Here is a 123,330-nt window from a genome sequence, read left to right as displayed (position 1 = left end):
GGACAGATGCTGAAGCTCAAATATTTTGGCCACCTAATGCGAAGAGAAAACTCCCTGGAAAAGGCCCTGATCCTGGGAAAGACTGAAGGCAAAAGGAGAAGGGGACAGCAGAGGATGAGATGGCTAGATAGCATCACCGATGCAATGAATATGGACTTGAGCACGCTCCGGGAGAGAGCGCAGGACAGGAAGGCCTGGCGTGCTATGGTCCATGGGGTCACGAAGAGTCGGACACGACTGAACAACAACAAACCATAGCGAGTGTATGTGCAAATGAATGGAGGAGCCTAAGGCACGCCTGCATTTAATTGCGGGGAGGGGGCGGAGGGAGAGATGGAGGAGATCATTTAGATTCGAATCTTAGGTTTAGACAGATTTAACGTTGTCACGTGTTGTACCGTCTGTGTTCAACATGCCCATGTGACTTTGACTTAGATTCCTGCATTGAGCAGGGGGTTGGACTTGACGGTCTTATAGGCCCCTTCCAACCCTACTATTCTATGATTCTATGATGATTTCTGGTGATTTACAGTGCAATCCTATGCTTGTCTACTCAGAAGTAAGCCCTACTGAGTTCACTGGGGCTTGCTGCCAGGTAACTGGATAAGATTGCAGCCTTAGTCATTCCTATGGTCATTTGGAATGATGTGCATTTGTATGACTTTGATCTAAGGGTTGCAGGGCATGGTGCAGCAGAATCACAGCACATTCCACTGCATGTTTATGGCCATTCAAAAGAATGGTACAAAGAATATATAGGAAGTCTGCAGTTTAAGGCACTTCTCAACTGCTGCTCCCTCAATTGCAGCACTCTCCTGGGCATGTCTACTCAGAAGTAAGTCCCACTTTCAATAAGGCTTACTCCCAGGTAAATTTGCAAAGGATTGCAGCCATAATGGTTTTGGGGAGGGCACTATTCTCTCACCTCAACCCTACTACTTGAAACACTTGGGAATATTCACCTAGTTGTAAGGACTTTTGAGATAATGTATGTGAACATCCAGAAAAAGCACTGTATGAATGCTAAGTGATACCCATATGGTGACTGAGGAAAGGGCTGTGTGTCTTTGGGAACTGCTTGTGACTGATAGTGGGAACCCTCTACAATACAATTTGAAAGGACAAACTTATTTCAAAAGAAATGTGGGGGGTTGTAAACACAGATGTGTGTGTGTGTGCTCTCACTGTGACATTGCAAGGCTCTTGATCTTTCGTAAGATAATTGTTCAGCCTCCCAGAACATCTCAGAGCATTAAAGGGAGGGGAGGAGAGGTTGCCTTGGTCTGCAAAGATACCATAGTTCCAGTCAGTCTCTTGCTTCTGAGTGTCTATCTGGTGTTAGGTTCTTGAGATGGGATTGTGATTCTGCTGGTGTACTATCCCCCCTGTTGCTCAACAGCCTCCTTGCCTAAGGTGGCAGAGGTGATCTGAGTTGGCACAAAGAACTCCAAGGCTTTTAGTTTTGGGAAATTTCCACATCAGCGCCAAGGCTGCCTTGTCTTGTGTGGGCTGGGACTCCAAAGCTGCCATGATGACCGTGGGTCTATCTCAATTAATTTTGGGCCCAACATACGTAGTGGGGCCCACTCTGGACGTAGTATTCTGTTTGGGGCAGGGAGATTATGATCTGTGGCTAGGGGAGCCAGCAGTGGTTCCGTTGTCATAGTCAGATCATTATCTGATCAGATTAGACCTTAAGGCTCCTGGTTACCTCTGCAAGAATGGAGGACCAATTTCCTCAGTCCACTCTGAGAGACTGCTGGATCCTAATAGCTTTCTTAAGCTTTGGGGAATTATCCTAGAATCTTGTTTGGTGGTTCTGTCGAGAACCTGGTCTCTACCTGGAACAAGGAAGTGCCCTGGGCCACTGACACAATCACTCTCAAACACACTCAACTTAATGCAAAATTCTATTGGCCCCTTGGTATTCTGAGGAGTTGAGAACAATGAAGTAGTTGGGATGAAAATTAGACCACAGGCAAAAGAAAATCAGCTCTAAACACAGGTAAGAAGATTTCTTAAGATTTACTGTGGCAAAGAGATCTCAACTTCCCACCATAATTGCATTTATACAGTGTAGACCAGCTGAGCTTTAATGAATAGTTAGGAATTTGCTTCACAACCTTCCAACTCAAGCCCTTGCTAGGTCGCTGTGAGCACCTCACATCATACTTTGCAGGAAAAATAACCTGTATTCGCAACGAGTTAGATGCCACAGTTACCACAGGATCAATGTTAGAACAGGTTCACCATCTGATCATTTTGTGTCGGATACCTTTCAGCTTGTTCAGCCTGTGGATGTGGACAGGTTGCTTGGAGATTTGCAACCCACTATCTGCCGTCTGGATTCTTGTCCATTGTGGTTGCTAATGCCTGCAGGAGGAGGGTGAAAGACCTACACCTCAGGGGTGGTGAATGCCTCTGAGAAGATAAGGTCCCTTCTGTCCTTAAGTAGGTAATTGGGTGACATGTACTAAAGAAATCTAGCTTAGCTCTCATAGATCTGAACAATTATCCTCTGGTTTCCAATCTTCCTTTTAAAGCAAGATTCTAGAGAGGGTGGTTGCTCTTGAACTCCAGGCAGTCTTGGAATGGAATATCTTGGACCCAGCCCTGTCTGGTAAAGCCTGACAAGGAATACTCTATCAGCTGAGGATGAGATGCCAGCTGCATCCCTATTTAGAACTGCCAGACCTAGTCACGGTAAGCCACTCCCTAGTTATCTCGAAACTGGATTACTGTAATGCAATTTACACATTGGGCTGCCTTTGAAGCTAGCTCAGAAGCTTAAGTTGGTGCAAAATGTGACCACCAGAATGCTGATGGGGACCAGAAAATTAGGGAACATGATACCTCTATTGCACCAGCTCTGCTTTTTTGGTTAGATAGCCGATTGTGCCTGTTCAGCTGCGGGAGCACGGAGTGGGGAAGGAGGCTGCTGTACGACACATTGGATGTGTTGTACACGCAGCTATGCTCTCCCCGCCCCGGAACACCCTCAGCCACGCACCTTTTCGGCCCCTCTACGCTCCTCTTGTGAGCGTGGAGGATGGGGCTTTTCTGCACTGTCCTCCAAGTGAGGAGAGGTCGGTTCTCCTGGAATCAACCTCGGAGTATGGGCTCCGAGGTTGGTTCCTGGAAAACACCATATCCTATGGCCGTCCAGCCACTGTCTAGCAGCTGTAGGATTGCTCCCTTAAAGTCTTAAATGGTATGAGACCTGTTTCCGTAAAGGATCGCCTTCACCCATACAATCCCGCCCATTCACTTAGGTCATGGTCAGGGGCTCTCCTCGTGTGCCCACCAGCTAGACTAGCAAGGACTAGGGGCAAGGCTGTCCTGCTGTTTGCAGCTTACATCTTCGGTGCCGGCCTTTAAGAAAGCTTAAAAAACTACTTGTTCAAACGCCATTCAGTGGTGTAGTGGTAAATTTTGAAGTGCAGGTGCTTATCGTGACAGTTTCCAAAGCCACACCCCAAAAGAGAGTCCAAAAATGCAGACTGGTCCTAGTAGTTTTCATCTCCACCAGGAGCAGCTCTTCTGTAAAGCTTATGGGTCTTAGTTGCCCATTCAAGACTAAGCCATCCCCAAATACTTTGCATGACAAGTAATATAGTATCACTGGGGAAATTGTTTCCCCCTCCAACTACTGCGAGGATTGTAGCCAAGCGCAAAGTGAACAGGGAATTCTGAGGGGGTGGCAGATGACATCAGCGTCCCTGCTAATCAAAACATCCTGATACTACATCCCTGTGAGCACTGGCTCCATTACACGAGGGGTCAGCAACACCGTGCCTGCGCGTGCACTGGCACCCACCAAGATCCCTGAGTGCACTTGCAACAGCCCATTTTTCCCTATCGCTATTACAGTCAATGACGTGAGATCACTCCATTAACTTTAACAGAGGTGGAGAAAAGGGTGTCCTGCTGAAAATTGGCTTTTGGGAGGGAAGCCCACTGCTCACCAAGAGTGTTGGGGCAACAGGGTCCTTGGCAGTGGGTGGGCTTCCTTCCCACTCCAGCCATTTTTTTTGGCGGGGGACACTTTCCCCGAGCTCTGCTGAAGTCAATGTAGTGATCTTGCTCCGTAGGCTTTAACAGAGCTGGGGGAAAGGATGCCTCCTGAAAAATGTGTGTGGGGAGGCAAGAAAAGTGAAAATCCAGAGAAAGGGCACTCCCAACATTTTACCTCCCACAGCAGATTGTGGCAGTGCCCAAGACACTTTTTAAAAATGTGAAACATACCTGCAGGCCCCAAAAGGTTGCCTGCCTCTGTACTACACTGTTGGTTCCATTCCCAACAACCTCAATTTTTCTAAATTTCCTCAATTCCGATAGTGCTGTTTTTGTATATTTATATATGCTTGCGTCCAATGCCTTTATTGTTTGTAACCCACTTTGTGAGGGTCTCTCTGAAAAGCTGGATATAAATGTATTGAATAAATAAATAATAAGGCCATTTTATTGAAGGGTTGCATGACAGATATTTTGTATATTTGTGTTGCACAGTTTATTCACAAGCTGGCTGTTTTGACGTATCCTATGGCAGAAAAAGCATGACACAAATTATGTAAATAAAACAAAACAAGCCATGAACATTCCTTCATTCCTGATCCAAATTCTAGACTTTATCATCTCTTTAGAACTCCTCTGAGTCCTTCCAAGTTCTTACTAGCCTTCTGCATATGTTAACTATAAGACTGAACACAGGACTGAATATGAGGTCAATCCCAAGAATGTGTTACTTTCACTCTTATTATTTGATTTTTTCTCATTTATCACCTGTTACCAAGTTATGGTAACTACCCCTTCATGGATCACTGCCTTGTTGTGGCGAAGGGGCTTGTGTAACTCAGTGAAGCCATAAGCTATGCTGTGCAGGGCCACCCAAGACAGACAGGTCATGGCGGAGAGTTCTGACAAAACACCAAAAAAAGATGTCCTCTTCGTCATAGGGAATTGGAATGCCAAAGTAGGAAGTCAAGAAATCACCGGGATAACAGGCAAGCATGGCCTTGGTGTACAAAATGAAGCAGGACAAAGGCTAATAGAGTTTTGCCAAGAGAACACGCTGATCATAGCAAACACTCTTTTCCAACAGCACAAGAGGCGACTCTACACATGGACATCACCAGATGGTGAATATCGAAATCAGATTATGTCCTTTGCAGCCAAAGATGGAGAAGCTCTATACAGTCAGTAAAAACAAGACCTGGATCTGACTATGGCTCAGATCATGAGCTTCTTATCGCAAAATTTCAGCTTAAATTGAAGTATGTAGGGAAAACCACTAAAAAACCAGGTATGACCTAATTCATATCCCTGATGAATATACAGTGGAGGTGATGAATAGATTTAAGGGATTAGACTTGATAGACAGAGTGCCTGAGGAACTATGGACGGAGGTCCGTAACATTGTTCAGGAAGCAGCAACGAAATCCATCCCAAAGAAAAAGAAATACAAGAAAGCCAAGTGGCTGTCTGATGAGGCTTTACAAGTAGCTGAGGAAAGAAGGGAAGCGAAAAGCAAGGGAGAAAGGGGAAGATATATCCAACTGAATGCAGAGTTCCAGAGAATAGCAAGGAGAGACAAGAAGGCCTTCTTGAATGAACAATGCAAAGAAATCGAGGAAAACAATAGAATGGGAAAGACTAGAGATCTCTTCAAGAAAATCGGAGATCTCAAGGGAACGTTTTGTGCAAAGACGGGCATGATCAAGGGCAAAGAAGGCAGGGACCTAACAGAAGCAGATGAGATTAAGAAGAGGTGGCAAGAATACACAGAAGAACTATACAGGAAAGATCTGAATGTCCCTGATAGCCATGACAGTGAGCTCACTGAACTTGAGCCGGACATCCTAGAGAGTGAAGTCAAGTGGGCCTTAGGAAGCATTAGTAACAACAAAGCTAGCGGAGATGGCAGTATTCTAGCTGAGCTATTTAAAATCCTAAAAGATGATGCTGTTAAAGTGCTGCACTCAATATGCCAACAAATCTGGAAGACTCAACAATGGCCACAAGACTGGAAAAGGTCAGTTTACATTCCAATTCCAAAGAAGGGCAATGCCAAAGAGTGTTCAAACTACCATACAATGGCGCTCATTTCACATGCCAGCAAGGTGATGCTCAAAATCCTACAAGCTAGGCTTCAGCAGCATGTGAACCAAGAACTACCAGAAGTACAAGCTGGGTTTTGAAGAGGCAGAGGAACTAGAGATCAAATCGGCAACATGCGCTGGATCATGGAGAAAGCAAGAGAATTCCAGAAAAACGTCTATTTCTGCTTCATTGACTATGCTAAAGCCTTTGATTGTGTGGATCACAACAAACTGTCAAATTCTGAAAGAGATGGGAGTACCAGACCACCTTACCTTTCTCCTGAGAAACCTGTACGAGGGTCAAGAAGCAACAGTAAGAACCGGACATGGAATAACCAATTGGTTCAAAATTGGGAAAGGAGTACGATAAGGCTGTATATTGTCGCCCTGCTTATTTAACTTATATGCAGAGTACATCATGAGAAACGCTGGGTTGGATGAATCACAGGTCGGAATTAAGATTGCCGGGAGAATTATCAATAACCTCAGATATGCAGATGATACCACCCTAATGGCAGAAAGCGAAGAGGATCTAAAGAGCCTCTTGTTGAGGGTGAAAGTGGAGATTGCAAAAGCTGGTTTGAAACTCAACATTAAAAAAACTAAGATCATGGCATCTGGCCCCATCACTTCCTGGCATATAGAAGGGGAAGAAATGGAAGCAGTGACAGATTTTACTTTCTTGGGCTCCAAGATCACCGCAGACGGTGACTGCAGCCATGAAATTAAAAGACGCTTGCTCCTTGGGAGGAAAGCTATGGCAAACCTAGACAGCATAGTAAGAAGCAGAGACATCACCTTGCCGACAAAGGTCTGTCTAATCAAAGCTATGGTTTTCCCAGTAGCAACGTATGGCTGTGAGAGCTGGACTCTAAGGAAGGCTGAGCGCCAAAGAATCGATGCTTTCAAACTGTGGTGCTGGAGAAGACTCTTACGAGTCCCCTGGATTGCAAGGAGGTCAAATCAGTCCATCCTAAAGGAAATCAACCCTGACTGCTCATTGGAAGGACAGATAATGAAGCTCAAATACTTTGGCCACCTAATGCGAAGAGAAAAGTCACTGGAAAAGACCCTGATGCTGGGAATGATTGAAGGCAAAAGGAGAAGGGGACGGCAGAGGATGAGATGGCTAGATAGCATCACCAATGCACTGAATATGAACTTGAGCATGCTCCGGGAGAGAGCGGAGGACAGGAAGGCCTGGAGTGCTATGGTCCATGGGGTCACGAAGAGTCAGACACGACTGAACGACTGAACAACACAACCAAGTTATAGCTCTTGGAATAAAAAATGTGGCATCGGAAAGATAGTTACTTTAAAAACCTCTTAGAGGTAAACATAAAAGCTAGTCATAGCACATGAAAATATATTTATTTGGTAAATACCTAATGTAAGTTTACTAAGGATGCAATCCTATGCATGTTAGACAGAAAAAAAAGGCCTACAACATGGCTGGTTGGAGAATGCTGGGAGTTGTAGGGGTTTTTCCTGTCTAAACATGCATAGGATTGCACCCAAGTGTCCCTTATCCAAATGATTCTGCACACAGCTTTCCCCAAAGAAATAAAGTTGCTCTGGGATCTTTGCCCTGATAAAGCTTAGGGCCTACCTCTTGCACCCTTTGGCACAGACCCTTACTTCCTTTTTGCATTATTTGATTGGCTCCCTACAATAAAATCTGTGTGGACGAATACTCCTCTTTCTAACTAAGAGAAGTGTGAGGATATGAGAAATTGTTATGGTTTTATATCAATTGTTGGATTTCTGGCCACGCTGGAGAGGAGACTTCCGTACCTCATGACATCATGACGTGAAAGCGTTGGAGCTTACTGGCTTGCAAATTTATAGTGGTGCGCACTTGCCCCCTGCCCCCACATCTTAGGGAAGGGGTAGGTAACCTTTTTGGGCCAGGGGCACATTTTACAGTTTGAGAAACTGTTCTGGGCACCATCACAAAATGGTTGCCATATGAGGCATGGCAAAGGACAAGAAACCTTCCCAAAAGACTGAGTACAAGGCAGAGGAGGGGTCTGAGCCCCAATGCACTAAACAGCTCCAACAGAAACCTATTTCAGAGCAATCCCAGGTGCTGGTAAGAAATTGTTTTTGTTTTTAAGTGGGAGGGGCAGGTAACCAAGAAAGGTGCCTGGGAGTGCATTGGAGCCCATGAACACCACACTGCTTTCCTCTGCCTTAGGCAGCAGTTTGGAACTCTGCAGCTGGTTGTTTGAGCAAGCTTAATGACCGGATTACCAGCTGGTCCCCCAAGCCCCAACTTCAAGAATTTTATTATTTTAAAAAAAAATCTGTACTATAGAAGAATGGGAAAACTATATAACTTTGTTGTTCTTGCCAAACTAACTTGTTACATTCAAATTAAAGAAAGAAGGCAGTCTTGTAACGTCTTTTCAGAAAACTGGTAAATTTTTATTAGTTGCTAGAAAGTTAAGATTCATGTAGCTGTAAACATTGATCAAGGATTTAGACATGCTTTAAAGTTTAACATTTGTATCTTATGAAATATATTAATGCTTAAAGTTTGGGGGTAAATAGACCTCCAAGAATTTTTTGCCCATATTCTGTATGTGTACTGTTTAGCACTGTGAGACTCAGTACAATTCACTGAGCCAACCCTGAAGCTGCTGCAAGGACAGAAGCCACACAGGCAGTTTAATTCTAAAAGCAGTAAAGGCTAGACTGTGCATCACACCAAGAGAATCGGAGAGGATGATAAGCCCTTATGCATTCCAAACTTGAAGCTCTTCCTGCTCCCATACATTTTCTATCCTCCATCCAGCGACCATGTAGACTTTTGGCATGCTAAGAGTTAAACTGGTTTTAAGAGCCATTCTCTCTCAAGAAATGTGGTTTGGAGTAGGGAAGGAAGGAGCATTTTCCATGTTAACAGTGTGGCACCCTAACCAAACTACAATTGCCAGGATTCTTTGGGGGAAACGAGTATGAAGACAATATACATTAATAGTGTAGCTATGCCTTAACACCTTTTGATATCATTTATAGTTAAGCATCCATCTATATCCATACCATAAATCCAGAAAGCAGGGTAAACAGGATTGGCCATACTGATCTGAAACTGATGTAAGCAAGTCTCCTTATGAGTGAGAGAGTAAAAAGACAAGCAGTTTTTTGGAATGTCAAGGAAAACACCAACCTGTAGAGGTTTCTGTCCAGGAAGCAGAGTTTCTTCATTCTTGTGCCACGCTGAGAGCCGATCAGCTGACCACTCTATGCACCAGGATAATGCTGTTCTCCCTAGTTGGTCACGGCTACCAATTTCCCCACTGGCAATACCAATGGCCCATGCAGTAGAGTTTTTAGTGCTCACTTCCCAATAATGGCACCCTTCACAGAAACTCTGGGAGCCCATCACCTGGCTGATGTGGAATCTCAAAGAAGACTGCTCATATTCAGGGGGGTAAGGGGGCACAATCACGCTCCTTTTATCCTCGGAGAGTTCCAGTTTGTGATTGAGTCTTTTGGGATCAAAAGTAATGTCGGATGCCCCTAAATTAAACAAAATCAAAGCATTCTGATCCAAATAAGTCAAGGGAATATTTGCAACACTTACAGGCAAAAAAATAATCAGCTATGAGATGTTCACTTCTACAATATGCATTCTATTCATTTATTTGTAATATTTATATCCCAGTGAGTTCAAGCTACTCCATTTTATTCTTAAAGTCTGTGAGGTGTGTTAGACAGAGAGGACAACTGGCCCAAGGTCATCTGTAAACTTCATATGGAGTAGTCCTATGTCTTCCTCAGCCAGCAGATCCATCCACTGCACTACACCGTCTGCCATATAACAAACTGCTCTGAACCTTCAATGTCTGCAGCTTTCCTGAAGTAGATCATAATTTCTATCACTCCTCTGTCAACACCAATTAATTCTAAACGGCACAAAGGTTTACCTCAGCCAGCCAGCCTCAAGATATGGTATATGTATTAGTCTACGGGGGGTGTCGAGACCACTAGGTACCAAGTAAGCTACGGTCATTCATGGCTAGCTGCATTTTTTCCCTTTAAATAGCGAGGGAAACAAAGGTTGCCACATTTCTACCACATATCACTGTTTATAACCAAAAAACATACAGTGCATTTCTGCTCATCACAAACCCACAGATTTAGGGCATAGATGGTGGAATAATATATTACATCATGGAACCGCCAAAACATCCCTACATCACATTGTCCTTTCCCGTAATGTGTAGGATCACTAACGCCGTGTTGTGACACTACCAAGTCTGGACTCCCTGCTCCCACCAATCAAGGATAAGGAGTGGGGCTGGGTGAATGCGCCATGCGATTATGCCACAACATGTACTAAGCAATGCTACATAATATTGGGAAGGAGGCCTCAACATGGGGATGCTATTTTTGGTAGCAATCCTGCGTTGTAGATAATGTATTGTTGCACTCACAGTTATGTGGGATATATTTTTTTAAATTTTATTTATTTATTTCATTTCCATACCACCCAATAGCCGAAGCTCTCTGGGCAGTTTACAAACATTAAAACCACAAGGTGCAACATAAAACAATATAAAATATGAACCCTTAAAACCACAATATAGTCAGAAGAAGAGGTGAGACAGCAGGATTCTATCCATTAACCTGGCAAGAATCAACCGCCCTTGGACAACTCTCTTCCAAGAACTGTCTTATGCGCTGACCATGATCCTTCAATCTGCTTATTTTCCTTCTCTGTATTTTTTTATATCATGTCTCTTAAACTGTAAACTGCCAGGTTTCTCTGTGGCTGGAAAATCATTTGGTACCAGGGCATAACCCATTCAACAGGGGTGCAGAACCCTTTTGAGGTGGGGGGCCAGATTGCTTCCACCAGGCCCACCATGGGCTGGATGCTATTGGTGGGTGTGGCTTTGCACCCTATGACACTCCAGGGGACTTGGCCAGGCCCAAAGATGTCACTGCCCCCACTCTTTTTCTCTGTCTCTGTGCCTCCTCCCAGCACAGAGAAAGGGACTTGGATGGTGCCAGGAGAAGCAGAGGCTCCTGGTGTCCCTGTGGGCACTGGGCTTGTGTGAAGCTACTTGGCCTGTGCTGGGAAGAGTGGCTACCCTTCCTGGCATGGGCCAAGTCTCCACTGCCTCCATCTTTGCTGTTATCTCCAATCGCAGACTGGAGATAACAGCAGGGATTCCCTTGCTGGTGAGCAGGGATATCCCTGCTGTTATCCTCAATCTCAGATCAGAGATAATAACGCAGAAGCCTCTGAGGAAATTCCTCTAGGGCAGCAGTCCCCAACCTTTTTGGTGCCAGGGACCGGTCCAATTTTTCCACGGACAGGGGTGTGTGTTTTCCGCTGGTGGACTTCAAGCCACTGGGATGCAAATGGCATCTGCTATGTGGACGCCATTTGCGTCCCTATTCTTTGCAGTAATTGGCTACGTAAAGATTTACCTATTACTTGTAGAACAGGGACACAAATGGCATCCGTTATGCAGACGCCATTTGCATCCCAGCGGCCAGAAGTCCGCCAGTGGCCGGGGCCGGCTGGCAGTTCTGCGGACTTGCCGCGGAGCGGAGCCGGCCAGGGCCAGCGAGGATTCCAGGGCGGGGGGGGACAGATCCCCTCCCCCCCCACAGACCCCCCCGCGGACCCAAGGTGAGTGGGTTTCGCACACCCCTGCGGCCTGGTTGCTGACAGGCCACGGACTGGTACCGGTCCATGGCCTGGGGGTTGGGACCAGTGCTCTGGGGAATGGGGTATGGAGGACACACCTGACCCACTGGAGGAACCCTGGGAGGCTCCATGGGCTAGACTGGGGAGCCCAGTCTGGCTTAGGTTGGTGGGCAGAAGGTTCTGTGAGGAAAGGCTGGTGGTTCCAATTTAAGTGGGGCAGTGATTCCACTCTGGGTTTTAGTCAGAACCACCCAGAACTCTAATGGAGCTATCCAAGGTGCTGAACCCTATCCTCAATATGTGCCAGAACTTTGGATAGCTCCTTTAGAGTTCTGGCTGGTTCTAACTAAAACCCAGAATGAAAGCACTACCCCACCAAAATTGTAGCCACCAGCCTCTATTGGGTTCTGCACCCCTGGCATACGATTTGGGGAAGCTTACAAACACCCCCAAACTCTACAAAACTAAATGCATCAATACATAATAACTCTGAAAGCTAACCCACACTTTAAAAAAGTAGGTGATGGCATGCTGTCTTTTCTGTATGTAAGATTTAAAGAAAGCAATATTCTTTATTTCAAAATGAAAGTTTCACTTAAATTGTGAAAATTAAATTATGTCTTAAATTGGACATAAATTGACTGATCTCACCGGGAGAAACATCCATTTAGGTTTTGTGGTACCAGTTCAATGGCTTATTAAAGCCTTTTCTGAAAGTGAAGTGTTGAATGTCTTGTCCACACTTCTGAATGTTACTGAGTTGTGTATTCATTAATGTATATACTTACACTGAGAAAACTGACTTGAAATCATCGGCATTGGACTATCTCTGGCAGAAGACAGTGCTGAAGAGCAGCTGCTGGTTGCCTGAAGTGAATCTTGACATTGTGCTGTTCAAGGAAAATAAAGACTTTTCATATTATATTTTAATTCCACTAGAAGCGAGTATGAGGTGCTTAAAATACAAGGTGGGAGGCTGTCAACTGAAGAGTTATGCCATTCCTTATGGTGATGAGCAACACACATGCATTGAAAACACTGTTTTTCTTTATAAGATTCAGGGGGACTTTAAATTTTACTTTAGGTGCACAGAAGGTGCTTTTCCATGAGCAGGTATTGTGAGGAGGGTCTAACATTTACGTTACTCGTACATTTGGGTGGGGGCTGATCATGTAGGTCCTGACCATAGAATCAGTACCCTACCAAGAGATGGGCCCACAAAACTGGCTCCTGCCCACATGGTTGGGTCAATTAAATGTTACTCCAGCTGCACAGCACCCGCTCATGGAAAAGCAGCTCTCGTGTGGTTGGGATTAACATTCGAAGGGCCCCAGACAGAAATGGTAACTGGGAAAGGGTCAGCTCTGCATTTTTGTGTATTCTGATGAGAAAAGTGGCAATTTAAGTGTACGTGCACTATTTACCCCCTTCATGGATCACTGCCTTGTTGTGGCGAAGGGGCTTGTGTAACTCAGTGAAGCCATAAGCTATGCCGTGCAGGGCCACCCAAGACGGACAGGTCATGGCAGAGAGTTCTGACAAAATGTGGTCCACTGGAGAAGGAAATGGCAACCCACTCCAGTATTCTTGCCAAGAAAACCCCATGGAACGTATCACAAGGCTAAAAGATATGACGCCGGAAGATGAGCCCCTCAGGTCGGAAGGTGTCCAATATGCTACTGGGGAAGAGCAGAGGGTATTTCCAAGTAGCGCCAGAAAGAGTGAAGCGGCTGGGCCAAACCCGAAAGGACACTCAGCTGTGGATGTGTCTGGTGGTGAAAAGAAAATCCGATGCTGTAAAGAACAATATTGTTTAGGAACCTGGAATGTCAGATCAATGAATCAAGGTAAGCTGGAGGTGGTCAAACATGAGATGGCAAGATTGAACATCGACATCTTGGGAATCAGCGAACTAAAATGGACAGGAATGGGCGAATTTAATTCAGGTGACCATCATATCTACTATTGTGGGCAAGAATCCCTTAGAAGAAATGGAGTAGCACTCATAGTCAACAAAAGGGTGGGAAAAGCAGTACTGGGGTACAATCTTAAAAATGATAGAATGATCTCAGTACGAATCCAAGGCAAACCATTCAACATCACAGTAATTCAAGTCTATGCCCCAACCACTGAGGCCGAAGAAGCTGAGGTTGATCGGTTCTATGAAGACCTGCAACACCTTCTAGAACTAACAACAAAAAAAGATGTCCTCTTCATCATAGGGGATTGGAATGCTAAAGTAGGAAGTCAAGAAATCACCGGGATAACAGGCAGGCATGGCCTTGGTGTACAAAATGAAGCAGGACAAAAGCTAATAGAGTTTTGCCAAGAGAACATGCTGATCATAGCAAACACTCTTTTCCAACAGCACAAGAGGCGACTCTACACATGGACGTCACCAGATGGTCAATATCGAAATCAGATTGATTATGTCCTTTGCAGCCAAAGATGGAGAAGCTCCATACAGTCAGTAAAAACAAGACCTGGAGCTGACTGTGGCTCAGATCATGAGCTGCTTCTTGCAAAATTTCGGCTTAAATTGAAGAACGTCGGGAAAACCACTAAACCGTTCAGGTATGACCTAAATCATATCCCTGATGAATATACAGTGGAGGTGAGGAATAGATTTAAGGGATTAGACTTGATAGACAGAGTGCCTGAGGAACTATGGACGGAGGTCCGTAACATTGTTCAGGAGGCAGCAACGAAATCCATCCCAAAGAAAAAGAAATGCAAGAAAGCCAAGTGGCTGTCTGATGAGGCTTTACAAGTAGCTGAGGAAAGAAGGGAAGCGAAAAGCAAGGGAGAAAGGGGAAGATATACCCAACTGAATGCAGAGTTCCAGAGAATAGCAAGGAGAGACAAGAAGGCCTTCTTAAATGAACAATGCAAAGAAATCGAGGAAAACAATAGAATGGGAAAGACTAGAGATCTCTTCAAGAAAATCGGAGATCTCAAGGGAACGTTTTGTGCAAAGACGGGCATGATCAAGGACAAAGAAGGCAGGGACCTAACAGAAGCAGATGAGATTAAGAAGAGGTGGCAAGAATACACAGAAGAACTATACAGGAAAGATCTAAATGTCCCTGATAGCCATGATAGTGCGGTCACTGAACTTGAGCCGGACATCCTCGAGAGTGAAGTCAAGTGGGCCTTAGGAAGCATTAGTAACAACAAAGCTAGCAGAGATGACAGTATTCCAGCCGAGCTATTTAAAATCCTAAAAGATGATGCTGTTAAAGTGCTGCATTCAATATGCCAACAAATCTGGAACACTCAACAGTGGCCACAAGACTGGAAAAGGTCAGTTTACATTCCAATTCCAAAGAAGGGCAACGCCAAAGAGTGTTCAAACTACCGCACAATTGCGCTCATTTCACATGCCAGCAAGGTGATGCTCAAAATCCTACAAGCTAGGCTTCAGCAGTATGCGAACCGAGAACTACCAGAAGTACAAGCTGGGTTTCGAAGAGGCAGAGGAACTAGAGATCAAATCGCCAACATTCGCTGCATCATGGAGAAAGCAAGAGAATTCCAGAAAAACGTCTATTTCTGCTTCATTGACTACGCTAAAGCCTTTGATTGTGTGGATCACAACAAACTGTGGCAAATTCTTAAAGTGATGGGAGTACCAGACCACCTTATCTGTCTCCTGAGAAACCTGTACGAGGGTCAAGAAGCAACAGTAAGAACCAGACATGGAACAACCGAGTGGTTCAAAATTGGGAAAGGAGTACGACAAGGCTGCATATTGTCGCCCTGCTTATTTAACTTATATGCAGAGTACATCATGAGAAACGCCGGGTTGGATGAATCACAGGTCGGAATTAAGATTGCCGGGAGAATTATCAACAACCTCTGATATGCAGACGATACCACCCTAATGGCAGAAAGCGAAGAGGATCTCAAGAGCCTCTTGTTGAGGGTGAAAGAGGAGAGTGCAAAAGCTGGTTTGAAACTCAACATTAAAAAAACTAAGATCATGTCATCTGGCCCTATCACTTCCTGGCATATAGAAGGGGAAGAAATGGAAGCAGTGACAGATTTTACTTTCTTGGGCTCCAAGATCACCGCAGACGGTGACTGTAGCCATGAAAATAAAAGACGCTTGCTCCTTGGGAGGAAAGCTATGGCAAACCTAGACAGCATAGTAAGAAGCAGAGACATCACCTTGCCGACAAAGGTCCATCTAATCAAAGCTATGGTTTTCCCAGTAGTAACGTATGGCTGTGAGAGCTGGACTATAAGGAAGGCTGAGCGCCGAAGAATTGATGCTTTCGAACTGTGGTGCTGGAGAAGACTCTTACGAGTACCCTGGACTGCAAGGAGGTCAAATCAGTCCATCCTAAAGGAAATCAACCCTGAGGGCTCATTGGAAGGACAGATAATGAAGCTGAAGCTCCAATATTTTGGCCACCTAATGCGAAGAGAAGACTCCCTGGAGAAGACCCTGATGCTGGGAAAGACTGAAGGCAAAAGGAGAAGGGGACGGCAGAGGATGAGATGGCTAGATAGCATCACGGATGCAATGAATATGAACTTGAGCACGCTCCGGGAGAGAGCGCAGGACAGGAAGGCCTGGCGTGCTATGGTCCATGGGGTCACAAAGAGTCGGACACGACTGAACGACTGAACAACAACAACAACAGCACTATTTACACTATGTGCGTAAGTTTTAAACTGGGATAGCTGTACCCAAGTACAAACCATATTGCAAGGTGCAGTTCTGAGTTGCTGCAGGCCTGGGAGCCATTGTTGCTCTCTCTAACATACACACATTCAGATCCACATGAGTGCATACAGACCACTTTCAAAACAACACACTGATGATCTAGCAAGGGAGCAGATGGGAGGCAGAGAGGGGCTGTAGCTCAGTGACAGAGCACTGCGCTGCATGCAGAAGATCCGAGATTCCATCCCCAGCATCTCCAGATAGTGCTGGAAAAGCTCCTGGCTGAAACCCTGGAGAGCCGCTGCCACTCAGTGTCAAGAACACCGGGCTAGATGGATCGAGGGTCTGACTCAGTATAAGGCAGCTTCCTATGTTCCTGTGACTGAGTCTTGTCTCTCCCTCCTGAACAGCTGGCTCACAGCAGAACTTTAATCTTTCGGAAAGGACAGCACACGCAGCCATGACACGCATGTTGGTTTGGAGAGTGGAAGTTTGCACATGCCACCCATCTGCACATGCAGTGCCGCATCCATCTAAGAACACATGCACAGAGGTCCACACACACAGTGCCCCTAGCTGCATTGAAACACTACTATGCTGCTTGGCCTGCATATCCAGAAGACAATGCAAGCTGCTGCACCACAGAGCTGTTGCATTACATCTGTCTTAAGAACCTCGGAAGCTGCCTTGTACTGAGTCAGACCGTTGGTCCATCTAGCTCAGTCTTGTCTCCACTGCTTGGCAGGGGCTCTCCAGGGGGTTCAGACAGGGGCCTTTCCCAGCCCTACCTGGAGATGTCACAGATTGAATCTGGAATCTTCTGCATGCCAGACACGTGCTCTGTCGCTGGGCTACGGCCCTTCCAATTTTGGATTATGAGCCCTTCAGAGATTAGTCTGTTTTGTCTGCAGAGTTCTGTCTATGTAGAGTAACTAGGATATCAGTCAAAATAAATGTATGAACATAATTATCAAAATAAAACAACAACAGTCACAAATGCAAAGGTCCACCTAGACATTTCATAGAGTTACCGTAGTAGTTGTGTATGCCTATGTACTACATAATCACACAGATTTGCCTCAGAGTTTGGTGACTTAGGGTGTTTCCAGACAGAGGGCCCTTAGCACTAACACTCAAAAGGCACTGTGCAGCTCCCATCTTTTTTTCCTTAATCATGTATTTTTCCTGGTAAGAAAAAACACACACAGAAGCACTGGTGGAAAAACACAGTGATGGAAACACACAGGAGGGCTGGAACTCCCATAAAATTCTGTGAATCAGGCAGTTCGATTAAACAGTAAAAGCCTCATCTGGAAGCACCCTTAGGTCAGATTTTAGTGGTAGATATGTACCTTGGTGGGGAGTGGGCTTCGAATTCTGCAGTCTCCTTGGTACTGCTGGGGCTTTAGCCTCAGAAAATATTTCTCCCATTGCTTGGTACATGAGGCTCCAATCCCATAAACCTTTGTGCAGATGCTCAAAGTTGCACAATTACTACTGATGTGGATGAGAGCAACATTAGCCAGCGAAGGAAGGAGATCCAGTAAACAAACTACCTACAAGAATTGTTGGAGGAGGCAGTTTCGTCCTCTGCTACATCCATTGGGATTTCATTGCTTGTTCCTGGAGAAGACTCTGCAGCAAAAATAAACTTACTTTTTAATCACTGAGACTGGAAGCTTATTTTATTTCATATATTGATAAACTTATGAGTCACCTTTCAGCCCAAATAAGGTCCCCAAGGTGAGTTACACCTTCTGTATCCCTCACGAACTCACTATGTAGCTTAATACAGGTCCTGGCTCCAGGTTTCGGAGGGCCTTTAGGCAAGGCACCCTCAGTGGGCCCCTCCCTCAGTGAGTCTGTCATCTCACCACCATTGTCACCAGCTGCTATTACTCCTCATCCTCTTGCTCATCATTGCCACCACTTGCTTGCTTGACAGGCAGAGCTGGGGAGCAAGTAGGCAGAGGCATCTACCACTCCTCCTCCTCACCACTACCATCGTCTGAGTCAGAGTGAGGGGCAGGTGAACAAGCAGGCTGCAATGGTGACAGTGAGGAGCAACTCCAGGGGCTCTTGTCAGTGGGCCCTTGCTCAGGTGTGGGCCCTTGGCCAGTGCCTGACCATGCCTGCCTTTTACACTGGCCCTGTACTTATATTTCAGCCTCTACTCTCCATCTCAAATAAGAAGATAAAACTTGATGGGTTCTTGCAAGGCCGTGGTCAGCACCACATTGGTGTAAATGAACCTGTGGCCCTCCAGATGTTTTGGCCTACAACTTCCATCAGCCCTAGCCAACATAACCAATGGTGAGGGATGATGGGAGATGTAGGCCAAAACATCTGAAGGCCTGCAAGTTGCTCACCCCCTGGTATAAACAATGCAGACCCTATTTTACTTCTTTACATACCATACTGGAGTCAGCACATTTCTAACTACCTTTAGCCATGGGACAAATGCAAATCCCACTCACCTTCAGGCAGCTGTGCTGGGTAATTCCCCAAGACTGACTTTTCCAGCTGCCTTTTGAACTCTTCCACGGCATACATGATGCCACTAATCTTCTGAACAGCAAGAGTAACTTCATTCACTCTGACGGAATCGCCAATATGAACTTCTTGTTCTGATGAGGTATTCTAATATTATTTTTAAAAAATCACAAGAAGAATGAAAAACAACACCATTTCCATCATGGATTTCTGATGTTTCTGTAATTACAAAGGTAGAGATTCAAGGTCCTGGACTGAAATCTTATATTTATACGAAGTAATAAATTTATACGAGGGCATTTTAATTCAGGGACGAGCATGAACTAAGTATAACATATACCTTCTATTTTCATCCATTTCCCCCACCACTGCACCATTGGCCAGTCTGCTCTACCACTTTTAGCAATGGTGGGAGCAGCAGCATTGACCAAACATTAGGGGTTTTACCATCAGAGGCTTCAATCCAGGAGACAGTTATACATGCTTAGATTTCCATTGAAATCCATGCATGCAGAGGCCGGATTGATAGCAGGTACCAGAAAGTTTGAGCACAGAACCCCAGTTCTGGCCCCCTTGCACTAGCAGCCTGTATGTTTCCAAGCCCAATTCAAGGTACTGGTTTTGACCTATAAAAGCTCGCACGGCTCAGAACCTCAGTATCTGATGAAGCGCCTCTCCAGATATGAACCTACAACTATGACCAACATCTGAGCCCCTCCTCTGAGTGAGTTTTGGAGGATGGCAACAAGGGAGAGGGCCTTTTTGGTGGTGGTGCCCCAACTGTGGAATGTTCTTCCCAATGAGGTCCACTTGGCAGCAACATTGTCAGCTGTTCAGTGCCAGGTTAAGACTTTCCTCTACTCTCAGGCATTTTATGGCATATGATGCAGCTTTTTAATTTTCGTTGTTTTATCAGGTCCTGGTATTTTATTGTTAATTGTTTTTAATGGTTTTAAATGTTTGTATGTTAAAGGTTTTATGTTATGTTTTATCATGTTGTAGTTTAGGGTCTTAATTTTTGTGAACCACTCCGACAGCTTTGGCTATTGGGCATTACAGAAATGTAATGAATGAATTAATGCATCAGAACATGTGGAATGAAGCCATATTGACTAATCCTCTTCCAGATCAGCATCTTTATCTAAATGCCCAAGGGTCGAATCTAGTAGAGTTCCCTGAAAACATATGTGGGGAAAACATTGAAAATGTTAATTTTTACTTCTTTTTTTAGTTCATCATCACCAAGTTCCATCCTGGCCAGGAAAAAAACATGTTGGTTTTTTTTTACCTTGTCAACACTTGGTGTCTATGAGATTTAGCATAGTATCATGGTCCAAGTTTAGAACCCAGTAGAAGGTGTATTCTAGTGGAAGTCGGGCATGACTTAAATCCCACTGCTGAAATCAATGCAACTAAGGAAGCCATCCTAAGTATACCTCCTTGGAAGAAGTAAGTCCTATTGAACTCAGTGAAATTTACTTCTTAGTAAATAAGCTTAGGATTACGGTTCAGGTCCTACTGATTTCAGAGGAGGTTATATTGGGGAACGCCAATCTAGACATGACCTCAGGAACTCTGTGAATAAATGTCCAACTTAAAAAATAAGAAAGGTGAAAGCAGCTGCGTGTGTGTGTGTGTGTGTGTGTGTGAATCCGGTCAGGGTAACAGTGTGAGGGGAAGAGGGTGTGATCCTTTTCCACCGTAAGTGTACTTTCCTAGTTTGAATTCTCTCCCCACATGACCCCCTCCCCCTGCTATTTGCCCAGAAGGAACAAGGAACCTCTGGTCTGCAGCCATATCATGGATGTTCCACTGAAGTCAATGGGACTTGTTCCCACTTACATCTTTAGGATTGTGGAGTATGTTTAATCAATATTTTTTAGGCATATTCTGTGTATTGCACTGGACAGGCTACAAGGACATGCAGCGCAATCCCATGCTTTTTTTCTTAGAAACAAGTCCCAAACTGTTCAATAGATCTTAATTCCAAGTAATATTATTTCACACCATTAATATAATCCCCCCCAATGCCCCGCTTTATACCTTCATCACTTCTTCAGAGTTACTTTGCAACTCCAAAAGCCGGTCAATTCTTGCAGTGAGTTGTTCATTTATTAAATCTGTTTTTCGTTGCACCGCAATATATTCTTGGTCGATAACATCCAGCACTGCTTTCTCTTGGTCATTAATGTACTTCTTCATAAAACTGAACGCTTCTGTAACTGAGCTTTTGATCTGAGACACACAATCCTAACATCAAGAAAGAAAAGCTGATTAAGGACTTATATGGATATATAAGTCCCCATAGCAGCCAAATCTATGGGTTGTATCCTGTGTTGTTCCTACTTAGAGTAGACTCATTGAAATGAATGGAGCTCAAGCGAGTCATGACTAACTTCAATCCCATTAATTTCAATGGGTCTACTCTAAGTAGGAACTATACTGGATACAACCCTTTGTTTTTCCTTTTGGTGATAAAGCACAAGTCTTCAAATGCTTTCAGGCTAGACCCTCTTCCCCATTATCTTACCATCAGAAACTCTCTTTAAAACTAAACTCTGTTGCTTCCAGAACCTAACATCAGCTCCCTTACAGTTAACTCCTTTCTTTCAACTGCTACCTCTTCCAAGCCAGCAGAGAGGAAGAGGTTGGTGGCAGATCTGCAGTTGAAAGAAACAGCTGTTCAGGAAGGAGCTTCGCTTACCGGGAGCAGGGGCTTTAAAGGGAACACAAACCCCACTGAGAGCTCCCAGTATCTGGAAGAGAGCACTGATTATTCCCCAGCCTCACTCTCTGTGGGCATTGTACACATTTCACAGAACCAAGTGGTACCCAACATGTAATCCCCCTAATGAACTATGGGGGCAGTGGGGCAGTGCAGACTGCAACTGAACATTCTCTGCACAAAGAAACAGTCTGGAATGGCCTTCAGATTTTCCAGAAGTAGGTAGAGAAAAGCCCAAAGGATCATACATACCAACACATTTAAACACCAACCTTCATTTCAGTGCTGTCCTTCATGGAGCTAGTAAATGTCTCGAGAGTCACCTCTATTTGTTTGGAGACTTCACTTATTTTCATCACATCCTGAAGGGTAAAAAAAAAAAAAAAGTAGACCAACACTTGCAATTTCAACAGAAAGTATTTTCAAATAGACGTGCACAGATTATTTATTTTACAGTTTTATGCAAGTAATCACCAGACTTGCATAACAAATGTTGCAGAATCAGGGGAGACTTATAGGAGCGATGCTTAAATGCTACATACTTTCTATGCTACTTAGATCAGTGATGGCCAGTTGTTTTAGTTTGGGGTGGATTGGGCTGTCCCTGGCCAAGCAACACAGGGTCTGGATCCTCCAGCCTTTAGACCGTTGCCCCTTCACCCTGCAGCAGCTTGGCAGGGAACAGCCCAACGCTTTCCATCAGGTTCAAGCAGCAGTTGACAAATCAATCTTCCCTTTGAGAAAAGACGGGGTACTCCAGAAATCTCTCTGATAACTTTTCAGTTTCCTCTCTTGCACGCTGCTTTTTTTTCTTGGTCAAAAGCTTATGAACCAACAATGATTAGGGCAAATGTAGGTACAGGCACATCTCTGTTCAGTAAATGCTTCACTGCAGAGGCCTCCATTTCTTGAAGGGAGAAGCGCTAGCAAGAAAAGTACATCTTCCAACACAAAAGAGAGTCTCACCCTAAAGCTGTCTGCATCTTCCTAGCAGCAACACAATGTGGTTCAGCTCTTTGGAAAAAGCAGATATATGGATCCTTTCTCCGCCCTAACCATCCCTGATGCACAAGGTATCTGGATCCACTTCGGTCAAGAAATAACTGCATATTCCTTGCACAATGAAGACATCCCCTTGAAAGGCCTCGAATTACCCACAGATAAAGTTCTGCAGCTGAAATGTCAGGGCTATGACACAAGCTAATGAAAGAAGGAAAGTTCAAAATGTTGTCTTGTGGGCAAACTACACTGTTATAATAGTTCCCCTACATGCACACTTTTCTTTTCATGCCATACAGCTGCTGGTGGGTGCTCTAGTTTGGATGGAAGACTGGTGAGGGTGAGTTGCTTTTTCCTTACCAGCCATTTGTCTACTCAGGAGAAAGGGTCATGGCTCAGTGGTAGAGTACCTGCTTTGCCTGCAGAATGTCCCAGGTTCATTCTCCAGCAACTCCAGGTAGAACAAGGAATGGCTCCTTTCTGAAATCCTGGAAAGCTGTTGCCAACCAGTATAAGTCAGCTTTCCCCAATCTGGTGCCTTCTAGATGTGTTGCACTACAACTCCCATCATCGCCAGTCAGCATGTTGGAAGGCACCAGGTTGGCAAAAGCTGGTGTGTAGGCAACACTGAGTTAGATGGGTCAATGGTTCCTGTGTTCCAAAGTTGTCTCCCCCAAGCCTCCTTTCTCCTCACAGGGGAACTTCACAACCTACCCTCAAATTGAGCTAATTACTAGGTGGTAATGAGAAAGAGTTAATGTTTGAAACTGCCAGACTAGTACAATCCCATGCTTGTTTAATCAGAAGTTAACCATGCTTGTTTAATCAGAAGAGCCAGCGTGGCGTAGTGGCTAGAGTGTTGGACTGGGAGCTGGGAGATCCGGGTTCTAGTCCCCACTCAGCCATGGAAGCTCACTGGGTGACTTTGGGCCAGTCACAGACTCTCAGCCCAACCTACCTCACAGGGTTGTTGTTGTGAGGATAAAAGGGAGAGGAGGAGGATCATGTAAGCTGCCTTGGGTTCCTTGCAAGAGGAAAAAAGGCGGGATATAAATGCAATAAATAAATAAATAAATAGATAGATAGATAGATAGATAGTTACATTCCACCGTGTTCAGAACCTTGTCTTGAGGGCAAACTTATTCTCTGGGAAGTAAAGCCTAAAGTGGGTAATTCACAAACCTTAGCTGAAAAAACAGGGAAGGGCTTGACTACAAAAGCGCTAGGAGGAGTCTGAGACAAGCAGGGTGGTATTTGGGTAATCATTACTTTGGGGGGACACCACTGGGGCATTCTGAGTAAAATCCAACATGAGTCCTACTTAGAGTAGATCCACTGAAATGAATGGGATTTAAATTAGTCATGATGAACTTAAGTCTTATTCATTTCAATAGGTTTACTCTAAATAGGTCTTATGCTGGTTTTTACCCTCTGTTGCTCTCTCTCTCTCTCTCTCTCTCACACACACACACACACCTTAAAGCTCAAATTCTACAAAGAAAAGTGCCTTCCTTCCAAGGGAAGTCCTTTCGAAAGTGTATTGCACTGCAGGGCCAATCCTAGTGTGCTTCAGAGGCACTCTGTGCATGTGACTATATTATTATTTTCTGGGACTTCACCTTGTGAACTCTGGCACAAGTCAAGCTCTCAGTGGAGTTGGAAGGTGAGGATGCCTCTGAAAACTTTGCGGTGAATCTCCAACCTCTCCCAGGTCCCACTCAGGCTTGCCTTAAACGTCAGACAATGCTCAGTCCCAGGGCTTAGATCTGTTACTGTAACAAAAATGCTACAGGTAATAATTTATTCAGCATTTTCCATCCAACTAATCAGCAGGGTCTTGCGATGGCATTTATATGGCGCTGTATGGTGTTCAAAGCGCTTCGTATACAATGGAGGCTGGTGGCTCTGGTTTTGGTGGGGCTGTGCATCCATTCTGAGTTGTAGTCAGAACCCGCCAGAACTCTAAAGGAGCTATCCAAGGAGCTGAACCTATTTTGGGGATAGGGTTCAGCACCTTGGATAGCTCCTTCAGAGTTCTCCCTGGTTCTGACTACAGCCCAGAATGGATTCATAGTCCCACTGAAACCAGAGCCACCAGCCTCCACTGTTCATATATATTCTCTCCAGTGTTGAGGATGTTTGCTGAGGCTAAGAGATAGTAGTTTATCTCAGGCCACCAGGCAGAAGCAACATTTCAACTGGGGACCTCGTGGTCCCCAGCTCAGTCCCTTAGCGATTCTACTAGGTCAGTAACCGGGGTAACAAACAGATTCCCGAGCATGTGCAGAGTGCCTTTCCCTCACCGCCGAATGACCACAACCAGCCCCAAATTTCCGATCTGGCAGCCCCAGGGCTTGAGCGCTCTCTAGCACGCGCGCAGCAAGCACCGCCCCCGCCCCTGCAAGCCGCGGCTGGCTTCGGCAGACCGCGGGCTGCACCGCGCGCCGCCCGGGGCGCGGAGCTGTGGCGGCGGCCCGCCCCGCAGGAAGCGCGTTGTCGGCGGCAGCGCGTCCATATTGCTCCAGGAAGACGTTCCGTTCGGGCAGCCTCTTGAGCGAGCCGCGCTGGCAACTGGGGCAGCAGCGGCCTTGGCCGTGCGTCCACCGCCGGATGCGGCCCAAGCAGAAGCTATGGCCGCACAGCAGCGTGGCCGGGCTGCTCAGCAGGCAGGCAGATGGAGCGCGGCAAGTCCTCTGCCTTCAACCACACGGCCGCTCGGCTGCCGGCACCAGCCGCCGCCGGAGCCACGGCAGGCGGACGCGGAAGGTGGCTGCGGCGGAGCCGGCGTCCCCGCCCTTTGGGCTGCGCTCGCGTCGGACTTTTCCTCGGGCGCCAGGGCATATGAGGTCCCATGAGCTTACTTTTGAATAAAAAAGGAAGAACCCCTTTACAGATGAAGTTTGATCCTCAGATAATTTGGGAGGGATGGGAATGGAATGAATAGGCGGGGGGAGCAGAAGGATCAGGACCCCACGCTACCTTTCGGAAAGCAGAAATGCAGTACAAGGGCCCCAATCCTTGCTCTTACTTTCAGTGTGATGGGAAAAGGACATGCACAGATCGAATCTCACACTATATTCACATGTTACACTGAACATGCATTCACACTCTGTATGTCCATTTCATTTCACTTCGTGCACCAACACTTTTCCTTGGTCAGCCAAAGATGCCCCATGTTGTCCTGGATCTGTATTGCTTTATGAAGGATCTAGTGTTATTGCTAGAAGAGGTCTCCCACTCATTGTTTAACCCATCCTGCCAACTACTGATGAAACTAACAAACAGGCCTGGCTCAACTCACTGGAGGATTCCTCTAGCAATAGAGTAAGGCTCAGATGCTTCATAAAAGAGAATACAGGAGCAGGACAACGTGGGGCATCTTTGCTGGTCTCAGGCACTCCATCGGCCTCGTGTCCCTCCCATACAGTCATACACGACTGGTGAATTTGGCTCATTTGGAAGTGGCTGTTCCGGATGTGTTCTGGGCATTAAGGGGTTAATGCTAATATAGGTATTCAAGAGTTTCTGTCCTAAAATATTGTTCTGAGGTGTCTCTAACACAGTGTTTGGCATAGTTTCTTTTTAAAGGGGCCATTCCAGCCCGTTCCCATTCTGGCTGGTTCCATTCCGGCTTTTATACCATCCCCCAGGAGATGAGGCATATGAGGGACCCCCTTGCTTGGGCGGGGGGGGGGGCATATTGTCCCTCCTGTTGGTGGCGCTGCAAAGGGAGGCCCAGAGATTGGCAGCCCCGCAGATCTTAAATTTGAGGCACTTTTGCTTCTCCTCCTAATGAATGCTGGAATTGATTGGAAAATTATACTTCCTGATTTGGTCATCTATCGTTAATCCTAGACTTCAGGGCGTTTTCTCAGTGGTTAGAAGGGGGTGGTGGAGGAATGCTCTGCACATTCTCAGAAGCACCCTCATCTTTATTTCCAGAGTTGAATTAGTCTGTTGTAGCAAAAACCACTAAGAGGCTTGAAGGCTGCACGTCCTTAAAGCCGTACAGATTTATTGTGGCATAAGCTTTTGTGGACTACACAGTCCACTTCATCATATGCCTGAAGTGTTATCCTCAGGTAGCAGATAGGTCTTAAAAGAAGAAGATATAAATGGTGAGGCCAATGAAACACAAGAGATATACAGCCTGTGACATTTCTAAGTAAAGCTCAGATGTATAGTGTTCCATCATATGTTACAAGCCAGGAAAACAGATCTATGGGACAAACGCTGGTGAGTCCAGCCACATGGGAAATTCTGGACATCGAGGGCTATATATCACCCCCAGATGATATACCAGATGATATACTAATTTCTAAGGACCTCTTCAGATGGATAGGTTTGTTGTAAGTGTCTCCCGCAAATAACCTCAGAACTATGTTGATGATATCCGCATTGATTGCTGCTAGTTCAAACACACATAGAGCTACCAAGATCAGTACTGGGTGTTATGTCCAAATGAGCGACTACACTATAACCTGTCCTCCACACACTAGTTATACAACTTTCTCGAGGTAGTACTTCCCACCATCCCTTTCAGGTTCAGGGATGGTCAACTTGTGGCCCTCCAGATGTTTTGGACTACAATTCCCATTGGCTCCAGGCAGCATGGCCAATGGTCAAGGATTCCGGGAGCTGTAGTCAAAAACATCTGGAAGGCGCCGGGTTGCTTACCCCACACTGACATGTCATGTCTCTGATATAAAACTTCTGCCTGTGTTATTTGATCTACGGCGACTGTTTCACACATCAAAGTCATCACTAGACGTTGCAGCCACCCAGTGATAAACGTGTATGTCAAGAGCACCCTAATCAAAACGGTAAATACCTTGAGCGTAATTGGAAGAAGTCCAGCCGACCGCTTCAGATCCTGGGATTCCCTGGCTTCCAAACAGTTTCCGGGCTTGCTTTCACATGGTCTTGGGGTCTTCTTCATTTGCTGGATGGTTTCCACTATGTTGGCAAGGGGCCTGTTGTCTACCAAATCTTTTGGACGAAGCTTCCCCCTGCATGTGGGGCAGGATGCCTTGGCCCCCATCTCTTTGCAGCACTGAGAGATGCACCCTTTGCAGAAGCTGTGAGAACATGCTATAATCAATACGGGGTCGTTAAAAATATCCAGACAAAGGCAACACGTCAATTCTTCCTGCAATTTTTTATCACGCGCGACAGCCTCAGCAGCTGTAGCCATGGTCCAGAGAGGCAGCGTTCAAAAAGACTTTCAGTTTCCTTTATTCGGATGGAAAATATTTTCTGGACTCAAAGGAAAGATGAGGCGGGGTTGTCCTGCTTCTCTTCTCGACTCCGTTGAGGCTGATTGGCTCTCAGTTTAGAAGAGACAGGGCCACTAGGGGGAAGCCCTTTTCTTTGGTGCCGGAACGATTCGTATTAGCGTTGTACGCCGGCACTCTCCTCTTCGAGGTCGTACAAACAGGGCGGCAGGAGGAAGAGAAAAAGTGTGGCACCGACTAGAGGAGAACGAGGATGAGCTTGAAAGGGCTCCCCGGCCTTCTCCGGATAGGTAGGATGACAGAGCGGTGGTGTGAGGGGAGGGTTTCTACGAGGTGGAAGTGGCCTCAGTTCTAGAAGAGTGGGGATTTTAAATTATTTCTTCTGCCTGTTGAGCGCCGTGATAAATTAGTAGATCAACCCTGTGTATGGTTACTCAGATGTAAGCCTTATTATGTTCAATGAGACTTTTCCCCAAGCGCGTAAGATTGAAGTCTAAATTGTAATAATTAAAAAGTAGCCTTTTTCCCCGTGAAGAGAGGAGTGATTATGGGATTCACAGATGCCCCCACACGCCTGAGTTTCGGTATGTCTTTAAAACAAGACACTGGTCATATAACATTGGAGCTTCGAGCTGTGTTAAAATATTCATTTTGTCCGGCGCTCTCGCTCCTAGAGAGTGTTTTGAGCAGAAGTTTCGGCTGCTTCAGTGGTGTTTGGCATCTTAGAGATGTTCAAGGCCCCTGACCCAGACAGTAATAGAGCCTCGCCCAGCCTGGTACCTCCAGATGTTTTGGACCACAGCTTCCAGCATTCTTGACCATTGGCCGTGCCAGTGGGATTTGAAGTCCAAAATGGTAGCTGATCGGAGTTGAAGTCCAAAACATCTGGAGAGTGCCAGATTAGGGAAGGCTGCAGTAGTAATATACAAAGTGTTGCTTGCTGCTAGTGATGTGCAGCAAGCAACTATGTGCAGTGGCCCCAGCTAGCAAATGGTGATATGCAATCCCTTCTGCATTTCAAGGCAGATGGGAAGCACACAGTGTGGGGGGTGCTGATGAGGATTGTATATGTTGGCTGCACATCTTTATTTGAGTTGCCCCAACAAGGCATTGGGTGATGGGCATGAATTTCTCAATGTAGTAATGAGAACTGAGCTCAACTGCCTGTGGGCTTGCTGTTGTGTTGTGGAGAGACTTGGGGCTCCTAAGAAATGTCTCTGTTCCTCAATAAGAAGGTCAGTAATAGTGGATAAGCTTCCCTGAGAGGCATATTGCCCACCAGCACTTCCCCTGCACTTTGTAGCTGCAGAAGATTTGGGGGTATGTTCTAAAATGCGTACATTCTTGCAGGGTGATGGTGTGGCCCAACAGGTCTGGCCAATGCCTGTGTAAAGAGAGTAGTCGCTATACCATGGTGTCCTTCAGAAAGTCTTTACCCCTCTCCTTTAATCTGACACCCTACAGGGTTACTACGTGAGCCAATTTAAATGCGTTTTGGGTTGCCATAGCTTTACCAAAGGGACTAATTCTACCGAAACGATCCTCAAATAAAATGGCTGGGTGGTTTGTGAACTGGAAGGAGTATTGCTTTGATCAGATAAAGCCAGGTGCCAGGCCTCTGAAATGCTCTTGGGCAGTAGTTGGAAATGAGTGGTGTGTGTGTGTGTGTGTTGATATGCATGCACACATGTGCAACTCGTGCCTCCCCAGCAGACACCTGATGTGGTCTTAGGGGCTGAAAAGGTTGTGTACCCTTGGCCTAGAATATGGCTGAACATGCTTGGCAATGTGCAGGGAATCTATAGCAGACAAACAGATTTGGAAAGGATTACCTGAATGTAGAAAGGCTGCAACTATTTTACCTTACAAGGAAAGAGTTGAACATTTGGGGCATTATAGTTTAGAAAAAAGGGAGTGAGGGGAGACGTGGTAGAAGTCTGTAAAATTATGCATGATGTGGAAAAGTGCTTAGGCCTTTTTCCTAACATTAGAACATGAATTTCATCTGATGAAATGAATTTGCAGGAGATTCAGGACAAAGGAATGCTTAATTAATTTCTGGAATTCACTGCCACAAAGTGTGGTAATGGGGTTACACAAATTCATGGAGGACAGGTCTATCAATGGAGATTAGTCAGGATGGTTTTATAGAACCTCCAGGTTCAGAGACAGTAAGGGTGCAATCCTATGCATGTTTAGATGGAAAAAAGCCCTACAACTCCTGTTGTAGGACTTTTTTTCTGTCTAAGCATTCATAGGATTGCACCCGGAGGGAGCAATCCTATGGCCACTAGACACTGTCTAGAGGGCCATAGGATATGCTCTATTCCAGGAACCAACCCTGGAGCCTGTGCTCCAAGGTTGGTTCCCGGAAATCCAACCTCCCCCCTCGTTCATGCTGCCTCAGAAGCAGCGCAGAGAAGCCCCATCCTCCTCACTCAGAAGATGAGCTCAGGGTGACTAAAAAGGGGCGGAGCTGGAGGTGTTTTGGGGCAGGGAGAGCGGAGCTGTGCGTACAATGCATCCTATGTGTTGTATGCCATCTTCCTCTCCCAGTTGGCCCCCCCGCGGCTGCCGCTAGACAGCCAAAAACGGCTGTCTAGCGAAAAAGAGCAAGGCAGGAGAGGTGCGAACGATCCCCCCATGCATCTCCTGCCCTACTTTGGATAGGCGGTCGCCTCCGAGGTTGGAAGCGGCCACCTATATACTTAGGATTGCACCCTAAGGCAATGAATACCAGTTGCTGGGGCACAGGACAGAGGGCTATTGCATTTAAGCCCTGCTTGTACACTTCCCATATGCAACTAGTTGGACGCTGTGGGAAGCAAGATGCTGAAATAGATTGTCCTTTGGTCTTATCTTTCTTATGTAAACACAATGAACTGAAGGGTTAATGCATAGTAGTCAGGGTGAAGTTCTTGAAAACATTAATTACAAATGTTATTCATGTGGAGCTCTGAAGGGTTCCCCACCACCATCAAAACACCCAGCAAATACTTCAGATTGAATAATGGATAAAGAAAATGACTGTGTGTAAACTACCCTTATAAGTTGATACTATGGATGTTTACTCAGAAGTCTGTTGAGTATTCCTCCTTGTGCCTTTAATAGCTGAGTGGTACAAAGAAGTTTGGCAGAAATAGCTTCTTTCCTCACCACTTCACTGTGATAGAAGATGTGTCTGCTAAAGTTCTCCCTTCCTGCTGCTTCCTGCTAGTAATGCTGGAAGAACAAGTATAGGACATTGAAAGGGTGTTAGATACTTTGAAAGAGTCAGAGACGAATGTAGGGATGTTTCTGACCGATAGGCCTTCTTGATAGATCTAACTTACTATGTATACTGGTGTGTGAGGTCCAGTGAGTGCTTCAACTAATTCTATTACTGATGCTGGTGGAATGACTCATATGTAATGGACACTTTATTTTCAGGTAGGAGATGTTTACTTCAGGTTCCGTTTGGTTCATCTCGGCTTCTGTGGTGTCATAAGAAGTCAACATCCGTCACACAACAGGACTCTGCATCAGCAGTTGAACATTTTAAGGAAGCAAAGCATGCAATAGATGACTTGTATTCGTCTGAGCAGAGATCTGCTGTTTTGCAGCTACTCAATTCAGGATCTGAAGAAGAACTTTCTGCTGTGAAACTACTGCGAGGAAGAAAGTCTATTAATGTAATAGAGTACAGGAACAGGCATGGGCCATTTCAGGATTTACAGAGTTTACTAGAAGTGCCTCTTTTTCAATATAAAACAGCTGTTAAAGTGTGCAACTTTATTCTCAACCCCCTTGCAAAAGAAGAAACAAAAGAGAGAAAAACGCACAACACCATGTTTGCGATGAAATGTATCAAACCTGAAATAGAGAGAGAGAGGCTAGAGGTATTATTCCCAGCGTCTTACAAACACTGCCTTTTTGTACATACTAATGTTAAGTCTTCATTGGCATGCAACTTGGGAGTCCCATTGAACTCGATAAGGCAGGGGTGGGTAACCTTTTTCAGCCTAAGCACCGAATTTAATTTCGGAAAAGCCCCCAGGGGCCACATTCCAGTGGTGCGTGGGGCCAAATACAAAAGGGGTGGGTTCAAAAATACAAAAAATACCAGCATATTGTACCAGTAACCAAACCTTAGGAGAAGAATTTTAATGTTTAGAATGGGGAAAAAACTGCACAAAGGCTGAGAATAGGAAAGGAACTGAACAAAATAATTGGTGGTTGGGGAAAAAGGGGTGGGACCAGGTGAGGGGGCATGGCCATCTGGGGAACCCCAGAGGGCTGGATTTGGCCCCCAGGCCCAAGGTTCCCCACCCCTGCAATAGGGCTTGCTTCTGAGAAAATATGAATGGAATTGAGCTTCCTGGGATTTAATGTCTTGGACTGTTAAATGTAACGGCAGGGATTCATAGAGCTTCTTTATGTGGCATTGAAGGGCTTGGTATGCCCAGTGGCATTTGTGTGTTGTCTTTTAGTTTTTCAGCAGACACCCAGTCCTATCACAAACTGCTTTCAAAACTCCCCTCAGTTTCAAAAGAGGCTTGCTATTTGGCTTGTGGGGGCTGGTGTTTAAGAAATAGAAGGCAAACTCTTCCTTAGGTGTGCAGAACTAGGCGCAGGCCAAGTACATTTTATAAGAAATGACTTGGGACCAGCTCACATGTGGCCCAGGAACGAGGTTTCTCTGTGCAATGCCTAGGTGGGTAGGTCCTGCTCACATGGGTGTGTATGTGTGTGTTCTCTGTGACCCTGTTGCCATGGTCAGACCACTTCCTGGTGAAGTTTACATTAACAGTTGCTATTCCCCTGCACAGGGTGGTGGACCAATTAAGACGGTCTGCCAGAGGAGACTTGTGGAATCCCAGGTATTCCTGAATGCTCTTGGGGAGTTTCCAGTCAACATTGCTGTCAAGGTCCTGATCTCAATAGAGTATGGTCAGATGGAGCAGACTGTCAACACGATTGCTCCCAAAAATCCTCTTCAGCACTTTTGAGCCCAACTAACCTCCTGGTTCGCTGAGGACCTATCTGTTATGAAACAGACAGGACGATGGCTAGAATGCAGATGGCACAAAACTCATATAGTGAATATGAACGAACGCAAGTGAGAGCACATTTTCTTGCCTACTTTGTGGTAGAGAGGTATTTGTACTTCTCAGTCTCCTTGCATTCTCAAGTAACTGTCTAGCAGAACTTTTCTGGATGATTTTAATAGGTTGCTGAAATCAGGTGAGGACATGGCAGAACTCTTGGAGGTCAGCTGTGACAAGTTTGCAAAAACTTTGAGCATAAAGTCACTCATATCCATGCTGAACATGGCACCTTATTGAGATAGCTCCAGTGGATGTGTCCAGAGTTCCATCTAGTCTGGTTCTGTGGGATCAATTTCGGTTAATGTGGCCTGAGGATGTGCTTGGATGGGTGTGGCTAATGACCTGTATTCTTGATCCTTGCTCATCTTGGGTATTAACAACTAACTGGGGGAGAGGGGACTGATGGCTGGGTCCAAGAGGTATTTAATGCCGCCTTGTTAGGGGGTCATGGTGCCAGCCTCCCTGGAAGATATGGTTGCATGTCCACTCCTTAAGAAACCCTCTTTGGACCCAGGAGATTTTAAAAACGATCACCTCGTCACTAATATCCATTTCTTGGGCAAGATCTTGGAGAGGGTGGTGGCGGCTCAACTCCAAATGCTTTTGGAGGAAACAGAATAACTAGATGTATTTCAGTCTGGCTTCAGGTCTGGGTTTGGTACTGAAATGGCTTTGGTTGCCTTGATGGATGACCTTTGTTGGAAAAGAGGAGTGTGACCCTGCTGATACGTCTTCACCTCTCAGTGGCTTTTGATACCATTGACCATACTGGAGTGGCTTTGCGGGCTGGGTGTTAGAGGCATGATGATACGGTGGTTCCATTCCTCCATGGGTGGGAGGGGCAGGGGTTGCTTGACCCCTTGGCATTTGAGCTGTGGAGTCCCACAAGGATCCATCTTATCCCCCTATGATCTTTAACATCTATATGAAGCTGCTGGGTGAGGTCATTGGGAGATTTGGAGTGAGCTGCCATCAATATGCTAATGACACCCAGCTCTATGTATCCTTGCCATTTGAGTGAGGTGAGGCTGTGTAGGTGCTGAACCAGTGTCTGGAGTCAGTAATGGGCTGAATGCTGGTCAGTAAACTGAAGCTGAACCCCAGCTAGATGGAGGACCTTGGATAGGTGGTTCTTATATCCAGGAACTGGGTGTGCAACTTGTTCTAGATGGGGTTGCACTCTCCCTGGAAAAGCAGGTGCATAGCCTGGGAGTACTCCTTGATCCAGCATTGTCACTTGTGGATCATGAGGCCTCGGTGGCTAGGAGTGCCTTTTGCCAACTTCAGTTGGTTCAGGTACTTTATGTATCTACAAGGGAGAGAGCCTTCTCAGTTGTGGTGCCCCAACTGTAGAATACCCTTCCACCCACAGAGGTGTGACTGGCGCAATTGTTTTGTGCAATTGTGTGATTGGTACAATTTGTTTTGGCACCAGCTCAAACCCTTTTTGCTTACCCAGGCATTTTAATTGGCTGATTTTGTCTATTTTATTGTGTTGGCCGCCTTCTTCTATGATTTTTGGTTTAATTATATTTGTAAACTGACCTGGTGTATGCAAGGATGAAGTGTGGGTTTAAAATGTTTTAATAAATAAATAAAGCCAACCACATATTTTTTGCTGTAAACATATTACTGGGGTGGGGGTAGAGGGGCTTCGCATGTAGGCTCTTAGTGCCTCTGTTCTGGTCCACATCAAAGTTTATACTGTGAGGGAGGATGCACAAGCCTGAAGTTCAGTCCTGTACTTGAAGATACCACCAGGTTCAAGGGGCCCCTGAGCAAGGTACATTCCAGGGCCCCCCTTCCCCTCCCCACTCCACCTTGTTTTTTTACCTTGGCAATTTCTGCCAACAAAAATCACTATGCTGGTGGCGGCGGCAGCCAGCTGATCGAGTCTACAGCCCTGTGGTGGGCTGATTTAAATTAAAATATTTTTATTTGCTAATTTTGAGTAGTACTGATCTGAACCAATCAGATGCTGCTTTGGGGGAGGGCAGCTAAAGAGGGCATTAGAGTAGCGAAGCGGTGGTCTTTTTGTTAACTCCGGTGCCCTCATTGGTTGTACCCCCACCCCTGTCCCCCAGGCAGCATCTGATTGATTCAAATCACCACTACTCATAATTAGGAAATAAAAATACTTTAATTTAAAATGATGCGCTGCAGAGCCATACTGCAGCCTCAACCAGCCAGCTGCCACCACCGCAGCATGTTCCTTTGGTAGTGCAACAGGAAGAGGAGCCGATGCCTGTCGGGGGGTTGTTTGGGGGCCCACCCAGACCACAGGACCTGGACCTGTGCCTCATGGTCCGGCCCTAGTGGTGCCACTGCCTGTACTCTGCTACACATACCACATGGATGAAGAAGTGGCCGTTAGTGTTTACAACAACCGTAGACTAATCACCATTCTTCTTTTGTAATATTCAAATAAGTAAAAGGTATGCTTTTCCTTGAATTTCGTACCTCTTATTCTGGAGAAATTTCACACCCTGTAGCAACATGGGGTGAGGTGGGGGGGACTTTTTAACTTATACTAGAAAACATGAGATTGTAAATATAAGTACTGATATACCTTTCCTGTGCTCTTTTAGACTGCCAGTAGCATTGTGTCCATTGTTTTTGGCACCCGCAAAATTGCATGGACTCATGTTAACAGACACTTGGTTGTTCAAGATTGGCAGCAACAGGAATGCACAACATTTATGAGAGGAGCTTATATGCCAGCAATGTATCTTGAAGAGGTAAGCCACGTTTAGCTTTGTTCTAAGTAAGCTACATAGAGTCAGCAGGTCCTCTGAACTGCCTCTGAAATACTAGGTTCTTCTTCCTGGTCTCTGTGCATCACACATATGGGCTCTGCATCTGCGCAGAGCCTCGATTCAGGAAACTTCCTTAGCTAAGGATCATTTGGGGCTGGAACCCTCTTCACCATCTGCTGCACATGTCCCAACAGTTCCCACTCAAGCCTTCAGTTCTCTTTTGACTGCCTTATCGGTTGCCTCAGAGGGAATTCATGTGCCAAAATTTGGCTTTTATTACCTCGCTAGGGATCTCTTCATTTTATGTGGTTTTATTCTATTCCTTTTTCTTCTACTTTTGTTGTTTGTTCCTCATTTGCGTTTTTGTTTGATTTTGCAAATGCAATCATCCATCGCTGTCTGCTTCAGGCAGATGGCCTTGTGGGCTCCTTTCCGCAAATGTGGCTGGTGTGGCAGTAAATTGCCTCCTGCAGACGGCCACTCTTTGTATTTATTTTGCCTTGGAGAGGGACATAAATTAGAATCTTGTCCAAATTGCTCAGCCTTTTCTAAAGAAGCCCACTGAAATTGATCAGACAGACTGAAGGTAGCTCTGTGGGAAGAAGCGCTGGAGGCAGTGGAAGCACTGAAAGAGCCAAGGTCTCAACTTTCAGGGGTATCTGCTAAATCTTCTGACATGACTTCTCCTAAGCAGTTATCGCCACAGAGACAGTCTGTAGAAAAAGAGCATATGGACCTGTCAACTCTGGGGCGTTCCTTAATGCTCACAGTAGCGAAAAAATTGACAAAGAAAGCCAAATCTTCAAAGCTTGGAGGAACAGAAGAAAAAGAAGTCCAAATTGGACAAGGAACAGACAAAACCATTGTCTGTCTCTCCTCCTCCTCCTCTATTGGATTCTCCAGTACTGACAGCAATACCACATTCAGTACCAACAGTGCAACTTTCACTCCTGGATCCGAGTCTCCCATCTTCAACATCGGAAGGAGAGATACGAGATTCGCCACCAAGGCTTCCTCAAGGCATGACATCTTCGCCATACATTTGCTCCCCTAGGGCAACAGTGCAGCCAAGGTCTCGCCTTACAGCCCACACTCGGGAAGACTCTTGAGTTGGTGCAATCCTTCCATTATGAACAAAGGAGGAGCATCTATGATGGTATGGAGTACCATGTGAGACCAAGATCTTGATCTCCCCTCACAGGATGGAGCCACTTCCTGGATTGGCGTTACCTGCTTTGAATGATGGGTTACTGGGATGACTGGGAGTATAGAGAGCAAGAAAGATTTTCTGATCAAGTGAGATACCTCAGTGCAATCTCACCTCGATACTGAAAGCCTCCATCAGCCTCTCCTGAGTTTCTTCCTCCCCATCCAATTATGTCTAGATTGGATTCTCTACAGTGGAGTAAAGATGTTTCCACTAAAGAATCTTGTCCACAGGCTCAAGAAGTTTCCTCCTGTTCACCACTGATATGTGAAGGAGGTGCTGGTTAATTTGCCTCCACAACAATCAGATCTGGATGACTACTAATCGGATTCCAGCTCATACTTTTCTGCTCCACCTTCTATATTGTCTCCTGACAATGTTTTTGGTTCTCAGGACAGAGCTTCTCCTTCAGAAGATATGGGGCATTTGACCGATCAAATTCTCCGTATGGTTCAGTCCTTGGGTATCGAAACATAGCAGCCTGCAGAGAAAGTACAGGACCCTGTATTCGATGCCGTGTTTACGAAATCAACAGCACCGGTATTGATACCGTTTCTACCTACTCTGTTACAAACTGTACAATTATCATGGAAAGTTCCTTCATCAGTGGCTCCGACATCGAAGCGATTAGAATCTATGTACCGGGTGCAGGAGAAAGACGCTGGATTCTTTTCTTTCATCCCAAGCTGAATTCCATTTTAGTGGAGAAGGGAAGGGAAGGAGGTTCCCAGCCACTGGGACCAGCCCCAACCTCCCTGCGAGGGAGGACTGCTCAAGATCCAATCCCCGGATCCCTTTCCCCAAAACAGGACTGGCCAAACCTGGCCTTTCAGTCCCCCAAAATACCCAGTAGCCACGCTCTTAAGCCAAGAGGCACTGAAATTAGCACTGAGGTTATACAGAGAAATCACACCAACTAGAGGTTGGATACAGGTTTATCAAAATCAAATAAAGGGGTAGAGGGAAAGGGAAGAATGGAAGTAGCAAGTTACACAAGAGGGTACAAAGCTGAATCACTTAACTGTATACCGAGAGCCTCGTGAACGCACACCCAAGCAAAATAATAAATCTACCTGGCCTATCCTTGCATACCTAAGTGTCAGGAGCGCCCTAGCGGCCTCTTTCAGTACACTCTAATAGCCAACTCAAGACACAGGCGAAAGGATTCTTTTTAAGGCTTTAATCCTTTTACAACTTAATGACTCTTTCAGATCCTAATCACCAGTGACTAAGCAATGAACAGCAGAGTAGCCTATGCTCCGGGTAGGCAGTTGGTCCCCGTTTGAAGGAGAATTACTTGAAGACCCTGAACTTATGGGCTAGGGAGAGATCCTCCCTCTTTCCCTTGGGTCCACGGGATGCGGCCGTTGCTTGCACGCCAAACGGGCGCTACGCCTCCTTTCCGCGCCCTCCATCGCTCGTCGCTCCCTGCATCTGTGTTGAGCGTCTAGCAAGCCCCCTCCCACACTTTCTCACTGCCAGGGTCACTATCTATCTCAGGAATGCCGACAGGAGGAATCTCTGCCAGCTGCTGTGCCTGTGAGGGATGAGCCGGCTCCTCTCCCACAGATTGCTGATCCTCCTCCGAATCAGAACTGCTCTGGGGTTCTATCGGCTCAGTTTCTACCCTGACACTAAGTATGGATCTCCCCAGATAGCAACCAGCCATCTGCAGGTCCAGGACCACCAGGATGAAGGGAGACCCCATGCCTCGACCTCAGCCCTCTTTTAAAGCCCAGCCCTGGCAACTCAGGGCAGATTTTCCTTCAGCCAATCACTGGCTCAGTCCCTGGGTGGTCCGCCCTTGCCTCCAAGAGGCTGGAACTCCCCCACCAACTCCAGCTGTTATCACTTCCCAATTAGCGCGGACTGCGCCCAGCCTTGAGCAAAGGGGCCGAGGAGCCTCTAGATAACATACAATCCCAGGTGGTTATATCAGACGTGACAGCCTGACCTAATCTTCTGGTGGAAAACAGGCCATCATTCTTGACAGGAGTCTTCACATGGAAAATCTCAGAAAGTCCACACTTCACCAGTGGACAAGGAAGGTCGCAGACTTGATTTGCTGGGCAGAAGAATTTATTCCTCTGCTGCACTGGAATTGCGAGTGTCAAATTATCAGGCCACAAGGCCTGATACCAGCTGTTCTTGTGGGAAAAGGTTGGCTTGTTATTTGACTATCTGCCAGATGATTAACAGGAGTTGGCAAGAATTTTTCAGACAGAAGCCATGAAATCATCAAAGCAACAGATAAACACTGCCAGACGCCAAACAAACTGCAGAGCAAAAGCCATGGTTGGTGTGGTAGCATTGAGAAGACATGTTTGGCTCTGCTCAGCTGGTCTGACTCCTGAGGCCAGATCATGGATAGAAGACTTATCTTTCCATAGAGTGGGTCTGTTCAGTGCCATAACAGACAAAGCTGTGGACAATGTTCAGAAGACTAAAACCACAGCTAGAAAGATGGGATTAGGGCAATCTCAACAACCATATAAATCACACCGCTGGTTCCGACAGCAGCTTTTTTATCCTCCACATTGACAAATGGAGCGTACTACTCACCAACAATCTTACCCACAACAGGAGCGCCAGTATTCAGCACCTTGACCTCACTAGTCCCAAGGGAAGAACAATTTTGCAGCAAAATGGCGGTTTTGACTACCCACGGCTGGTTCTTCCTCTACTTTTCCACCCTCTGTTTGGATACTGCCTGGCACAGTTTCTCCACAACTGGAAAGCCATAACATCAGACAACTGGGTGCTTTCGATTGTTCAGTAGGGATACAGGATCGAATTTGTAGCTCTCTGTAAAATTCACTCCACCATCGGATGTTCTAGATAAGGAGACAACATCTTTACTTCAAAAAGGAGCTATTCACTATGTCTGTCCGAGCCATCAAACGGAAGGTTTTTATTTCTGCTATTTTATGGTACTGAAGAGGGATGGAGGGCTCTGTCCAATCCTGGATCTCAGAAATTTGAATCTGTTCATCTCCACCAAGAAGTTCTGGATGAACACGCTAGCATCGATCCTGCCTCTCCTTCAGAAGGGAGAATGGTTTGCTGCTGTCAGTCTGAAGGATGCATATTTTCATATTTCAATTCACCCATACCAGCAAAAATATCTTCATTTTGACATCAATCAAAACATCTTTCAATTCCAGGTTCTACTGTTTGGTTTGGCTACAGCTCCGAGAGTCTTTAAAAAATGTATGGCTGTTGTGTGTGCTTACGTCTGGATGCAACAAATAGAAATTTATCCATACCTGGACGATTGGCTACTTGTGGGAACCTCCAAATTAGCTCTGAATTGAGCTGTTGTAATGGTTTGAGACCTGCTAAATTCACTGGGACTTTGCATCAATGAGGAAAAGTCCAAACTAGAACCTATCCAACAGATACTTTTTATCAGAGCAGTTCTGGACTCCAGAATAGAGAGGGCATATTGTGTGCCTGCTGAATTGTGTGCCTGCCATTATTTCCCTTGCGAAGGATATAATTCAACAGCAAATCATTTCAGCTTTCTCTATCCAGCATTTACTAGGGCTGATGGCAGCCATGGTTTCCGTGGTTGCATATGCTCGACTTCAGATGCGACCCCTTCAGACTTGGTTTCTTCATGCTTTCTGCGGAGAAGACGCTTATCAAACTCGACTTCATATACTAGGCAAGATCATACGTTCCCTCACTTGGTGGACAAGATCGGAAAATCTTCATCAAGGGATGCCTTTTCTTCCAAGACCACTGTTCCATGTCCTAGCAACCGACACCTCCCACTGTGGATGAGGAGCCCATTGCAGTACTCTATGGATTCAAAGTCTATGGTCTGAACCCAAGAAAGGAATGCATATAAACCATCTAGAACTGCTAGTTGTATGGAAAGCGCTGAAGGTGTTCGAATCGGATTTGAGTGGTCACCACATACAAATTGCATCAAATAGCACTGCAGTCATTTGATACCTGAACAAACAGAGCGGGACATGAGCGCTGGCCCTAATTTCGCTGACTCTCAGAATCTTTGATTGGAGCATTCACAGGAGAATACATTTATCAGCCATACACATCGCGGGGAAGGAAAACATTTTGGCTGATTAAGGCGGTCATACCAATCGTCCCACAAATGGCAGCTTGCACCAGAAATACTTCACTGTCTGTTCCAGACTTGGGGCATTCTGAGAAGAGACTTATCTGGGTCAGGGTCTTGTAGGTTATAGCTAAGATTTGATTAGCAGTAGCCTGGAAGGGCTTCGCCTATTCAGCCTCTGGAATGTCAGAATCTGTGTGAAATTATATCTGTTAGTGTTCTCAGAGCAGAGCCAGTGGGAGTCACCCAACTCCCTGTCCACCTGCTGGTCTGGCCTTGGCAGGCAGGGAGGCTGGAAGTGGCCGTGAGAACCTGACAGAGGTGGGGTGGGGTTTGCAGAAGGGTTGCCCAGGTTGAAGCGTCACTGCTGGAGGGCTGAACAGTGATGCCCTGTTTAGACAGGGGCCTTGCTGAAAGGCTAAAGGTCCTTGTCTGTCAAGGGATCTGGAGAGGATGGCTTATAGTCATGCCTTCCCTTTTAAGCTGGTGCAAAGGCGAAGAGCCTTTGCTAGAACATCTTATCTTCATTGCCCAAAGCCTTCTCTGTTTGGGTCCATCATCATCTGGGCTTTTGGAGGTACTCTGCACATGGACTGGAACTTTGGGTTGTAAAGGACTTGCCATGAAAAGTACTGTGAGGCTTTTCCTAGACTTGTTGCTGTGGATTGTGTGTGTCTGTTTGTCATCAGCTCAGCATGCTGGCAGGCTGTGTTTGATCTACAACTTAGACTTTCCTCTGCCTGGACGCATGCAGTGTGGAGTTACCACCGCAAAAGCATTGGCATGGAACTCCCTGGCGGTCTAGGTTTACCCGTCCTTTGATCTTGATAGGCCTTGGCCATGTAGCCTGGAGTTATCAACAAAAGATGGGTGTGGGTGTCTCTGTGGGTGTGGTTTGTTTAGGCCCTTCAGGGAGTTATCCCTTGATTGCCTGATAGGTTCATTCCAGGAATCATTTCCATTCCATGTCCGGGGTTGGAACCCCGTGAAAGGATTGCCTGGGCTAGGTACCCAGGAATCCAGAGTCCCTTCCCTTGTGTTCAGAACCATAGAGAATGACAACGGGGAAACCATGTTGGTGAGGATCTCAGTCATGGTAGTAGTGTTTAGCTTTGGGCTGTTCTGGAATTACATAGAGCCTATAGCTGCTGACCATCAGCTATATGATTTCTGAAGAGTGTAACCATTAAGCTTTTGCTGTGGGATTTCCTGCAATAAAGAAATCTCACTGACTTGGGAGTATGATGTCAGATTGCCTGAGCATGTGCGCTGGGGGGATTGGGAAGCCTAACAATTTGCAACTCCAGAGAATGTGGTATGCAAAAGTTACTGTACCAGCATAAGTGGGTGAGTGTCGATCAGAGATGCATTTCTTCTACTGTGGATTAGTGATCAGTTTTACCTGTTTCCACCATTCCTGCTGCTCACGAAGGTGATTGCCAACATAATCTCGGTGAGGACAAAGGGCACATTGATTACAGCGCCGTGGTTCACCCTGCTTCTCATGCTAACCAGAGGTGACTACTGGCTTCTGCCCTTGATACCGAGTCTGTTGTCTCAAGATCAGGACCGAGTGAGACACCTGGACTTGAAAAGCCACAAACTCACAACTTGGAGAATTCAGTGACTCTATTATTCGCCACTGTACTGTCAGTATTGGAGGCTGCTAGAAAGCCTTTGACTAGGCGGTCTTATTCCAGTAAGTGGAATACTTTTATTAGTTTTGCAATTGCCAATAATTTTAACCCTCAGCATTGTGGCGCAGAGTGGTAGGCGGCAGTATTGCAACTGAAACTCTCCCCACGACCTGAGTTCGATCCCAGCAGAAGCTGGGTCCCAGGTAACTGGCTCAGGTTGACTCAGCCTTCCATCCTTCTGAGGTTGGTAGAATGAGTACCCAGCTTGCTGGGGGAAAGGTAGTCATGACTGGGGAAGGCAATGGCAAACCACCCCGCTATAGTCTGCCATGAAAACACCAGCGTAAGCAGGCGTCCCTCTAGGGGTCAGTAATGACCTGGTGCTTGCACAGGAGGAACCTTTCCTTCCTATTGTTCAGCAGAGTGTGTTCTTCCGTTTTTGCATTCATTGTTTGTTAGCGGTTTAAAGTATTTTTCTATTCGTGTTTATTTGGCAGCCATTTCCGCTTCTCATCTGCCAATTCAAGGTTTCCAATATTTACTCACCCTTTGGTTCGGCAGTTCCTTAGACGTTTAAGAAACACTGTTCCTCCAGTAAGACCACCTTCTCCTCAGTGGAGTCTCTTGGTTGTGTTACATGCTTTGACGACTAAACCTTTTGAATCTTTGGTATCTGTAGATACACGGCTACTTTCGTTAAAGGTGTTTTTTGTAGTAGCCATTACATCTGCAAGGAGATCAAGTGAACTTGAGTTGATTCTCCATATTTAATTTTTAAGTTGTCCTTCGACTGGATGTCACTTGCCTTCTGAAGGTAGTGTCCGAATTCCATGTTAACCAGGACATTGTTTTACCAGCTTTTTTCCCATCCCCTGCTTCACTGCTTGAGAAAACTTTACACACACTAGATGTGCAGCATGCATTGGCTTTCTGTAAGTCAAGAACTGAGTTGTTCCGCAAGTCGAACAGACTGTTCCTTTGTTATGGAGGAAAGAAGAAAGGTCTCCTCACAAAGCCTTTCTTCCTAGGTTGTTCAGGCTATACAGTTGGCATATGAAGTTGCTAAACAGGAACTGCCATCATCAGTAAGGGCTCACTTCACATGAGGTGTGGGTATGTCTACGGCTTTTGAGAGAGGACTTTACCAGATCTGTAAAACTGCCACATGGTCAAAGCCATCCACATTTTGCACCATTACAAATTGGATGTCAGGGCACGAGCAGATTGCATGTTTGGACGTACTGTACTTTCTTCAGTTTTGCACTAGGACACCGACCCACCTCTGGTAAGTCAGCTTGTTAATCACCCATGTGTGATGTACAGAGACCACGAAGAAGAAAGGCAGGTTGCTTACCTGTAACTGTAGTTCAATGTATTGGCCCCAAGAGCATAGCCAAGTCATTTGTAGTGTTAGAGGGGCCTAGAGATCCATAATGCTTAAGTTCATTATTGGTGCAATTCCCATGCTAGTAAGCTTCAGAGCATGTGCATATGAGTCAAAAGGCCGATAACAGCCTTCTTGGTACATTCCTTGCTAATGAGGAGAGTCTTTATCTCTGATGTGCCTGGGAAGCAAAGTCTGTTTACAGGTGGCTGTGCCTGAGAACCAAACACTTCTAGCCTATGCTGAGAATGAACGCTAGGGGCACGTGCTGTCGAAACGCTGCTTATTGCTAACCTGTAGAGTACAAGACCCATTGTACCCAATGGCTCGGGGTTCAGAGAAGCTGTCTGATCCAACCATTGGGTACACCTGTGTGCTGTAAGTTACTCAATAAAGTCTCCTTGTAAGGAAACATTTGAGTCTGATTTATCACTATATTGGCACTTCTAACCTAAGAGTTCAGTGCCCACGGCTGGGGCGACACATTCTTCAAGTGGTCATCTGTGCATTCACACAATCCTCCCACCATCCCCATTCGGTGTCAGTGTCACTATGACGTTGTTGCTGAAGTGTGATATATGCCTTTGGATCCGAGGTCTCTCAGGCAGTCTCAAGGAACTGAGGACTTGGGCAGGAACTGTTGGGAAAAGCGCAGTAGATGGTGGGGAGGGTTTCTGCCCAAAATGATCCTCAGCTATAGAAGTTTCCCGAATTGAGGCTCCATGCAGGTGCAGAGCCCATGTGTATGAATACACAGATGACCCCTCAAAGAACTACAGTTACAGGTAAGCAACCTGCTTGTTCTAGCTACAATAATTTTGTCAGAGAAATTCTCTTATCTGTTGAATCTAGTCTGATCATCTTCACTTGAAATTGTACAGGGGTCAAACAGGGAAAAGAGAAATGGAAAGTTACTTTCTTTTGACTCTCTGTAAAAACTAAATTTCAGCCACATCTTAATTTTTTCAGGAAAGATCACTTTCATTTTTCCATACTGGCAGACCAGTTTTTTTACAAGCATTTACAGCCCAGTTCTATGGATTGATTTTAGCTGCTGTGGTAACTGAAGAGGAACAAATTACTTGGGAAGAGGGGTGGAATCTCCCGCAGTAGAGGGCTGCTCCACTGTTGTTAGCTCCTGAAGCAATGAACATCCTATAGGATACAGAGGAAGAGGGTGGTGCCCCTGTATGTAAAATGCCCCTTGCATGGTACTGCTGTGCTGTGCACAGGAAGGGAAGCAGTGGCTGTACAATAGCATTGATGCTCCTGTTGTCCTAATGCTTGGGCTAGTGGCAGGTGACAGGTGACAAACTATTCCTGTATGCCATTGTTAGGACTGCCATGCCTGATCGTTGATTGGTTGATTATCTTAGTATAGCAGCTTACAGAATGGGAATGTAAACAATGGCTTGAGATGTTTTGGTGGCTGATGCAGAAGATCCAAATCCATCTGCAATGGTGATAGAATTATCATGGGTTGGATTCAGTTTTTTGCTGCCTTCGAGGACCATCCTCAGAGTTCCTGTCTGAAAAGTGGGGGAGGTGATTTTTGTCAATTCTGTCCTCCCTCTGCAGCCCCCAGAACCATCTCCCCCTTGTTCTGAAAGAAACCCCCAACCTCTAGAGCAGATTTTCAGGGGACTGCAGGGGCAAGAATTAGTAAAAATTGCCCATGCCACCAGCAGAAAAGCTACAATGGAGCAGAAACCTCCAGCTGACATAAGGAGCCCTTCCATCTGTGAATGGCATATATACTGAATCCAACCCATTGAGCTTGTTCAGATGACATGGCAGCCCATTGTGGGTTAATTAACCCTTGAGGAGCTGTGGCGCATGCCAGCCACCATTAAGAATATGGAACCCCTGACAGAGGTTTGTAACACAGTCTGCTGTAGGGGTATGCAAGGGTTGTTTGGCCCTCAACGCCCATGCCTGGGTTTGCACAACACAACCCTGTTGGGGGTTGTATATTCATAATGGCAGCCAGCATATCCTTGAGGGTTAATTAACCCAAGATGGGCTGCTGTGTTGTCTGAACCAGGTCTATTCTGTATAATTGACTGTTTGCTGACCTTTAGTGGTATTTTAAACAGTGCTTCTTAAGGCTCGGGCTGCCTCACCTTGTTTTAATGAGATGTACAGGGCCATCACTAAGGCTCCAAAGTTCTAAAAACCTTTTCATCCCAATATCTTGGGTAGATAGCTTCTTGTTTGGGCAACACAAAAGTAGTACAAACTTCCTCATAGATGGATATAAGCTGTGCGTGCATACTTTTGGATTTGTGATGCTATTTTTCTTTTGGGTTGATACTATTTATTCAGTACTTGTTTATTTCAGATTTCTTCTGTAGTATCCAGGATTCCTGAAGCAGATTTTTACGTTTTGGAAAAATGTGGACTTTCTGCTCTGAATTCAGGTTTGTTTCCAGTGATGTTACATCTTCGTACAGTGGAAGCTATGCTGTATGCATTGTTACATAAAACATTTGCACAAGATGACCAACCCAAAGTACTAAGTATGGCCCGAAGTGCTGTAGGAAAATATTTCGGACTGATGATTGGGGAAGCACGAACTAGTGGAATAGACCTTGTAAAACAGTTACTCTCAGAATCTATTACACAAGCCAAGCCCCGCGTGAGCTTTCCAAGAGACCAAGTGGTTAACTATAGAAATGTATTGTCATCAAACAAACAGAGAAGAGAAGAAGAACTGTGCGATTCATTGCTACAGGCGGTAGCTTTTTCTGAGCTTCTAATACTGAACACTACTACTTAATTCTTATTGGAGTTAGGGTCATCTGTGTATGATTTTTGGAACCTATAATACATTTCTGACTAATATATAAATCGTAGGAGGTTGCAATACCTGTGTGACTATCTTCCACTCAAAAAGAACACAGCTATGGCAGTGGTGGAACCACAGTTGTACTGCCAGGAAAAATGCCAAACAATCATTCTTAAAATAAGAGTTGAGAGATACTACATCAAGTGCAAATAACCATAATTATGCTACTGAACATCTGTTAAAGTACTGGGAGATGGCTTTTCCACTCAGTTCTCTCTCCTGAATAGTGATTGTAGGTGTTACTAAGGCTTGCTACCTCAGTAAGTTGAAAGTTCTAATTTCAATATAATTAATTTTAAATAAATGCATTTAGAAGTGGGATGCTGGTCAGCTTGTAGTGTTTTTTATAAAGAAACAACTTTAGTAGCATGTAACTTAATCATTGTTGTCAGAATTTCCTTTCTAGCAGTCATATCCAGCTGCTTCTGTCAGCAGAACCAGGCATGGAGAGATTCTCTCCACCCTTCCATGTCTTCAAAATTTGCTCCAGAAGCCTGGAAAACCTGCCAGAGTAGATTTTGGGCAGCACAGAGAGCTGAAGCAGGAAGGTGAGAGGGAGAAATTTCCATTGTACTAGCAGACTTTCACTAGTGCAACATTGGATTTAACCTTAAATTTGTTACACTCATAACCTCAGGCTATAATTTAAAGCTGATGATTTTAAAATCATGAAACTACAATTAAGCCTTGGATGACCTCCTGTACATAGTAATAAACATCTTGTTAAATGCTTGGAGCCCATATGGTATGATAGAAAAGTACTGGCAGTGTTAAATGCTCAGGTTAATTGCTATGGTTGTATACAAGTTGCTGCTTCAAAAAAGTTTTCACAATCCTGTATGGCGCTTCCAAGAATTAAACTAATAGCTATTTTTCCAAAGGACAAGATATGCACAGTAGTCTTCGGCAATTGTCAAGTATATTAGTAATCTTAATTTCCTTCCTGGGAAGTAAAATTATTTTTATTATTGGGAGATAAGGGCCCAGGAAGACAGTAAAAGTTTTCACATTTAGACTGATGTCTTCCTAACACAACAGTTGTACAGAACCATAAATATGTATTTTCACACCTAAAAGTCATGCTGCAAAAAGTTGCAGAGCTCTATACAGATATTTATTATTTCATTGCAGGTACAAAAACAAGCCCAGCCAAAAGAAACAGTGTAGTGGTAGTAAAATATAATGTACAATATAAAAATAAGATGTGCAGGATTACAGATAAATACTACACAACCCAAAAGAACTGTTGGTAGAAAGTCATACAAAACTGGCTATTTCAAAAATGACTGTGATCAAAGCCCTGCCATTCCGAAGATAAAACCTTTGTTCTCTGTGCATACATACATATATACACACAACCCCAAAGCAGTTTAGCCACAGCATTTGACTAATGTTTTGACAGGAAGTACCATATTTAGGCGGAAATTAGAGCGGTGGTTTTTAAACACTGCCTATTATTGAATATATGGATTTGTTGTTGGGAATTCATAAAACATTTTGCAACAGAGAACCCACATCGTAAAAAGTCAAAGTCTATCCAGTAGTTGTAGCAATAGGCTTGTTGTGCTTCCAAGTTCAGGTTGTATTTGAACTCATCTGGTGCAGATTTCAACACCAAGCAAGTCCACATTTGGCTTGTTGAAAGCACCTCCACAGTAGATATATACACTTTGCATTTTTAAATACTTAAAAAGATTCAAAATATAAACAGCACTTTGAATATACATTAATGATTTTATATGTACAGAGTCACTACTGGCAGCCATTTTAAGGAAAGTCACTTGCCAAATTGCTCAAAATTTCTCTGGGAAGGTGAATTCCTTCAAGGTAGTGGAGAAATCTGTTTGAAAATAAGTGAAAAAATTAGCAGTTTAGAATATGCAGTATGATGAAAGTGATAAAGACATCTACTTTACTGTCTCTAACCAAGATATTTAATGCATTTTGTCTTATGTATATATCACTCTGACACACATGAAGATTGCAATCCTTACACACTTACTTGGGAGTAAGTCCCATTGAAGTCAATGGGACTTACTTCTGAGAAGATATGAATAGGATTGCACTGTTAATGATGTAAATTAAAGGTTACCTTCTTTTTGTTTTCTCTTGTTCTTTCTGTTTCTCTGACTTACAAATGTTGCGGAGAATAGGCAGGTATTCCATTATGCTGGCTTGTCTGTTACTAAGATTTAAAGGAGTTATACTGGAAAATACACTTTTGATTATTTCCAACCTCTTCTGTGCATTATGCTGAATGCTGTAAAAGAAAAGAAAAATTTCCCATCCCAGTTAAGTTTAATAAGAAATATAACTGAAGATTATATTTCATTACATATGCCCAAAGAATGTACAACAAACATTAAGCTCTGCTGAACTAGCATCTATTTAATTCCTGAAACTTTAGAAGCCAATTCTAGAAGTTATGCCTTTACAGAACCCAGAATTTGATCTTATATAGCCATTGCATTAAAAGCAAACATTCCTCAATTTTATTACAGGTTAGATGCAGACACACCCTTATGTGAACAGAAGTGCTCTGATTCTGACTTTGATCCAGCAGAAGCTCCTATTGGAAGAAGTAGTGGGAAAGCAATATTCCCCAATTTCCCTGCAGCCCCGTGCATCACCTCCCACAGTGTTCTGGAGGGTCCTCCAATGCTCCAGAGTAGATTTTAAGAGGGCACGGGGGAATCAGAAAATGCCCTTCCTTCTCTGGCAGGAGCACTCCACGAGCAGAGTTCTATCTACAGGAACTCTGGGTCCAACCCATTTGTTTTTCAATGAGAGTCTACCCCAATCACATATAAAGCAAGCAGGGAGGATAAGTCTGATTTTAAGTGTAAAAGGAGCATGTGGATGAGTGGTGCTAAACCCTCTTTCCACTCATATCTTATTGCCCCACAGCCTCTCCCCTCCAGGCACTTTTCTCTCAGCCAGGTTCTTGATGAGCCCAGCTAGCAGAAAAGTGTTGGGAAGAGGGGCAGACAGTGGGGAGGTGTAAGATGCTAGCAGAGAAATTCAGTGTGTTTTGCTATTAAAATTGCTCCCTTTTTGCCACTGAAGATGGGCCTGCCACTATCATGCCTAGTCTCAGCCTCCGCTTGGCTATAATAAACAAAATCAATTAGAAACCAGATATGGCAACAGTAGGAACCCAACTTAGGTTAATGAGAATATCTATTGGTATATGTTTTTAATAATTAAACTTTGCAGTTAGCCAATAACCACTTTTGAACCAAAATTTCATGGTTGTTCCAAAGTATACATGCAGTTCTTGTACAAGTAGGCATCCTCATTTCCTTTAGAGGTACCACTGTGCACGTAACTGTTTGCTACATTAAAATAGAAGAGGAAGTGTGTGCTCTCTCTAGCACTTCTGCTTTACATACTAGAAAGGAGATCCTTTCTCATCTTCATTTAATATACCTCAAAAATATTTTGACCTTACCTGGAGTTAGCTGCTGACTGGCCAAAGTATAAATTGGCTCGGTCTTTTGAAACATGGAGTGTAAGTTCTTCAAATTCATCCTTCCCAAATTTTCTATCAGAGTTCAAGTAACTTTCCATCATTTTTGAAATATTCTTAAAGCATTTGTTAAAATTTAGCGCCTCTACAGTTGCCTTCAGTTCACTAGAGCTTTGGGAACTCCACCAGTCAGTATGCTCAACACTAAACTCATCAGACAGACCATTTTTTATCTTCCCTTTTGTCCAAATAAATTCCTCATATTTACAAGATTGCTTTGACTCCTGAGTCCTCCTGTTGAAGCAACAGTCTAAGAGAGACATATTGTCCACAAATTCAGTTAATGAATTTAGACACTGGAATGCAGCAGAGCCATTTGCTTTTGCTGAAGTTCCACACTTCAGTGCCGCTGTGCTACCACTCACGGGTTCCATTCTATCCTTTTCTTCTTGCAAGCATGATCTAGGTATATCAGATGGCACAGTAATGAACCCAGAGTAGTTTAATTCACTCTCAAATAAATCACTATCATCCAATAAAGCCAATTTTCTCTGGCGTTTTGTCTGCTTACTCTTTTTCGCGGGGCTACTTTCCTCCAAGCAATCACTGTTGATGAGTTTATTATTTGAAGAGTTTTTTGTAATCTTGTTTTGTGTAAGATTATCCAGTTGAATTGGTTGTGGAAGTATATTAATTGGTAAAGGTAAAATGATTTCAAGATTGCTATAAATAAAGTCGATATTCTTCATCTGGAATTCTGTGAGGAGATGTGTCAGCTTACTCCATTCTTCTTTTGTTGTGATTTCATGCTGTGAAAAATTAAATTAACTAATGATTTTGCTGTTTTTCTTTAATGGGTTTGTAGCCTTACCAGTCCCAAGGGACATACTAAAACATGCAAAAATTAGTCATTAAATAAAATGAACAAATAGTCTTTCCTCAAACAATCATTATCAGCACAGGGTGTGTGCATTTTTTACTTCAGTGGAAAAAGGATGTTTGTGATTTTTTTATTCCCTGGAAGTGCAGCCTTTAAGTTCTCTGACTTTTAAAAATATTTTCCCAAGTACCACCCTGTTTGTTCATATGAATGCCTTCATACTTGTTTTCTTATCTATTCATGGATAATATTAATTTGAGAGAGTGCATTTACTTGGAAGGGACACATTGTGTTCTGCTTCTCATGAAGTCCACTCACACCTACAAAAACTGAGAACACATATGTATTTGTAGTGTTCAAGATGACACGTGACACTGTAGTAACTATATTGTGTTTTACTTATGTTAGTTATAAGTAACACAATACTTATGTTATGTTTACTAGCCTGCTTGAGGAAAAGTGCTTATTGAGATGGAGGTACTGAATTGGTGAGGTTGTTTGGACAATACTATATTATATGGTATTCTAATTCCAATTCAATTTGTTGAATGCTGTTGCTTATGTAGTCAAAATGGTAACAGCCATGCGCAAGAGGGAGGTTAGCAGAGTTGGGTAACCCTGTCATTTGCAGAAGTAAAACAAAACTTTAGAAAAAACCTAAGGGAGAAATAGCCCAATTAGAAAGCCCAATGCCCACGGAATTGACTGACTGCTGAGAGGAAAAAGCAGAAAACCCGGGGGGGGGGGGGGATGGAATGCAATTGCTGGAAAAGGGGGTCAGAGGAACAGTGATATTTAAATTGTAGACAGAAACATCTAATTGTCCAGATAGGTCATTTCCTGGTTCACACTGAAACGCTATTTTTAAAAATGTCCTCAGGGACGGAAATGAGAGTTGCCTATAGAAATCAATGAACAAATCCAAGCTTTTAATGTGTTTGAGATTGGACACCAGTAAATGGCTCAACAATACTACAAGTGAGAAGGATCTTGGAATTGTTGTAGATCACAAGCTGAATATGAGCCAACAATGTGATGTAGCTGCAAAAACGGCAAATGCTATTTTGGGCTGCATTAATAGAAGCATAACTTCCAAATCCTGGGAAGTACGAGTTCCCCTCTACTCAGCACTGGTTAGGCCTCATCTGGAGTACTGTGTCCAGTTCTGGGCACCACACTTTAAGAAGGATTAACTGGAGAGGGTTCAGAGGAGAGGGTTCAGAGGGCAATGAAGGTGATCAGGGGACTGGAAACAAAGCCCTATGAGGAAAGACTGAAAAAACTGGGCATGTTTAGCCTTGAGAAGAGAAGACTGAGGGGAGATAGGATAGTACTCTTCAAGTACCTGAAAGGTTGTCACGGAGAGGAAGGCCAGGATCTCTTCCCATTCATCCCAGAGTGTAGGACATAGAATAATGGGCTCAAGTTACAGGAAGCCAGATTCCGGCTGAACATAAGGAAAAACCTCCTGACTGTTAGAGCAATATGACAATGGAACCAACTACCTAGGGAGATAGTGGGCTCTCCTACACTGGAGGCATTCAAGATGAAGCTGGACAGCCACTTGTCAGGGATGCTTTGACTTGGATACCTGCACTGAGCAAGGGGTTGGACACGATGGTTTTATAGGCACCTTCCAACCCCACTATTGTATGATAATATCTATTATTATAGATAATATTGTATGATAGATAGATTCTATGGAATCTACCCAGCTCCTCCGCCCTCCCCCAAAAGCCTGAAACAGCCCAATGAGGACTGAACATGCTGAATGGGCACAGAATGCTGAGGGGGAATGGAAGGGAGTGATGGGAACCCTGACTGGAAACAGTCCACGTTGCAACATTTTGTTACAGGCCCCAATTGTTCCCTCTATTTCTAATGTGCAGGCTTAGAGTGTGTTTGGTGTTATGTAGGCAAAACAGCAACATCCCCCCACCCCAAGAAAGAGGCATCAGAAGACCTGGGGAAACCGAAGGCTTACAGAAGTACAAAAAATATTTAGAAAACCCCCAAACGGCCTACTGAAGACTGAACATGTTCATTGGCCATGGAATGCTGACTGACTTGGGGAGGGGGGTAACCTTGGAATTGGAGGGGGGGATTAGAATGGATGGGCTGGAATCCTGAACAGCAGCACTCTACACTGCAACATTTTGTTGCAGGTTCCACTCGTTGATAAATATTACAGTACATTTTAGGTAATTATCTTATACCAATGTAAACATACCTTAAGAAATGAAAACAAATCTTCTGAAGGCAAAAAGATGTTCTTAAGGCCAAGTAAGTTCTCAATGCAGCCAGTATCATATTTTGGAATATTTACAAGAGGGTCAGGTTTACTCTTCCTGGAGCTAGTTGGTTCTTCGATGCAAGTAATCTGTTCTGTGCCACTTTCCTCTTTCCCTTCCCCTAGACAAAAGAGTTTCAAATTGAATTCATAAGAATGCTTAGCACCAACAAAACGGCACTCATGGCGGCTATATGAGTCATAGAATCAAGTTTGTGGCTGAGAGTATTATTTATTTATTTATTCATTCATTCATTCATTCCATTTCTATACCACCCAATAGCTGAAGCTCTCTGAGTAATCTGAGACACAGAAAGTTCATGTGTCAGTTGAAAACACCCCACTCCTGGGAGGGCAGACGAGGAGAGAGGGTATTGACCTACTCAAGCCCTACAGCTTAAAATAAGTATCCTGGAAAGTCGGGATGCCATTCCTGTCTCCAGAATTGTATGTCCATTGCTATATAGCTTTAAAATACTCAGATTTGGGCCTATCCCTTTATGCTATATGCCACAGCACTAGAAGGCCTTGGGGGTGCAGGAGAGATGCCCTTATCCTCTTCCCCACTTCTGAAATTCCCCCACTCTCTGAGGCATGAGGAGCAAAGGTTCCAGTTCCAGGCTCTTTGGATTCATGCACAGAAGCACTCCTCTTAGAGGAAGAGGATACACTGCAACAATGTGTTGCATGTCCCACTTGTTGCATACTGTCATCGTCCTTCCCCATTTCTGTCATGTATCAGCAATTTCATCCAACCCCATCTCCCCACATTTCTGCAGCTTTCATTCTATGCCCTTGTCTCTACTGCTCCCTGCCTCAGGACCTGTTTAAAGATCTACACAATATCTCAATTCTTAAATTTCCCATCTGGTTCGCAAATAATGTGATCATATTGTAAGCGATCTGCCTAAACTTCGTGTTCAAAGTACTAAGCAATTTTAAAGACTAAAATGAAGCCAGAATTGTTTTTACTATTTTAATTGGGTCATACTTACTAAGCAGTGCCGCACCTTTTTCTTTCAAGTAGCCACCACCACTCCTAACCCAGAACTGTATGTGTAGAATACTTTGTCTGATGTCACAGTTATTTGCAGTTAACAATGCAGCAAAATCTCTTATATCTGTTCTTAAGTTCTCAGCCAAACATAGAACTTGAAGATAGGTAGCAACGTTTATCTAAAGTAAAACACATTAAAAAAATTAACAATACTTGCCTTGAAAAATGACAACTGAGCTATGCTACTTTACTAGACAAGAAACAGCTTACTGGCTAGTGTTGTCAAGACTGTCAATGACTGGGCTGAATTTTAATACTAATATTAGCCAAATTTGAAACTTAACTGTAGTGTTAAATGCTTACTTAACTTCTAGAAAGTGTTCAAATGATTAAACGTTAATTCTGCCATGTGCTACATTATTTTTGAAGCTTTGCAGAGCTATCGTTCACAGTAGGACACTGAGCAGTATCCAACACTGCCGGTCCACTTACACAATTGACATATTGCTAATGTAAGCGACCTCTAGTAAGATGCCATCACGGGTTTTCCAGGGAAACCTGTCACACCAGCTTATGCTAGTGGCATAGCACTAGAGGTCACTTACACCACTTCTACTTCAATTGCATAAGCAGAGCAACAGCATTGCATACTACCCATTGTTCCTTATACAATGGGAAATATGAGATTGATACTCAGCACTCCAACACAGACACAGTTCCTGAATACTATAAGCCAGGGGCAGGCAACTTGTGGCCCTCCCGATGGTTTGGCCTACAGCTCCCATCATCCCTCATCACTGGCTAGGGCTGGGCTGATGAGACTTGTAGGCCAAAACAATGGGGGTACAAGCTGCCCGCCGCTGCTATAAAATACTGCAGTGAAGATAGATTAGGGGCAGGGTTGCAGACCAGACACTGACTTCAAGCTGGAGTAAATCTGAAACAGAACCAACCTACCTGAAAAGCCTTTCATATTTTAAAGCAATTTTAGCTAGGTAAAAAAAATTAAATTTATATGGGCAAAATATATACTTAGACAGGTTCGTACGAAAAAACAAGTAGTCTGCAACTTGGTTTTGCACAATAGTGAAATTAAATCCCTTCTATGGCTGGTGCTATTATGTATAAACTTCATAACTCTACTAATTAAATTGTAGTTACAGTATCAGTGTGACAGTTTTTTCATACTAAGAAATTGTAATCTAGATCTTTTATATTCCAAAACTGAAAGACTTACCAAAGAAGGGGCACTGAAGGTGATTTCTTCAAAGCAGCCATCAAATACTAAACTAAATGATGGATCTACACAAAAGATTCAGAGTAAAGGCTTTTAAAATCTGGTCATTGAGAACTATCTTTCCTTGCTAAGAAGGAAGAAATCAAAACACCTGAAAGGTAGTATGAAAATGTTTATTTTTATTTATTGGTAATACTTGTGTACTGCTTAATATAGTAAAATCTCTAATGTTGCTTTTGTGGAATTCAGTATTTATGTCAAATACTGAACTCAGAAGTTAAAGTTAAATGTAGCTGGAAAACTTGCAAAGACCCAGGAATGATGACATAAAAAGACAGGGTACAGCTTAGATAATACTGCAAGAATTTGACAGTTGAAGGGACAAAACCAGGTTCTTGTTGCCAGACATATTTATGCTAACATGCTCTCACAAGTTTGGCTACTCAACCCTGTCAACCTATAGAAAGCCTGCCCTTTGTTTCCTTAATCACCAAGGATACTGAGCTGTACATTTCAGGTTGGACAGGTCGTTTAGAATTGTGCCCAGTGGTTTCCCTTTTGAAGGTCTCTACTACTCCTGGGAAAGAGATACACTCAGTGGCCAGGTCCAACTCTCTGCTGCAGTTCTCTCAGGGGCCAGAAAATGATCTTTCTGACTGAATCCCAACCACATACCATATGCCTAACAATTATAGCTAAACTTAGGAAGATCTCAACATAAAGGCGAAGTCCCTCTAAGTTTGCATCAAGTTTTATTTCTGAAAACAACGTTAGTTTTAGAGATGTTGCATCATAACCTCAGGCAACAAAAGTTTTATCTGGCCAACCAAGATATATCAGAATCATAGCTTTCATTTTTCAGTTCTGAAACGTGAAATCATTGCATTTCCTGTTCAATATTTCTATTCTCCCATGTTTGATTATTCCCACAAGTCCAAACTACTATGCAAGAAAACATCCTGTAAATGAATAAAGGGCAAGAGGACTGACCAAGCTATATGCAGAAAAAAGAGGAAACAAGTAGAATCATATGATAAGGGAAGCTAAATTGGGAAGAGACAATACGAGCAAGAGAGGAGTTAAGGTGGAGCATTTCACAAATAAAGACAGTCTGAATTCCACTTTCTCAAACTTAGAAATTAGGGCCACAATTTAGCATTGAACAAAAGAGTAGTTAGACTGTATATTTCCTGAAATATCTTCTTGAATCTAAAAAATTCCCATTACAGAATTTTCAATCAGATGTACAATACAGTGTAAAGCATTCACAAGATAGAGAAAAATACTACTCACCATTGGTAGTAAGAATGACAGGTCTCTTGGTAGTAGTCATGAAGGTCTTTATTGCATTTAGAAATCCAACATCTTCTTCAAATATTATATCAACCTATAAGTGGAAAACATTTAGTCATGTTAAGTACTATACCGCTCTCATCTTTGCTTTCTGCTGTTCAGATCAACCCAGATCCAGTGACACAAAAACCATTTAGATGTTTGAATTTAAATTTTTTTAAAAAATTAAGCTAAATATAGAATATCAGAAAAACGATAATGCAGTTCTAGATCAAATCAAGCAAGGTTTATAATAGATTAGCATGATTCTATTTGTTTGCAAATATGATGAACTTTTGATAGATATATTTTCGACTTTCCTTTGTTAGTCTTTGGAAGCACTTGGAAAGCAGAAAGACTTCTCTCTGCTTTCCAAGTGCCTCTAAAATCCAGTGCAAGGTCAGAGAGAATCTCTCATCTGATTTAAAAGATGCATTGCCACTGGTGACCTGGCAGTACCATTTGTGAACCCTTATCCAGGTATACAAGTGTAACAAAGAAAAGAAACAGATAGAATACTTAAGGCTGGACAAATCTAAAATGTACGAAAGTCCTCCAAGACACTGGTTTTGTGTGCTCAAAAATCGTTATTTGTTCTGGTTAGAAGCGGTACTACATCAAGTTTCAGTTGAACCTGTATTTGAATTGGTAATCTGTTTTGCTCTGGCTCAGGTTCAACAGAGACTTGACAAATAATGAATTCAGATTCTGTTTGGGTTCAGTTTTCAGTTTGACACTACTGTGTGTGTGTGTGTGTGTGTGTGTGTGGCACATGGGGTGGAGGGCTGTCAATGGCCAGCACAAAATCTTAAGGTATGTGGGAGCTTTCCATATGAAGTTGTGCTGACTTAAAAAACAAAAAAGAGCGAAGTTGTATTAGGAGGTGTTTTTTTCGGCAAGACAGAGCACAGCTGGCCAACTCTAGCTTTCTTGCTTTATGTAGGATGGTGCCAAGGTTTTAGGTCCAGAATGCAGAATCTGCATTTATACCTTACCTCTTCAAAGAGGATCAGAGAAGTTGCATATTTTTTACTGGTTTCCTCTTCTTTCATTCCCCTTTTTATTGATTTTATCTGTACTTTTTCTCCAGATAAGCATTCCTTATTTTCTGCATGGACAAAAAATATAGTATTAATTTATATCAGAGGAAAATAAAGGTGTAGGAAATGCAATAGTGAACTATAAAATGCTCTCAAAAACCTACTTAAAATATGTGGGATGCCTACCACATACACACACTAAAAATATTCCTTTTAGGTCTGATTTTACAACGATCTGTAATATCTAAACAAAAATAACAAAGCATCTTGTGGCACCTTAAAGACTAACAAATTTAGTATGGCATAACCTTTGAAGGACTAGTTCACTTCACCAAATGCATGAAGCATTATCCTTGAGCAACCACGGGAGGGAATTGTGAAGAGCGAGATGAGAGCAAAATGAAATCGAGAAAGTGACAATTATGTTAAAGCTTAACTGTGACCGTTCAACAAAGTAGTGTTGGTGATAACACAAACGTCTTGGCATTGGTAAGCTCATTAACACATACCTATACAACATATTAGTAGTCTGCTTAGGCTCTTTTTAAGAGCCTCGTGTGGTGCAGAGTGGTAGGCGGCAGTATTGCAACCGAAACTCTCCACACGACCTGAGTTCAATCCCAGCGGAAGCTGGGTCTTGGGTAGCCGGCTCAGGTCAACTCAGCCTTCCATCCTTCTGAGGTCGGTAAAATGAGTACCCAGCTTGCTGGGGGGAAAGGTAGTCACGACTGGGGAAGGCAATGGCAAACCACCCCGCTGTAGTCTGCCATGAAAATGCCAGCGCAAGCAGCGTCCCTCTAGGGGTCAGCAATGACCCGGTGCTTGCACAGGAGGAACCTTTCCTTTTTTAGGCTCTTTTTACATCTTCATTTGCTAATAGTTGCACGTTTTGAAGAACCATGCTGAATAGGTCATAGAATTTTATGGTTTGAAAGAGGTTGGAGGTCATGTAGTACTATCTACTGCTCAGTTACAAGATCAACTTTGTAATTTAGCACTTATCTGTTCACTTTTGGCAATTGACTCAAGATAACCAGGCACGTTCTCACTGTTGGAGGTAGCACCTTGCACTGAATGCACAGATAGATCTAATTCTCCTTCTTCTGGCTCTTTAAGGATAGAAGAGAGATAGGGAGCCCTGTGTGTGACCTCCATAGTGCTGTTCTAACCCAGAATCATTTCCATGAATACCAAATGTAGACAGTCCCTGTGCCTAACAGTCTAGAAATGAAATGCACCAGCCCTCTCCCCGCAAAGGATAAGGCAATGGTTTCTAAGAACATAAGAAGGGCCATGCTGGATCAGACCAAAGGCCCATCTAGTCCTGCATTCTCTTCACACAGCAGCCAACCAGATGCCCATGGAAAGCCCACAAACAGGACATGAGGGCAATAGCACCCTCCCATTCATGTTGCCCAGCAACTGCCTCTGATACTGGAGATAATATATAGCAATCATGACTAGCAACAATTGATAGCAATATCTTCCACAAATTTGTCTACTCCAAGTTGGCCATCACTATTTGCTATCTTGTGGTAATGAATGCCATTGTTTAACTATTCAGTGTGTCAAGAAGTACTTATCTATCTTGAATCTCGCACAATTTTGGCTTCATTGGATGACCTGAGGTTCTAGTATTACGAGGGAGAAAACCTTTAATCCACTTACTTCACGCTATGCATCATTTTAGACTATTATGCTCTCCCTTACCCTTTTTCTAAGCGAAAATAATTCTACATACTAAAGGGATTCCTAAGATACAGAGAAGTATGATAGTTTGTCAAGGTAAAGAAGTTTACAAAATATAGATGTGCTGCTTTTTTGGATCTATCGAATGTTGAGGATCTCAACTGAAGAAAAAGGGAAAGAAAGAAAAACTTGGTGGTGGGAAGGAATTGGCCCATTCAAGCACTCCACAGCAGCAGCTATGTAGCAGGCAGGGGAAACAGAATGGGCAATCTCCCTCAGCAATTATTTACAAGGCTGGCAGTAGATGATAGATTGCTTTTTGTGCATGACAACACACACTGTGGATTCAGGATAGAACTATAACCTCTGCCCTCCATCTCCCAAGGATTAAGCACACACATCTGATGTTAAAGCCTACCTTTGTTGTTTCCTTGCACTTTTTCTTCTTTATTCTTAGGCTTGGAGGAAATTTGGAAATAGTGTGCTAGTGTTTTGGGTGCCAAGCCTTGCTTTAATCCAACTTTTCTGGGTGAAACTGGAGGCTTCCTTGGGGTCCACTCTTTTCTGGGAGAGTTTTTTTCTGAAATATAAATTCTGTGTTAGCCTAAGGGTGCAATCCTATCTGAACTATCATATGCAGGGCAGCTGGAGCATGGAGGGGATCCTCTCCTTCATGTTCTAGCCATCCTGCACTTTGGCTAGGTGGGCAATTTGGGGAGAGGGAGGGAACAAGCCTGGAGACCCAATAGGAAGGTGCACAGAGTAGCTTCCACCGTCTTGTCCCCTCCCCAACCCCGGAGCAGCCCCCTATTCCCCGTTTCTGTGCTTCAAGGCAGAGACTTAGCCAGCACAAAGAGAACTGCACTGGCTCCAAGGGGGAGGGGGTGGGGAGCACGGTTTCTGGGCTCCAAGGTTGGAGCCCTGGTTCTGACCTCGGATCCCAAAACCAAACAATCCTGTGTCCTCCCCCAGACACTGTCCAGGGGGCATAGGATTGCTTTCTCCAACTTAAAAGAGAAAGCATCAACTTCCACATTGCAGTACCTATGCATTACAATTTCACATAGTTTCCAAGGAACTTCTTTAAAGTCTCAGCCATCATTTGCCTGAAGAAATGGGGGTGAAAGGAGATGGTTATCTTTTCCACTTCTATGCCCCTCAGTTCTTCAAATAAATAACCGCAGGACCAGGTCCCAGGGACTTGCGTTAGGTGAGGGAGGCAATCTAGGGAACCACAAGGGGAGGCAGTGTGGTTTTTGTTCCTAGGACATGCTAGAAGTTCCAGCAGTGTGTTTATTTTATTTGGCCATGGTACTACTCAGGTGCACTCACCTCCTCACCTTTAGAATACCTGAAATACCCATGTGGCAAAGTGGTGCGGGAGGTGATGGTGTGGTCTGACACCAGTAACATTGATATTATGGACAAGGTTTAGGGAAATGGGGAAACCCTTACAAACAAAAACATGGGAAGGAAGCACCCTCATTCCCTTGGCATGGTGCTGACAGGATGCCATCATAAGGAAAGCAAGGTGCAAGACTTCCAGCCCTGCTCTTTACTTGCTGCCCGACAGCAGTGCTTGGGCTACAGGCTGTGGAATGGGGCAGCAGGAGGGCAATATGCATTATAACATCAAGTTATATATATACGACTGCTATAAATGGTGATGATGATGATTAGATAAGATTGGAGTTCTGTCTGCATGAAAATCAAGATAATGTATCATATAGCATAGAGTTCTTTTGTGTTACCAAATCTCAATTGTTCTGACTGCAGAGAAAACAAAGAAGCACCTTACTTACTTGGTGATTTAGTGCTACTGTAATTGTTAAAGAAGCATGGCTTAGGAGGATGTACACCTTGTTTGTCCACCTGATGAGACTGAGTAGCTTCCTTCAGCTGAGAGAGAATCTGCCTTCCACTACGCTGGCACGAAGCATTGACTTCAAATATCTGTAGAAATATTGTAAAAATTAGATTTCTCAAAACTACTTGCAAATCCACATTTATTAAATGAGTAGCTACCCAGTACAAACCTTGAAGCCAAGCTCCTGTGCACAAGCATAAACTGCTGCAGTCTTCCCTATGCCTGAGGGACCAACAAGCAGCATAGTATTGCACAGAACAGTCTCTTCCTCACTGTCTGATTTGTCATCTTTAAAATCCACACTGTCCGAGAATTCTAGTAAATGATATTAAAATAAACATATAATAGCAGCCTTATTAAATGTGAAAACTAGGAGCATGTAAACCTGGAATAATTCTTACTAATGTTTTGCTTTATTTATTTATACTTCTTTGGACAATTATATCCTGCCTTTCTATGATAAAATCAAACTCAAGTTGCCTTACAATTTAAAAAATAAAAATAAAAATAGAATTAAAAACAATCTCACTTTACTTACTCTAAAATTTATAACCCACTTGTTAGCCCTCACTGGTCACTCGAAGTAGCTCACATTAAAACTCAGAATCAATAAATATTTTTTAAACATTTCATTTTACAGACTGGAGAAAGATTCCAAACTACCTTGTTGACTGCCACTCTTTTCTCCTGTTTGAGTTCTGTTTTCTTCCCAATCAGCTCTTCTTTTCCATTCACACAGCCACCTAAAAATAAATACATAATACTATATTGATGCATTTGCTTCTGTGTGTGCACGTGTGTACAAGTACACAAGTCTATGAACTGTGACACACAGTCTAAATGTGCAATATATCCAAACTGAACATGATGGAGGGCGGGGAGGAGGGAATAATAATCACCAGGAGTATTTTTCTTTTTGGAAGTTCTTATGTCAAATCCTCAAGGTTATTTAAATGTGTAGCTGTTTAAAAAGAAGTTTGGGGGCTTCATGAAGCTCTCTACAAGAATCCTATAGAATCATAGCTATTGAGCTGATGCAGACTTAACACTATTTGGGCACAATCCTATGGCCGCTAGTCGGTGGCTAGACGGCCGTAGGATAGGTCGGTTCCTGGGAACTGACCTCGGAGCCCGCACTCCGAGGTCACTTCCCTGAGAACTGACCTTCACCTCCTCCCACGCTGCCTCGTAGGCAGCGCAGAATAGCCCCACGCTCCATGCTCAGAAGAGGAGTATGGAGTGGCAAAAACAGGACGTTCCTGGGGGTGTGCCATGGAACTCAGAAGTGCTGGTATGACACATCCTATGTGTTGTCTGGCTGCTGCTTCCCCTGCTCTGATTTCCCGCAGCTACACAGCTGAAATTGGCTGTCTAGCTGCAAATGCAAGGCGGCTGAAGCACGGCCGGGATGATCCCCTCCGCGCTTCTCCTGCCCTGCATTGGATAGGTGGTCACCTCCAAGTTCGGAGGCAGATGCCTATCCTGGTAATTGCTCCCTCCATCTATTAACCATAGTAAAGGGACTGGAAGCAGGACACCTACTCGTGCACTCCCCCTTATCAGTGTTAACAATGGTGCAGTGTTACATCTGGTTAACGTTAACTAGAATTAGCTTTAACCAGTGTATGAAAACCATCAATGAAGATCATCATATAAATCTGGAGAGAATCTAGGTGTTCCAACAAGCAGTTATTTTAAAAAAAAAAGATAGAGGAAATGCAGTTATTTCTAACCTGTGTAGCTTTTTAACTGCTACAGTGTTGCCTATGAGTTCATTGGAGTTCTGTGGCTGATATTTTTCTGTCCAGAGCACATCTTCATTTTCAAAATCTGCAGGCATCAACACAGAAACTATCCATTTTAAGAATTATTCCATACAGATAAATGAAACAACTTAAATATTTACTGTTATACTTTTTGAAGGTGTATTTAGGCCAAGTGAAATTCTGACCAACAGACTTAAAAGAGTGAAGTCAATTCTGATCAGTATTTATAGGTGGTGTTTTAATATACAATTGCTGCATTTAGATGTCATATTAAACCATAGTGCTCCTCCTCCTCCGGTGCAGCCACAAGAAGGAATGCACAAGCGTTCACTTCTAATTTCAATTAATTTTATTTTAGCTTATTGTCCAAATCCAAAAATGTGGTTAATGTTAACTATGGAGTGTTTAAACAAGCCAGCTTCATAAACAATGGTTTGAAGTTGGCTTGTTTCAAACAAACCAAAGTTAAGGTTAACCAGTTTGACGGGTTTGGACAGCATATCAAGGTATGGTTAATCTAAAGCAAAACATTCTGAACTCCTCGCAGCCACATCAGAGAAGGAGTTGGGAGTGCACAAGACCAAGGCTCACTGTAGCTTTTATGTTTGTAAAAAACTAGAATAGCTCAAATTTTAAATGCAAAATTGGATACCGCTGGATATACAATTTACTTTAAAAATATGGTCTAAATTATAACAAAATAGTACCCCACAAAAGTCAGTAGCTTGAAGTCAAAGAGTCTACTTTGCAAGCAGAAGGCATGTGTGTTCATGCATCAACTGATTACCCTCCTTGTCTGCAACTCCATATGTGTGCCCCCCTCCCCAAAGAAGCTGGTTCAAGGGAGTTGGGAGACCTTCAAGACCAGTTTTTCAGGGACTGTGGAAGGAAATAGGTGAAATCCCCTCCATTCTTGCACAACTAGATATGCCTTCTACTCATGCAGCAAGATCTTTGAATTCAAGCCACTATGTTTGTAGCTGGATTTTTTTTAGTACACACTGAATTAAATCTATTTAAGACTAACTGGGCTGTGCTCATAGACTATATAGGCTCTCAGTACACTGCAACTTCACTAGTATTCACATAATGAATGTCATACTGAGCAGTACAGGAGTAATTCCAGACTATTTCATTTGAAATAGTCAAATAGGCCATTTGAGAATGGGGCTATTTTGATATCTATTTAAATATGAAGTATATTCTTATCAGAACAGCCATACTTAACATTTTCTAAAGCATTATGAATAAAGTATAAGTTACCAGAAACAGAAATAATTTCTGATCCAAATTCAGAATCTTCTATAGTAATACTCCCAGATTCTTCTGTTTTAACTATATCTACTATCTGGATTATATTTTCCATGCCAGCCTGTTTTACGCACGATACTTTGGAAGCCTTGTCTGGCAATTCAGTCTTTTTTCCCCTTTGTCTCCTTCTTTTGGATTTGTGATCTTCACTTTTTCGTTTTCTTTTGGTTTCTTTCAGATTATCAAATTTTGTATTTGTCTCAGAACTTAGAGCTTCACATTTGTTTACTAGTCAGAGAAAAACAAAAAATGCAATGTCATACCAGTGAGCAATTCCCAGGACCTCTCTTGGTTACCACCACCAACTAATACTCAAATGTTGGATTTTGTCACAAGGGCCAAGATACTGTATGCAGTGTTCCACATGCATGGGGGCTTTTCAGCACCCCTGGCAAATCCCTGTACTGCCAAGAAGGGCTTGCTGATGGTCAGAGAATCCCCTGAAGAAGCAGCCCATGAGGGAGAGGGGTTGCTGCCAGTAAGAAATATCAGCACACACAGCTGCTGCTCCCCACTTTCCCAGTATGCTTACAAGAACACGCTGCATCTGTGCATAGGCTTCTCTGGATCCCAGCCAAGATCTTTTAAGTCACCTAGGCTGCAATCTTATGCATACTTTCCTGGAAGTGAGCACACAGCCTTTACTTCTGAGTAAATATATTTAGGATTGTACAGCTACACATTTACTTGCTACTTATGCCCATGTTTTATATTCAGTTCCAAATACTGCTAACCTTGTTTATTATTTTCAGGAGCAGCTTGTTTTTTCAAGAGTAGATCAAAGAATTGTTTCACAGGAAACTGGGTGTTGGAAGACTGAATCTCCTCCAATAAACAATTCCTTTGTGTTTCAGAAAAAACTGGTCGCCACCCAGATGACTGCAAACAGAAAAAAAATAAAAACTATTTGTATACACAATAAATATTATATGTATTAAAAACATTTAGTAGCATGTAACATACAGAGGAAAACATCTGAAACATACAATTTTAAAATGTATTTTAAGTAGCAACATGTCACGTTAATAGTAAAGACTGATATAGGCCACATTCACACAAAACAGTAAGCCGGAATTCCAGAGAATCCTGACTTTTCATTCACAAGCATGCTGGTGTATGCTGCCATAGGAGTGGCTTCAATAATCAGGAACTCAGAAGGAGGAAAAAGCTAAGCTCTATGTCCCAATCAGGAGTCTTCTTGGGATGGAACAAGAGGCTTTTACTTGCTGGTGAGTCCCTGATTACTGAAACCACTCCCATGGCAGGTGGAGCCAAGCGGAAACTATCAAGCAGTGTGCACCAGCATCTTTGTGAAACATATTATTAAAGTGACTTGCTTCTATTTATTGTTTTTTTGCAAATATGTACTGAAAATCATCATGGCAATAAATATTTACAAAGTACTAACCACAACAATTGTAGAATCACTGCTATTAGGCTGTGTATTTAAAACTGAAAATTCACCAAGTGAAAAAGTGCGTTTTGCAACATCAGTTACTGAGGAATTGTCTTCTCTTAGATTAGTTAAGAGAGGGCATGAGGGTGGTGCCAGTCTCCACATCAAACATCCTATAAAATAATAAAAATGGAGTTAAAAGAGGAAAAGATATTATTGGATAGAAATTACAGGAGAATCAAATGATGGGAGAGTATTTGGCCATTTGCAACTCCTTTGTTGGCAATTAGCCTGGCTGCTTCAAAGCGTGTTAGAGACAGCACTGCAGAAAAGATACATTCAGACTCAAGGGACACACTTGAATGAAGGAACTTGACAGATGAGGTCTTTTAGTTAAAATGCATTGGAGCACTAGTCCACTAACCCTGGTACAAAATTCCTGCAATGTCAGCATTTTGCAGTCCCATTTATGCTGTTAAAAAATTAATCTTTGCTCTTAAAATATGCTGCAACTTTATTTCTAGACTGTTCTAATGAAAGCTGTCCTTAAAAACTGATCTCTTGTAGGTCTTCTACCGAGCTGTCATTCTAATGATGTAACACATCTTCAGAAAAGCATACATATTACACCCACTCTTTAAAAATGTTTAGCAACATTAACTCCTATAGCTGGGGAAAAGGGGAGGCATGAAGAGTGGATTGGAACTTATAGGAGATAAGCGCTTTTCCCTGTTGGGAGAGGGGACAGGGCCTAGGGAACAAGCTGATGGGATGGATGAGGAAAGCCCATGGGCTGCATACAGCCCATGTACCAGAGGTTCCCCATCCCTGCTCTAAACCAAGGCATAATATTAAGCATATTGTTTAGTGATATAAATCTTGCGGAACCTTAAATAAACACCACAGCATTTGTTTTGCACCTGTAGTGGAAAAAGTACCAATACACTTTCTTTTAAAGGCAGAAGCTCCGAAAACTTATATTTATTTCAAGAACTTCAGAAGATCAATACTCACCATAATCCTTTTGCTGTACATGGACCACTGTTTGAAAACAGGAATTAGCTGCAGAAAATGCTTCCAATGCTGCTGCTTTCTTTGCAATTTGCCTTTTTAAAGACTCTGGCAAACCACTCATTAAAAATTCATGTTTTGCTTTGAACTGCTTGTCATCTTGAGAATTTTCAGAATCATCTTCACTAATGTAAATGACAACCAAAAGCAGCTAAGCTTCAATATATAGCACAGTTGTACATTTCTTAAAGTAGGAGTAGGCAACTTGTGGCCCTCCAGATGTTTTCACCTACAGCTCCCATCAGCTCTAGCCAGCATAGCCCATGGTGAAGGATGATGGGAGTTGTAGGCGAAAACGAAAAGGAGGACGAAAAGTTGCCCACACCTGCCTTAAAGCATTGGTTTTCAAAATGTATTCAGGTGGATCCTAGGGTTCCTCAGAAACTTACACAGGTTCTCAATGGGAAGATCAGTAATGGAGATAAGTTTTTCTGAAAGACTGCTTGCCCACAATTCCTGAATTTCCTCTGCAATGTGCAGCCACAGAAGAGTATCATGAGTATTCTAGAATACACTCACTTTGTGGGGGGCAACTGTGAAGCTAAATAGATCTCCAGCCACAAGAATTGACTATGCACCCAAGAACATACCCTAGAATTCTCTACAACACACAAGATTTCTCAGCAAAGAAGTCAAAGACTGGGTTTGAACAATTGCACAGGGGAAGAAGCCTGCCATTTGCATAATCCTCTGCAATGCAGTGTGGGTTGGCGGGTTGTCCAAACCTGGCACAGGGCACGGTGGGAGCAACTTCGTACCCACCCTACAACCCATGACTGTACCACGCACCAAGTTTGGACGACCTGCGCTGCATTGTGAGGAATTATGCAAATTGCGGTTACATGCGCAGGGCTGGATGGCAAAACCACAATGGCTTCTTTCCCCAATGCAATTGTCCGAAAGGGGCAACAGTGGAAAAGTTTCTCAGAAGAAAATTTGAAAACCACTGCCATACCCTCTCAACATACATTTTCTATCGTTTATGCAGTACTATATTTTTCTTTAGAGTTTATTATGAAAGTGACATTTTCAAAAAATACATTTTCTCACTGTTAATTATCTGCTACACAAGAAAACCGAAGATGAGTTTTTCCTTTTGAAATATTTTTTGCTAGTTCAGGTCTAAAAAATGCCAATAGACTTGAAATGGGAAAAAATATTTTATGAGAAACAGCTATTAGCAGCTAACACACACTGATGTAAATTCTTTAGAGTGACCCTATGGTCCCATTGTGCTGGCAGCCAATAAGATGATTGTAATATTCACACAAACCCAAGTATGCTGAGCAGCAAGTAGAAACAAGTATGTCAATGAAGTACAATAGCCAGAGTATGTGGTTTAAGGACTGGCAACCATAAGCCCCAGGAAACCCATCATTCTGCTTAGCCCTCATCTTCCTAACCAGTCTAGTCAACCCCATGTTTATTTGGCTGATTAATAATAAGATTTTCTGGGGAAATAACCAGTGGACACTAGCAATCTTCTACTCTCCCCAGCCTGACTGTTTGATTTATTGCACCAGAGTATCCTTTCACCAAATTCCCACTTCTTCGCTAATATACCCAAGGAGCTCAGAGTAGCACACAATCACACCCCCCACTCCATTTTATCCTCACAGTCACCCTGTGTGGTGGGCTATGTTGAGAGGTGGTGACTGGCCAGGTTCACCCAGGGAGGTTTATGGCTGAGCAAGGGTTGGAGCCTGGGCCTCCCCCAGTCCTAGTCAAACACTCTACCCACTACACCACATGGCTCATGGTTCTATAGACATGGGCCAGAGCAACCTGTCTTAATGTATATGAACTGCATTGCCTGCCTAACTTTGTATTATCTGGCTGTGCCATGATTGCTCTCAAGTTACTCAGAATCCTATCCTCTGGACTGGCAGAGGGAGCAAGTTGACTAGGCCTCTCCACTGATTTCACCAGCTCTTTTGCAGGTGTAACATTACATTGTCACAGAGGACGGAAATAAGCACAGGATTTCAACTAAGCTTTCCACACGCACTCCCTCCTCTGCCCTATTTCTCTGCTTGTGATAGTATCACGCTGCTACAAGGGTGTCCCTATGCTGTTGCAGATACCCTCCACAGGTATAGCTTTAGGTTCTACCAGCACAGGCTGATTCAGGAGTGATTCTATCTCTGCCCAGTAAGTAAAATGTGTGGACTGGATTGCAGCATTATAGTAGAGTAGCAATCAACACAGCAGCAAACTGCAACTTTATTTTCAGTGTACATTTAGAAATGCGGTAACTCCCATAAATAATTATTTCCCTCATAAATCTATAACCAACTGACCTGCTTCCATCAAAAATAGTAATTGCTTCATCTGTAGGCTTCTGAACATTTTTCCTAATCAGTGAAGACACTTTTTCTTTTCCTTTAAAATAACGTATTGCTAGATTAGTACAGGCAACACTATAGCCCTAACTCTGTCTTGCAACATGAATAGACAGAACAGAGATACATCTAGTTAACTATTTGAAACATTAACTGGACACTGTATTTCAGATTCTTACTTTAAAAAAAAATATAGAAATCCATTTCTCTCCTTATGTATTATCAGTATAGAAGTTAGCAGAATTCAACATACTTGTTTCCATGATTCTACATTACACATAGTTATAGGGTAGGGACGTCAAAGAAATCTACAAGTTTCAAAGGAGTTCAGATTTCTATGAATCCAACCTGTGGATTTCACAGTGGAATGGCCTTTTCCAAGTCAAGTGGTCTCTGCGGACTGGTTTTTTACTTGGGGGAGGGATTGCACAAATTTGCACTTGCACTAACATGCATTAGCGCAAGTGAGCTTAATGTGCGTTCGTGTAAGTGGAACAAAATTCTCGTACATCCTTAAAAAATTCTGATTCCATCAATGTGCAGACAAAAGGATAAAAGACTCCTGACAATCTGCAAAACACAGACAGAATGGATTTAACCAAATCCATACATCCCTATTATAAGGCAGAAATTTTCTCTGTTTCTGCAACTTTTCATTATCTTTTCTGTCATGTCATGAATTAAAACTGTTGCTGATCACTGAGAGATGCTTTATATTTTCTTGCTTTTTGGTGTTTAACAGTTAAAAGTTTTTTGTAACTTAATTTCTCTGTTTTGAAGTGAGAGATATGAATGACAAAAATGCACTCCAGATAAGATGCATTAACCTACACTGGAACATGCTACCCGCTGAGATACTATTTCCCCTTCAGGATCTCACTCTCTCCCAGCTTCCACACACACTAATTCCCCCTTTCCCCCATGCCATTCCCACTTCCATGAAGAGAGTTGTTCTGTTGTTGCCTTATTTAGAAAAGTCCCCCATGGACCCCTGAACTTAAATTTCTGTTTGTCTACTGAGCACACAACAACGGTGCTCACAGCTATTTTCCCTACCTGAACCCAACATGAGTGGAAGGGTGTATATATTTCAAACAACTAACAAAAAACAAACAATTTCATCTTAAGATCAGCACTATAAGAATGTCTGGTTAAACTATTACGTTTTTAACTCTTTATATCTCCCATTTAGGTGAAGGTTGTTGTAAAATGCATTAGGAATGTGGAATGTTAAGAATTTAGCACAAAACTCCTCTGTGGCCTTAACCTATTTAGCAGCTGCTCATAAATATTTTTAGTTTTGCCTTTAGTTCTGACAATTTGTATGAACATTTATCTTGTTATCTATACAACATTGAGGACAAACTCCCCAATGAACTGTAGACTCAGGGACAGGATTAGGTTTAAACTTCTGCAAAGCATGTTAACACACTCTCATGACTGAGATAGTTAATGTTTTAGGGTCAAATTAGATGAGACGCTGGGGATCCCTGATCAGATTTTCTGCTTCTATGTTTTTATAAAATGCAGCTGGGGTGGGTGGGGGAGCACACACACGAAATCAGATAAGGACCTTTTCCCTGACAGAAATCCTCCCTGCCTCCCGTTGCCATTTGCTCCCTTAGGGAAAACTGACAAATACGAGCAAGTTTTCTTCAATGGGGCACATAGGTTTTTTCACTGGGAAAATAGGATAGATGGAAATGGTTAAACTATATCCCCTAGCACTATGGTCACCCTCTGAATCATTACCCTCAGCAAATCTGTGGCTGCTTTTTACAAAAATGTAAGGAGATGGGATATGTGACCATAGATGTCCAATGCCTCAATCTGGCTCCAAGACAGCCACTTAATGCACTATAATGAGGTAAGAGTAGATACCATTTGATTTCTTAGTTGCTTTTACATTTTCAGCTTTTTTCCCCAACACATCATTCAAGCTTTGAAGTTTCTTTTTGTTCACACTTCCTGAAACAGTAGTGATATTGCTTGGGCTTGAATCTAACATAATCACCGAGTCCTGAACATAAACAGAACAATAAAGAAATAAATGATTTATTACTGCTAGAAATAGTTTAATAATTTTGACTATAATGAAGATTTTAATTACTTGTTTCCTAGCACTTACTACACACACACACACATTTTCCTCTCACTGATCTTGGTTTTTTACATAGATTTGTAGAAGAGGTTTCCTAAGCCCTGATGTAAAGTTTCTCTTACAAATTATTAGAGTTCTAACCTCTAATGCAGTTTTAGTATGCACATGGATCTCTCAGCATGGAAAATGCATTTACCTTTCTCTTGACTTCTGGATAAACACTAACCTACACATCCTCAATCCACTCAGGGAGGTTTCCCTGACAAGGATATGAATAAGAAAACACTTGTTTACATGAAGTGAACTGCACACACTATAGCTTGGATTAGGTTGTAATCTTCCTATTATATTTTTTGCTATTAAATTTTAAATAAACATTCATATTTTCATACAAACTTCTTTCTGCATTACATTAAATAAAAAAAAATGTATCCCCTCTTTAGAACCAGTGTGATGTCGTGGACATAGTTCAGAGTTGGATATGAGTGCCTGAAAATTCCAGCTCATCATTAAATTTAATTGGTAGCCTTAAGCATGCCACTTTCCCTCAGCCTCAGTTCCTTATATGTAAAACAGGAATAGTGACCTATTGGCCAAGGCTACTGTGCAAATGGGATGAGGATTGGAAAGTACACTGCACATTAAACTGCTACAGAAATAATTAATAATCACTTAATCCTTTCTAGAAAACGTATTTTACTTTCACTGAAAGTGTCAGTATAAACTATACAATTTATGTTCCTCCCTCATTTAGAATTGCTCCAGTTTTACAATTCAAAGAAATCTTATGTATTATATTAAAATAAATATCCAAACATTCATAAATGTTGACACCCCAAATTTTATGAATGTTTGAGAACATCAGCGAATATTGACAGCCACCTATAGTGTGATCATACCAATATTTGCTGGTATGTCTGAAAAGTGAGAAAAAACTATTTTAAGTCATTCTTATCTGTGATGGATGTTGACATTCACCAACTTTTTTACATTTGCTGTCATGTATATGCTGAAATATAAACTAAGAAGAAAAACAGATTTCAAACAAATTCATAGCAATGAATACAACTCCAGGTATATAATATTACAACTCATTTCAAACCCTCTGCTATTACAGGATAGGGGACAAGTTAAAGACCAACAATTGCTTAAGCAAGTCAGTTCCAAGAGCAAAAAAGATGATTCCATAAATAAGGTGAGCTTTATGGACTTACTTCCATGTTCTGTAACCTTTTCCTTTCAAAAAGAGCTTGTTGTCTAGAAGAGCGTCTTAGATGTGTGTATAATGTCTCCTCAGCAATCCTTGTTGCTCGGTGATGTTGTAAAGCTTTTGCTTTCTCAACCAATTTCTTTGCTTTGGATATATTGTTAGAAGTGGAACTCATCTATCATAAAATTAAAAGTAACCATTAATGAGCAATAAGCAGATGCATTGACCCAGTTCGCACGATCACCGTCTTGTCATTTCATCCAAACCCAGGCAGCATGGCTTGTTGGAAGGGGAAACTATCCTCTAATTACCTTAGAACAGCCTATGGGTTATTGGAAGGTTGTTTCCCCCTCCCACAAGCCATGCTGCCCAGGTTCAGATGACACAAGCCATGCCCAAGTGATGATTATGGAAATCACAATTAAAATAATACAGCATGGCTTAAATAAATAAGCCACAGTGGTTTATTTTGATCATGCAAACTGGCCACACTACAGCTTAGATCTAAAGGTCCCATTGCACAAATGGAAATCACTTCAGTTTGCACAAGATGGGCCTCCTGACTTTTGCTCATTCCCCCTAGCCACTGCAGCTCTCCCCAAAAGCTGCTCCTGAGGTCTGCGGACTTTTCGAAACAGCATGTGATGTGACACAGGAGGCTGTAGCAGGAACTGGCAAAAATCAGGTATCCTGCCTTGCATGAGCAGATGTGTCTTCTGCTCATGGGGGACACATCCGGATCCAAGACATTACATTTAAATCTGTAAATCCAGGTAAATCTTTAAAAACTATTTATGGTGTAAAATGTGAAAAGAATTAAAATGATTATGCAATGAACATTTCTCCTTGGACAAAGAAATATTGTATATCTCTACCCCAAAACTGCTCTTCTCAAGTAGCTGGTCTGATATGTCAAGGGCCTTTTCAGACGATACACTCCCTCAAAATCTCTAAATGTAACAAGATCAAATGAGGTACCAGATTTGCTCTCCTTGCACCTGCCTTAACAGGAGATCCTGTTTCAGATTGCAGGATTACGAAGATAGCCTCTCCTAGTTCAAGTGTTACGTTCTACAGAAGCCAGATTCCAGCTGAACATCAGGAAAAACTTTCTGACTGTTAGAGCAATACGACAATGGAACCAATTACCTAGGGAGGTAGTGGGCTCTCCCACACTGGAGGCATTCAAGATGAGGCTGGACAGCCATCTGTCAGGGATGCTCTGACCTGGATTCCTGCATTGAGCAGGGGGTTGGACTCGATGGCCTTGTAGGCCCTTTCCAACCCTACTATTCTATGATTCTACATGCAGTGAGGAAAGTAGAAAGAGGGCATGCATGAGCATAGCATTGGGGACTGAAGGGGAAGAACAGCCTCATTTGAACAGCCCCTTCGTTGCACAAAGTAAGTGTTCTGCACATCATTCAAGGATTTGCAACAACTTTTTCACAATGAAATACCTAGTTCTACTATACATCTTATTGTTCAAAATGCAGTCTTAAAGGCTTAATTACAATCAAATGCATTCCATACAATACCTTTATACTCTGTTGCATAAATCTTTCAGATGTACTAATTCGGGTGAATTTCATTCTGTAGAGGGAAAAATACCCCACTTAATATCAGTTTTTAAAAAGAATCACCCTTCTGTACAATGTTGAAGAATAAGGCAAAGCACTGAAATTACATACATTCAGAACTCCCGTTTCTAGAAAAAAATGTATATACTAAAACAAAAGTTTCTTGCGCTCTAAAAATAATTTTAAAAGATTTACCTTATTGGGCTCTTTGAATCAAAAGGTTCAGTAATCATTTCAGCTTTATATAAGTCACTTTTATTGAAGGATTTATTGTTTGCTTTTGGAGTAGAAGCCTGTAAAGGACTAGCACCTCGTGTGTTTTCAGCAACAGCCTCTGAAATCCTTGCTTTTTCTGGTGTACTGCTTATGGAATCTTGGCTTTTCTTTTGCCGTAGACTTCTTCTCAAGCCATTATTTTTCTGAGGCAATTTACTCTGTCTCTCACTTGATGTTATTTCCTTAATTTCACCATTAGCATCATCCTTCTGCTTTTCATTGGTATTTAAATCTTTCTCCTTTGCTTCCAGAATCTTTTTTCCCTTGAACTTATTTCTTATTCTGGTACTACCACTTTTGGCAATATTACTATGGAAATCAGTATCAGCAATATCAGTTGATACTTCATTTTGTAGTTTTTTATTAGAAACACCCTCATATTCTTCCATTTCCAGTTTGTGTTTTGAAGATTTTTCTCCTACTTCCTTTGATTTACCAGGTCCTTTTTTAGCTCCATTTTTTACTGTCTCAGATTCTGGTTGTTTAAAAGCTTTCATAAACTGGCACCTTTCTTCTGCAGTGCATTTTGACTTTACAGTCTCTGAACCTGCAGTTTCTAATACAGCCAGCTCTAACTCTTCTTCTGCTACCACCACATTAGATTTTATTTTCTGAGTCATTTGCTCTGTATACTCAACCTCTGAGGAAGATAGAATGCTTTGTCTTTTCGCTTCTTTGGTTTTTTTCTTTAAAAAGATAGAGGCTATTTTCTGAGACGAGGAGGATTTTAGAGGGGCAGAATGAATTTGTGCAAGGACAGTTACTTTCTTAAGTGGCAGCTGCTGAGCACCTTGGCAACTGACTGTTTCATGAGGTGTAATAGAACTATCTGATGTTTGTGTTCTTGGAATCTGATCAACTTTATTTTCTCCTTGGCTTTTTAGGAAGTCTTCAAATGATACAGTTACAGTACTATCATTTAAATGCGGTGTCTCATGTGCATTGGTCTCAGGACCCAAAGTATTAGCTAAGCTTTGATTTTCAGATTCACTGTTAGATGCAACTTGTTTATCATCAACTTCTTTACATTGACCCTTCTGTGGTGTTTCAGTGGAAAAACATTCAGACAAGTCCATCTCATCTTTATGTTTCCTTTTCTTTGATCTTTTTAGATTACTCTTTTTTACGTCTTCTATTTTTGTTTTTCCTTCTTCAGTTTTTGCAGTGTTGAGATGGTTTTTGCTGTAAGCATTTAATGTTTCTTCCATATCCGTGGGGCTAAGCAATGCAGGAACACTATGATCAATGAAACTAATTTTAGAGTCTTCTTCTTTTTGACGGAGTATTTCTCTACTATCATCGCTATTCATTTCTATCACAAGGTCATGCTCAAGTGCTTTCATATCTTTTAATTTATTATTTAAATTACATCTCTTTCTTCTTCTCTTAAGCCTTGACAAAGCCTTTGAAGAATTTTCCAACGATGAACTACTTGTTCTGCTTTCCTTCTCCATCATAGGTGAAGCAATCTTCTCATTTGTAGGAAGAGTTCTTTTAAAATAATCCATTATATTGTTAGACTTTGGTGGCGACAACACTCTATCAATATTTTTTCCTAATGGCGAAAAATATTTTGTAATTGCTTTAATAGAAGGATCATCTTCTTTCCGTTTTTTACATGGCTATAAAGGAAAAACAGTTGTTTTATATAAATGAACAGTTGTATCTAGCTTTAATATTGTTCAGACCCTCACTTCTCCTATCTGTCTACGTCCTTATTCAAAACATGAATTGTCAAATACATCTGTCATGCTTATTATTAAAAAATGGTTGCTGTATATTCTATTTATTTTTAAAAAATTGGGCGATAAGACAACTTCCAGATGGAATAGAAACATTAGTAAGTTCCAGCAAAACATAAAAATAAAATTGAGACTTCGGCACCTTAAAGACAACATATGGCAAAGGTTTTCATGGACTAAAGCCATCCCATGAAGCGGGCTCCTGTCTATGAAAGCTTAGGCCACAATAAGTATCTTAGTCCTTAAGGTGCCACTAGGCACTTTTCTTGTTATTTGAAGGGCAACAAAATATGCTCTAGCTCTGCTGCACATAAAATTACTTGGCAGGAAAAGTGGAGGATGGAATGCAGCAGTGCTAGGGCAGGAGACACTGTTTCTCTCCACATATGTCTCCGACTGCTGTGTTGCTATAAACTGGTGTGAGAAGGATGACAGAAGAGCCTCCAAACTGAATTTCTTACTTGTAAGAAGTGGCATGCTTATTTAGTAAACAATCCTATGTATGTTTAGACTTTTTCCTTTCTAAACATGCATAGGATTCTGCCCTTAGCCCCTTTTAAAATTTTAAAGGGCACAATCCTATCGGAATAGTTGGCAACCTCCAAGCTCAGAGGCTGTCACAGACAGGAAGGCCAGCATCTCTTCTCGATCATCCCAGAATGCAGGACACGGAAAAATGGGCTCAAGTGACAGGAAGCCAGATTCCAGCTGAACATCAGGAGAAACGTCCTGACTGTTAGAGCAATACGACAATATTGTATATTGTCCCCAGGAACCAATGACCTGGGGAGGTAGTGGGATCTCCCACACCAGAGGCATTCAAGACGAGGCTGGACAGCCATCTGTCAGGGATGCTCTGACTTGGATTCCTGCATTGAGCAGGGGGTTGGACTCGGTCTTGTAGGCCCCTTCCAACCCTACTATTCTATGATTCTATGATCTAATGCAGGACAGGTGGAGCACAGAGGGGATCCTCTTCTCTGCGTGCCAGCCACCCTGCATTTTTGGCTAGACAGCCGATTTTGGCTGTCTAGCTGGGGACGTTGGAGCAAGAGAGGGGGAGGGCGCACGGTGCATAGGAAGCATCATAATGACGCTTCCGCAGTCTCCTCCCCTCCCCTGGGAACATCCCCTTTTCAGCCACTCTACACTGCAGTTACAAGAGCAGAGATGGGGAAGAACCGTGCTGCCTACAAGGCAGTGGGGGAAGGGCAGGGAGCATGGTTTGTGGGAATCAAGCTCAGAGTGCTGGCTCCGAACTCGATTCCTAGAAACAAAAAAAAACTAGGGCCGTCTAGACACTGTCTAAAAGCCATTGGATTGCTCTATAAATTCCAATCCTATCCACATGTACTGAGAAGCAAGTCTTATGGGTTTTAATCAAGGCTGCATGGGATCACGGCTGCATGGGATCACGGCTTTAAAGCATGAGGGTGCTTCCAGATGAGGCAGTTATTTTGCAGTTGCCCTACCACATTAAGGGTGCAATCCTATGCATGCTTAGACAGAGAAAAGGCCAACTCCTTCCAGCCATTCCCCACCCACCCATTCTGGTTGGGGAATGTTGGGAGTTGTAGGCCTTTTCTGTCTAAACATGCAGAGGATTGTGCCCTAAGGGAATTTTACAGGGGTAGGGTGTGTGCATGTCCAGATGACATCTTCCACTTGTAACTCTCTCATGTTGTCCCACTACTGCTTTGGTCTTTTTTCTTAGCACAAAAGAATGTTTTAAGGATGGAAAGATGGAATAGCTGTATAATGTTTTTTGACTGGTAGCACTAGTAGGTGTCTGTCGAAGTACCCTGACCCTCCTGATCGTAAAACTGAATCAGCAATATTATACTATTATTAAAAATAAAACAGCATGGTCCTCTACATAATGAACTATTGGTGCATCCTAATGTCATATATGGTTGCCCTTTACTCTTGTAGTATAAGTCTAAAGGGGCAGGACTACAATTCTTATTCCATGGTGAAATAAAGATTAAAATAAACTTCTAGAGTAAACATTTAAGGACAGCAGAGTAGAATTCTTCATAAAATATTGGACGGCACAGCAGCATCCTATTTAACTCCATTCATACTACCTTAACCACCACTGCAAACTTCAAAGAATTGTAGGATCATATATTCTGGCTGCTGCAAAGCTACCTCACGGGGCTTTGATTGCACAGCCGGGTTTTATATAGAACAATTTCAGCTTTACAAAGCACCATGGAAAATCATAGCTCCCAAATGTTCCTTGCTTTCGAAATCACATAGTCCAGTTAAACTGGACATTTTATTTAAAGCAGTTTGTCACCTATGAGGCTGAAATGAATGAAATAACAAATGATTTTAAAAAGCAAATGCGATAGCATATAAACACATTCTCAAACTGATGTGAACTTCAGTGCTGGTTTTCAAGACCTCAGCCATATCAATTACAAACTCAAGTGAGAACTCAGCCAACAAACCAAGAATTGGGCTCGAATCTGGTTCACATTCCAGTTCTGCCACTAATTCAGCCTTGCAGAAAGGAACATAAAGCACAACACAAATATATTTGGTCACCTGGACTCCAAAAGAAGACTTTCTCACCACATTTCCCTTCTGTATGTCAGACAGAAGGAACTGCTACTCACCCTGATCCTTACAGACAAGGTGGTATATACATTTAAATAAAATTAAACAGTTGAGTTGACCTATGGCTATGGAAATATTTCCTAAGAAAGAGCCTACAGGGCTCTATAATAAGTGTGTGTGTGGGTATGTGGTGGGTATACCCACTATGACCATCATTATAGAAAAATCACTGGGAATTGAAGTCAAATGAGCTTGTTAAGGTTTCTACTAGTTCCTACCCCTCTCTCACCCAGAACTACCATTCCCAGGATTTCCTTGGAGAGAATAACTGACTTAGGGCGCAGTCCTATGCATGTTTAGACAGAAAAACTTCCTACAACTCCCAGCATGCCCCAGCCAGCCATGGGGCATGCTGGGAGTTGTAGAACTTTTTTCTGTCTAAACATGGATAGGATTGCGCCCTAAACCAGATTAACTCTACTGTGTAAATATATCCTGAACAGAATCACCGGTGAGACCTTTCCTTTAGCCCCCCTGGGTGGGAATGAAGTTCTCAAACTGTACAGAGGGGGATCCTATTTGAAACTTTTCTCCTTCCAACTCCACGGAGCCAGTCAAAGACATCGGGCCACCAGCACCATTTTAGACCTCCCCTGTCCGGCTTTGAAACCGACGCGTCAGCCACTACTTATGATTTGTTCTAGCACAGGTGACAAACAAAACGTGCATGCACGGCTGGGGAGATGAAATAACAAGCACAGGAAGTTACACAGGTAGAGCTTCATTTCGGCTGATGGAGACGCTGAGGTCTGATGGAGACGCTGAGGACGCGGAGACGCTCATCCGACCTGCCCCAAACTTTTCCCGACCCGTTCTCCCCACACAGGCAGAGCGCCTCACCCTTCCCTCACCACCTCTGCCCCTCACCTGCACGTCCCCGTCGGCGGAGGAAGACGCGGCTGCCGCGGCCACGGCCATTCTCCCCACCATCTGCCTCCTCGTAACGACCGACAAAATCCCCCCACACGCCCTCCCTCAGCTCCAGCAAGGGGCCCGCAGAGCCATGAGGAAACGCTCGCGCCCGTTCAGCCGGTGGACTGTCAGAAATTCGCGCGCCAGACGGTAATCGGGCAACACAGAAAAGCGCGCGAGAGACAGATTCGGAGCGCGGTGACGTCGAGCGGGGCGGGGCGTATGCCTCTGGAGCACACGTGATAGGGGAGCGTAGACCCCGCCCCTTCCCTCGTGTCACGTGAGCCTCCCAGCCACTTAGAGGGAGGCCTACACCAGCGCCTTTGTATTCCCGCAGGGTCGCGTGCTCCCAAGTTGTTTGGTTTTCTTTGCGTTCCTATACGTGTCTACTCAGAAGTCAGTCCCATTGAGTTCAATGGGCCTGGCTTCTAAGTATATAGGATCGCAGCCTTTATTTTCCTGTGGCCTCCTCCTCCGTTTTTCCGAGGGCTTGGTCCCGCGGTTTGGGGTTATCGTTCCCTTTTTAAAAAGGGGGACTCCCGGCGCTGAATTGTTGGACTACAATTTGTCAAAAACAACTAAGGGCGCAGTCCTATGCATGTTCAGGCAGAAAACAGCCCTACTAAGGACACAATCTTATGCATGTTTAGACGTTTTTCTGTCTAAATATGCATAGGATTGCACCCTAAGAGTCTTGTGGCACCTTAAAGGCTAACAAATTTATTCTGGCATAAACTTCCGGGGACTATAATCCAGTTCTTCAGATGCATGGAGTCTTTCAGGTTTTAATATACTGTCCGTTTGGGTGGGTGAGTGGGTGGAAATGACTTGTAAATAGTGAGGCTTACATCTCTCCATAATACTCCATGCATCTGATGAGGTGGGGTGTAGTCCACGAAAGCTTATGCCAAGATAAATTCGTTAGCCTTTGACATGCTAGAAAACTCCTTTTTGTTTTTCCTGCAGCAGACTAACACGGCAGGGTACCTCTAGAATGTAGAAATTGTTACGATGTATCACCAACTCCGATTCTATTCGTTTAGGGCTCAATAGAGACCATAGAATCATAGAATCATAGAATAGTAGGGTTGGAAGGGGCCTACAAGGCCATCGAGTCCAACCCCCTGCTCAATGCAGGAATCCAAGTCAGAGCATCCCTGACAAATGGCTGTCCAGCCTCGTCTTGAAGGCCTCCAGTGTGGGAGAGCCCACCACCTCCCCAGGTAATTGGTTCCATTGCCGTATTGCTCTGACACTCAGGAAGTTTTTCCTGATGTTCAGTCGGAATCTGGCTTCCTGTAACTTGAGCCCATTATTCCGTGTCCTGCACTCTGGGATAATCAAGAAGAGATCCTGGCCTTCTTCTCTGTGACAACCTTTCAAGTACTTGAAGAGCGCTATCATATCTCCCCTCAGTCTTCTCTTCTCAAGGCTAAACATGCCCAGTTCTTTCAGTCTCTCTTCATAGGGCTTTGTTTCCAGTCCCCTGATCATCTTTGTTGCCCTCCTTTGAACCCTCTCCAGCTTGTCTGCATCCTTCTTAAAGTGTGGTGCCCAGAACTGGACACAGTACTCCAGATGAGGCCTAACCAGTGCTGAGTAGAGGGGAACTAGTACTTCCCGGGATTTGGAAGCGATGCTTCTATGAATGCAGCCCAAAATAGCATTTGCCTTTTTTGCAGCCACATCACATTGTTGGCTCATATTCAGCTTGTGATCGACGACAATTCCAAGATCCTTCTCGCTCGTAGTGTGGTTGAGCCACGTATCCCCCATCTTGTAACTGTGCATTTGGTTTCTTTTTCCTAGGTGCAGAACTTGGCATTTGTCCCTATTAAATGCCATTCTGTTGTTTTCTGCCCAGCACTCCAGTCTATCCAGATCACTTTGAATTTTGTTTCTGTCTTCCAAAGTATTAGCTATCCCTCCCAATTTTGTGTCATCTGCAAATTTGATCAGCATTCCCTGCACCTCCTCCTCCAAGTCATTAATAAAAATATTGAAGAGCACTGGGCCCAGGACTGAGCCCTGCGGTACCCCACTCGTTACCTCTCCCCAGCTTGAGAAGGTCCCATTGATAAGCACTCTTTGAGTCCGATTCTGTAGCCAACTGTGGATCCACATGATCGTTGTTTAACCAGGGGTCTCTCTTCTCATTACAGATGTTAATTAAACATAACAACGCTAGGAAGGCGGTAGCCGTGTCAGCATCTTGTAGCAGAAACCACGCCATGTCCTGTTGCCCCTGAAAGACTTAACACATTTATTGTGCCAATAGGTTTCATGAACTAGAGAAGTCCGCTTCATGCTTGATTAAATGGGCTATAGAAACCGCAGTCTTTAGTAGTCAAAAAAATATTCAGACTGAGATTGGCATTCCTTTTATGTTTAATAAGGGAAATACTTGCGTTTTGATAGGACTGGATCCGTAAAAATTCTAACGGGCTGACTCCTTGTTTTTTTAATGCTCCCTCCCCCTTTAATCTCCGTAAGGACGTTTATGTGAATTTACTTGGAAGTAAATCGCGCTGAGTTCAATGAAGCCTGCTCCCTAGGTGCTGATCCTATGCACTTGCTTCATAGTCATCCTTACTCAAAACATGGTGGCTTACTTTCCGAGTAAACTTGCACAGCATCGGGCCGTAGATATCTGCTGGCTGAACTTGAGTACACTTTTAAGTTTTAAGTAAAAAATAAAAGAAATCGTAGAACAGCTTCATCAAATCACGAGGCTAGTGTTGAAAAGCAAACTAAGAGCATGAATTTATAAAAGCTTAAACAAAAGGACAAGAGCGTTCTTTTTGACTGGATTAAGGACACTCGTTAAAATCACTGAACTACTACAAAAACTTAGATTGCAGTTTTATTCACATTTTACTCAGGAGTAAGTCTACTGAAACCAGTAAGGCTTGCTGTTGTTAAGTCGTGTCCGACTCTTCGTGACCCCACGGACCATAGCACGCCAGGCCTTCCTGCCCTCCGCTCTCTCCCGGAGCGCGAAAGGGAACAGGATTGAACTGCGGGCGCCTGCATTTTAAAAGGCAAGAAAAGGAAAGACTCCACCCCTTTCCTGCCCTTACGCGGCTAGATGCCCGGATGTTGCTCGCTTCCGGGTGTGAGGCTGCTGCCAGTAGTAGGTCCGTCTGGCGCGGCCTGCCATCCCCGCCGCCGGCCGACAGTTGGTTGTCGACGGGGGAATGGAGCTGGAGACGGAGGCGTTGTTGCAGGAGGCTCGCGAGAGCATCGAGGCGGCGCGCACCTATCGCCGGGAGCTGCAGCAGCGCCTGAAGGGGCTGCACCTGGCCCGCCAGCAGGTAACGGGGTGGGCGTGACTCTGCTTGTGCCTGCCCGGGATCCCATCCTGTGGAATAGCAGGGGTGAGCAGCTGTGGAATAGCTGGGTGAACGTAAGGGATTCACCCTGTTCCGCAGGGCACCGATCCCTTCGAGGCTAGGAGAGGCAAGCACGGTGGTGATGTACTGCTATATCTGTCTCTGTCCAGTTTGCAACCACGTCGACATTTTATCTCCGATTGAATATCCCGGCTCTGGCTTCAGCCTGCCGCTGTAAAAATACCATTGCCAAGTGTGCAGCTTGCTGGTGACAGCTTGGCGGAGCGTTCGATAGAATGGCCATGTTCTTTTCCTGGCAGGCTTCTGTGCCTTATAACAGTCGCTGTGCAGATGGAAGTTCCAGTGAGGAAGCTTTCCCCGGTGTCACATCTCTCTCTTCTCTGGACAGTGGTTGCTTCAAGTGTTGCATTAGCAGGAGGGAAGCTACCCTTCCTGAAAGTATTGTTTGGAACATTTGGGGTCCAAAGAGAGGGACAGAGGGGGGACTAGCTAGTAGCAGAAGGCACAGAAAAAATAATGCTTATGTTTAGGAAATACTTTTTGTATGCTGGCAAGAGCCAATGTGGCCTAGGGTGGTAGTGATTTGCCCAGGGTCAGTTTCACGATCTCTACAATAGAGATGTAATAAAGATTGGTTAATCTTTATTAGTGGATTGTTGTGATGACAAATAAGGAATATAGGGAGGATTACAGAGCATTTCAGGGAAGTAACAAACGTACATACAGATGCACATACAACAAATGGAGCGCTTTCCATTCCTGTCGAAAAACAATCCACATTGAAGTTGGCAGCACTCAGCATAGCTGCATCTGTGTATAGTTGTTTCAAATTGTTTTTCTGTTTTGAAATGGATGTCTTGTTCATTGTGACTGAGATGAGAGCTCCAAGCATGACTCATATAGGAGATAGTTTGTTATGGATGCGGACAGCTTGAGATGTAAATCCTCCTGTGCTGCTTCAGTGAATGGTGTTATATCTGTTTCCTAGCCTGTTCCAAAAGTTCAAAGCCAGTTGCACTAATTTAAAACCAGTATTCACATAATAACTCTGGAAGTTAAGTAGCATATAGAATACAATTATAAAAGCAATCTCAATGACCATGAATCCTCATTGTAGTGTGTTTAACTAAGCGGTTAAGTAAGCAAATGATTGGAGCACCTAGTTCAGAAAAAAAATCATAAGTGGAAATATAATTGACTGCTATAAAATTATGGTGTTGAGAGAGTGGAAATACATATATTCTCTAACACTAGAGCTTGGGGGTCACCCAAGGAAATTGATCGATAGTTGATTCAGGACGGGGGGAAGAAAGTACTACTTCACAGAACATGTGATTAACCTATAGGGTTTTCTGCAACAAGATGTAATGGCCTTGGGCTTGGAAGGCTTTAAAAGAGGTTTAGACACTTTCATGGAGTTTAAATATATCAATGGCTCTTACGCATGATGTCTAAATGGGACATCCGTGTTCAGAGGCAGTACACCACTGAATACCAGTTGCAGAAGTGCCACAGGCCACACCCTACTGGTGGGCATCTCAGGAGTATCTGGTTAGATCTTCTGTGGGAAGCAGGATGGTGGGCTAGATGGACCGTTGGTCTGATCTAGCAAGGCTGCTCTTATGCGCACAAATGCAGCGGTAAATTTGAAGTGTAGGTGCTTATGACAGTCCCCAGGAAAAGGAAAGGAAAGGTTCCTCCTGTGCAAGCACCGGGTCATTACTGACCCTTAGAGGGACGCCGCTTGCGCTGGCGTTTTCATGGCAGACTGTAGCGGGGTGGTTTGCCATTGCCTTCCCCAGTCATGACTACCTTTCCCCCAGCAAGCTGGGTCCTCATTTTACCGACCTCAGAAGGATGGAGGGCTGAGTCGACCTGAGCCGGCTACCCGAGACCCAGCTTCTGCTGGGATCGAACTCGGGTCGTGGGGAGAGGAGAGTCCAAAAATGTCAGCAACTGTGTTGATCTATATCTATAACAATATGTTGTTGCTGGGAAAATCGATGTAGCTACCATTGAGGATTACAGCTAAACTCAAAGGGAGCACGCAAGTCTGAGTGGGGTGGCAGATGACATCATTGTCTCTGCTAATCAGAAATTCCCAGCACTTCCACCATATGAGTCTGGACTCCACTACGTGGTCTGCAGCCCAATCCAAGCATATTTACTCTGAAATCTCTAATTGGTTTCAGTGGGATTTTCTTCTAGGAAAGTTGGCATTTAATTTCAACCTTGGGCAAAATTTTAGAAAAATCTAATTCTTACAGTATCATAAGCCATGGTCTGGGAAACTGTTTACTGCTGTGCAAAGGATTGTAGAGTAGTTTGCCTTTGTGCTACAAGCTAGGCATCTTTTGAAACTCCACTGAGTCTGAAAGCATGTGGTGGTAAGGATGGCTGAACCCAAAAGGCTGTGTGTGTGGGGAACTGTACTGCACATGCTTCTTGTGACCTATGATAGTGTTAGATTGATCTAATAGTTAGTTTATTGGCTGTGAGTTTAGTTTTGCCCAGTGTTGTATGCACATACATTAACATTACTATTGTGAATACTTCCTTTGGTTTCAATGAGTTGTTATCTGGAGCTGGGCACATGTAAATATTTGTATCATAGGAGCAGGAGGGAAGAGAAGAGAAGTCTGAAAGCATGCTGCAGTTCTTTTCCTCAATTATTTTTCTATGCTGCAATGAACTTTGCTTATATGTAATAGCTGAAGCTTTTTTATTGACTTCCCAAACCTGCTGGCTCAGCTCTCTCTTGGAAGCAGCTCAAAAACACGTTGCATTTGGGACGCAGTGGAGTATTTGATCACTGGGTATCACTGTAAAAAAATTTAAATGCTTTGACCCTTAAGCCATAAGTGTGTGTGTGTGTGTGTGCTTTCAGAGTTACAAAATTTGGCAAGATTGAATAAAACTAGGATTGGTTAATTTAGAAGAAAAGTTAGGAGGTGTTGGGTGGTTGGTGTATCTGTATGAGTATTGTGGCATGCTTAGGTGACGTACAGCTCCACTGGCACCCTTTGTGAACTGGATTACAATGGTGACAAAAGCAGAAATAGCTGAGGGCTCTGTGTTCAGGGATCTGTGAGGATGCTGTTAGCTGGGACAGGACTATGTTTGCCTGATATGACTAGACTGGAGTGTGGTCTCTAGGTTTGTAGAAATGTGCTGCATGTTTGCATGTCTGATTATTCAGTGGGTGTGGGAAGAACGAAGGAAGGAAAGCTTGGTGTAAGCTACTCGGCAGAAAATCTGCCTCCATTTTTAGGAAACAGGTGAGTCATGTAGTGAGGAGATAGTCCATTCAGTTCAAGTCTTAATTCCCCCCTCCCCTTTGCAATAAGATATTTTATGACACAGACCCATTTATTTATGTATTTATGTATTTATTTATTTATTTTATTACATTTATATCCCACCTTTCTTCCATCATGGAACTCAAGGTGGCTACATGTGGTTCCCAGGTAGTCTCCCCTCCAAGCACTGACCAGACCCAAACCTGCTTAGCTTCAGCAAGGTGGCTGATTCATGTGCCTTCAAACCTTCTGTTTATAGGAGGACTCGGCCTGTTTCCCATGCAATGACTGCCCAGTAGAATTATAGAGTTGGAAGGGCCCATTTAGGCCATTGAGTTCAAGCCCCTGCTCAGCCCAGGAATCCAGTTGAAAGCATTCCTAACAGAGGGCTGTTCAGTCTCTGCATGCATACTTCCAGCAACAGAGAGCCCACCACCTCTCTAGGCAGTTGGTTCCATTGTCTGACCGCTCTGACCATTAGAACGTTTTTCCTGATGTTCAGCTGAAATTTGCCTTTCTGTAATTTAAGGCCATTATTTCATGTCTTACAGTCTTGGATGATAGAGAACAGGTTGCGGCCCTCTTCTGTATGACTACCCTTTAGGTGCTTGAAAAGTGTTCTCATATCCCTCACAATTTCAATAGTGGCCACTTTAAATTATATCCATGAGGTGTGTGGGGATTCCACCACATGGCAGGTGAATCATGTATGATTGCTTACTGCACGGACTGGCTGTCATGCTGTTTGCCTTTGCGCTGCTCCAAACTGGGGCTTTTATCCTGTGATTGTGATGGCTCTTTCACGGAAATTTGGGGGCTCTTTACATGACCCTTCAGGGCATCTGCTGCACTAAATGGCCTTTGTTCCGTTTGCAAATAGATCACACATAATGAGCTATCAAATTACCCTGTTGAGTTCCACTTGAGTTCCCTGAGGAAAAGCGGCAAGAAGAGGAGTGAGATCAATGAAAGATAACGGAAGACTCAGATACTGGAATACAGGGAGAAGGAAGGGGAAAGGGGAGCGGGGAAAGGAAACGGGTGAAAAAGGGAGTCGTGATCCTGTATTTGAAATAGAAGCAGAAAGCCCCATTTTAAATGCAGGATTTTAGGTTGGTATAGAGAAGCCCTGGATGTTACTGGTCTCTGTGTGGTGGCCATTTGTGTATAGGGGCCTTATGTGGTATTTTCCATATTACTTGGTTTGGGGCACAGATAAGTACTTCCTCAGTGTCTTCTGAAAGCCCCATTGGAAGGGTTAACTTACAAGCAGGAACTGCTCTATGTTAGCTTCACTCATCTATGTCCCAAAGCATCCTGGGAAGCAGCATTTAGAAAGGCTGGGGAACTCTCACATATGTGGTCACCCAGGAGGCTAAGAATTTGATGATGGGACCTAGGAATTTTAAATCTTTCAAAGGGTCACACAAAGATGTAATAATCGTAGGTGCAACGACAACAAAAAGTAATAGCCAGTTTCAAATGTACAGGCACCAGACTTGAAGAGTTGGTGGGGAAAATAATCAAAACTTTAAGCATCTGCATAGCATGTTTAAGGTGTCCATGCACTTTGGTGTTTTTCTAGTGCCCCCAGAGGTCTAGTAGTACCTAGAAATTCAAAATATCTACCAGTCTGATTATCTATAACAGACTTCCCCAACCTGGTGCCCTCCTGATGTCTTGGACTACAGTTGCCAGGGATGCTGGGAGTTGTAGACCAACTTATCTGGAGGGCACCAGGTTGGGGAAAGCTGATCTATAATGAGCCTCAAGTTTCAGTGGTGAACAGTTGTAATGAACTATTGCCATTCCTGCAGTAATGAGAATGCTGTGAAATGTTATTGGATAAGACGAAGACCACACTGTTTGTATTGCTGTTTTGTATGACCATTGTGTATCGCCGTTTAGTTACTCTGTTCAGCGCTTTCACCCAGTAGCAACGGCCAATATGTTTTTGTTTTCATGGCACTACCTTTACAACTGAAAAGGCAATATTCGACTGCAGCCGCTCAACACTACAGCCTGTTTGCTGTTTGGCCTTGTATTTGTGCTTTCAGTCTCATTGATCCAAGCCGCTGCAGGTGGATCAGCATCATTACTTCCAGTTTTGATGGACTGAGGATCAAGCTGTGATAAAGCCACATGGTGACTCTGAGGCCAAATGCAGATTTGAACTGAAAGAACTTTTAAGAGCCAATGTGCTGTAATGGTCAGGAAGTTGAACTTGGGCTGGGGAGATCTGGGCTCAAATCTCCACTCAGGGATGGAGTCCACTAAGACTGCAAGCCTATGTCCACTTACCTGGGTGCAAGCTCCATTAAATTCACTTACTTCTGAGTAGACATTTGCAGGAGTGTGCTTCGAGTGACGTTGGGCCATGTTGGGTGGCAAATCTCACCTTTCCAGTTTGTCTTCTGGACTATGAGGTGCTCAGTTGTCCTCTCAGGGTATCCTTTGTGGGCCCAGCTTGTGTTGCAATGGAAGTATTTTTCTGCATCCTTCCTAATACCTCCTTGCTCTACAATCGACCTCTTAAGCCAGTGTTTACTTGTAAACTAGGCCTACCATCCCTCACCCCCATTTCGAGGCCATCCTCTTTCCACTAGAAACAGCAGCTGCATGCATCTCATTCTGGCTGCCATATTTTGTCATAATGCCATGGATGCTTATGTGCATCTGAGTGTCAGAAGAGAGAGAGTTGTCTCAGCCAGGCCTGAGGCATTAACAACCACCATAAGCGGCCAAGGCCTGGTTCTCCTCTGAAGTGGTAGGCCTGCGTCTGGACTGTACATCAGACTACAGCAGAAGTGGTAACATGATTGATTTCTTCTATTTATATATTTTAGAGTGTTGGACTGGGACTTGGGAGACCCAGGTTCTAGTCCCCACTCAGCCACTGTTTGAGTGTTTGGACCAGTCACCGACTCTCAGCCTAAGCTACGTCACGGGGTTGTTGTGCGGATAAAATGGAGAGGAGGATCATGTAAACCGCCTTGGACTCCTTGGAGGAAAAGTGGACTATAAATGTAACAAATAAACACATATGTATTTATTTATGATGACTGTTCGCCCCACGGGTAGAAAGGTGGGATAGAAACTGAAAGGATGAATACATGATGATACCTTACGTTACCCAGATAATCTAGGAATCCTAGGACAACAGACTTAACAGCAGAAATATAGCTCTTGAAAAGACTTAGTGTCATACACAATGACCTAAACGAGAACTCTCCCCACACCAGCTGTGTCCCAATTATACTGCTTTAATACAGTAAGTATCATTATTGAGGATGCAATGAGCACATAGAACATTACTCAAGACTAATCATTTCTACTCACAGCTGAGTGGCAGAGAACATCCTTTCCATGCACGTTCAGACAGAGCTGGGAAACTTCCCTGTCTGAAACCCTGCAGAGCTGCTGCCAGTCACTGTGAACGATGCTGAGCTAGTTGGACCAATGGTCTGACTTGGTGTTGGGCAGTGTTTCCTATGCATATGTATGCAGGAGTATCTTTAGTGTTCAGATTCTGTTAACACATGGACTTGCACGAGCATATCTATCCAAGCGCTGCAAGTCAGTCGATTTATTAATTACATTTATATCCCGCCTTTTTCCCTCCTTAAGGAACCCAGTATCCTTAAGCAGTATCCTGTCTGCCGTTTGGATAATGGGCCTTGGTACTTAGTGTTCATGTAATTTAAGGGATCCTTGTGTTTCCTGAGAGTAGTATTGCACAAATGCAAGAAGGTTCCCTGACCCTACTGACAGAATCATACCCATTTAACTGTAACTGAGTCATTCATGCAAGTGCCTGCTCCTTTATCCACCTCTAAGGTCTTCTGCTTCTGAGTGCCCCTCTGTTGTAAAACAGATTGGTGGCAACCAGAGTGAGGGCTTTTTAGTGGTGGCACCCTAGTCGTAGGATGTCCTCTCCAAGGCGGCTTGCCCAGCACTAACATTCTTAACTTTCAGATGCCAGGCAACCACCACCCCTCTTTTTTTTGCCCAGGCATTTTAACTACAGTTATATCCACTGCCTTTGCTAATTTTATTTTTGTAGTGTATTGTTTTTTATGCGTATATAGTTTTAATTATTTTTAATCATTGCAAATGGTTGACGAAGGACAGGGTATATAAAAATTACAAATAAATACAAAAGAAAAAAGGCCTTTTACTGTGCAGTGGCAGCACTGGTGCAGTTGCGCTGTCTTCAGCAAGCCATGTTGATGCAGCTTTTCTTGCACTGATGCTGTATTTACCCAGTACAATACAATGAGTTGCATTCCTGTAAAGAAGAGTCCTTGCATCTGGTCCTATGTCACCCTTCCCCAGCCTGATGCCCTCTCAATGTGTTGGACTACAACTGCCATCACCCAGCCTGCCTGAGCATGGTGGGTGGGGATGATGGGAATTGTGATCCAGCAGCTCTGGAGGGTACCATGTCGGGAAAGGCTGTGACTTGTGTTCTTTTTGCCTTGCACAGTAGACCAGAGGACTGAGCTGCAAGCGGCCTAAAAGATTTGAAAAAAAAGTTATTCTCTACTGCTTTCCTGCCACCTCTGTTTCATGTATATAGCCATACACTTCCTTTTTTCTGAAGTACTGAAATAACAAGTGAAGAAAAGTCTTAACTGAATGGGGAGTACAATGAGACTTAAAGCGGAAGTCAGCTTTACATAACCGTAATGCAGCATCCTGTGTTGTTTGTCAGTACTTCTGAAGATCCAGAAGTTACATCCGGCTAAGGTCTCTGCAGCCTTTCTGTATGAGGGACTTTTTTTACTTTTCCATCTGGCTCATTCAGGATTGATTTCCCCCTCCTTCTCAGTAATCTTCAAACCAAATTAAATGTATTGGTGATATACTTTCAGTACGCAAGTAGTCTAAACCCCCTTCGAGTCTTGTCTACATGGGCAAACCACTCTCCCTCATGGTAGGGAGAAAGTAACAAGTGATCTGAGTTGACTCACCTTCAAATAAATGTGGTTCAAAACCTGTACTTTCGGTCTACCAAAGAGGAAGGGATGTGCAAGAAGAGCCTGAGATGCCAAGGGTGAGAATTCTCCCTGGAAGGCATTGTGTGAACAACATTTAAAAAATTCTTTTGGCAACGTTGACAGTGATGATGACTGTTGAAATACCTGTCCAGAAATTATTATTTATTTTATCCTAATGTTCTTCTTGGAATAAATTAGTCATATGTTTATGGGCATTTCTTAATTTGCATTGTTGTCTTCTCTTTCTTTGGATTGGAATAATGGAGGGGAGAGTTATGGAGGAAATGAGAATGGGGGCAACATTCCATGTGGAATGGATGAGAATGCCTTGTGCCCAATCATTCCTTTTTCCCCTAGTTGTTGTGCAGAAACTGGCTGCACAGCCCTTAAGGTTTGCTCTTTGATCATGTTGGCTGGATCATGCTTTATTCTGTTAATGAGAAATGTTTAGAATTTGGGGTGGTGGGGAGAAACCCACCACCAAATTCTGCTATAGTGATTTCTGCTTCGCTGCCACTGTGCAGACCACTGAAACTTGTGCCAATTTCAAGACCCTTTTGATGTGTGATGCCAAGTGACAAGGTACCAAGTCACAGGTGATGTGGGAGATCCATGAATCAGATCTTCCAGCTTCTTTTTGTTAAACTGAGGCAGGTGCAGGGAGCACCAAAGTTGATTGGGGTGATGGGGGAGCGGGATGTCCTCCTTTCACATGTCATTTCCCCAAACAAGCCCCCCTCCCCCATTAAGCTGCTGTTAGCTGTCTGGGACAAAATATGTCTCCTTACCACAGCAGCTTTTGGAGAGGGTGATTTATATTGTGGACTTTGCTCCTCAGACTTGGGGATACAGATTTTACTGTTACATAATTTTAGCTATCTGACAAAATTAGCTGAAGATATATGCAGGTTTACTACAATTCTGTTCGTTGTGTTAAATGGTTTTGAGATATGTTGCATGACTTAATCCATAACCCAAGGTCATCATTAGTAACTTCTGCAAGCTGCAAAGGAAATCCTCGAGGGAGACTGCAATCCTAGGTATAATTTACCTGGATTTCAAAGGGACTTTCTTCTGAGTAAACATGTGAAGGTTTGTGTTCTAAATGTGGTAGGGCAGTTTTAGGAACTAACAAATGGCAGCCTTTTTTGATAATCCATCAAGAAATCCTGTGCAAGATCTACTGCAGGACTTGGCAACTTGTGGTCCTCCAGATGTTTTGGCCTGCAACTCCCATGACCCTTCACCATTGGCTATGCTGACTACGGTTGATGGGAGTTGTAGGCCAAAACATCCACAGGTTGTCCACCCCTGTTCTACCAGGTTGTGGGTTTTTTGTTTGGGGGGGCTATTTGTTTTAATATGCCCCGTTTGCATCACAGAGCAAAATGGCGAAGCTGATTAATCTCTGCTGTGCCCCTTTTGGGGGGTAATGTAATTAAGCTGACTGTACTTGGGTACAGTTTGTGAATGCTGATATGGCTTCCTACCAGCAAATATGGACATCCCAATTCTGAATGGTAGGAACCTGTTTAGTTTTGCCCCACCCCCACCCCACGGCTTCATTTATAATGTCTTTTGTCTCCATTCAGATCAAAGACAGTGCTGCACTGACGAGGGATGTACTTGAGCAGCATTTTAGTGATTTAAAAGGGACCTTAAGGAAGCTGCTAGATGAGCGGCTGGCGACCTTGCTGCAGGAAGTGGATGCCATAGAACAGGAAAGCATCAAACCGTTGGATGAGTGCCGGAAGCTGATAGAACATGGAGTCGGTACGGCTGATGAACTCGTCCGGGAAGGTAGGAGACTCTCTTAAGAACACATTCACACAACATCCCCCTGAACTGAAAGCATTCATGAAGGGGCTGCACTAGCTACCCCTTCCCCTCGATTGAAGACACACACCCCTGCACATACCCATGCTTCCAGTACATGAGGGGTATGTGTGAATCTTTCCAAGTAATAACTGTTATTCATTTATAGTACCCATGAGATAAGCTTAGGGTCATTCCTCTAGATGCATGGGGGTGGAGCACAGTTACTGTCAGGTCAAGAATTCAGACTTTGGGGACATTTTAATCCCCAGATGAGGGTTAGAGCATATCTATGGAATTGTTTTTCCTGTGCATGTACACAGTTATCAGGAGCTGCAATAAACGTAGCCTGGCCAATGGTGGAAGATCTACCCCAGTGCTACCAACTCTGTCAGCAGCTTTCCAGGGAGATGTGTGGCTGCTTGCCGCTGCCCCACATCTCTTCCCACATCACCACAGTAACAGTTAGTTGAACATGCCTGATAACCTGATGTCACCCCTTTTAGCATTTCCCTGCCTGCCCACCCCCACCTCAAGCAGCAGGCAGTGAAGTGAGGCAAGGAAATGCCAAGTACGCTGAGGCTGTCACACATTTATTTAACAACGTTACTGTAAAGATGCCAGTCCGCAGCAGCCTTGTGTCTTCTGCAGTGTGTAGTTTTGCTCTTAGCCACCTTATCTGATATAACTGCAATGCTTTAACTGGAGTTATTTAGGACTGCAGCAGCAGCCAAAATGTTTGCCCTTCCACAAAGCAGTGACCTCTCCACTTCCTTGTCTTAGGATAGGCCTTCATTATAGTTGTCTATCTCCTGTCCCCAGTGGAATCAAACTGTATAGAGTTTTGAGCTTTGTTGTTGTTGTTCAGTCGTTCAGTCGTGTCCGACTCTTCGTGACCCCATGGACCATAGCACGCCAGGCCTTCCTGTCCTGCGCTCTCTCCCGGAGCGTGCTCAAGTTCATATTCATTGCATCCGTGATGCTATCTAGCCATCTCATCCTCTGCCGTCCCCTTCTCCTTTTGCCTTCAGTCTTTCCCAGCATCAGGGTCTTTTCCAGGGAGTTTTCTCTTCGCATTAGGTGGCCAAAATATTGGAGCTTCAGCTTCATTATCTGTCCTTCCAATGAGCCCTCAGGGTTGATTTCCTTTAGGATGGACTGATTTGACCTCCTTGCAGTCCAGGGGACTCGTAAGAGTCTTCTCCAGCACCACAGTTCGAAAGCATCAATTCTTCGGCGCTCAGCCTTCCTTATAGTCCAGCTCTCACAGCCATACGTTACTACTGGGAAAACCATCGCTTTGATTAGACGGACCTTTGTCGGCAAGGTGATGTCTCTGCTTCTTACTATGCTGTCTAGGTTTGCCATAGCTTTCCTCCCAAGGAGCAAGCGTCTTTTAATTTCATGGCTACAGTCACCGTCTGCGGTGATCTTGGAGCCCAAGAAAGTAAAATCTGTCACTGCTTCCATTTCTTCCCCTTCTATATGCCAGGAAGTGATCGGGCCAGATGCCATGATCTTCGTTTTTTTAATGTTGAGTTTCAAACCAGCTTTTGCACTCTCCTCTTTCACCCTCAACAAGAGGCTCTTGAGATCCTCTTCGCTTTCTGCCATTAGGGTGGTATCGTCTGCATATCGGAGGTTGTTGATAATTCTCCCAGCAATCTTAATTCCGACCTCTGATTCATCCAACCCGGCATTTCTCATGATGTACTCTGCATATAAGTTAAATAAGCAGGGTGACAATATGCAGCCTTGTCGTACTCCTTACCCAATTTTGAACCAATCGGTTGTTCCATGTCTGGTTCTTACTGTTGCTTCTTGATCCTCGTACAGGTTTCTCAGGAGACAGGTAAGGTGGTCTGGTACTCCCATCACTTTAAGAATTTGCCACAGTTTGTTGTGATCCACACAATCAAAGGCTTTAGCGTAGTCAATGAAGCAGAAATAGATGTTTTTCTGGAATTCTCTTGCTTTCTCCATGATGCAGCGAATGTTGGCGATTTGATCTCTAGTTCCTCTGCCTCTTCGAAACCCAGCTTGTACTTCCGGTAGTTCTCGGTTCGCATACTGCTGAAGCCTAGCTTGTAGGATTTTGAGCATCACCTTGCTGGCATGTGAAATGAGCGCAATTGTGCGGTAGTTTGAACACTCTTTGGCGTTGCCCTTCTTTGGAATTGGAATGTAAACTGACCTTTTCCAGTCTTGTGGCCACTGTTGAGTGTTCCAGATTTGTTGGCATATTGAATGCAGCACTTTAACAGCATCATCTTTTAGGATTTTAAATAGCTCGGCTGGAATACTGTCATCTCCGCTAGCTTTGTTGTTACTAATGCTTCCTAAGGCCCACTTGACTTCACTCTCGAGGATGTCCGGCTCAAGTTCAGTGACCGCACTATTATGGCTATCAGGGACATTCAGATCTTTCCTGTATAGTTCTTCTGTGTATTCTTGCCACCTCTTCTTAATCTCATCTGCTTCTGTTAGGTCCCTGCCTTCTTTGTCCTTGATCATGCCCGTCTTTGCACAAAACGTTCCCTTGAGATCTCCGATTTTCTTGAAGAGATCTCTAGTCTTTCCCATTCTGTTGTTTTCCTCAATTTCTTTGCATTGTTCATTTAAGAAGGCCTTCTTGTCTCTCCTTGCTATTCTCTGGAACTCTGCATTCAGTTGGGTATATCTTCCCCTTTCTCCCTTGCTTTTCGCTTCCCTTCTTTCGTGAGCTACTTGTAAAGCCTCATCAGACAGCCACTTTGCTTTCTTGCATTTCTTTTTCTTTGGGATGGATTTCGTTGCTGCTTCCTGAACAATGTTATGGACCTCCGTCCATAGTTCCTCAGGCACTCTGTCTATCAGGTCTAATCCCTGAAATCTATTCCTCCCCTCCACTGTATATTCATCAGGGATATGATTTAGGTCATACCTGAACGGTTTAGTGGTTTTCCCGACGTTCTTCAATTTAAGCCGAAATTTTGCAAGAAGCAGCTCATCATCTGAGCCACAGTCAGCTCCAGGTCTTGTTTTTACTGACTGTATGGAGCTTCTCCATCTTTGGCTGCAAAGGACATAATCAATCTGATTTCGATATTGACCATCTGGTGACGTCCATGTGTAGAGTCGCCTCTTGTGCTGTTGGAAAAGAGTGTTTGCTATGATCAGCATGTTCTCTTGGCAAAACTCTATTAGCTTTTGTCTTGCTTCATTTTGTACACCAAGGCCATGCCTGCCTGTTATCCCGGTGATTTCTTGACTTCCTACTTTAGCATTCCAATCCCCTATGATGAAGAGGACATCTTTTTTTGGTGTTCGTTCTAGAAGGTGTTGTAGGTCTTCATAGAACCGATCAACCTCAGCTTCTTCGGCCTCAGTGGTTGGGGCATAGACTTGAATTACTGTGATGTTGAATGGTTTGCCTTGGATTCGTACTGAGATCATTCTATCATTTTTAAGATTGTACCCCAGTACTGCTTTTCCCACCCTTTTGTTGACTATGAGTGCTACTCCATTTCTTCTAAGGGATTCTTGCCCACAATAGTAGATATGATGGTCACCTGAATTAAATTCGCCCATGCCTGTCCATTTTAGTTTGCTGATTCCCAAGATGTCGATGTTCAATCTTGCCATCTCATGTTTGACCACCTCCAGCTTACCTTGATTCATTGATCTGACATTCCAGGTTCCTAAACAATATTGTTCTTTACAGCATCGGATTTTCTTTTCACCGCCAGACACATCCACAGCTGAGTGTCCTTTCGGCTTTGGCCCAGCCGCTTCACTCTTTTTGGCGCTACTTGGAAATACCCTCTGCTCTTCCCCAGTAGCATATTGGACACCTTCCGACCTGAGGGGCTCATCTTCCGGCGTCATCTCTTTTAGCCTTGTGATACGTTCCATGGGGTTTTCTTGGCAAGAATACTGGAGTGGGTTGCCATTTCCTTCTCCAGTGGACCACATTTTGTCAGAACTCTCTGCCATGACCTGTCCGTCTTGGGTGGCCCTGCACGGCATAGCTTATGGCTTCACTGAGTTACGCAAGCCCCTTCGCCACAACAAGGCAGTGATCCATGAAGGGGAGTTTTGAGCTAGCTTTTTGCAAAATGCTTTTTTTTTACCCACTGTTGTTTTAATTCCGTTTTCTGTGAAAAACATGATCCCATTAGGCCAGATTCTCCCCCCACACACACATGCACACACTTCATTGTAGAACGTGATCCTTTCAGATAAGACCATAATGAGCTTTACTACTCACTCAGGATCAGCTTTGGCTCCTCATTAGAGGAACCTATTTGGGGTGGGGAAACCTTGCATCTCAAGTGTCATAAAAAGTTAAAAGGAAAAGAGACAGGAATACAGCAGAAGAACAAGTGAGATTTTCCATCACTTGCTTGTGTTCTCCAGTCTCTGACTGGAGAAGGACAATCGTACCTCAACTTAATAATATGAACAAGCCTTTTGCTTGTGCATGCATCCTGAGCAGACAAACCAGGACGCTTTCAATTAGCCATAATTTCCCATTTCATTCAAACCAGAAAATTATGGTTCCAAGCTTTGGAACAAGTCAGGATACTAAACCTTTGATATGGAGTTGGTTTAATATCATGGCTTGTTCTGAAGCCGGTAACTGTAGTTTCCCACCTTGGATGAAGTGGGAAACAGTGGTTCATTAGAGGCTTCCTGATTTAACTGCAGTTCATGCAAAGGGAGGAGTAAAGGGGCTGTATGCACACAGAAAAGACTTGTTCATAATTTGGCTTATTAAGCTGAGATAGCATCCAAACCAGCCCTGTGTCTCTTCCCTCTCTTCAGTCCTTACAAATTGTTTTGAAAACTGTGGAGGAAGACGGAAGAAAGTAATAAAGGATGCTGAAAAGTGTTTGACACATGTGCCTACAGTTGCCAGTTCCTAAGTATGATAGGTCAGACAGGGAGATTGTGCGAGATGTGGATGGACTCAAGGAGGTAGCATCTGCCTGGCTTTCCAAAACTACACTTCTGTTTTGGAGAAAAAAATTCAAATATGGCAGGCAGTGACAACACCAAAATGGAAGGCAGGGGACATGAAAAGATACTGATGTGTTCTCTCTCCTCTTCTCCAGCTATTTCAAGCACTGTAGAGAGCAGTATAGATGTGGGTTCTGTGGGCTGTGAGGGGCTCTACATCTTAACTACGCTCAGGCTCCACCAGTTAGTAGCTTTGCTAACTTTATTTACTGGCCTCTGCTCCTGAGGCAAGCTTGCAACAAGACCTAGAGACAGCTGCCAGTAATGGTTGTCTTAGTCAAGACTTGTTTTATATTTGCATTTCACAAGTCAACTAATGGTGAGTGATTTATGCTGGGTCCACCTGATCACCTACCAGCAACTATGCATTTCATATAAATGTCTCTAAAGCATCAGTGAATGTCTCCAGGTCAGGTTACCTTTTCCTGTGTCATGAAGGAAGCTTATTTCTTCTCAATAGGAAACTTTCTTATACTATTTGATTCCAGGAGAAAGTGTAATCCATGGAGTTACGTGGGAGGACAATGATAAGCTTTGCAGTTTTACCAAGAAGGCTTTGCATATTCAGCTGGACAGGTAAGAGGCATGAACTGGCATTGGACGTTTGATACTGCAGTGAGTGATTGATGTGTCTCAGGGTTGGTTTAGAGCAGGGGTGGGCACCTGCAGGAAGCCTGGGGCCATTTTTGTTCCCTGTGGGCCATGCACACCCACCCCCTATGGGCACTGTTGTTTTTTAAGTTGAAATGGTGTCAGTACCAGTACAGAGCACCAAATATTTACATTTTTGGTCCTCCGTAGTGCTACGGGTGCCAGTTTCTTTTGTTAAAAAAAAAGCCCCCCCCCCCCCATGCGCACGCATTCTGCAAGCAACATGTTGCCCGCCCCTGGTTTACAGTCCCATTCTTCCACTTAGGACACTTGATCTGAATGTGGAAGAGCTCTTATTTTGAAGGCACAATTTAGACTTTCTTGGCCTGATCCTACATGAACCAGCAGGACTGGTATTTATAGCGGTATTTAACCTTCCGATGGTTCCAGTTAAAGTACAGTCTGATTTATCATTAGAGATAAACTGAAAAGCTTTGATCTCAGAAGAACTGAAACTGAGTAACAGGTAACTCAGTTAGGCTAAGCTTTAGCTACTAAGGCTTCAATCCTATGCCCACGTTCATGGGAGTTAGCCCCATTGGACTCAGTGGGACTTACTTCTGAGTAGATATGTGTAGGTTTGCACTGTAAGAGTTTTTCTGACATCTGAAGCTTGGAATTCCTTTGACATTCTTTTCTTTATGACCAAGCTCTTCAAGTACTAAGTGATGAGTTGGGGAGGCTGGGGGAATAATTGAATATATACTCTTTTGTAATCCTGTCTCTAAACAAATCAAGGGTGCTTTCAGAAAAAGGGCTCCTAGCACTACTAACCAAAGGCATTGTGCAGCTATTCTGCTTTTCCTCCTTAATGGACTTTTTCTGGTAAGAAAAAATATGAAAGAAGCACTGGGAAAACCTGGGAGAGTTACAGATGGAAGATGACAGTGTCTGGACACCCCCACCGCCATGCACACACACTGGTAACATTCCATAAACAAGGCAGAATGTTTGCCCAATAAAAGCTTTGTCTGGAAGCAACCCAAGGGCTCCAAACTCTTGTTGCCTTTTCAGAGGATGAAATGAGTGGCTTATCAGCTCATACTACTAGTATTTTCTCCCTTTAGTTTGCCAGAAGTGCCGTCGTTGGTTGATGTGCCGTCTTTATCTGCCCAGTTGGATGATTCTCTCCTTACAATAGTGAAAAGTCAGATCTTCAACCATGGAACTGTGGCATCTCAACCACCAGTACAGATAGAAGAACTGGTAGAGAAGCCTGGGGGCATCCTAGTGCGATGGTGTAAGGTGGGCAAAAGAGTGTTTTCAAGGTCACTTGAGCATCTGCACTTCTTGATTCGTCCGTAACAGAGTGATTGGAGGCGGGCAGGGCAGGGGAACGAATCTGTAGTGGCTGAACCTCCGTTTCCTACGCCCTACTGGGCTTACTTTGATAGAGCAGAAGGGTGGAAGAGGGTTTCTCTTCTTTGTCTGCTTTTCGCCTCTTGTGTTTATAACTTTTCCCTCCCATTTCTTCTGATGGGAGGGAAATAAAGTAAACCAGCTCCATGGCTGGTGTAGTTCACCCCATTCTGGCGGCATGTTGTGGGTATGGGAGGGCTTTAGATCCTATGCATCAGAGCCCCCCAGTGCACACCTGGCATGCCCCCAGCTTCCTTTTTGCCCTTTCCACTGTCTGATTCCTGATGGTGGAGGAGCAGCATCAGCAACCCTTCCTGCCATTGCCACGTAGTGGAGGCTTCCAAGGGTGGACCCCTTCATCGCCTACAGAACTCCTATTCCCTAGGTGGAGAAGGAGTTCCACTGTATCCTATGGCCCCTGGGAGAAGTCCCCTTCCAGGGGTCATAGGATTGCTGCTTAACAAAACAGTCCTGTAAATGTTTACTCAGAAGTAAGTCCCACTGTGTTCAGTGGTTCTTATTCTGAGGTAAGTGTGGATAGGATTGCCACCAAAGTCGCTTTTATCTGGGGCGGTTTTGTTTTTTTTATTCTAATGCACAACAACTTGCAGTTGCTCCAGCTTCTGGGGTTGCTTTGGGTGCTGCATCTGTGTGTGGGGGATGTTCCATGTGTGTAAACATCTGCTTTGGCTTGGCCTGTTTTGAACATTTTCTGTAGGCATCTTGCAGTTCTCAGCAAACTGAAAATATGCTGCGTCCGCACCCAAAAACGGAGAAAGGGAGTACTGAAAACATCCCTCCCTTCCCTCTCTCTGTGTATCCTTGACCTAAATTATTCTGCACTTGAAAATACAGAATCTCTGGGAAAGAAAGCCAGGAAGCTTCTCGTTCAATTAAAGGCTCTCCCATGAGTGTATAATACAAGCAGCAGTTATTAATCCCATGGTTATATGGCTTATTAATATCTACTTTGAGATGGCATCCTTATTAAATTGTCATTAACCCAGTGGTCTGTCTGACATCTGGCACACAATGAAACGGATCCTAGGAGATGGTCCTTGCCTCTAACCCTGTATGCACATTCAGGGCATAATCCTATGCATGTTTAGACAGAAAAAAGTCCTGCAGCTCCCAGCGTTCCCCAGCCGGCCATGCTACAGTGTTCAGGGGAGTCCTTTTGTGCCCTGTAGGATTATGTTTTCTCTTCTTTGTGACTTCTTATTGCATGTGACTGGTGCCTGTCACTTCTCCCCCACTTTTCCTTCTGAAACAGCATAGCAGGTTCAGAACAAAGTGTGTAAATTGAGTACTCTTTGCAAACACATTTTGCATGATAGTTACCTGTTTCCACTATTTATTCCGAGCTTTTTCCTAGGCATTAAATTCAGCCACTGCCCCCCGCCCCCCACCCTGCAGAATACAGTCAATACTGAGATTGTTGTTCTGTCATCATTGTGGCAAGAGGTCCTTGGAAGAGATTTCTCCTGCTGCCCTAAGGACTACCCCAACCAGTGTTTACCTCAGCCTGTAAGGATATGTACGACTGCTTCGCACTATGGCCTTGACCAGGTGCAGTTCAGAGAGCTAGTGAGATGGTCTAGTGAAGGAACATTAAAGGTGTTGTGTTAATTGACCAAATTACTCTTGTTTAGGTTGACGAGGACTTCATACCACAAGACTATAGGCTTCAGTCTCGCAAGAGTACTGCCAGTCACTTTGAAGATGTGTATGTCGGCTCAGACACAGAATTCATAGTATTACATATTGATCCCAATGTCGATTACCAGTTCAGGGTGTGTGCACGAGGAGATGGCCGTCAGGAATGGAGTCCATGGAGCGTTTCTCAAATTGGCCGTTCCACATTAGTGCCTCACGGTATTATTATTTATTACTGTTATTATTCTCATCATCATAATCTCGTATTTTATGCAATAGCAAGATAGATACTAGATAGCATGATATCAAACAAACACTCCAACAGACCCTTTCCCATAATATTTTCTTCAATTACCCCCTCCTATTTCTTTTCCTTGCCCCCACAAATAATTCATCTATTATTTTTTTTTGTGCTTTTGCTCCAGATCATTTAATTTTAATTCAGTAATCTTCACTATTTTTCAGGCAGGAGCCACTTTGGCTCCAGGTATTGCCACTTGGGGGCCTGTGCATTGCATCATTGCAGCTAGCCAGTCATGTTGCTCTTTGCCTCTGGGCTCCTCCCCCACCACAGCTAATTGGCTGGGCTCCTGACTCACCACCCCCAAAGCCTCCTCCCGTAGCACAGGTCATAGCAGCTGGGCCTCCACTAAAGCAAACTACAAGACAAAGTTAGAGAGCCCCTGCTGAATGTGAGCAACTACTGCACACACAGAGAGGCGGGGGGTGGGGTGGAGAGCCCCACTTCAGGTGACCGGGAGCCACCAGCAGCCCTCGGGCCTTGTGGTGAAGAACAGCGCTTTAACTGAATCTTGTTGTCTTCTCAACCGTAGAGGCACATGTTTGAAATAAATTACGTTGGTTTCAAGTAAGGCTGTAATCCTGAGCATGCTTATGAAGGTGTAAGTCTCATTGATCCCAGAAGGACTTACTTTTGAGTAAACAACTTTGGATCAGGCTGTGAGTTCGTTTAGGATCAGATCATTATTGTTTCTTTAACATTACTGAAGTGCAGGCAAATATACCCCCCCCCCCAAAAAAAAGAGAGTTGCAGCACATATTTTCCCAGGGGGTAAGCCAGTGGTGCCAACAACCTGGGAATCCTGGGTAGCATTTTATAGCCTTTCCTCATATCTGGATGATGGATATCTGTGGGTTTGGGTCACTATTTGCACTTGCTTTGTTAGAATGGACAGCTGGCTTTGAGGGCTACAGCCTAAGCAGCCGAAGAAACATAGCGCTTCGAAACGATTCGCAAGGAGGTGGAGTGCTGTATTCCAAGGCTCCGACCTACAATTGTGGTCAGACATTGACATTTCGGTAAGTAATGCCGCATGATAGATCACGTAGCTTGTCGTGTTTTTCCAAGCAGAATTTCATGAACCGATATCTCTCTGCCTCAGGTCACAGCTAATGTAAGTACATTCTACCTGGCTGAAGTGCTGACTCGGTGGCTCATACTTCCCACTGTCTGTGTGTGAACTCTAACCATCCCTTTATTTTTTCACCCCAATCCATACAAAACTGATGCAACCATATTTCACTGTACAGCCAGCCTTGAGGATCACCGAGCATCTGCTGAGGCCCACACCCCAGCAGAGGGGCCCCAATACTAACTCCCCATGTCTCCTGGCCCCGATTCTCCTTACTGTTGCTGCCTGCTCACCTGCCCTCTTCAGTTGTGCGAGCAGTGACAAGAGCAACGAGATGGCAGACTCCACGTGTCTTGCCCTCTCCTTCTGGGCAATGGTATGGATTGGAAGGCAAGCAAATGGGCAGTGGTGATGGTGACAAGGAGATAGGCTTACTCAGGGAAGGGCATCTACTGAGGACATCTGACCCAAGCCCCCCCCCCCCGCCCCCAAATCTGGAGCTCTGCAATCAGGAGTTCTGAATTTCACCTCTTAAAAAACAAATGAAAAAACACCTCCATAATACTTTGATCAAAATAAACGATAAATATAGTAGGTGGGATTCAGAACATCGTGAAACTAGTTATTTCAGTCCAAATGGCCTTTGGACCCTCTTAACAGCTGCCCCAAATGGTGCTTGGCAACTGCTTTTGAAACAGAGGGCTGTTTCAAGAGGGCTGTTTGCGACAGAGCTTGGTTGCTGATCAAAGAAAGAGTCAAGAATTCCACTGGGATTAGCGCAAATGCCTTGCATGAGTCTAAACAGTGCTTTGGATCCCAGCTGTGATTTATTTTTATTTTCCTGACTTTTGCCAGTCATTAAATTGACTTTGGGTTTTGTTTTTATTAGACTGCAATTTTAATTAGATTTTTCTTTGTGGCCGGTGGAGAGGGAGGGATATCGGTCAAAAGGAAGGGGAGAGAGGCAGCATGGGGGCTCACAGGGAAAGAGATGGGGTGCTGACGTGGTTTCTTAAAACTGAAAATTGGGAGTCCGGTATAGGCATGAGACGCTTTTCTGTTTGTCATCATAGCCTTGCTATGAATGTCAGTTATAGATGCCCTGTATGTGCTGCAGAGGCTGAAATGGTGACATCCTCCAGCGGAATGGACACCATCGGTGGAACGGATTCCCTCTACCCCCTGTGCTCCCAAGACATGCTCTGCAGGATTGGGGACCCTTTGGAGCAGAACTGGGCAGGGGGCATATCGTGGGTGCAGGCCGGAGGGGAGGCAAGGGAAATCCCACTGTGCAAGCGTCAGTCTACTCACATGATGCTGGAGGCAGCCCAAAGGTTTTTCTCCCCCTTCTGTTCATTAGGTTCTAAGGCTGGCCCTAATTATTTTTGGATGAATTAATTCAAAGGACTTTTAAAGCTCTGAGCTGTTCTGATTGGTCCCTTAACTAGTAATTTTTTTCTAGAGAAGCTCGCTTGTTCTTCTGGAGCTGTTATAAAGATTCCAGTGGCAGCTGCTTCTCCTTCCGTGTGAGAGCACCGATCCGTTCGTATCCAGTATTAGCCACCTCCCACTTAATTATTGCTCTGGCTAAGCTCGGGATGGCTGCCTTCAGCAGAAACTCCCTGTGGGAGAAGACTGCTTGGGATGTGTTTGCTTTCAGAATTAAGTTTTCTAATTCACTACAATGAGATTAGAAATCTTGGCCCAGCTGCTCCCCCTTGGACGATGCTGTTTTGGCCAGGGGAGAATGCCCTGGTGCCAGTTGTAATTACTAGGGTAAGAGACTCATTCTCTGATTACGCAGTCACCTAGGTTTAGTGCTCCTTGCTTAATAGGCTTCCCAGTTGTTGTAACAAGTGCCATATGGTCATCAACAGGGGCTGGGCTCCAGGTCCTCCTTCCTTCTGTGGCCGGGTAGGTGGGCACATGGCACTGGGTCTGTTTGGTTATTGCACCCAGGCTCTGAGACCTCCCCTGGAAGGTCTGTTTGGCTCCTTCCCAATTGGCTTTCTGCCAGGGTATTAGTGCTATCCCAGGGGATAGTCTGAGGGCATGTGATGCAGCCCTCTTGCTGAAGCTAAGCAGTTCTGGGTCTGGTCAGTGCCTGGATGCGAGGCAACCTGTGAACCTCATGTACACCACCTTGAGTTCCATGATAGAAGGAAGGCGGGATTTAAATGTACTAAATAAAATAATAACATATAAATAATAAATGTTTCTGTTCTGAAGGGTGTTTGAGGGTTAGCTTTATTCTACTGCATTTTTGATCCATTAGTTGTTGTGTTTTTTCTTGCTGCCTACTTATTTGGGTGTGAAGAGTTTATACCAGGCATGGGCAACTTGTTGTCCTTCAGATGTTTTGGCCTACAACTCCCATTAGCCCTAGCCAGCATAGATAGTATTGAGGAAGTTGCAGGCCAAAACATCTTGAGGGCTACAAGTTGCCCACTTCTGCTCTACCAGTACCAGGCTTTGCAGCTTGACGGTCTGCCTGGCTTCCAACAAGCATTTGCCATCAAATTTCTTAAATGTTTTTTTCCTGCACAGTAACCCAAAGCAATAAATCTTTCTGGTTATGGGTGTGTTCAGACCTGAGAACGAGCAGGCATGAGCCTTGGGCTCCCTTCTCCCCTCATGTGCAGCCTTTTAATATCTTCTGATCCTTATTTGTGACCAACCCAACCTTCCCCTCCCTTTCTAGAAATGTCTGTGAACAAAGTGCCTGGGCAGACATGACCAGACATCTTATAGGCACCAGAATCTGTACTACTGCACATCCCTGGCTCATGCTTCCTGTTCACTCCCCCGCTCCATGACTCAGCCTTTTGTTAAATAGTCAGGCATCTCCTGGAGGACATATGATCAGGTCATCCCAGGCCTTGATTGGTCAGTTGGAATTTCCAGTCTCTCTCTGGGAGTTGCCCAGACCCAATGGGAATACCTTTGTTTTTGAAATCTGTCTTTTGTCTTCAAGTGGCTGGCAAGAAAGGAGGCAAGACTAGAAACTAAGCCATGCTTCGGAACGCCCTACCTATATGCTGCTTTGGCAAGTTATTCTTATGTTAGGTTCCCGATAGTAAAGTCTTAACTAATTCTAAGTTTCATTTTATTTTAAAAGTGACTGACCGTTTGTGAACTCCTTTCTGCTTGGTTCTTGAATAAATATACTTTATTTGAAACTGGAGTGAATTTAGTTCTTGCGCCTAGCCTGAGGCCGGCCTTACCCATCCTGCTTAGACCACTTGGTACTTTCTGCTACCATTTTAAGGAGTTTAAAGGAAACTCTGGAAAGGGGGCCTAATGGTACAAGCCATAAACTGGATTCTCATGTGGGCAGGCTAAGCGTTATTATTAATCATGCAAGTGGTGACGTCTTCCTCTGAAAGATACAACAAAAAAAGGGTCCCTTGCAGTCTGTCCTACCTCGCAGGGTTGGAAGTGCAGACTCCCATTTGTCACACAGGCAAACTATGATTTGCACTTGCCTGCAGACAAGTTCAAAACCCATTTTATTTGAGCTCCCATGCTTGCAAAATATTGCTGGATCAGGGCAAAACTTACCCATTGTAACTAAAACGGAGCTTCCATGGATCATAGTAATATATCTCTGAATGCCAGTTGCTGGGGTTAAGCAGGTGATAGCCATCACAGCCATGCCCTGCTTGGGAGCTTCCCAGCAGTATCTAGCTGGCTGCTTTTGGAAACAGAATGCATGACAAGATGGGTGGATCCCAGAAGGGGCTTGTTATATTTTTACAAAATAGTGTTGTGGCACTAAGTCGGTGCCAGTAAGAACCAAAATGTAATGCAAAACGGGCAGTTGAGCCCATGGCTATACACGTGTAAGTTCAAAACAGTATTTTTAAAATTGTACCACCTGACAAGATATGATTAAGAATGAGGCTGCTGGAGATTGTAAATCTCCTGTTTACTTTCTACAAACAGTCCTCTTTTTGGATTGCTTCCAGCTGTAAGACTTCTTTATTTTTTTCCCCTGGTTCGTAATGCAAGCCTCCAGCTAACTGACTTTTCCTGGAGGACAGGAAGGCTTGCTAGAGTATTAGCAGTACAATATGGTTCCAATTTTGAGTTGTACTCAAAATATTGTGAAGAAATTAACTTGTTATTGCCCAAACCGCCCTTTTGAAAAACCCATGTCAAACAATTTAATTTCCTGCTCTGAAAATATCATGCTTAAATTCCTCTATGGCTTGGCATGCTTTCCATATCCAGTTTGTTTTCATTAAGGACTGGAGGAAATTCTGTCATCTCTACAATAAATTAGCACAGTGTTTCTTGAAGTTGTAGACACTGCTGACCAGAAGGAAGAAAACACGTAAATGTTTGGGGCATAGTGGCTTCTCAGTGTATAGGTCCAGTCTGCGGGTACTTTGTTTCAGTCTGATAACAGTCCACTGTAAAAATATAAATTAAGGGAATAGTTTGGCATCTGCCCTTTTCCATTAATAGCTCTCCGAGCAAGAATATTGTCTCTTTTCTTTCCTGTACAATGTCTAGCACATTTCAGGATTGGTGCTTAATAGATTTTGCACTTTCCCTGGAACTATAACAATAGATTCCAAATGGGGGTAATGGAACTTGGAAGGTAACTCTTCCTGTGTTCACTTGGGTTAGGATTTTGTATACTCTTTTGTGTACTTTGTCATGACATCAAAATATTTGATTGCTACCCACATAGCAGGCTTTTCACATAGTATGTTACTTCAGACTGTTTCCATTATTAATATCATAAAATCCAAGTCCACAATCTACTTTGGGGGTTAGTAACAAATGTTTGCCATTTGTTAACTTCCTAGTGAAATGGGGAGGAATTTGGTTTTAAGGGAGAGCTCTTATAGTGCTAGTAGAATTGTCTTCCAAAGCATCCTTTAAAGACAAGAACAAAGGAAGAATTAGAATTTTTCAGAGCAAAGAGAGCTGCAAAATGTGATAATTTATGATAGCGAACATCTTGTTAGCTGATGCGGGCAGACGGGGAACTATGACTTTTTTTTTTCATGCAGGCTTTTGGCATCGGAGGGCACAACCCTATGTGGAGAGGTGGCCGCCTCTGAACTCGGAGGCAACCACCTATCCAATGCAGGGCAGGAGGAGCGTGGAGGGGATCATCTCCTCTGTGCTCCAGCTTCCCTGCACTTGCATCTAGATGGCCAATTTCGGCTATCTAGCCATGGGACGTCGGAGCGCGGGGCGGGGAGGCCAGATGACAGATAGGAAGTATCGTACTGGCACTTACGCACTCCCCACCCCTCCCCACTCCCGGGAACGCCCCCTTTTGCCCCACTTTGCGCTGCTCTTCCAAGCACGGAGCCCAGGGACAATTCCCACCACCTATGAGGTGGCAGGAGAGGGGGCGGGGAGGCGGTTCCCAGAAACTGACCAATCCTGTGGGCCTCTAGCCACTGAGTAGCAGCCACAGGATTACGCCCTAAGCTGATTTTCTGCTGAATTGGGGTTTAAATCTGGTGGCTGCTGTTATTTCTTATTTGTTAGCTTTAATTTGGCTCTTATTTTTATTCATGTCTTACTTGCGGTTTTCTTGGATGTGTTAATGTTTCAATGTTATAACCCTTATTTTTGATGTGTTTTATTGTTTGCAACCTTGAGCACTATTTCTAATGAAAAGGAGGGGTATGCATTCAATAAACATTCTTTTGTTTTGTTTTTGCATGACTGCGTCGCGCTCATCCTGATACAGTAGGAACATAGGAATATGCCTTGTACCTAGGAACCTTATAAGGAATATACCTTATACCTTATACATAGGAATATGCCTTATACCTAGTCAGACTACTGGTCCATCTAGCCCAGTCTTGGCTCTGGCTGGTAGTGGCTTCTGGTGGAGGGAGGGCCTTTCCCATCCCATTTTATCTGGAGATGCTGCCAGAGATTGAGCCTGGAACCTTCTCTGTGCAAAGGATCTGCTTTGCCACTGAGCTGTGGTCTCTCCCCATGATGCACTTTCACACCTGGCTTCACCTGAACTCTTGTAGGGAGTTACAAGGTTTGTGGTGACAAAGGCCAGGTTAGGACAGGTTCCTTTCTTACTCAGCCCTAGCCAGCATAGTCAGCGGTGAGGGCTGATGGGAGTTGTAGGCCAAAACATCTGGAGGGCCACAAGTTGTCCACCCCCATCTAAAGCAGTAAGACCTGACGTGGCCTAGTGGTGTTCCAGAGGATTTTGTAAGTCTGGCTGATTGTCTTGTACTTCAGCCAGAGTTCAGTGGTGGTTGGTGCATCAACCAACTGCCTGCCTCACATCCCAAAGATCCAAAGTTTAAGATCTTCTGTGACTTGAGTCTCCATGTGCACAAAAAGAAAGATGTCTAATACACTGCAAGAAACCAGCTTCTTTCTAATAAAAACCCAACCAAACAATGTTCCATGGTTAGGCCAAGGAACCACACAGGACATAGAAATGAAATGCCCAGCACTCAATGCCAACTCCACACCTTGTGTGTTCTTAATCTTGCAGAATTTTCAAACACGTCATGTGGGATAGAAACTTGACTGTTGCTCAAACACAAGTTGAAATGCTCAGGCTTTGGAAGCACTGGATACTAAGTTGTGTGTCTGGAGAGCCATTACAACAGGTGTGGGGAACCTCTTTGGCCCTCTAGATGTTATTGGACTGCACCTTCCATCAGCCCCAGCCAACGTGGGCCATGGTCAGGGATGATGGCAGTTGTAGTCCTGCGACATGTGGAGGCCCTCAGATTTCCCATCCTGCATTAGTACTATAGCTGGAGCACTGCACATGAACTGCACCCATAAGACCATTTATGGCGAAAGGGCCACGTCGCCCATAACATAGAAGTCTGTGGTGTTATGTGGCATTTTCCCACCCTTTTCAGGGTGGACTGAAAGGTAATGTTAACATACTGCCTTTTACGGAAGGTTGGATTGTCGAAAGACACAGGAAGGGGGGAGGGGCTAGCAGCAGCCAGTGAAGTGGCTCGCTAGTGGGAACCAATGGTGCTGCTGTGTGGCCATCGAGAGGGGAGGGGAATTTCTGCCTACCAGGAGGTGGTGTTGGGAGCAGCTCAATCACTGCTATGCAAGCATGTGGTTCCTGACTGGCTAGCAGCCCTTACTGACCTCAGCCGCCCATGCCACCCAGCAACTGCATCCTTGCATAGTGACGGCTGAGCTGCTCTTCGCTCCCATCACCATTCCGGCAGCTGCCACTAAGGGCAGGAATTCCCATTGCCCCCTCGTGGCCGACAGCACTTTCCACTAGCAAATGGCTTCACCGACCACTGCTGAGGGACACACATGCTATCCTGGATCAGCTTGTTCATTACATTAAAAAGGTCCATCGGCTGCAACACCATACACAATGGTGCCTGTGCTGTATTGGTGAAATGGAAGGATACATGTCTTATCTGGCTGGGTCAGAATGAATGCTAGTTGAGTTAAAATCTGAAAAGCAGGTTTTTGTTCTAAATTTGGATAGACGCCTTCTTTGAAATGGCAAGGTTACTAGACATCTTTGAGAAAGTGCCCGTGATGGTCGGCAGTGGGACCTGGCAACAGGATGTAGCTAAATATAGCTGGTCCCCTTTTAATAGGGCCCCCAACATTGAGTCTCATTTCTCATGTATGTGATTGTTCACCGTCCTTGGAGTGCCCATCCTCCAAAATGGCAGAGTGCCAATGCCCCATTAGTTAAAGCTGTCGTGAATGCGATAGATCAAGTGTGCATCCTGAGTCACACCTTTCCCCATTTCCTTCAGTGATGGGTAGCTACCTGTATATGGTGGGGAAATGTGTGCTGTGCTATTCTCAACACTGAAATGAATGCAGAGGCCCATGCACATGAGGATTTTCTGGATGGGGTTTTTTTTGTTCTAGTTTCCCATGTCACAAAGAGGCAGCCATTCAGCTCAATGACGGACTCAGGAGCAACGTTTCTTCCACAAATTTCACTGGAGAAAAGGCAAGCAGATTAAGATTGTGACAATTATGTAGGGGGCCTTCAACCATAACCTTCTAAGAGGGCACGTTATCATGTGCATTGTTCATGTTAAAATTTCAAAATGTAGCCAACTTTTTTTCATTCACAGAATTGAAACAGTTGGCCAGCCAGACAAAAAAGACAGTATAGGAGTTTGTGTGGAGCAACAGAACGGCTGCGATTCTTTGCAGCGTGATAAAGCGGTGTGTGTTGGCACAAATGGTGAGTTGCTGAAGAACAGATATGTGAAGGTCTGGAGGGAAATGGGGGGGGCGGGTGAGGAGAGACTTGGAAAAATCCATTTTCATCCAGGGATTTTTGGAAAAATTGGAGGGAAACTGTTTTTTCCAATGTTTTTGTGTTTTCCCATTTTTCCAGGGTGATGGGGGGAGGGGTGCATTGACATCTCAAGAATTCCTATGCAAACACTTTGGGTAGTGTCCAACTGTGTCATTCTTCTGATGGGAAGCAGTTCTGTCAGCAGAATCGGGAGAGGGCGATTCCGCCAGCCCTCCATGTGCCTTCAAAATCTGCTCCAGATGGCTGGAAAACACCCCACAACAGATGTTTGGGCAACGTGGAGGGCTGCAGTGGGGAGGTGAAAGGGAGAAAGTCCCATTACACCAGTGGACTTATACTAGTACAATATTGGATTTAATGCTTTTTTATACTTCCACTTTTTTATGTAAAGGTGACAGAGCATCTGATTTTGGCCAGATTCTGCCCAACTGTGACTTCTAATGTATCCTAACATTATCACAAATTCTAGAGCTAATGTATTATGGTGCAGAGGGAATGTTTTTTAAGGAAGGCTTCTGGCCATCAGCTGTTGCAAGTATGACCTTCCTCCCGGTGACCAGAAAAAGCAGCTTTCAAAGATAGGGGGCGAAAATGGGTTTTCCCCCCTTTCATGCTGTCCAAGTCAGAAATGGATAACACAGATATGTTTGGACAAATGAGATAGTGTTCACTTCTTGTGGACTAATAACTTTTATGAACTTGTTGGCAAGGATGTTAAAGGTGTATATAGATTCAAACCACAGCTTAGAATTTCTTGAGATTTCCATGGGCAGTTAATAATTGAAAGAGAGTCTGTGCATGCACACTAATGTTTCTTGCATTGTCTGTTTCAGGGGCTGTCTTTGTAAATGGAAAAGAGATGACAAACCAACTGCCCGCTATTACCTCAGGATCAGCTGTGACGTTTGATATGGAAGCTGTGAATTTAGGTCCTTCCAACAATAATGAAGGGGGGAGCTTCAAACTCAGAGTGACAATTAGTTCCAACAACAGGGAAGTGGTCTTTGACTGGGTACTTGATCAGTGCTGTGGGTCTCTGTATTTTGGGTGTTCATTCTTCTATCCAGGCTGGAAAGTGCTAGTGTTCTAACTTTTAGCCTCTGAAACAGCGATTGTTTTCAGTTGTTGCACTTCGTGATGCAATGATTTAAACTGTTCAGTACACCGGTGTGAGTCTGTGCAAGAGTGAGCCCCTTAATGCAACCTGTCTATCTGATGAACATTACTTGAACTCTGTCCTCTTTACTGGATTCACTTAAAATACTGGTGAAACATTTAGAGTAGTCTGGTAAATTAAGTAAGCTTTCATGGTTGCTATCACAGTATTTGTTTAGAGTATTATTATTTTTTTTAGAGGGAGGAAAAAGCTGGAGTTGATCCTGTTATTTGCTCTTTGTGTGGTTATGCAGCTCTAACTTTGCCTAACACTATCCTTGGCTCAGGGTTAATGGACCAAAGTTATACTCATGCTATCCTATTCATCGGAGCAAGGTACTGAAATGGAAAACTGTAGCAAGGCATGCTCTCACCAAATGCTTAATTTTTGTCTGTTTGGCATGGGTGCTTCTTGACCTATAAAATATATTTTTTCCTCTGGTGGTATCACCATTTTTTGCAGCAAAGTAGAGAACCTTGACTGAAATGTTTCCTTTGATATGCAGTCCCCATGTGCCTTAGTTTCAGGCTTTTGTTGAACAGTATTATACATGTTAAAGAATAGGCTTCAAGGATGACCATGCAGCCTCCAGTTAATTGCCACTGGATTATCAGCAGTTAAGTCGAGCTGTAATTAAATGGTGCATATTTTGCTTCAGAATCATTGCAGTGAATCCCACAGGCAGTGCCTTAATCAAGATGACATCACCCATTCCGAGGGGAAATTCTGTAGGGATATCCGTTTAGTGTAAGAAAGTTTTATATCTGTTCTGAGCATTCTTAGGGTAAGTGGCAGTCAAAATGGTTCTTAACAGAGTTACTCCACTCTTCCTTACTCATGCATGAGTTCAAAGAACAATTTTGCAGTAACTTAATGGGTGAGGATGTTACAGTATGTGAATGATTCTGCAGTAAAGGAGGGTACCATGTAGAAAAGTGTATATTTAAATGCATCCAATGTAGATTTTAATATTTTGCTGATTTGGACAGGGTAGTAGTATTAAACAGGGAGTAACAGCTATGTAGCATGCACACACACACACACACACACACACACACACAGCTTATGCAGTCAAGGCCTGAGTTATAAGCTTGTCTGCTTGATTCAGACAAATGTAAACATGCAAGTGAAATGCACCCTTTTAAACAAGGGGTCTCACTTCCATGGTTAAAGCAGCACAAAGCATACGGGTGCTCCTTTACAGAAATGGGTGTCCGTGCACTTCCCAGTTTTGGCGGCAGCTATATTTCACCAGGAATATCTCATTAAATATTTCTTGCAGCTAGGACCTATCCTAAACTGTAGCTGTTCAGACCCAGGCAGACACTTTTGCCACAGTGCCCACCACAACATCCTGTGCAGATAAACAAGGTAAGAAGCTGTTAATGAAAAAGCAGCAGGAAACACCCTTGCTGTACTATCACAAGTCTGCAATGATTCTGGGAGCCCAAGCACTGGCACAGGACCGCCAGTGGCCCTTAAGTTGGGGTCGCAAGGGGATGACAATACCCACTTTCTTTATCAGGTGAGGGCTTCCTCTGTGTAGTGAAACTTCAAGGCCAGGACTGGCAGCCGCTTTGGTACAGGAAAATATAGCTGCAGGCACTGGACACAATCCTATAGCCTAATGCAGCCTTCCCCAAACTGGAGCCCTCCAGATGTTTTGGACATCAGCTTCCATCAGGCCCAGCTAGCCTGGCCCAATGGTCAGGAATGCTTGGAGTTATAATCCCTAACATCTGGAAGGCACCACCAGGTTGAGGAAGGCTGGTCTAATGCCTCTGTAGAGCAGAGCATAAAATACAGGCCGTTAACATTGAAGGCCCAGGATTTTTCTTCCTCCTTTGCCTCAAGCTATCCTTTAAGAAGCTGGGGTTGTATAGACCTGAGCCGTGTAGACTGAATTCCCCCCATACTTTAAATCAAGCCATAACAAAACAACTCCCTTGCACTCAGACAATCATCAGTCCGCTTGCCTTATTTTCATGTCAATATAGGTTGAGGGTGTTGGACTTCCTCTCTGAGAATGTCAAAAGCAAACTGTTCCACCCCGACGTCTTCTGTATCTTGTTATTGATCTATGTCAATATGTACTTGAAATAAAGGGCCAAACAGGCCAAGTGGTTTTTGTTTTTTAAAGAAGGTAGTATTACACAGAAGGATGGGATGTCGGGGCCAGTTCACTCTTGGCTCTGAAGGGTACACTCGACATGATGTGGCGAATGGGAAGCCCCTCCACTCCCTTCTTAGAATGACTGCCTGCCTCTCCCCCCCCCCCCCCGCGCGTGCGTGTGTGTGTGTGTGTGTGAGAGAGAGAGAGAATCAGGGCTCATAAATGTACCTCAGAATAAAGTTACATCCTACTAAATGAATTGGCAGCACCTCCCCTGAAGGATAGGCAAAGCCTACTCACAAACACATGTGCAGTCCTTGGTTTAAACCAAACTTTCTATGTGTGTTAGAGGGCATACGTCCAAAACTCTTCTTCAGTAGGCTACTCTCTGTGATGTGTACAGTGCAGGGCAGCCTGTCCCAACCTGGTGCCCTCCAGCTGGTTAAGGATAATGGGAGTTGTAGGCCCAGCACATCTGGAGGGCACCTGGTTGGGGAAGATTCTTCCAGGGGCTTGCCTGTCAACTAAGGCTTCACTCCCACAAACGTAGGGGCTTCACTCTAGAATGTCCTTCCCAGCCCCATCTTCCTGCACGAGGAATAGAAAGACGTAATTAAAAGTCCACTCCCAGTCAGTAGTCCATAGCAAAGAGTGTGCCAGCTCTCAGTTGCCAGTAGAGATACAGAACATTTTCCAGTATTAGCTGACTGTCCACAGCTGGAAACAGTATTGGGAGGATAATCCTTTTGAGGGGAAAAACTTTGTGTGAGTAAGGCGTGCTAGGAAACATACTCAGGAGGGCTATGCAAAATCTTGGCTTGAAGGGGATAATGAGGGCCAAAAGGCTTGGCCTTGAAAGAACTAACCTAGTTATTTTCCAGTGATAAAAATGTCTGGCTGGTTAGGGTGTTTTTTGTTTTTTTTTTAAAATACTTGATAGCTCTGTTTTGTTTTCATATTAACAATTTCTCTAAGTATTTGGTCCTTTTCCAAACATTAACCATAACAGTGTTACTAAGGTGACAGTACTTGGAGCCAAAGTTGGGGTGGAAGTATGCTTATGAAACTTGTGTGTATTTACCTCAAGATCCTTTGTATCATGACTTTTTAATAAACGTTTGTCCATCTGTTTGACTATTATCATTACATGGTTAGTATTTGACTTACTACATTTTATCCTACCCTTCCTGCAAAGTCCTTGGGGCGGTGTATATTCTCTACTCTCACCACCTTTCTATCTTCCCCTACCATCCAGTGAGGTAGGTACACAGACTGTGACATGTCCAAGATCCACCCACATAGCAGGGATTGGAACCAGGATTGGCTTGGTTCTAATTCAACACTAAGCCTGTTTGGCTGGAGATCTTTACCAGTCCCTCTTTTTGATGTGGTGAAGTTGCCACGTGGTGTATATGTGAGAAAGGTTGGCAGGGAGGGATTGTGGCAAGGTTCCTTACCCTCTTGCAAGATGGGAGGTGCTACTTTGTTTTTAAACTTCTCCATGTTGAAAGGTTCCCACACATTTCAAGCAGTGGTTGAAGTGAGATTTAACATTTGCAAAAAAAATGTGTGTGTGTGGGGTTCAAAAGTCTATATTTTAACCCCAATTTTGAATGAGTTCCTTAGAAGTGGCTGCCTAACCAAAAATTACACTGTATTTCTGCAAGTAGTAAGGCTGTGGAGCATATAGTGGGAAGTTCTGTATCAGCTAATTGAACATGTTAACCATCTCTCTCAAGGTGAACAGTTGCCTTAAGAGTCTACGGGGCCACATTTTGCTACCTTCAAAGGGATGCCTTTGCTACCTTTAACTCCTTCTATCAACATACAGTTCCATAGTAAAAAGATAACTTTGAACAATATCCAGGGCTTCTACTACAAACATATGACAGGAGCCTAGATCTGAATGAATAGCTAAAGACAACAAGCAGATTGACAGATAAGACTTTAGCGCCAGATGTCTGACAAATCATTAATTTCCTTAAACCAGGATCCCTGTCCTGATAGCTATCCCTGTTATTATTCTGCAGTTGGGAACATTTCTCCAGTTAGGCTAGTGGTAAATGGCTTTCCTAGCAGCATGCTGATGAACAGTCTCTGTTAGTGGAAGCTTAATTGTGAAAAAAAAAAAGAATGAAATACTTACCTAATACCTAATGTGGGTGATCCCGTGCCTATCAGTTTGGAAGCAAAATAGGGATACTCAAAACTACTTTTTTTCCTTCATACTTGTGTAAGTAGTGTAAGAACTGTAAGTTAAGGAAATCCTTAAAATCCAAAAAGGCCCAAGAGGACCACAAATTATGCAGTCGAGTTTGCCGCATTTGGGGAAATCGCAGGGGTCAGCACACCTGGAGTGCAATGGATGAGCCTCACCCTGGGAAACCCTGGTCAGAGACTGCCAAGAGGCCTGTTGAAGGTATCAGCTGGGGGAAAGGCATTAGCCTGCTTGACCCCTAACATAGGAGCAGGGAACTGTTTGAGTCTGGGAGCCAGAGGGGGTGCCATCCCCCAACATCATTGGGTCTCTGGCCAAAACACCAGCTGGAACTCCTCTAGTCGGGGAAAGCCGGCTTTGCTCTGTATGGGCTTTTCCCAGCTGGCTCCCAGACCAAGGCACCAGCTGGAGGAGTGCTCAGGGAGATGGCTTACCTTTGCCTGGGTTTTCCACAGGTAGGGAAAGCCAGGGCAGAGCAGAGCCCATGAAGCTTCACTTCCCCTTTGTGTTCCTTATACAGAGATGGTGAGGGAGGAGCAAAGCCACTGAGCCTTGGCTCAAGTCACTCTCTTGCCCCCTCCCTTCTTAGGGGGTGGGGCCTTGTCTGATGAGCCAAATTTGGCTTGTGGGCTGGAGGTTCCCCATCTGTGGCTAAACAGCATATCTTAACCTGAATGTTGTAGCCATTAAGGTCAGGGGGAAGCATAGTATGTACCCCCAGTTCATTCAGACCAGCCCAATCCCACATTCAGCACTTATGTTTAGGAGATGGAATTTATTATAGAACAGTTAGTAAGTTTTGATTTAACCAGCTGTAAAGGAAGGCGGGACCCCTGGACTCTTCTTGCCTCCTTGAACCGCTGTCACCACCTCTCCAAGCTGGCTCAGCCAGACTCAAGAGGAACCCCCAACCGCCTCCCAGCTGTGGGAGGGAAACAGTTTTAGCACTGACCCAGGAAAGAGCAGCAATAGTTTGAGGCAGATACTAATTTACAAATTAAGGGGGAAGGGAATGGGAAGAGAAACAAAACAAAATACAATTTAGAATTCCCACAAGTACCAATTCCATGTTTGGAAACCCAACATAAAACAATAACAAAAACTACCTGGCCTAAGTACTCGGCACCTTGCAGTAGGATCCTTTGTCGTAGCCAGCATTCCAACACCTCCTACCCAGACTAAATGAAAACAAAGGACAAAGGAAGGGTGGCTACTTGTCTTGTTTTTATCTAGTCTCTGCCCAGCTTCTAGTCCTTTTGTCGCCCCTCCTTTCTCTCAAGGCGGATGAGATAGGTTTTTCACACCTCTCCAGCTGTGCTGGCACTCTGGCAGCCAAGCTAGTTTACGACCTTGAGTTCTGATAAGACCTCAGGCCTGGCAGCTTCAGTCCTGGGATTGCCCAAACCTCCTCCTCCCTCCAGGTGGCTTGAATTGCAAATCTTCCTGCAGGATCCTATTCCCTCTTACCACAAAACAAGAAAAGTACAATCTAAAATCATGCCATACATGGTTAACCCTTTCCCATCATATCTTCAGCTCCCTTAGGCCTTCTCCCTTACACCTCTCCTCCTTTCTTAAGGCCTGGTGGGTTGTAGGCAGAAAGAAGACATGAGCAGTAGAAATTTTTTGGAATGAAGACTGGGTCCATGCAAAGGACCATCGAGTCATGGTAGAAGATACAGAGCTCCTTTCTAATGGAGAGGATGTTCATTACGAACACTTTGTGTGCTGACACAATTGTTACTAGGAATAGTACTACAGAAGTTATTTGAGTGTCAGCATGTTCAGGGGGTTGAATGGTGGTTTGGTGAGGGCCTTGAGGAACTTGTGTAGGCTCCACATGGGACAGCTATCTGTTGGTGGCTTACATAGGGTGGCCCCCTTCAGGAGCCTTTTTATGTCAGGATGGGCGGAGGGGTGTGGTATTGGCAAATGCCACTACTGTGGACATGGCTGCTACTTGCTGCTTGAGGGTGTTGGGCCACAGGCCTTGGTCTAGCCCAGCTTGGAGGAAGGACAGGATTCCCTTGAAGTTACCTTGGGTCAGATTAAATCCTTTCTTTATTGCCCATCTGATAAATGCTCTCCAGGTAAGTTTCTAGATTCTGTGGGTGGAATCTCTGTGTAATGACAGGATAGTGTCCATCAGTCTGTCATAGTATCCTTTGATTGCTAGTTTTGATCACTCAGTAGTCTGGTGTGGAGCTGTAGCCATGCTGGATCTGGGTGTTGTACCTGGCCTTGGCTGAGCAGCACTTCTTGTACCAGTAGTGGCCATAGTTTCCTGAGAGACATGGCAGCTAGGTCAGAGAACAATGCTCTTCTGGGCCAGTATGGTGTTATGATCACTATGGCCCTCTCTGCTCTGATTTTTTCAAGTCTCTGGCCCAGTAGGCCATGGGAGGAAATGCATATAGTAGTTTTCTCAGCCAGCATGCCATGAGGGCATTGATGCACTGGGCACCTTTGGACTGGATCCCGGAAAAGAACCTCATCAGTTTATGGTCAGCTGGAGAAGCGAAGAGATCTATCGATATGATGGTCTCAAAGAACTGTTGGTTCAGGTTTCATTTCCACTGATTTATGTCCTGTCAGTTCAGCCAATCCACCTTGGAGTTAAGTTCTCCCTGCACATTCTCTACTGGCAGGGATATTAGGTTGGCTTCTGCTCAGTCTATTAGGAGGCTGGCACCCTGCATGAGAGCATGATCTGATCCCTCCTTGATGATCGATGTGTGCTTTGGTTGTCATGTCCATGTAGACAAGGATTTCCTGGCTCTGTAGGAGATGTTTAATTAATTAAATTTCTATACCGTCCAATAGCTGAGCTCTGGGAATGTTGGAACTCCCCTAGGGCCAGCTGAACCACCCTGGACTCCAGCCAATTTATGCTAAGTTGTCTTTCTTCCATCAACCATCCTTGCACTCTGACCTCCTGAAAGTGTGGCCCATCCTTACAGGCTTGCATATGTTGTGACCTATATCTTTCATGGCTCCCATACCATTACTCCTTGGCCCCCATACTCTCATTGTTATGGAGAACACTGCAGAGGGGAATGAAGTAACTCCTTCACCTCCTCCAGTACCACTAGTTGCCGGTGGCATGTGGCTGCTATCTCCTGAAGCAAGAGAAGCCATTGGAGTGGGTGTGAGCATCTCCTTGCCCACAGGACACAGTCTATTCAGGCAATCATTGCTCCCTGCAGGTGGGGTAGGAGCATCAGGTCTGCAGTTTTTGAGTTCATGACTGTCCTGATGATCTCTTCTTTCCTCTTCCATCTGCATGCAGGGAAATCGACCTGGTCTGCATGTCTAGGATGATCCCCAGGTCGCTGTTCTTTGTATTCACAAGGAAGCAGTGTTCTTATAACTGATGTCCTTGAGACCTTGATGTAGGGAGCTGGAATGAATCAGGAGATAATCCAGGTATGGATAGATGTGGATTCTGCTTCTGCATAGTGAAGCCAATAGGGACACCATTATCTTGGTGAACCTGGTTGACAGACTGAATGACAGGGCTTTATATTAGCAGTGCATCCATTGGTAGGCGAAACACATGTATATCTAGATGTGGAGATCAGCTTCAGGGAGGTTGATGGATGCTAAAAATTCCTCTCTGTAGATGCTCTCCACTATAGGTTTGAGGGTTTCCATGCAGAACTTGTGTTGCCTGATGAATCAACTCTTTTGAGGTCCAGGATTGCTCGCCACTGCCCATTCTTTTTTGGAACTATGAAGATGGAGGAGGACTCACAGGAATGTTCTGACTGTGGCAGCTGGTTCAATCACTCCTATTTCTAGGAAGTGTTCAATGGCCTGGAGTACCAGCTGGTATTTGTTCTTTCTGGACCTTGATGACACAATGAAGTGATGGGGATGATGTGTGAAATCTAGGATGTACCCCTTGGGAATTGTGCATGGGACCCACTGGTTGGTGATTGATTGGCTCCATTACAAGGTGAATGGTTAGAGCTGTCCCCAAATTGGTGGGCTGGGTTTGCAGGGTCCCCTTTGAATGCCAGAGGTAGCTGCTCTAAGGTCAATTTGGCTCTGCTGCTGCTGTATTGGGGAATACACAATTGATAGGCCATGAAGGTTTGCTATTGCTAGGCCTGAAGGGGAATTTGTATCCTCAAAAGAGCTGCCTGCCTTGCCCAAGTCCCTTTCTGTGATCTTTTTTACGAAGTGAGGGGAGTGTCTGTTTCTTTTCCCTCATCTCCTCTAGTATCTCTTCTAGGGGATCCCTGAAGAGGTGGTCTCTTTTGGAAGGAGCCAATTCCAAATGTCCACCTTCCTGTTTTTTTTAACCAGATGTCTGCATGTGGCCACATCAGTTGCCACTGCCTTAGCTGAGATCAGCATGGCACCCAGGCTGGTGACCACTATAAAGACCACTGTATTTGCCAATTTGTTAACCCTTTGTAACCGGTGAATTCTACCTGGGGGAATTTAATTGGGTTCTTGGCCCAGAGAAAAGAGGCTCTGGCCATCAAAGAAACACAAGTAAATGCTCTGACAGCCAGGAGTTTGCTGTTCTTGTAACTGGGGTTCTCTGTCATCCCCACCTTTTCGAGCCATAGCCCCTGATACAGTAGCAGCCACTAGCATGTCTACTGGAGTGCCTTTAGCTCGGCCATTGCCTCCTGGGTGAGGGTATATGGAATCACTTTGTAAAGATTTGATTAGCTCCGGCAGCCCCAGTAGGTTCCGCTCTTCTTGTGCCTTGTTGAAGGTGTCATGGAAGGGCACCAGTGTTCTTGCCGGCGTGGCTTTGGGGAACACCTTGGATGGTAAAAGTGAGTTGTTCTTTCTCCTTCCCTTTGTCTAAAGTAGGCAAGTCCAAGATCTTAAAGGCCTTTCAGGATTGGGGAATTGTTGCTAGAGAATAGCCTAATGGAGGTAGATTTGGTGGTGGGTCTTATCAGGTGGTTCTTCCCCTTCCTCTCTGTCAGAGTGGGGGCGGGGGGGAGATTGATTCCTTGCCCTGCCTTCCTGGGCCGACTGATCTCCAAGGTGGTTCTTCCTCATCTTGGTCAGTTGGATCAGGCGAGGTGTAGGGTTTGTGGTCTTTTTACCCTCTTACTACCCACTACTGGAGTGGCTGTGGCAGGAAGGAGTGCCTCACATCTTGTCCATGGTTCTGTTTGGTTAGTGCAGGTCTGGGGACACCCAATTGGACTGTCCTGCTCAAAATGGCAGGTGTATCAGCAGCACTTCTGAGAATAGTCTGTGGCATGAATAGAAGACAAAGTAGTATAATGGTCTTATCCTTCTTCCCCCACAATGTGGTGCTGTTTCTTGGGTTGATTGTTCGTCTGACTTGCTTTGCAGGTCTGGTGGTCATGCTTCCCCCGAGATTGCTACAGTTCCCCCCCTCCCCAGGTCTACGTTCTGGAGGGGTGTTTGGGCCAGGCAAGGTTCGGGGGCATGTTACAGCTTCCTAATGAGGACCTGCCAAATCCAATGACAGGTTTGGGTGCAGCATGGTTCAATCTATCACTGGTCAGGGAGGAGCATCTAGGGCTGCTTCCCAGGGATGCAGCACTTTCTCCTTGCTTCATAGCCCTGATGGACTTCCTGGTCATGGAGGCTCTTTGGATATTGCCTTTGCCAGCTCCTTTGGTCCCATGCTCTCCTGCTGGATGAACTGCTACTGAGGGCTCAGCCAGGTGTGGGGTCTGAATGGCTCCAGCCCTGGTCCAAAAAGAGCTCTGGATCCTCTCCATGTATGCAAGAAAACAGTAATGGGCTGTTGGAGGAAAAGGTAAGGAGAATAACGGATAATCTAAGGAAAGGAGGGAAAAGGGTGAACAAACATGGAAAGAGGTTGTCCAAGTCAGTGGAGCTTTGCTGGTGCCCTGCCAACCAGAGCTTACAGGACTGGAACTGGGAGGGGCTCTCTCCCGTAGATGGTATTCCTGCACCTCCAATTAACGTGGCCCTGCCTACCAGAGTGAATAGGAGGAGTAAGTCACATAAGGATACTTTCCTCCACTGTAGGAAAATGAGTATTGCTTGTAACAGTCTTTTCTA

At 44.1% G+C, this 123,330-nt stretch overlaps 4 protein-coding genes across 8 annotated transcripts; 2 read left to right on the top strand and 2 right to left on the bottom strand.

Annotated features, from left to right (window-relative positions):
• Positions 1-4,441: 4,441 nt before the first annotated feature.
• RNF135 (ring finger protein 135) lies at positions 4,442-28,084 on the bottom strand. 2 transcript variants are annotated; one of them, XM_084837258.1, is made up of 8 exons: positions 27,487-27,958; positions 21,929-22,018; positions 20,975-21,181; positions 18,916-19,078; positions 17,999-18,073; positions 12,555-12,656; positions 9,271-9,623; positions 4,442-4,540 (listed from the first exon to the last, which is right to left on the bottom strand). In XM_084837258.1, the coding sequence occupies exons 1-8, from the start codon at positions 27,847-27,849 to the stop codon at positions 4,511-4,513; spliced, it is 1,383 nt and encodes a 460-aa protein (XP_084693384.1). In that variant the 5' UTR covers positions 27,850-27,958; the 3' UTR covers positions 4,442-4,510. The 2 variants fall into 2 exon arrangements, with proteins under 2 accessions (XP_084693384.1, XP_084693383.1); XM_084837257.1 differs by lacking the exon at positions 4,442-4,540 and having other exon boundaries at positions 8,504-9,623; positions 27,487-28,084.
• A 44-nt stretch (positions 28,085-28,128) lies between these two features.
• On the top strand, positions 28,129-51,302 carry TEFM (transcription elongation factor, mitochondrial). Of its 2 annotated transcripts, XM_084837260.1 has the most exons (5): positions 28,129-28,179; positions 31,319-31,767; positions 35,565-35,714; positions 46,386-46,464; positions 49,394-51,302. In XM_084837260.1, exons 1-5 carry the CDS (start codon positions 28,143-28,145, stop codon positions 49,396-49,398), a joined length of 720 nt encoding a protein of 239 aa, XP_084693386.1. In that variant the 5' UTR covers positions 28,129-28,142; the 3' UTR covers positions 49,399-51,302. The 2 variants fall into 2 exon arrangements, with proteins under 2 accessions (XP_084693386.1, XP_084693385.1); XM_084837259.1 differs by having other exon boundaries at positions 46,386-51,114.
• On the bottom strand, positions 47,987-80,245 carry ATAD5 (ATPase family AAA domain containing 5). Of its 3 annotated transcripts, none has more exons than XM_084837254.1 (23): positions 79,981-80,245; positions 74,666-76,368; positions 74,429-74,483; positions 72,895-73,065; positions 71,461-71,599; positions 69,538-69,619; positions 67,181-67,362; positions 66,179-66,339; positions 65,505-65,649; positions 64,723-64,998; positions 63,427-63,523; positions 62,357-62,436; positions 61,863-62,008; positions 61,629-61,779; positions 60,245-60,406; positions 58,093-58,205; positions 57,059-57,152; positions 55,766-55,830; positions 54,527-54,707; positions 53,472-53,653; positions 50,344-51,170; positions 48,985-49,152; positions 47,987-48,732 (listed from the first exon to the last, which is right to left on the bottom strand). In XM_084837254.1, exons 1-23 carry the CDS (start codon positions 80,041-80,043, stop codon positions 48,660-48,662), a joined length of 5,316 nt encoding a protein of 1,771 aa, XP_084693380.1. In that variant the 5' UTR covers positions 80,044-80,245; the 3' UTR covers positions 47,987-48,659. The 3 variants fall into 3 exon arrangements, with proteins under 3 accessions (XP_084693380.1, XP_084693381.1, XP_084693382.1); XM_084837255.1 differs by having other exon boundaries at positions 54,542-54,707; XM_084837256.1 differs by lacking the exon at positions 79,981-80,245 and having other exon boundaries at positions 74,666-77,145.
• Positions 80,246-83,126: 2,881 nt separating this feature from the next.
• Positions 83,127-116,224, top strand: CRLF3 (cytokine receptor like factor 3). The gene is made up of 8 exons (XM_084837253.1): positions 83,127-83,339; positions 93,270-93,477; positions 98,982-99,069; positions 100,212-100,389; positions 102,156-102,378; positions 103,347-103,479; positions 111,620-111,732; positions 112,644-116,224. Exons 1-8 carry the CDS (start codon positions 83,223-83,225, stop codon positions 112,898-112,900), a joined length of 1,317 nt encoding a protein of 438 aa, XP_084693379.1. The 5' UTR covers positions 83,127-83,222; the 3' UTR covers positions 112,901-116,224.
• The last annotated feature ends 7,106 nt before the right edge of the window (positions 116,225-123,330 follow it).

The sequence above is a fragment of the Heloderma suspectum genome, chromosome 2, assembly GCF_057233095.1.
Source record: "Heloderma suspectum isolate Gila_16-S chromosome 2, 16-S_ref, whole genome shotgun sequence".
NCBI classification, from domain to species: Eukaryota; Metazoa; Chordata; class Lepidosauria; order Squamata; family Helodermatidae; genus Heloderma; species Heloderma suspectum.
Note: the sequence above shows the minus strand (reverse complement) of the source record. Positions and strands in the feature narration are given on the sequence as shown.

What these genes read in the sequence shown, in the direction of transcription:
- RNF135 (XM_084837257.1), bottom strand. Translation starts at nt 27,849, where the DNA reads ATGGCTACAGCTGCTGAGGCTGTCGCGCGTGATAAAAAATTGCAGGAA. An exon ending in ACTCTGAAGAAGTGATGAAG is followed by an intron (nt 19,079 to 20,974) that starts GTATAAAGCGGG and finishes AAATAATATTAG; the next exon opens with AATACCTCATCAGAACAAGA. An exon ending in CCCAGCACAGCTGCCTGAAG is followed by an intron (nt 18,074 to 18,915) that starts GTGAGTGGGATT and finishes TTTTTGCTGCAG; the next exon opens with AGTCTTCTCCAGGAACAAGC.
- CRLF3 (XM_084837253.1), top strand. Translation starts at nt 83,223, where the DNA reads ATGGAGCTGGAGACGGAGGCGTTGTTGCAGGAGGCTCGCGAGAGCATC. An exon ending in TTGCATATTCAGCTGGACAG is followed by an intron (nt 99,070 to 100,211) that starts GTAAGAGGCATG and finishes TTCTCCCTTTAG; the next exon opens with TTTGCCAGAAGTGCCGTCGT. An exon ending in GGTGTGTGTTGGCACAAATG is followed by an intron (nt 111,733 to 112,643) that starts GTGAGTTGCTGA and finishes TGTCTGTTTCAG; the next exon opens with GGGCTGTCTTTGTAAATGGA.
- TEFM (XM_084837259.1), top strand. Translation starts at nt 28,143, where the DNA reads ATGAGCTTGAAAGGGCTCCCCGGCCTTCTCCGGATAG. An exon ending in TAGAGAGAGAGAGGCTAGAG is followed by an intron (nt 31,768 to 35,564) that starts GTATTATTCCCA and finishes GTGCTCTTTTAG; the next exon opens with ACTGCCAGTAGCATTGTGTC. An exon ending in CAGCAATGTATCTTGAAGAG is followed by an intron (nt 35,715 to 46,385) that starts GTAAGCCACGTT and finishes TGTTTATTTCAG; the next exon opens with ATTTCTTCTGTAGTATCCAG.
- ATAD5 (XM_084837254.1), bottom strand. Translation starts at nt 80,043, where the DNA reads ATGGTGGGGAGAATGGCCGTGGCCGCGGCAGCCGCGTCTTCCTCCGCC. An exon ending in CCGCCGACGGGGACGTGCAG is followed by an intron (nt 76,369 to 79,980) that starts GTGAGGGGCAGA and finishes TTTCCTTTATAG; the next exon opens with CCATGTAAAAAACGGAAAGA. An exon ending in AGTGCAAGGAAACAACAAAG is followed by an intron (nt 58,206 to 60,244) that starts GTAGGCTTTAAC and finishes TTGTCCATGCAG; the next exon opens with AAAATAAGGAATGCTTATCT.